This window comes from Magallana gigas, chromosome 5, assembly GCF_963853765.1.
Source record: "Magallana gigas chromosome 5, xbMagGiga1.1, whole genome shotgun sequence".
In the NCBI taxonomy this organism is placed as follows: Eukaryota; Metazoa; Mollusca; class Bivalvia; order Ostreida; family Ostreidae; genus Magallana; species Magallana gigas.
The window spans coordinates 35,889,433-36,019,298 of record NC_088857.1 but is presented as its reverse complement, the minus strand read 5'-3'; the positions used below and the strand labels follow the sequence as shown (position 1 = coordinate 36,019,298).

Sequence of the window (129,866 nt, the reverse complement as noted above, 5' to 3'; positions counted from 1 at the left end):
AGCTTGATATTTGTTGAATCTCAACTGTTTAAACTGTGACCATTGGAAACTTCTCCGACCCCACAGGGGGTTCAAAGTTTTATGTAAGTTATATTTATATGAATAAATTAAAGATTTTCTTCTTAAATAAAATGCGTTAGGACTTTTTTTATTTACATAAGAATATCTGGGGGAAGGTTTATTTTGAAAATCTTTGTAGTAGTTACCCCATATAATAATGTTGGTTATGTTCAGATACCCGATGGCCGTGTTCATAATGACACGAGAGAGCGTAGCCCCCGAGTGTCGTTATGACCACGCCCATCGGGTATCTGCACATAATCAACAATATTATATGGGGTAAGTTACTTGTACAATAGTTTACGATTGTTCATTATATCTTATTATTATAGTTATCGGGGGTGCACTTGCCTCTAAACAATGCGGTGCCAATGTGCTGGTCTTTATATATGTACAATGTACTTCGTGAATTTCCAAAATGTTTTTATATCCCCGACAAAGATGAATTATTCTTCATTTTTTTTAAAATCATAGTTATAATGAATAGATCAACTTCTCATTGTTATATTTTTATTTCATATTCATTCATTTTCCGACTTATAGTATCGATATTTGCTTCAAAGAATTAAATTTATTAACACAATTTCATATGTATGAACACTAAATTGTGCAATGCTTCTGTTTAAACAATTGAAATTAAACTTAAATTGATGAAGGTAATTGGTTTTTCAAAATCTTATTTGATACTCTGTATCAATGTATGTTTTTTAGAAGTGGCTGAAAAATCATGTACATATATATTTTGAACAAAATCAATCAATAAGCAAAAAATATATTGTTTGAGAAATGCATGTCTCGAAACCGTGAATGGTTAATGTGAAATTCGATTGGCTACCACTATTCACTCTGTCCACAAAAGACGTTTTATATTCAAACGCTTTTCTATCACGTGATTTACTTTCTATAAAACCTTTGAACAGGATACCCCTATTTCATTTAACACGCGTTTCTCTACTTGTCCGCAGACATGGAGAGGAATATTAAAATAGAGTCTTTCTGACAAGGCCATTGACGATATTGTTTTGTCTCGAGCTAAAAATGAGATTTATTCGACGAACTAAGTTAGTCGAGTCATTTATCCGTGTGGAGTTTTGGCAATTGTGATCTGGAGGAACCTCTTACTGTGGAGTAATATGGACGCGTAATAAAAAAACCCCAACTGTGTTGATGTTGTTTTTACTCGAGATAGAGGGTGGAGTTTTTTAAAAAAGTGTGGGGTATGTACACATGTACATATAACCCACACTTTCGTAACGTGTCTGCCTAAACACGCTAATTTTATTACGGGTCCCCTTAGATGCCTTGCTGTGGTGTTTGATTGTTATGATAATTGTTTAAGATATATACTTATTTTCCTTGTCGCTTCCCTAGCGTTTATTGATTCAAAACTCAATTAAATATAAATATTTGAATGTATGGGCCCTAGCTGCACTCTATGCGTCGCTTCAACACACCCCGTCGCTTCTATCGGTCACTTCAAAGCAACCCCACGAAGCACCCTCGCTGAATCTAACAAGCAACGCTCACGAAGACAAGTTGCTTCTATACGCCTGTATTATTGTTCTGCAAATCGCTGAGCAATATTGACTTACGAACAATAAGCTTACCTGGAAGTATTCACTTCAGCGTCTACACTGCGACTGACTGCAAACTCACGTCATCTCATCTTTATACCCTTTGATCACGTGTGCCTCTCGGTACTCATCACCCATTTTCATTTACCATTTATGTTACACTTTTAACAATATATAACTCCATAAAGCCGATTTTTAAAGCTATTGTTAATAAGATGAGCGATATGGCCCATGGGCCTTTTTGTCATAGTTATACTAAAACGGTGTACAGTCGAACCTCCTGTTACGGCCACTTTCACTTAGTGGTCACTCGCAATGAGCTGCCAGTTTCAAACCTGTCTGTTTCGTGTCTGTTTCGTGTTTTAATACATTTTAACATATTTAAATGGCCACCTGTCTACAGCCAGCGGCCAGTGTTTGTAGGTCACATGCAATCTACATGCGTGTGTTCAACGGCCATTTCGTCTATTTTCTCACATGACTTCTGACCAATAAGATACATATGTATTAAGCTTTACAATCATGACGTGTCCTTATAAAATATATCGAAGATTATGACGCGTTGATAAATTCAAAATGATAATTTGTGTTCAGTAAACGCACAAACAATATCAGACATTTTTCCCAGAAATGTATGCAAGACAATAAGTCATGTGACTCATTTATAACCTTTGGCTAATTGTGGTGTTGAATATTTCTAAAATTAATAAAGTAGACTTTTTGGTCATTGATAAAAAAAACTTGGAATAAGAGGTCATCTGTCTTTTTGTCTTATGTTTCTAGTTTGTAATTCCCTCAAAGGTGGTCTCTTAAAACAGGTGGAATATTAATATGTATCCCTTTTTATCACGGTAAAGATTGACGTCAATTTACACGGCTCGATGTGTAATGCGTATCAGTATCATGTTAAAAGAAATATATCATAAAGAAAGCGAGTCTGGTTAATTTTTCCTGTTTGTGTAAACTGACAGTATTGATGGTGTGTTATTACAGATAAGTGAAGAGCGTTTGTTAGAAAAATAAATATAACATTTATTTTATAAACGTCCTTGTTCCCGGTTTTCAGAAGCGTTGAATAAATACAGCTAGATCATTACCTCACTAAAAACGCTCTATGGAAAAACTTTGCTATGTCTTTAATATAAACATTTGTTTCTGTGAATTAATTGCTAATTTTGATCCGGGAGACACAATTTTAAGAATATAGAATCTACACTACATTTAAGAATGCTTTCAAAGTAACACAATAATTTGTTATACTTTCATGTTAAATACTGAAATCTGATTGGTTAAGACGCAGTTCATAATCCGTTCTATTACCCTTAGCGTTAGCAACGCACTTAGCAACGGGTAACATTACAAATTGCTACATGCGAGAAAATTATGCGCGTACGATTCGCTATAGAATTCACGTTATTCCAATATAAAAGCAGTAAAATTTTCTTAAAAATTAAGACATTCAGTATAACAAAATAAATAGTGCCTGTTTGGGAGGATAACAGTTGAAATTGACACCCCTCGAAAACCATTGTCAACCTCCGCTTCGCGTCGGTTGACAATGGTTTTCTCGGGGTATCAATTTCAACTGTTACCCTCCCAAACAGGCACTATTTATATACTAACACATTGTAGCATTATTACGGCGGCGTGGGAGGGCCAGATGAAAAAAAAATTATTCTTATTCGTTCGGACGAATTAGCTATTTGTTCGGACGAATAAGTTATTTGTTCGGACGAATTAGGATTTGTTCGGACGAATTAGCTATTTGTTCGGACAAATAAGTTATTTGTTCGGACGAATTAGCTATTTGTTCGGACAAATAAGTTATTTGTTCGGACAAATAAGTTATGTGTTCGGACAAATAAGTTATTTATTCGGACAAATAAGTTATTTGTTCGGACAAATAAGTTGTTTGTTCGGACGAATTATGATTTGTTCGGACGAATAAGTTATTTGTTCGGAAGAATTAGCTATTTGTTCGGACGAATTAGGATTTGTTCGGACGAATAAGTTATTTGTTTGGACGAATTACGATTTGTTCGGACGAGTAAGTTATTTGTTCGGACGAATTAGGATTTGTTCGGACGAATTACATATTTGTTCGGACGAATAAAATATTTGTTCGGACGAATTCGCTATTTGTTCGGAAGAATAAAATGTTTGTTCGGACGAATTAAGATTTGTTCGGACGAATATTAGGATTTGTTCGGATGAATGAGTTATTTGTTCGGACGAATAAGTTATTTGTTCGGACGATCTACGTATTTGTTCGGACGAAAAAGTTATTTGTTCGGATGAAAAAGTTATTTGTTCGGACGAATAAGTTATTTGTTCGGACGAATAAGTTATTTGTTCGGATGAATTATGATTTGTTCGGACGAATTAGCGTTTTGTTCGGACGAATTACCTATTTGTTCGGACGAATTCGCTATTTGTTCGGGCAAATTAGGATTTGTTCGGACGAATAAGTTTTTTGTTCGGACGAATAAGTTATTTGTTCGGACGAATTAGGATTTGTTCGGACTAATTACGTATTTGTTCGGACGAATAAGCTATTCGTTCGGACGAATAAGTTATTTGTTTATATGAGGAGTAATTTAGACTATCTGCTCTGGTAATGATGTAGATGAAAGGGGGGGGGTGTCAAGCCACCTCTTTCCTTCAAATGATAAAATGCTAATAATATAGACATAGGTGTTATATTATCTTACATGTATGCAATATCTGACATATTTTGCTGTCAAGCTCAATTTTCAAACTCTATCTAAAGGATTTGAGTTATATTATCATGGTGCCATGGGTTTCCGATAGTCTAAAATTAATGTTAACCCGAATGATTGTATCTTTAGTCAACTTTGAATCTATTTCATTTTTAAAATCAGACAGCATCAAAAATCGTCGATACAAAATCATAGTTAGTCGTCATCATATGCAGTTCCTATCTATAAATAATCGGGATGCCGCATTCGATCGATGAAAATAGGCGTCAGATGTTTCCGATAGTATAATTCATAAACAATATTTTTCAATAATAGTTAAGAAAAGAGGCCAGGGGCCACATCGCTCACCTGAGCAACAATTGCCTTAATTCTGATCAAATTAGCATTACAGTATCAAAATATCTTGACAACTAAGTACAGTAGATCTTGCTAAAAAAAAAATTAGAAAATCTGCCAATTTTTATCCACCTCTTTTTTTTTGGTAAATACCAAACCCCTTTTGTTGTTGTATTTGTAAGAAGATTTTTCTCTATTCCTATATACCCCCCCCCCCCATTTCGTGGCCCCACTTTTCTCTAGGGAATCATGGTTTCATCAAACTTAAATCTGCATAACCTGTGCTTTCACACTAAGTACTGAGTTTTGGACCGAAAACTTTCCAAGAATATTTTTAAAGATTTTCTCTATATATTCCTATGTAAAAATTCAAACCGCCATCACGGCCCCGCCCTACCACTAGGGACTGTAATTTTGCAAACTTAAATTTACACTACCCGAGGATGCCTCTACAGAAGTTTAAGCTTTTCTGGCCAAATAGTCTTTAAAATGAAGATTTTTAAAGATTTTCTCTATATATTCCTGTATAAAAATTATCCCCCAATTGTGGCCCCATCCTACCCCCGGGGACCATGATTTGAACAAACTTAAATCTACACTATCTGAGGATGCTTCCACTCAAATTTGAGCATTCCTGGCCTAATAGTTTTCGAGAGGAAGATTTTTAAAGATATTCTCTATATATTCCTATGTAAAACATGATCCCCCTATTGTGGCCTCACCCTACCCCCGGGGACCATGATTTGAACAAACTTGAATCTACACTATTTGAGGATGCTTCCACTCAAATTTGAACTTTCCTGGCCTTAAAGTTTTTGAGAAGAAGATTATCTCTATATATTCCTATGTAAAACTTGATACCCCAATTGTGGCCCCACCCTACCCCCAGGGACTATGATTTGAACAAACTTGAATCTACACTACCTACTGATGCTTCCATTTTAATTTGAGCTTTTCAGGCCTAATAGTTTTTGAGAAGAAGATTTTTAAAGATTTTCTCTATATATTCCTATGTAAAACATGATCCCCCTATTGTGGCCCCACCCTACTCCCGGGGACCATGATTTGAATAAACTTGAATCTACACTATCTGAGGATGCTGGACATTGTAATTTGATCTTTCCTGGCCTAATAGTTTTTGAGAAGAAGATTTTTAAAGATTTTCTCTATATATTCCTATGTAAAAATTGATCCCCCCATTGTGGCCCCACCCTACCCCCAGGGACTATGATTTGAACAAATTTGAATCTAAACTACCTGAGGGTGCTTTCATTTTAATTTTAGCTTTTCTGGCTGAATAGTTTTTTAGAAGAAATTTTTAAAGATTTTCTCTATATATTTCTATGTAAAAATTGATCCCCCTCTTGTGGCCCCTCCCTACCCCCGGGGACCATGATTTGAATAAACTTGAATCTACACTACCTGAGGATGCCTCCACACAAGCTTATGCTTTTCAGGCCGAATAGTTTTTGAGAAGAAGATTTTTGAAAAATACCAACAAATTTTCAATAATTTTCAATTATCTCCCCTTTAAAGAGGGGGCGTGGCCCTTTATTTGTATAAACTTGAATCCCCTTTACCTAGTGGTGCTTTGTGCCAAATTTGGTTGAAATCTGCCCAGTGGTTCTTGAGAAGAAGATGAAAATGTGAAAAGTTTACAACAACGATGACGACGACGACGCCGACAACGATGACAACGACAACGACAGATAACGGACAAATTGTGATCAGAAAAGCTCACTTGAGCCTTTTGCTCAGGTGAGCTAAAAAATGAGATACAACCTTTTGAAAATATTGTATAAAATTGTCAATTGTTTTGTAAGCTTTAATTTCACCTGAAATAGTCCAATTACTTTAATTTTCCCCAAAACTTGATTCAATCAGTTTTGATCAATTGTATGATTACTGATAACGTTTTTATTTGCGCTCCTAAGATTCCAAACAAAGGAAAACTTTACAAAGCCATATGATAATTTTAACATGTTAGGTCTATTTGACGGACGATAAGTATTTTTATCATTAAATTCTATTTTTATAACTTTTTTTATATAATATTGTTAGGATGTTGGGTTATTTTGCTGACTTTATATTATAAAGTATAAGTAAAAATTAGTTTGTTTTATAAGTCACTTAAGTAATTGTGCGATTATTACAATTCCACGAAGCATATCAGTTAACTTTGATCGTATACATGTATATGTATATAGGTAAGGCAAAAGATAATTTCATATGTCCAGTGTCCCAAGTAAACAGGAGAATGACTACATTTTCAATATAAACATCGACAATCGAAATCCACCTGCGGAATCGTATAATTATGACTATTGGAAACATTTCTTCTGGCATTGTGCGAAGAAAAACTTATAGTTACCAAAGAAAAAACCTGCGCTGCCTAGAGTTGGCATACATCTATACGCAGATCTAGAGCCGGGGTGGTCTGGGGGCCTTGGACCCCCAACCCGCAAACAAAATTATCTCTCAGACCCCCCCCCCCCCCCACCCCAGTATTTTTTTCTGGATCTGCGCATGATCATGTAAACTGATTAGACTTTTCACATTTATGTATCCGTGATTATGACATCTCTCTCTCTCTCTCTCTCTCTCTCTCTCTCTCTCTCTCTCTCTCTCTCTCTCGGACTCTCTCATGTACCACTATTAATAACTTATTCGTCCGAACAAATCCTAATTCGTCCGAACAAATAGCTTATTTGTCCGAACAAAAATCTAATTCGTCCGAACAAATCCTAATTCGTCCGAACAAATCCTAATTCGTCCGAACAAATAGCTAATTCTTCCGAACGAATAACTTATTCGTCCGAACAAATCATAATTCGTCCGAACAAACAACTTATTTTTCCGAACAAATAACTTATTTGTCCGAATAAATGACTTATTTGTCCGAACAAATAACTTATTTGTCCGAACAAATAACTTATTTGTCCGAACAAATAGCTAATTCGTCCGAACAAATAACTTATTTGTCCGAACAAATAGCTAATTCGGACAAATAAATCATCATTCGTCCGAACAAATAATTTAATTGTCCGAACGAATACTCATTCGTCCGAACAAATCCTAATTCGTCCGAACAAATAACTTATTCGTCCGAACAAATAGCTAATTCGTCCGAACGAATAAGAACAGTTTGATTTTGCCAGGATACAAATACATAATTTAATTTGTCAATATTATTTAGAAATTGAATCTTAAATTTCAAATCTCGAATTTCATATTTTGGATCTCGTATTTTGAATCTCGAATCTCGAATGAGCTTTTGATTTTCGTAGAATAATATTGCAATTTTTTTTTAATTTTTTTTTTTTATTTCCACTGACAGGTGAGATGATTTGTTTTTCTTGTTTTATACGAAAATGCAACTTTGTAAGGAAGGAACTACCAAGCTTATTATATGATGAAATCGAATATATCTGAAAATAGTCCAATTTGCCTATTTTTAGTTAATTTTCATCAGTACTTCGAGAAATGTAAATAGCTGTTATCTTTTTACACACACACACACACACCCACACACACACACACACACACACACACACACACATACATGCATTACCGACCATTCGAGGACTATGACACCCCACCTTCCTCCGAGGACCATACTTTCTAATTGAGCTATTGTTTCAAGATTCGGTACTTTAATAGGATATGGCTCTAGTTACACGATGGGAGGTTGCAGTATGCAGTATTTAGGTAATTAAAGCATGGTATTTTCACTATGCTTTAGAGGACGTTCCGGTTTCGTGAGAGTACGTTGTGTTAACTTGAGAGGACGGTGTGTTAACTTGAGAGGACGCTGTGTAAGCCTTGAGAGGACGTTGTGTTAACTTGAGAGGACGATGTGTTAGCTTTGAGAGGACGGTGTGTTAGCCTTGAGAGGACGTTGTGTTAACTTGGGAGGACGGTGTGTTAGCCATGAGAGGACGGTGTGTTAGCCATGAGAGGACGGTGTGTGTTTTAACCATGAGAGGACGTTGTATTTATCTCCCACAAAGCAATCAATGTTTTTACTTTTGATCAATCTTACTATGTACTGTAAATACGTGCGACATGTGTTCGCAATGATTTATTATTTTTCATGCACAATCGGGAGGTGGTATCAAAATGCGTAGGTAATATCCTGAAGTAGAAGGCACTTTTATTATTTCCTGAGAATTTTTTTTATAAAGATTGAATATACCTTAAAATGAACTAAACATATGAATGTAACCAATCATGGAAAACATAAGCTATGAAGGACAACAGTTCTGGAAATAAACTTAATAAATTTCTAAACTTTAAACAGAAAATATTCTTAAAATTACTTGTTTTAGGGGTTATTTTCCTATAAAAAAACAGTGTCGACAACAGTCGTCAATTTCAATTTTTTTTATAAAATCTTTGCAATGCATGTAGTCTATATTGTTTGATAAGAAATTCCTCTGAAATTGGTGTCTTTTGGAACTGAGCTCATTACATCAAAATTAGCATTTAGGATGCATGTCATATGCTAAATGTCATATGCAAAAAAAGCTTACATCATGAGATTTAACAATTCAGTGTATTTGATTTTAGAAAAGGAAAACCTCCAACATACTAGAAACCGATATGCTAAATGGAGTGGTGTTTTTTTGTATGTTACTAGTACTTGTTGTATTCATGACTACATGCCAATGTATAATAGTGGATAGTAAATAGATATTCCCCTAAAAAAACTCGATAGAGAAGTATTTCTCTCTGAAAACTGGCCCCAAAAAAGTAATTCCCGGAATAAATTGCACAAGAATTGTATTTTCCTTAAGTAAATCCAAACAAATGATTTTTATTTTTAAACTTTCCAAAACAAAAAGACAAAAGATATTCATATCCTATGAACAAAGAGGATGTTGCAGAAAATACTGCTAAATTAATCGAGAGTATGGGAGTATGGTGTTCCAATAGAGCCACTTTAAAACTTCGTTGTATTAGCCGTGAGATGACAATTTGCAGTAACCTTTAGACGTTTTATCACATCCTTTATATTCTGCTTAAACGATAAAATAGCTACTATTTTCACAATACTTTTAGTACATCATTTTTAGACGCATGACGTTAAAATAAGAAAGTAAAATTGGTAAGTAAAATATGGTGATAACGAACGGTGTTCAAAATCAAATGTCCAAAGGAAAAAATACAAAACAGGAGGAGAGCAAACAAAAATCTCTACAAAAATTAAAGAGAGGATCAGGTGGTGATAACGAACAGTGTTCAAATTCAGAAGTCCAAAGGAAAATTACAAAACAGGAGCAGAGCGAAAACGGGACTCTATAAGAAATTAAGAGATATGATCAGTTGCCATGGAAGAGTGAGCATCCTCTGCTGACCGGTCACACCCGCCGTGTGCTCTTTGTGGTAATCAGGAAAACGGAAAAACCCGTAGACAATTCGGTGATTAATAATGGTCTTACAATACGTATTTTAAAAAACCCTCAGTCAGCATTCGAACTAGCGGAAGTATTTTATCAAATTGTTTGTAAGTAGCTTGCCTCGTTTTAGAAATTGTTCATAAGTAGAGCATGCCCTTGCGTATTGAATCAAATGAGAGACAAAAATTCCATATGCTTTTTTCTTTCTATCTCTCGTATATAACTCTTTTGCAAATTATCATATTATTTTTTTTGCACCAATACCATATATATGTGAAATTTTAAAAAAGCTTCAATGAAATGTTTCAAAAAAGCAAGTAAGCAAACTCCATATGCAGGTGATAAAGGTATATTGCTACGTAACTAAGGTAAGTTAACGATAGAATAATTGATGCGTCATGTTTCTCATAGAGAATTATTGTTATGTTATTATTAACGTCTTTATCTGGTAAAATATTTAAATATGAAATAGATGACTCAGACTGAATCCGGCAAAGTATAAAGTGATCTGACAACCTAGTGTCTGGCTAGAGAAAGAGAATAAAGAGACAGACGGACAAAAAGGTTTCATGCAAAGCAACTTGAAATCGTAATTCTTCCCCGTTATCTTTTCTCTGACGGCCCAGATACAATATATTCATCACGTACATGTACATTGTCGACTTACACTGCGACACAACAATGTTACTGCCACTGCCAAATTATTTCTTGATTCAACCTATTGATATGTTGTTAGCTTTTATTAATGATTGATGAATATAAATTCACAAGTACAAGATAAATTACTACAACTGAAATAAATGATGAGTGACAACAAATGAATATACATGCATGTATTTCTGATTCACAAAAAATGGGTGCATCTTATTCAAGATATTTTAATGATACGTATATAAGGTCAGATAATCAAAATAATACAAGAGAACGTGATAAAACGTATTAACTAGACCGCATATTTAGATGGGGATAGGAGTGGTATGAACACCTTCCCCCGCTTTTTAAGAGAGAGAGAGAATGGAGACCTTTCGATGCAATATTTAGCTACAGTGGCCAATGTTTCATCTTTTATCTTTCATGGTTTTTTTGTCCTTAATTGAATTATAGATTATAATAGATGAATATTAAAATAATAACTTTCCTCCCTAACTACTAGTTACAATAAAAAATGTTTAATTTTCAATAATAAAAACAACAAGAGCAAAGCTCGTTGCTCGTTGGTAATGGAAGACCCTAATAAGCGTGCGCTATTTAAGAATTTGAAGGAAAAAAAGGGACTATTCGTTTAGAATCAAAATAAAATCAATGTAATCTTATCAAATACATACAGTACCGATCAGACCCAACCTTACAAAAAGTAAACCCCAACTAAACCCTGGGTTTACTTTCTGGGTTTACTCTGGGTTTACTAGAGTGGAACCAGAGTAAACCCAGAGTAAACCCCGATCAGAAGAATACCCCGAAAGCAGACGCAACATGTGTATTCGGAATATACAAGGGACAGGAATTACAGGCAGTAGGATGATAAGATAAAATACATGTCTGCTTCACACTTAAGTGCGTATAGTTGACTCCAAAAGCAATTTTCGAGTAAACCCAAAGTAAACCCCGAGTAAACCCAAAGTAAACCCCGAGTGCACCCAAATTTTCAAAAAGTAAACCCAAAGTACACCCAGAAAGTAAACCCGGGTTTAGTTGGTGTTTTCTCTGGTGTTAGGTTGGGTCTGATCGGTACTGTATATAAGTAAGTGTAAAAAAGTACATGTACAATGTACATGTATTCTAGTTCATTGTTGTATCAATTAAAAATGTTTTTACACCCAAGAATTCAGACACGTAGCAGAAGGGAAGGGGGGGGGGGGGTATGGGGGACTGCCCCCCCCCCCTTCCCACTTTTTCTCGCAGCAGACACATTTCTTAAGTTACATATATAAAATTGAATTAAAGTGGTGTGCCCCCCACCCCCACTTTTTGGGGTAGCATATAGAAATAAAAGAGAATATAAGGACATCAAGAGTGAAAATGAAGGTAAAGGAATACAAAGTACCGCCCCCCCCCCCCCAAAAAAAAAAAAAAAAAAAAAAACTACGCAACCCCCCCCCCCTCCCGCCAACGAATTGAGATTATCAAGATTTTGAGATTCGAGAATTTGCTTCTTTTTTTTTTTCTTGTCAAGGTTTTTTTGATGAGGAGAAATCTTAGTATAGATTATTCTTATGATAGCTTTGGTTTTTGCAAAGTTTCACATGATGAACTTAACTTTTTCCTAAGATATTTCTAAGCGTATAAACTTTCTTAAGAATAATCTTAGCCTGCCTGACGGTCTTTTTTACAATTGACGACTACATTTGCAATTTGTGTGCAATTCTTTTTCTGCGATCGTGGGGGCAATATAAGAGTGTGTCATCTTAGGCGTTTACTCAATATAAGGTATGAGAATATTTAGAATTATTTTACGAAGAAGCTCTCGTAAACATTAAAGAAAGACAAGGATGATGTCTTGTGGACGATTGCTCGAACACCGTCAATTGTACATACGATGATCAATAACCAGTGGTATGGAAATCACAGGGCTTCCTAAACCTAAGGTGGTATGGGACATCTGTCGATATTAATGTGGATTAAAGTACATTATGATTGAAATACTTTCACCGGTTTAGAATTTTTATATTTTACAACACCTAACCAAAAATACCTTTAAAAATATTTTGAAAGGTAAAAATTGTAAAACCCACAGTGGGATTCGAACTCATGACTTATAGAATCATAGTAAACCCTCTAACTCACTGCGCGACGCTCTTAGATGACAAAATTGGTAAAGAAACTACTTATATAACTGCACTAAATTTTATTGTTTATTTCGATAAACAATACGTCACAACATGGAAGTGTCCCATACCACCTTAATTGAAAATGCCAAAGTGTCTTTAACATAGTACTGTACTCTTCCGGCACGGTCATCGCAGACCGATAAGGTAAAAACAAAGAAATTATATTCACAGTACGAATAACGGCTTACGAATCTTATATTAGAATGTGTATTAATTACAGGTATAAATAAACAAATCTGTCGAATGTCGAATAGCCAGCACTAGTATTACATGCGCGGTTCCAGAGGGGGTGGGCGAGGTCGCCCACCCCCCCCCCCACCCCGAAAAAAAATTCTTGAACCGCACAGAGTCGAAGACTTCAGTGCGAAGTTGCGAAGGAGAAGGAGCGATAGTAGTATTGCTCCTTTGCCTTTGCAACTTCGCACTCTCGCCTTCGCATCTTCTCGCTTCGCCGTCGCATCTTCGCGCCTTCGCCTTCGTACTTTCTCTTTCGACTCTTCGCACTCTACCATTTCGTCCCAGAGGCAAAAGTGTGAGGGTCGAAGTGGCCCCATCGTAACATCATTAAAAAAAACACACCTATTTAAACAAGCCGATAAAAAAACGTACGGTGTCGTGAGAAAAAAGGAACCATTCAATTTACTAGTTAAGATTCCAATTGAATTTAAACTGTTTGACAAAACAAGCTTACTTGTCTTATAATACGGATGCGAAGTGTGAAGCTATAAAATAAAAGTCTACAAATTATAGTACGCATCCATTTAATATTTTTGAAACATATATTTCAACTTAAAAGCTTCACGTCGTCATTGATGATCAATGGAGAAACTGGTCGCTAATCTCATTATATTAATGTATTTAATAGAATGGTTTCGTTTTGGAGATGCGAAGGCGAAAATGCGAGGGTGCGAAGGCGAATAAGCGAACTATTATAAGCGTATTATCGCTCTTTCGCATCTTCGCAATTTCGCCTTCGCCTTTCAAGTTTGTGGAGCCCTCAATCGTGCGGATCCAGATTTTTTTTCTAGAAGAGTGTTGGGGGGGGGGGGGCGAATGATTATTGTATTTGCCGCGGTTGGGAGGGGGGGTCCGAGGCATATTCTTAGTAATTTTAATTTGCGAAATTAATAATATTGAAATTTCCAGAGAGAGGGAGGGGGGTCCGGATCCCTCTTATCCATAAAATTTCGTGCATGAGCAAGGAATTCGAATGTCGTATTATGAAATTCAATGTTACTGTGTTTGAACCACAGTATTGATTTAAGGTAAGAAGACAGCTGATAAGTGATAGAAATCTTGAAATCACTACCTTTTATAAGGAGAATATAATGATTAGACGTAGCCAACACTGGTAAACAAAAAAAAACCCGCATTACCCAGTAAAATATTAATGAACATCCATTGAAAGCACGTGTGCTTATTATGATAATATGCATGCGTACCAATAACAAATTCATCGGCAAGCCTCGGGTGAGTACGGTATCCATACCATCACTGATGGTCAATGGAAAAACTGGTCGTTAACCTTTTTATATTAATATATTTACTAGAATGGTTCGTTTTTGGGATTAACAAAAGACGGCTCAAGAAAATTTAATTGTAAATGTACATATACTATATAAACACGTGTGCACACTGTAGTTCGTATACTACAGTTAACCTGTGGTTGTACTTGATCTGTACACATGCAGTCAGAGGACCCTGTGTTTGTACTTGAGCTGTACACATGCAGTCCGAGGACCCTGTGTTTGTACTTGAGCTGTACACATGCAGTCCGAGGACCATGCATGTGTTTGTACTTGACCTTTACACATGCAGTTTGTGTTTGTACTTAAATTGTATACATGCAGTCAGAGGACCCTGTGTTTGTACTTGATCTGTATTCACATGCAACCAGAAAAGAACTCGATGTTGAATGTATATACCATTTAGATAAGTATTCAAAACTAATCTAATTTTATTTAAAATTGGTACGTAGATATAAACAACAATAAAAACGCGTTTTGGTACAAATTTATACATATTGCAGTAATAACACTACCAACTACCACCAACCACCAAAATATTTAAATAAATCTCATTTTATATAAATGCTGATTTCCTGGTGATCATGATAATTTGGTTAATTCCATATCAGGTTCTTTTTTCAAAGCCCAAAAAAACGGTATTCGATGTGGTTACTTTGATCTTCGCATTTTCGCCTACAGGGCGTAGATCTATGCGAGAGTGCAAAGTTGTGAAGGCGAAAGTGCGAAGTTGCAAAGGCGAGGAGTGAAGGTACGAAAATGCGATGGCGAAGCGCGAAGCTGCGAAGGCGAAAGTGCGAGCTTGCAAACGCGAGGAAGCGAACTACTTTCGCTCCTTCGCACTTTCAAGTTTGTGGAGCTCTCTATCCTGCAGATCCAGATTTTGTTGTAGGAGAGGGTGGGGGGTCCCGAATGATTACTGTATTTGCCGCAGGGGGGGGGGGGGGGGGTGTCCGAGGCATATTCTTGGTAATTTTACTTTGTGAAATTATTAATATTGAAATTTCCAGAGGGGTGTTTGGGGGTGTTGGGGGGGGGGGGGGGGTCTTCCCCATCAAAATCCGTGCATGAACAAGGAATTCGAATGTCGTATACTAAAATCAATGCTACTGTGTTTGAACCACTGTATTGATTTAAGGTAAGCAGACAGCTGATAAGTGACAGGAATCTGGAAGTGCATATGTACACATTATGGCGAGCATTACCTATTATGTAGAGTATATAATGATAAGACGTAGCCAACACTGGTAAACACAAAAAAAAATCCAATGCCCCAATAAAATATTAATGAACATCCATAGTAAGCACATGTGCTTACTATGATAATATGCATGCGTACCAATATCAAATGTATCGGCAAACCTCGGGCGAGTACGGTATCCACGCCGTCATTGATGGTCAATGGAGAAACTGGTCGCTAACCTCTTTATAACTGTATTTACTAGAATGCACACATCTGTAAACATGCAGTCAGAGGACCCTGTGTTTGTACTTGAGCTGTACACATGCAGTCCGAGGACCCTGTGTTTGTACTTGAGCTGTACACATGCAGTCCGAGGACCATGCATGTGTTTGTACTTGAGCTTTACACATGCAGTTTGTGTTTGTACTTAAATTGTATACATGCAGTCAGAGGACCCTGTGTTTGTACTTGATCTGTATTCACATGCAACCAGAAAAAAACTCGATGTTGAATGTATATACCATTTAGATAAGTATTCAAAACTAATCTAATTTTATTTAAAATTGGTACGTAGATAAAAACAACAATAAAAACGCGTTTTGGTACAAATTTATACATATTGCAGTAATAACACTACCAACTACCACCAACCACCAAAATATTTAAATAAATCTCATTTTATATAAATGCTGATTTCCTGGTGATCATGATAATTTGGTTAATTCCATATCAGGTTCTTTTTTCAAAGCCCAAAAAACGGTATTCGATGTGGTTACTTTGATCTTCGCATTTTCGCCTACAGGGCGTAGATCTATGCGAGAGTGCAAAGTTGTGAAGGCGAAAGTGCGAAGTTGCAAAGGCGAGGAGTGAAGGTACGAAAATGCGATGGCGAAGCGCGAAGATGCGAAGGCGAAAGTGCGAGCTTGCAAACGCGAGGAAGCGAACTACTTTCGCTCCTTCGCACTTTCAAGTTTGTGGAGCTCTCTATCCTGCAGATCCAGATTTTGTTGTAGGAGAGGGTGGGGGGTCCCGAATGATTACTGTATTTGCCGCAGGGGGGGGGGGGGTGTCCGAGGCATATTCTTGGTAATTTTACTTTGTGAAATTATTAATATTGAAATTTCCAGAGGGGTGTTTGGGGGTGTTGGGGGGGGGGGGGGGTCTTCCCCATCAAAATCCGTGCATGAACAAGGAATTCGAATGTCGTATACTAAAATTCAATGCTACTGTGTTTGAACCACTGTATTGATTTAAGGTAAGCAGACAGCTGATAAGTGACAGGAATCTGGAAGTGCATATGTACACATTATGGCGAGCATTACCTATTATGTAGAGTATATAATGATTAGACGTAGCCAACACTGGTAAACACAAAAAAAAATCCAATGCCCCAATAAAATATTAATGAACATCCATAGTAAGCACATGTGCTTACTATGATAATATGCATGCGTACCAATATCAAATGTATCGGCAAACCTCGGGCGAGTACGGTATCCACGCCGTCATTGATGGTCAATGGAGAAACTGGTCGCTAACCTCTTTATAAATGTATTTACTAGAATGCACACATCTGTAAACATGCAGTCAGAGGACCCTGTGTTTGTACTTGAGCTGTACACATGCAGTCCGAGGACCCTGTGTTTGTACTTGAGCTGTACACATGCAGTCCGAGGACCATGCATGTGTTTGTACTTGAGCTTTACACATGCAGTTTGTGTTTGTACTTAAATTGTATACATGCAGTCAGAGGACCCTGTGTTTGTACTTGATCTGTATTCACATGCAACCAGAAAAAAACTCGATGTTGAATGTATATACCATTTAGATAAGTATTCAAAACTAATCTAATTTTATTTAAAATTGGTACGTAGATAAAAACAACAATAAAAACGCGTTTTGGTACAAATTTATACATATTGCAGTAATAACACTACCAACTACCACCAACCACCAAAATATTTAAATAAATCTCATTTTATATAAATGCTGATTTCCTGGTGATCATGATAATTTGGTTAATTCCATATCAGGTTCTTTTTTCAAAGCCCAAAAAACGGTATTCGATGTGGTTACTTTGATCTTCGCATTTTCGCCTACAGGGCGTAGATCTATGCGAGAGTGCAAAGTTGTGAAGGCGAAAGTGCGAAGTTGCAAAGGCGAGGAGTGAAGGTACGAAAATGCGACGGCGAAGCGCGAAGATGCGAAGGCGAAAGTGCGAGCTTGCAAACGCGAGGAAGCGAACTACTTTCGCTCCTTCGCACTTTCAAGTTTGTGGAGCTCTCTATCCTGCAGATCCAGATTTTGTTGTAGGAGAGGGTGGGGGGTCCCGAATGATTACTGTATTTGCCGCAGGGGGGGGGGGTGTCCGAGGCATATTCTTGGTAATTTTACTTTGTGAAATTATTAATATTGAAATTTCCAGAGGGGTGTTTGGGGGTGTTGGGGGGGGGGGGGGGGTCTTCCCCATCAAAATCCGTGCATGAACAAGGAATTCGAATGTCGTACACTAAAATTCAATGCTACTGTGTTTGAACCACTGTATTGATTTAAGGTAAGCAGACAGCTGATAAGTGACAGGAATCTGGAAGTGCATATGTACACATTATGGCGAGCATTACCTATTATGTAGAGTATATAATGATTAGACGTAGCCAACACTGGTAAACACAAAAAAAAATCCAATGCCCCAATAAAATATTAATGAACATCCATAGTAAGCACATGTGCTTACTATGATAATATGCATGCGTACCAATATCAAATGTATCGGCAAACCTCGGGCGAGTACGGTATCCACGCCGTCATTGATGGTCAATGGAGAAACTGGTCGCTAACCTCTTTATAACTGTATTTACTAGAATGCACACATCTGTAAACATGCAGTCAGAGGACCCTGTGTTTGTACTTGAGCTGTACACATGCAGTCCGAGGACCCTGTGTTTGTACTTGAGCTGTACACATGCAGTCCGAGGACCCTGTGTTTGTACTTGAGCTGTACACATGCAGTCCGAGGACCATGCATGTGTTTGTACTTGAGCTTTACACATGCAGTTTGTGTTTGTACTTGAATTGTATACATGCAGTCAGAGGACCCTGTGTTTGTACTTGAGCTGTATACACATGCAACCAGAAAAGAACTTGATGTTGAATGTATATACCATTTAGATGAGTATTCAAAATTAATCTAATTTTATTTAAAATTGGTAAGTAGATAAAAACAACAATAAAAACGCATTTTGGTACAAATTTATACATATTGCAGTAATAACACTACCAACTACCACCAACCACCAAAATATTTAAATAAATCTCATTTTATATAAATGCTGATTTCCTGGTGATCATGATAATTTGGTTAATTCCATATCAGGTTCTTTTTTCAAAGCCCCAAAAACGGTATTCGATGTGGCTACTTTGACCTTCGCATTTTCGCCTACAGGGCGTAGATCTATGCGAGAGTGCAAAGTTGTGAAGGCGAAAGTGCGAAGTTGCAAAGACGAAGGAGTGAAGGTACGAAGATGCGACGGCGAAGCGCGAAGATGCGAAGGCGAAAGTGCGAGCTTGCAAACGCGAGGAAGCGAACTACTTTCGCTCCTTCGCACTTTCAAGTTTGTGGAGCTCTCTATCCTGCAGATCCAGATTTTGTTGTAGGAGAGGGTGGGGGGTCCCGAATGATTACTGTATTTGCCGCAGGGGGGGGGGGGTGTCCGAGGCATATTCTTGGTAATTTTACTTTGTGAAATTATTAATATTGAAATTTCCAGAGGAGTGTTGGGGGAGGGAGGGGGGTCTTCCCCATCAAAATCCGTGCATGAACAAGGAATTCGAATGTCGTATACTAAAATTCAATGCTACTGTGTTTGAACCACTGTCTTGATTTAAGGTAAGCAGACAGCTGATAAGTGACAGTAATCTGGAAGTGCATATGTACACATTATGGCGAGCATTATCTATTATGTAGAGTACATAATGATTAGACGTAGCCAACACTGGTAAACACAAAAAAAAATCCAATGCCCCAATAAAATATTAATGAACATCCATAGTAAGCACATGTGCTTACTATGATAATATGCATGCGTACCAATATCAAATGTATCGGCAAACCTCGGGCGAGTACGGTATCCACGCCGTCATTGATGGTCAATGGAGAAACTGGTCGCTAACCTCTTTATAAATGTATTTACTAGAATGGTTTCATTGTTGGGCTTAACTAAACCCTGTCACACCAGGCTGCGTCCCCACGGCGTTGTAAAATTCATGGAATCGCCGTAGGATCGCAAGGAAAATTCAGAAAAAATGTACAGTTACATTTGAAAATTTTACAAAGTTCTGGAAAAGTCACGGCGTCCTGACGGCGACCTCGGCGGTCTTACGGAGCTCCCACGGCGTATAACTGCGTTTCCACGGAGTTCTACTTGGCGGTTAACTGCGCTCTCGCTGAGTCTCCGCCGAGCGCTCATGACGTGCTAGGAGTTTTTACCGCGCGTCCACGGCGTGCTCTGTGCGCTGACTGCGCTCACAAGACGTTCTTTACTTCTTGGTAGGTTAATATTAATTAGTACAATTGTATGGGAAACAAATAAGAATTTACAACTAGTATATAAATGATTTAAAAATTGTTTTGATTTTATGATAAGGTACATTGTAATTGAAACATAGTTACTTCTAAACAATTTGTGAAGGACTAGGATTAAACTCTTAGTAGTCAGGTCTACAAAAAGGATCCGTTATTAGTTGTTAGAAAACATTGAAAAGATGTGAAAACATCAGAACCAAATGGCGTGAATTCCATCTACGTTCATCGATTGTTCTTGCAATAGTAGCAAATGCTGCTTTTTACATAGTCATCTACATCCAGTTTGATAGTTATTACATCGCTTGCTATTGTACAACAACCATTTTTCGAGTTTTCGTGGTCCTGATGACAACGCACTAGAAACGCCGTGGGAGCCCAGTATAAACGCAGAAAAAACGTCACGAGAGCGCTATGAACCAGCAACAGCTCTTTGGGGTCGCTGAGTGAACGCAGCCAAATGGAAAACAACTTGTTCAAACGCTTTAGATGCGCAGTGAGAGCGCATTGAGAGCGCGATAGAGACGCAGTGAGATCCCAAAGGACTCCGTTAGGTCTCCGTGCAAGAGCAATTAACTTATCACTGCGTCTACACTGCGGTTAGCTGCGTTCCTTGAGCGCACCGACGGAGCTCTCGTGGCGCTGTTGGAGATCTTACGGCGCTGTCACGGCGACCTCACTACGCTTTTACGGCATGTTTAGAACGCCGAGCCACGGCGCGTATTTTGTGCATGTTCAAAGTGCGCGCCGTCGCATGGCGTTCTTAAATGATCAAGGCGATCCCACCGCGACGGATGAAGATGTAGTTATGTTGTTACAGCGCTGAAGAAGACTCTACTGCGTTTACCTTGGCGTTTTACATTATCTAAGGACGCAGCGGGATCGCCGTGAGAACGCAGCTCCGGTGTGACAGGGGTTTGAAGACGGCTCAGGAAAATAAAATTGTAAATGTACATGTACTAAAAAAAATACTTGTGCACAGTGTAGTTCGTATACTACAGTTAATCTGTGGTGATCAGTACACATGCAATCTGAGGACCCAGTGTTTGTACTTGATTTGTACACATGCAGTCCGAGGACTCTGTGTTTGTACTTGATCTGTACACATGCAGTCCGAGGACTCTGTGTTTGTACTTGATCTGTACACATGCAGTCCGAGGACTCTGTGTTTGTACTTGAATTGTATACATGCAGTCAGAGGACCCTGTGGTTGTATTTGATCTGTATATGCATTCAGAGACCCTGTATTTGTACAATTACAATTTTCAGACCTACTGTGGTTTCATCAATATTCGTTGAATACCAATTTTCGTGGATTTCGTTGTTAAGTTGCTCCACAAAATTAAATGTTCATTGAAGTGCAATTTCTATTAACATTTTGTATTGATAGGTTCATTGGCCACGAATATACGTATCCTTGAAACTGTGATTTTTACTATATCCACGAAAATTGATACCCTTGAATATTAATGAAACCACAGCATATATTTACATTTTCCAGTGTCTTTGCTTGTGATAACACTACGTACCGATTTTGTACTATATAACCCATAATACAAATGACGCCAAATTGAGGCACCAGCGGGGTTTGCTTATTTATATTTATACAATGTATATTTAATCGTACGATGGCATAAAACTATATAAATATAAGTAATAAGGAATCATTCTTTTAATATTATGAGGTGATAATTTCGGTCGGGGCGTGATCAAATCAATCATAAAGCCCTTCGGGCTTTATTGGATTTGATCACGCCCAGACCAAAATTATCACCTCATAATACTCAAAGAATGATTCCAAGTTTAATAATATTCCTTATATATTTTCGAGAAAAAAAAACTCCTAACTATTCGTAAGAAAATCAAAGGTGGAATAACACATCATAACAAAATGGCTGACCTCTGAACGAAAGGATATTTCGTTTTATTAAAAGGATTTTATCGACGGCAACATGTAAGTTATCCAATAGCCGAATAGATAAAATGTCGGACTTAAGATGAAGATAAGTGATAAATGTCCGTACATCACGAGTTCGAATCCTGCTGGGGCTTTTGTTGTTAACTTACATGTACTTACTGAATTTTTTAGATATTCAATTTGTATCCCTAAACTGTAAATATTTCGCTTATTTGACATATGTACAGTTTATTTATCATTATATCTTTCATAATCAAATAATTCACTGTTTATTTGAATGACTTTTTCCATGTGGGTTATTCGACCTTATCTATGCTAAATTTTCTCATATTGGCAAGCGTAAATCGTCTTTTATCTTACATACTCGTTGAAAGTTTTCATTGCGTTCGTTAATGCTAAAATTCGTAGTTATCGCACAACCATTGTATATTTTCAAATATACATGCATGGTCTGGCAGCTCGAGATTACAAATGAAAATTCGCTATAATACAAATACAATAATGAAATTACAGGCGTCGTTTAGATGAGTTATTGAATGGGCTTTCTTCTGCTATTACATGTACAGTATCATATTCCTACATGTACAGTACATGAACCTATTTCAACTCTACATTTAACTTCGGGTGTCCACGTTTTCTTTCGGGGGGTAGGGAGTAGGGGTACAACATACGTATGTTTAATATTCACAGGTTCACTGAATATTTAACACTGAGAAAACTTTAGATCAGCTTGTCCTTTGGTTGTAAATATATGTACATTTTCAGTAAGGGGGAACCTGGTGTTGTACTTAATATGTATACATTCAGTCAAAGGACTCTGTCTTTCTACTTGATCTGTAAACATACAGTCAGAGGACCCTGTTGTTGTACTTGACCAGTCTGTACATTTGCTGTCAGAGGACCCTGTGTTTGTACTTGAGCTGTACACATGCTATCAGAGGACCCTGTGTTTGTACTTGAGCTGTACACATGCTGTCAGAGGACCCTGTGTTTGTACTTTAGCTGTACACATGCTGTCAGAGGACCCTGTGTTTGTACTTGAGTTATATAAATGCAGTCAAAGCCCTTGAAAGGACCCTGTGCTTGATCTGTAAACACATGCAATCAGAAGAGTACTCGATGTTTGCATATAAATGCCATTTAGATGAATATTCAAATTACAATTTATAATTAAGAAGGCTTAATAGTCAGCAAATTACCAATCGCATATACATGTACCTTAAAAGTTGGATATAATTATATTAGACAGAAGCCATGATGACTTTACATTGTTTATATACAGTACCGATCAGACCCAACCTAACAGAAAGTAAACCCCAACTAAACCCTGGGTTTACTAGAGTGGACCCAGAGTAAACCCAAGGAAACCCAGAGAGTAAACCCGGTCAGAGGTATACCTCTGAAAGCAGACGCTAAATGTGTATTCGAAATATACATAGGGCAGGAATAACAGATAGTAGGATAGTAAGATAAAAGACAGGTCTGCTTCACACTTTAGTGCGTAGTTGACCTCAAAAGCAATTTCCAAGTAAACCCAAAGTAACCCCAGAGTGGACCCAAATTTTCAAAAAGAAAACCCAGAGTAAACCCCAAAACTTAACCCGGTGTTAGGTTGGGTCTGATCGATACTATAGAGCTCCTTCTAAAGAAGATTAATAGAGTCCAAAAATGGCCATGACCATCGAACCCTCTTAAATGTCCTCCCACAATCCAACCCCTTAAGGCTATTTTTAATTAGTTGTTTTTCAAGACCTCTTTTTTTTAATTGGTCTGTAGATCAAAAAACATAAACATTAAAGACACATTTTGATACAAATTTATACATATTGTAGTATTTTTTTTTATTTTGGTCAGTCGTTCTTGAAAAACAACTAATTAATAAAAAAGTGGCCCAATATACAATGAAAATGAACCTTGTTATTAGATTACATGATTTTATTCTCTGTAACAAATTCATTCTTAAACAAAATTTAAATGATTTCAAATAAATATATTTCAGACATGTTCATTTTTAGAAGCTAAATTAATTATGATAATTTCTATGTACATGTAGTACTGTGGAATAATTTTTATTTGTGGGGGTCAATGTCCGTTGGTTACCAAACTGTTTCTAGTTCATGGGGAGGTAATTTCTTCAGTAGCAAGTTCTATTTTATCAATAAATACTAAATATTTGCTTGTGTATACATTCAAGGGGATGTAAATTTGTGTGCAAGCCAGTTACTCACGAAAGCCATGAACATTGGTCCCCCACAACCATGATGATTCCACAATATAATATGTACTGACTACATACAAAAATAAACATTCACATGCAATTTTAAATTCAGCTTCGATAAAATTTCCCAAAATTAAATAAGTTATATGTATGGACTGAAAACTTATCATTCCAATTTATCAAGCATGCAGTTATTATAAATTGCACGAAAGTGTTCAACTTCAAGTTGCATTTAGTATGGGCCATGGTGTTTCTTTTCCATTTGTATTCCATTCATATGTTTGGTATTATGTCCAACTCTTTTCTTGAGATTTCCTAAAAAGAAATATTACAAACATTTAAACATAGTATTTTTACATCAACTTTAAAACAATAACTAGTAACAAATACATGTAACTATTAAAAAATAAAATTCTAGTTTTAGTCAATGTACAAATAAAAGGCCTTGTAGGGGTAAAAAAAGAAGAAGAGTATTTAACATTTGTACATGCAACTGAAATCAGGTTTTCAGTGTAATTTTGAGATTGGCTAAACATTGAGTATAATTGACACATTTTCTTACATGTACTTATATGTAAATACATGTAAGATCGATGTATGTATACATACATGTAGTTGTATCCCAAACAGCAGAATTGTAGATGGTGAGATTATAAATTCAGGGATTCGGAAACTAACACAAAGTAGGAAACCTGACAGATGTTATCTTTTTAATCAATTTACTGTAGATTCCTACATGTAACTAAACACAAGGAATTGATATTCGCATAAAATGACACGAGAAGAACCCAAAGCGGATTTTAAAACCTCACTATTATTTTCTGAGAGTTTTGAACTATAAGAAATTAGGATAGAAGTTATTTTGCACTAGCTATAAAATACACAACTGCAAGATCATGGAATTACATGTAAGTACTCGCATAAAATAAGAGGGGTTTGCACTAATAAGGAATCAACGGTATATATTTGAAAATACAACTAGATACAAGGTTTATTTTGAAATATTAACCGACTAAAAAAATTTTCCGATACAAGTTTTTACCAGTAAACAAAATATCAGTTCTAGAATCAAATTAAGAACAATATAAAAGAAAGAATATAGAATGGTATTATATTGTACATGTATGTAATTGTATCATATTTGATACACAATACTAGCTTTATGTATAATTTGATACAATATTGTATGTTGTTATACTTTCATGTTAAATACTGAAATCTGATTGGTTAAGACGCAGTTAATAATATTTACTATTACCCTCAGCGTTAGCAACGCACTTGGCAACGGGTAACATTCAAAAATGTTACATGCGCGAAAATTATGCGCGTATGGTTCGCTGTAGAATTCACGTTATTCCTATATAAAAGCAGTAAAATTTTCTTAAAAATTTTAAAAAAGACATTCAGTATAACAAAATAAATAGTGCCTGTTTGGGAGGATAACAGTTGAAATTGACACCCCTCGAAAACCATTGTCAACCTCCGCTTCGCGTCGGTTGACAATGGTTTTCTCGGGGTGTCAATTTCAACTGTTACCCTCCCAAACAGGCACTATTTATATAATATCATATGATATCATATCATGTGACATAGTAATTCATTATATATTGTTATGTACTTTCATGTTAAATACTGAAATCTGATTGGTTAAGACGCAGTTCATAATATTTTCTATTACCCTCAGCGTTAGCAACGCACTTAGCAACGGGTAACATTAAAAATTGTTACATGCGCGAAAATTATGCGCGTACGGTTCGCTGTAGAATTCACGTTATTCCTATATAAAAGCAGTAAAATTTTCGTAAAAAATAAGACATTCAGTTTAACAAAATAAATAGTGCCTGTTTGGGAGGATAACAGTTGAAATTGACACCCCTCAAAAACCATTGTCAACCTCCGCTTTGCATCGGCTGCACAGACAATGGTTTTCTCGGGGTGTCAATTTCAACTGTTACCCTCCCAAACAGGCACTATTTATATAATATAATATCAAATTATAAAATACTGTATCATATCTGATACAATAGCGGGTTTCGAACTCTTGCCACTAAAAGCATTGCGTCTTGAAGCCCAACGCGTTACTGTTATGCTACAGCATCCGATGATGCATCTGACGGTATTTATATATATAAAACGTAGAAACTTACGATTGACATCAAGCAATTGAAATTATTAATCTTTCCAAAAACATCTCATTATTGACGATAATTTTATAAGTTATATAAGTTTTGATAAACTTTTGAATAAATGGATTAAACAATTTCGAAAGAAATTCAACATGAGAATCACAAAAACGCTTTTTGGAATGACGCTTGATAAAGAATGTACCGTATTTTCCCGACGACTCGTCGATGCGGACGACTCGTCGAATTGCCCATTTTTAGCCAAAATTTTAACAAAATCCTACGATACGTCGATCTCAGACCATACGTCGATCTTATCACTTCAAAATGGCCTATAAAACTGCAGTAACATTATTAGTGTATGATGCCATGATGTCACCGATATTGCTACCAATTATTATTAATGATTAACATTTAAACAATTACGCTTTATAAGTATGCATCAAATTTTCAAATACCGGCAACTTCTACAAAGTCGCTTGCATTTTAAACAATTCCCGATATCGCGTGTTATGCAAAACTAAACTTACTTTGTCAGAAATATTTTATTCCCAAGCATTAAAATAAGTATCCACTCTGACTATCGCCAGTGTATTCGCCATTACGTAACCAGCCACATGTTGATTCGGCGCGTGGTCAATGTTTGTTTAACAATTTCCGGTGTCATAGGCATGCACCTGTGTCTTGTCGGACTTCAAAGGGGGGTCTCAAGTTCAGAAAGCTTAGCAATTACTATGATTTGATGAAACTTGTTTACTTTGTATCCAGTAATGCAGTTACACGCTATTGTTTTACATAGACACTGTTAGAAATAGATCGATCATTTGTACGACTTGATAATGACGATATACGACATACATACGTTTCCTAAAAAAATTATCTAACAATAATCAAAGAATTGGACAATAATTAATCAATGAACTATAATCACTCTTATAACGGTACTCTTTATATACACAGGGAGTGAAATTGCCGTAAAGATCTCAGCCTTAGGGCAAGATTATTAACACAACCGGTGTCAGCCTATTGTATAAACAGTAGTATTGATAATTGCTGATTACGTATTTTAAGACTGAATTTGACCATTAAATATTTCTGATTTATACTTTCCACTAACAACTCTTTACAAATAAAATAATTAAATTTTAAGTTTTTTTAAATTAAAAAACATCCCCCAGACCTACTGCAATATTTTCTTCCATTCAAACTTGGTTTCAATTTTACTGCGCAATGTTATCTTCCTACTAGTGATACATAGAACCATGTGACGATGTGTTTATAAAAACGGAACGGTAAAACTTTTAATTGATTAAAGACAATGTAACATTTTTTAATAACTGTTGTTATTATTATGTATTTAAGTGTTGACAGATGAGTGAAAATGATATAATTATTAAAGATAAACAGTGAATTGAACAACGTAATTTTCAATCACACAGCCAACTCAAGATGATTAAAACCAAGATTTTAAATGCTATTTTAAAAAAATTTCTGACATCGAGCCTACGACAAGTCGAACAAGACGATAAGTCGGGTGTTCTGCTTCAGAGGAAAAAAATACCGACTAATCGTCGGAAAAATACGGTACAAGAACAAAATTCAATGAGATTTTGTCTGCTAAACATTTCCAGTTTTCTCGGTAAGGTGAAACGTTTCTCGTTTCTTAATTAAAAAGAACATAATCCTTTGTTGATTTTTTTAATTGTACAACAACTTGTTGATTAAATAATTGATGAATTTGAAATCAATTGATTAATTTGAAAAAACAAACACTAGCTTTTCCGGTGATTATTTTTGGGACAGGACAACACTCAAACATCACAGCTACTTAATGTAGCAAAGCACGTCAGTATATACAACACTTGGCATAATAATTAATAACAATAGTGTTGTGTTGTGCATGTAACTATGCCTATTAAATGGTACCCTAGTCAGGGTTTGATACATAGTGCACTCGCCTCCGGCTCGTGCACTATGTAACAAACCCTGTCAGACTACTATTTAGGCATAGTACATGCACAACACAACACTATTATATAAATATTGTATCATATCATACAATACTATACATAACGATATCATGATACAATATCATATCATAATGTACAAACATTTGATACAATATCATATTGTATCATATTACTTTTTACAATATAATAAATAATATAATATTGTATCATATAATACAATAGTGTATCATATCATACAATACTATATCATAGGAATCATGCTATATCATTTAACAGAAAACACATCCATCAAGCAGTTTGAGTGAGGTAAGAGCTTTTTTAAGCATCTTTGATAATGGAGATCAGGCTCTGAAGTTACCTCTGTGATTCATTTATATTATAGCTAAATCAACTATGCAAGCTATAACATGTATCTATAACTAAAACATGTGACCTGTTCCAAAAACTAAACTTCATCTCACATCTAAAACCTATGGCTCAGATTCAGCATCTTAACCTGTCAGGTGAATCAGCATCATAAGACACATCATCGATACAATTTTGGTGAAGTTAGGACCAGTAATAATAAATTACAAAGATATATTTTGTCAGCATCCTTGATAATAGAGATAAGGCTGCTTCCTCTGCGATACATTTATATTAATAGTTAAATCAACTATGCAAGCTATTATATATAAAACATGTGATCTGTTCCAAAAACTAAACCTCATCCTGCATCTGAAACCTATATATATGGCTCAGATTCAGCATTTAAGGCTGTCAGGTGCATCAGTATCATAAGACCCATCATCCATATGATTTAAGTTGGGTGAAGTTAGGAGCAGTAATAACTAACTTAAAGATAAAATCATCAGAGGGCACCTGATCCAAAAACTTTAACCAGCTATTAAAAATTAATCTCCTCCAGCATCCAAAACTAAGGCTCAGATTCAGCATTCAAGCCTGTCAGATGCATCAGTATTACATGTATAAGACACACCATCCATACAAGTTTGGTGAAGTTAGAACCAGTAGTAACTTAGAAATGGCTATCAAAGGGCACCTGCACCAAAGACTTACACCTGCTCTACAAATCTTAACCTCATCCAGCATCTGAAACCTTAGTAATGGCTCAGATTCAGCATTCAAGCCTGTCTGGTGCATCAATGTAGCTCAGTGGTTAAACACTTTAAAGTACATGTATCTGCAGGCTTGTGAACTGCAGATTGTGACTTTTGTTCATATTTACTGAATTAGGTAATCAAAATTTTTAAATCATAATTTTTCATCAAGTATATTACATATTTTTTTGCCCATTTGTCAATCTTAGACTAATATCAGGGGTAGAAACTTCTTAAATATACAACTTGCAAATAATTGCGTGTACCAAAAATGAACCTGTATGAATTTGCTATGTACTTTTTAGATTAAATCTTAATAAATTAATGTAACGTTACCAATTAAGCAAGCTAGCTACCTTGATCAATTTAACTAAAATGGCATATTAAACACGTTAAAATATATATATAAAATACGTACCTCATAAGTTGATGTCTAATCCAATATCAGTCGCATGTTGCCATATTATTGATAAATTGTTTCACACTATTGATGAATCTTGACACTGTATGATTCTTAAATCTGTATCAAATTTGCATCCTAATCAATGCATTTTTGTGTATATATATATTCAACTTTTTGAACACACTGAATATCATCCACACTTTTAACTGGTGAAATGGCTTTTTAGTTCTTTTATTGGAATCATTTTCTTGATCCTTCAGCATGTCATTTTTTTAGTCAGTTTCCTTAATTTAAAAAATCCACATCAAGAAGAAAAGGTTGGTTACGAGGATTCCATGATACTCTGTCAATTATACTTCTTCCATCATCAGGTCATGATGAAATTCACCTCCCATCACACAGCTATAGATATGGTCCTATCGTCATATCCCCCAGAAAACAAATAGACTGGTCTGCTTATGTTCCTAAAAAATAAATTGAAAAGTTTTTTTTTTTAATACTCGGTATCTAAATAATAAAATTACAATTATATTACTGTATATGAATGATCTCCAACAAAAAGCAATATGTATAGGCAGTACTGTGAGTATGCCCTGGATCAAGTGTTTATATATTCATGTGTCATGCATCACAAGAATAAACATATGCTACTCAATAACTGTAAAATAGTTTCTTTGCTATCTGCCCATTGTGAAAAGTCATAGAAACCATTCACTGGCAGCATTTGATTTCCCTCATTTTTAATCTCAGAACACCTCTGTTGTAAACCCAGTTGCTATGTTAAATTCAAAGTCTGATGATTGACTTTAATTTGTTTACCATCAAGAAAATCTGCATCACCGACAAATAAAGTTTTCTTTGGTACAATGTATAACAAGATATCTACAGTATTTACCAACTATATTCAGACAATAGCGAGTTAATATTGTCCCCCTTGACAGAAATTATTTCCCATGGCTTCACCTCAGGATATAGTTACTGTCTCAAGAGACAATAAACTTTTTTACCTTAATTTTCATTGCAAGTAAATGCAGTCACACTTCGTTATCTCTAACTAGATGGGACTGTTTAAAAACTTTGAGATATCCGAGTATTCAAGATATCGAGGGTAACACACTTAAAAAAATAAGTGGTTGTGATTTACAAATCACTTCGACATATCCATAATTGTATTTGAGATATCAGTGTTCGAGATATCGAAGTTCAACTGTAGGTATATTTTATCTAAACGATTTATTGCTTTCTTTGGTGCTTCATTCTGGCTGTGAAGGTATCTAGCGTTGCAGAAAAAAAAATACATGCTAAGGCAAGTTGTGTTTTTTATCAGCAATGCTAGGCTGTGTTATAACTTTCACACAGTACCTGCAACATATTTTTTTACAATCCTATCCTGTCTTATCCTATCCTGTACAGTTTATCAATCCTATTGTATCGTTCGTATATATAACCTTCTACCGTGCGTTAATCCTAATATCCTATCGTGTGTTAATCTTATCAGGTTTATATATTGTTCAATTCTAACAGTTTTTCCATTTATTCGATCGCGTTAAACCTTTGGTACCATTTTACATGCAAGTACTTTACTTTGAAGTTACAAGTCGTTCAGTGCGCCGTATACGATAAGTTATCAAACAATTAATATACAATCCAGCATTATATCATACTAATTTCTAAATTCTTTAGACTAAAATAAAATAAAATATTACATGTAAATCACATTTTAAGCAATGGAAATGAAAGATTAATGTTAGCAATCAAAGTTCTTAGGAACAAGGTAACATATTTACCTATAGGTTGAATATATTAAATCGTATGCAGTGTATAACTGATCAGTAAGCATTAACTTGTATGTAATACAATTCGATCGTTATTTTTTTCATATCATAACAATGATATTTTTCTATCAACCTTTATAAATGAAATAAAATGAATTTTAGATGGTGTCCATGCATTTTACAAAGTTATTGCAAATTTGCCTAGTATGATGGATATCAATAAAATAAAGAAAAAAGTTGAGCTCAAAAAAAAGTACTGGTGCATCAGTGGCATGCATGTACATGTATATTAGTGGAAGTGCTCCGTGGATCCACTACACCATGAAGCATTTAGTTGTGTGACTAATGGTTATACTAGCCCACTAGTAGAATACTAATTAACATTGTGTGTAAAAAAAGTCAGATATATGGTACAAATAAAAGAAATCCGGATAATTAAGAGTTATCGAACATATTGCTGAGGATCGGAGGTTGTTTACTTAAATAAACCTGCTATTTTCCATGTGATTTGATGTCGAGATGAGATATGTTTGCGGTGATTGGCTGGGGTGTTTGGTAATAAAAACAATGTTACCAATATTGATAAATTATTGATCATTTAAGCTCATATTTTTCCTTAATAAATTTTAACTTGTTATGTTTGTATATTCTATAAATGACGCAGCTAGGATTAACAACTCAATAAATGTAAATAAAATTCTGTACAGTAATTATAAGGTATATTGTGAAGAGCATTTGAAGCAATTATGAACATCATTAATTTTATCTTTTTCTATCATGAATCAATCCAATCGTATCATGCGAGTATATACTGTTCTACCGTGCGTTATAATCCTATGTATCCACATGACTCAGCACCAAAGAAACCATTTTATTGTTTAGAAATAGCATCCAACTGAGATCATCTGATTTGATATCGGACGTGATATACTGTTTAAATCACATGAACGTCTTATATAATTACGTACCTTTTTTGTAATCATTTTATATTTATTTTAATGATTCCTTTACAATATCTGCACAAAATACAGTGTTAGATGAAAAATGAGTAACACAGAAAAATAAAAATACCAAATGCTAGTTATAACTATGGAATTTTTATAATAACAAATAGAATTTAAAGACCTTTCTGGGTTATGACTATCAGTAGTATAAATTGGATAATTTAATCCTGAAACAAGGTTAGCTTTTTAAATAGCTAAGAAAGTCAGCCAGCGGAATTTTTATTTTTTAGGTCCAAAGAGAATACACAATCTATTAAAATACAAGATAAATAGTTTCCAGAACAATAATAATATGCGGGTTCACTTTTAGTTTGCACCTTTATTTTTATATGGCTGTACATGTAGGTGAGGAGATAAGCGTGTAGTGGTGAAAATGCAATGTATGACTGCGCACCTACTTAATGCTTAAAGTTGTCACATTGCAAACATAGCTCTATGAATTTCATGGTCTCGTCGCAAACCACTACCAATATATTTACTTTCCAATCTCACTAAGAGGTCGGGAAATATACGGTACACGGAGTCTGGACTGTGGCTGCAGACAATTCCCATTGGCAGTCTTCCGATGCGCAATTTGACCTAGAAACTGACCAGTTTCATAACTTCTTTGAATTTCTCTAACACGAACTGTCTATATAATTCCTTCCCAGAATACCAATTTAAGCAAGCGCAATTGAAGTTTCATCCTAACTTAATTAGTCAGCCCGCGGGCTGACTAACAATAACAATTGGGTCATTGACTAAGATAATTTAAATATCTCTCTCTGCTGCTATACCCTCCCAAACAGGCTCTATATAATGTTCATTTATCATTTTATAGGGATCAAGTCATTTGCCATTATAAAAATCTTTAGTTACAGTTGTATCATATAAACCTTTCAGCTAGGTACAATTAGTTTGCCAATTTATTTGTTACCAATGAAACAAGATTTTATATAAAAAGGTTGAAATAAGGAATGCTATATATGTATATAAATGTATATATGTCAGAGGTGTTAAGTATGGACAACATCATTAGACAATGTTGCTTTAGAATATCTTTATTTTCTTTAATTAAAAAAATGATATCTCGAGTGACCAGTTGAGTGTGTTACCAGTAAATACAGCTTTAATAGCTCATAAGTTTGTTTTAAAAAAGAAACTTTATATGTTTTGGGCTGCTCATTCATCGTTGTGGAATTTATTAGGTAATATACATTCAACATATAAATTTTGTATTTTCATTCATTTACTGAATAATTTTTTTTTTTAAACAATGATAATACCAGTTATGTAAAAAATTTATATGTGATGGAAGATATCAAAGATGACGTTGTAAATTGCTAGTAAACAGAAATCCACGGACCTGGACCTGGCCAGATCACGCTCGGATGATCACTGCAATCAAACTTCATGGGTGCGATTGCTTCAAACTTGATTGACAAGCGGCATTATTTTGAAGTTTGTACAGGTAAAAAAGGGAGCGTTTGTAAAATGTTCGGCCTTTAAGTGACCAGGTGACTGAGTCTAGTGAGCAGCTGACATAATTAATCATTGACTCTTGCCAAGAAGGAAAATCTGACAGTATTTTAAAACAAGTACTGGCGTGCGACCAGTTCTCGTCGAGTACCATTTCTCGCCAGTACATTGTGATGCCATTTTTCGTCTATAATTTTATGTGTTGATAAAATGATGTCACAATGTACTGGCGAGAAATGGTTCTCGGCGAGAACTGGTCACACGCCAGTATATGTATAAATTGCCTCACCCATGTTCAACAGCTGTTCAACATGTTCAAAGCATAAAAAATCATGTTTTATACACAGACATCTTCTATCAAATATGATTTAGGTCTAAAATATTAAGCCTTGAGGTTGAGATATGCTAACCTGTTTATGGATAAAGTTAATTCATGATTGGAAAATGTTTAAATTCATTCTGTTTACCGGTATTTCTTAATTTCACATTTACCAAAACCTGCAATTACATTACTCATAGATCATGCATGTGTAGAAGTTCGTCTTGCACAGTTCAACATGGAATATATTATATTAACTGTTATTCCCTAGTAAAAAATGCAGGAACTTGAACAGCTGATTAACATATAGTATCAAGTATGTGTAACAGCTGAATATTGTAATCTGACCGAGTCTGACCTACTTACGTTGCGAATGTAAACATGGCACCCGTCCTCCATCCCTAAATAATACACGAAAGTTCTTCATGATTTTCACTTTTAAAATAACCAGAATCCACAGTAACTTGTGATGCTATGGTCAACTGACAGTTTAAGTTTTCTCTCCCGCTGGACAGTGGCGGCGTTTCTGACGGGAAAAAAAAAAATTCGTACTAGGGATGTTTCCGATATGTAAACAAACATGGGGATTGATATAATAATCAACTCGCCATTAATTCACAATATATATCTTGACATTTACATAGATGTAAATCTTTTACTTAATAGCATTATGTTAAAACGAATGTTTTTTAAAAGATTCGCGAAAATTCGGGCTGACAAACTATCGAGCCATGCACGGACCCTGCATTTTTCCACAATCAGGGGTGTAAGAGATTTTTTTTTTGTGCAGTGGGAGTAAAAGAGTAAAATTCAATTAACATGCAGAAATTTCCAGAGGTAGAGAGGGGGGGGGGGGGGGCTGCTTCACTGTAGATCCGCGACGCACATGAATGATAGCCACAGTTTACAACTACAATAGGCTAAATTTTAAATAAATAAATGAATATAAATATATCTACATGTATTAAAAAATATTATGAAATTGATTTGTGAAATTAGTAAATTAAACGGTTCCGTTTTCTAAACATTCCCATGATGCATTTTGGTTTGTGTTTTCATTTGCCCAAAAAGAAATTAATTTTTTTACTTTGAATATTTCTAACTTTGAAAGGAGACCGACTCTGCTGGTGTAAATAGGAGAAAGTGCATAACTTTCTAAGATAATTGGTTTGTATGGAAAATTTTTTGATACTGTAAAAACCAAAAAATTGGACAAAGCAGCTTTAAGGATTCTATATGACCAATATTTCTTTGAGATGCGTTAGAATTCATGATACTAACTAAAGTTTAAAAAAGCACATGTTTTTCACTATAATTGATAAATTCTATAGTTTCTGAAAACAAATAAATAATAATGCCTTTATATTAATCATTAATGATATTAAAATAAATGAACATGTTTGTATATTATTTTCTGGTACAATATCAGTCACAGTATGATAGTGTTTTATTATTTATTTATTCAGGGGGGGGGGGGGGAGGGGCAGGAGGGTAGATGTCAGAACTTTTGTTAAATAATCCAGTTAATATTCTGTTTCTAACTCTGTTTTATCTTTGCTGTTTCGTTTTTAACACAAATTAACAGTTATCAGGGTTTGATACATTAGAATTTGTTTAAAAAATAATTACATTTTGAACTCGGCGTTTAATATGTAACCGAAATCATGGCTTGATATATGTTTATATAACTAGGATTTGTGAGCTCTCTATCACTTTATAATCCGACGAGTGAATCAATTTTTTGCTGGCTATGAAAACTCCTCAAAGAAGTATTCTAAACATCAAAATATGAAAATATTTGGCTAATGTAATGACCATGCCCTTCAAACAGCACATTTTCTCTCGTTTTGTAACTGAGATTATGGAATTTGTGTTTTGTAATTAAAAAAATAAAGAAATACTTTGTATGGTATATACTAATCTAATCGAATAAAGAATTTGAACTGGATAAAAAGATTTTAAACGATAGACTAAGCACAATGAAACTATAGATCAATATAATCATAGAGAGTATGTAGGTTTCAAAACATTTCATTTGGATTAGTTTACGTTCGCGGGGGTGTTAAGGAAGCATATGGGCAATTTAGCGTCTTATTTTGACTGTTATATTCAAAATCGTGAAATTTAATAATTATTTTGAATAAGATCAAACACTTAGTATTATCCTTTAAAATAGATGTCAGTGCAATAAAATCGGGTTGTACATAACTGCCACATTGGTGCATTATCACGTGACAACTATAGATAGCTTACGTATATTCCTTAACATAAAATGAGATAGAACAACACTACCCCGCGGTTTCAAAAATAAAATAAACATAACAAGTGAAAGCAAAACATCTTAGTTTAATCAAAACTCCTGCTAGAATTCTATGTTCTTCCTTATTAAAAAGTTATTTATCCGGTTCTCGAAAAACCTTCCCAACTTTTTTATAGTTTGCACGGAAAACGGCAAATTGCATCAAAACAACACATAACATGGGATTCTAGCAGCTATTTTCAATTTAAGCATTGATCAAACTAACGATACGTATAAAATTTCAAGTTCTATATATACGGGGTAGTGTTGTTCTAATCGGATTTTTATATCGTAAACAACGACAGAGGAAAGCCTGGCCGAGAAATAAAAGCAAATTTACATACCTTTTAGCGAATGATTGATAAAACTAACATCTCCCCAAGTATACTTATGTTCAATTCTCAATAAATCACACCACAATACTTTATTAGAGTTCTTAGATTAGTTATATTTTGAATATGTTTACAATGTTTTTCGATCAAATTCACACGACATTCAACTTTTAGTCATGACGTCATCAATTTGTAAATCTACGTAATACAAACTAATTTCTGGAAAAAAATTGTCTTCAGTATTTTTTATTTGTTTTTGATCTCCGTTTCGTTGCTTAGATATTTGAATATGTACATAATAACTAAGATTTGTGATTTCACGGAATTACATGTAACTCAGATTCCATATGCTTCCTTAACACCCCCGCGTTTGAATTACAACTAAACATGTATAAGAATATTCTAACTATTGTCAATTATCACTTTCGCTTCTTAAACCATTGATAAAACAATCTATATTATATAAAAATATTGTAAATACTTACTACGACCTCCAGAGATCTTGATTGATCATCACTTCCGCCGCCGAGATGCGCGCGCATCGAAAACAACAAGTGTGTGTTATGGCGTCCGATAAAACTGTGTGACCAGGAAACGCACATTCACATTTTACCGACCTTCTGAGGACTTTCACCAAATTTCACCACATGATATATTTCGTCATTTTGAGTTGATTGGGACAGAATCTTTCCGAGGACCCGAAAAAAGTCCTCGGGAGAAATTTACGTCCTCGGAGTAAAGGTGTTTTTATACACTCGCGTCCTCGGAGCATCGGTAAAACCAACACACACACACACACACACACACACACACACACACACACACACACACACACACACAAATGAAATTGTATTCTACAATAACTTAAATGTATGAAAAGATATTTAATCCAGTTAAGAAGATCAGAATCTCTTGACTTTGGAAGGTGATAATGCTGTAAAAGGCACTAGAATTTGTGCGCAATCTAATATCATATTCACTCTGTATTGCAAAGATGTATCATCCTTTAATTTTATAAATACAGCAAATAAGTGAAATACAATGTATCTGTTTACCAGGCTACAATATGCACCAGTTTAATGATAGCCATCATAAGTATTTACTTCCAGGATTCAAACTTATGAATGATTATGTGTGTTTCATACAATCATTCCACTGTTCTAGAGTTTTTGTTTAGCTAAATTTTCTCGCAATACTTGCAATAATAATAACAGAACTGCTTATGAACTATAAATGTTGATAATATTACATACATATATACAATAATTATATATGTAGATAAAAGTATAAAAGTTATTTTTTGTCAAAGCAAAGACCTAGCTTTGAGCAGACAAATCACGAATGTTATAATAAATAGCACCATTTTTAAGCAAAGAAACATTTTGAACAGCTTCTTGGCAGAATTTTACGCTAATCAAAATAGTCGTTCGGAGAACATTGCTTTTTCAAACTATTTCAAATTCTGCATAAGAATAAATTAAGCGAGAACAAAATGAATTGTTGAGTGTTTTCTTATTCAATGTTGTTATTATTAGAATCGATATAATTTAATAAAAATAAAGTTGATTCTTTGCTGCACATCGAAGGAGATGCACTTTAGGAGGCCTTAAAAGATATTCGATATTCTGCATGTTTGTTTTGTTTTTACATCAGAGTGTACTTAAATATTTTTGTATCAATGATAGTTTGTTTTGTTGAAGTTTCCTCAACTGACGACTCGTTATGAAAATACGTATATGTATTTCGTAATATTTCAAAAGGAATTTTAAGTGCAGTTCTTATGTGAGATGCATGATTTGATACTCTTATACATATGATTGTTTATTTACATGCACTTTAGCAACCAAAAAGTACATATCTGGCATGTTCATACAGATTCAGGTCAAACTGTGTCGTTTTAAAGTTAGTGTACTGGATCTACAACGTTTTACGTAAAATTTTAACAAGTCTAACAACTGAGTCTAATTTTTCTTTTATCTTGTACCTATTTTGTATTTCAGTACGTTTTATAAAAAAATAATTTTTTGTGTATTAATTTCTTTATAGCTTTTGCCGCTATCTAAATGTGTGACCTTTACATATTTATCAGCAATAAACATTCAAATATAAATATTTATTGAGGTACTGAAAAACTGCACATTTTTCTTCCCCAGCAAACGGGTGTAATGGCCAAGGAGATTGGTCAGTTTATGACCGGCAGTGCTACAGTTGTATTACGAATGATGTTCCTTGGCAAACTGCGAGATCATCGTGTCAGCAATTAGGGGCGGATCTTGTTACAATCAACAATGCGGGGACACAGTCTTATTTAGAAAGTATGAAATGACAACCATAGATAACTTTTAAATACATCGTTCTCATATGTTTTTTTCAGTCTCACCAAGACACACAAAACATTTTTATACGAATTTCTTGAAAAATAATTCTACATTATTTAGATTTTTACTTTTAACGCCAGATTTAGCAGTGTTCTATTAATGAACAACTCAAATTGTCGTTTTTAGAATTTATCGGGTTGATTATTGGGTAAAATTTGACATAAAATACAGCTCTGAATAAAATAAAGAAAGAGTGTTTGAACGTTGAGTAACTATTTTTGATCATTGTCATCATCGTTTATCATTGTTTATTGAAAAGAACTTTGTCCCAACACGAGACACTGGATTGGACTGAACAATATAGCCAGTGAAAACAATTTTGTTTGGGTTAAAGATTCAACGGTTGGTAATTTTTTCATATATGTCTAAGGCTTTTACTTTCATTATAATATTTATTGAGTAAAAAAACCTTTGTCGATATTTAATTTTATGTAGAAATATTAATTGGTTAATATTAATTACATTTTGAAGAAAGTTTAATTTGGTAAAATAAAAGTTCATGAACATGGTTATTTTTAAAACTTTAAATTTTGCAGCCAGTGTCTTATTCGAATTGGAACTCCGGCGAGCCAAACAATTCAGGGGAGGAAGACTGTGTTCACATTTTGGAGGATATAAATAAGTGGAATGATTTAAGCTGTGCATCGACTAACCCTTACATCTGTCAGAAACCTCAGGGTAAGTCAGAAGACATTCGAATCAAATATGTTAGATTATAAGGTTAAATTTATTCACTTTTATTCACATTTTTATGTTGATAAAGGAAATTCAGATCGAAAGAGCCATTCGAGATGCGAGAATTGAAGTACGAAACATGAGATTTGAAATATGAAATTCAAGATCTTAAATGAGAAATCAAATCAAATAACATACTTGCATCCTAGCATCACCAAGCTATTTTAAAAGAAAGGCAACTCATGCATGTACTTACATGAACCTACAAATAAATGTTATATTATCTGTAAATTCTCAAATCTCAAAATATTTTGATGAGTGTATCATTATATGAGTGTGGTGTCAATGTATATACATTATCTCTTTATATCGATCGTTGCTCATCATTTCAGATATCGACTATTGTGCAGAACTACCATGTCAGAACAATGGAACTTGTTTAGACCTGCTTAATGATTACAATTGTATGTGTTTGAACGGGTTTAATGGAGCTAACTGTACAATTAGTAAGTTACAATGCGTTGTTAATGTTTAGCTTGAGAATGAAAAAGTTGCAGTGGGATTTTGCTTTTTCAACATTTTAGGAATCCTTCTACTTTACATTTACCCCTAAACAAAGTTCTAGGTGTTTACCATAATGTACCGCAATGTATTGATTATATAAAATAAACCCATTTGTTTGCTAATTTCCCTCTAACTCTCAAGATTTTAAGAACAATGTAGTGATCTTGACTGTTGGCTGCGAACCGAGACATCTGCATTTGTTGCATGGAAATCATGAATACTTTCGGTTGGGTTAAGTTTTTCCAAGGGCTTAAGAATTGTTGTTGGTTGTTGATGGAAATGACGATACACTTATTGCATTGAAAAATTATCATAAGATACTTTTTATGAATTGCAAATTATTTAAAGCAATATCGAGGACGAAGTAAACAGTATATTTGAAGCGAGTACAACTCGTCGTAAAACAATTCTGACACCAACACTTCAACGGTTCGGCTATGCTCCCTTAATGTTAATTCTGCACTATTACATAAGGTTGATGTTAATGGCAAAAACGTTGCCATGAATATAAAGGACGTGCTGGAAAACACCAATATATGACATGATGTGATGTGTGACTGGTAACTGATTTCGATCTGTATTGTATTATTTTTATTTATTTATTTATCTGAGATATTATTAAAAACACATATCGATTACGAAATGTTAAAAATTTCACATTGCATTATTCCGACGTTTCCAAATCATTTTATTTATCAGGGTTATCACTTAGAAGTTTTGTTCAGTGTACAATGACATAGTTGATTGGGGGTACATGATTGTACTCCAATGTATATAATGATTTATTTAATGTAATTATTTGTATTATTAGCAAAAAAAAAAATTTAAAGGAGATGCTTATTTTTTTTGTAATTTCTCATAATGAAATCATATGTTGAATTACAGATATCGATGACTGCCTATCCGATCCTTGTAAACACAACGGAACATGTACAGACCTGGTCAATGATTACCAATGTGGTTGTGTGGCAGGATTCAATGGAAGGACTTGTGAAAACAGTAAGCCCTTTAAATACGTACTAATTACATGTACTATATGTAATAAATCATTTAACTATAAAAAGAAAAATAATGTAGAACAAGAATTCCTTTAAAAGAAATTATCGACGGGATATTCGTCAGCTTCATGTTAATGTAATTAGGATCAATATATGTATTGCACCCTTTTTGATTTCCGAAATAGCAGAAATGAATAAACTTTACTCTTACATGTAACAGGCGAAGTGTACTTTTGATTGAGATTCGTACGCATATACATTGTGCATGTATAGGAAAACGTGATTTGAATCATGTAACTGTACAAATGTTTTAATCTTAAGGCAAACGCATTAGAATATTGTTTTCTGTAATTTACATGTGTCAGTCACTGGCACATAGTAAACAAAATAGTGCAAGGCGCTAGTAAAATTTGCTGGATGTCTTAAACGGACACTACTGTGATCCGTTGAAACCTATCACAAAAAGATACACTTCAGTAGTTTAAGTTTGCAGTTGAAAAACCAGTAAAGAAAAACAATGTTTTGTTTCCCAGAAGTTGTATTCCGATTTCTTAGTTGAGTTTATAAATACACACGTATCTGTATTTTGACATCACAGATCAAGCCTCATTCGATTATAGCTATCTTTCATAAAGTGTTAAGATTTAAAATGAAATTTCGTCGTACAGATAACAGATAATTTTAAATTCAAGTCCTGTAAAAGATCATTATCTTTAGAAAGTTTGATTGTTTCTTTGTTTGTCCTCCTTGAATGCTCAATACCTTGTACAAGTATGTCACCATTTCAAATTCAATAAACAGCGCATCTTTGTCAAAACAAATTATGTAAAGATCCCGCCAGTTATCTCTGAAACTATTTTGTAGAGACTGAATGAAAGTTACTGTACACATTATTAGAATGCATTTTGTTCATGCTGAACGATATACTTGAGGTCCATTTATTAGTACTGACATATTGCGTTTTAATTGGACTTTGCATAATAACTTATCAACAGTTCAAAGGACTATATATGGTTTGAGCAAAAAATGATCCCCTTAAATGAACATCGTCATTTTACTGTAATTCTTTGTATTGTTTGTAAAATTGTATATTTGAAGTTTTTTCATAATTTTTTTTTATTTTGTGCCCACAATTGAAAAATATGACTTCATAAAGTTTATCTTTTCCCGCTATTTTCGCTTTTTTAGCATAAAACGGCTTATTTTGAAGCAGTTTTTCTTTAAGGAAACATTGAGCAACTGCTTGAAGAAACAAAATATTTTCAAGAAAGTTGTATCTCCCCAGTACGTATAACTGACAAAAAGTTCGTTCATGTTCAAAGAGTCGCTCTAAATTTCCCATTCGAAAAATATGAAAAAAATGTCAATTTTTTTTTTACTGATTTCAATTGAATTATAAAAATAGAATCACTTCTGACGTCATATACTGCCAGAGAATGCATATAAATCAAATGCATAGGTAAAAAACATATTTTATATCAACTCTTTTATAAAATAACACAACAAATTAATGTATCCGATTCACTTTAAAAATAGCTAATTATGGGGTCCAAATTTGACTAATATCATATATAGTTCTTTAAACTCAAATTCAATTCAAAACATTAAGTCAAATAGATTTATTTGAAGAAACTTTTTAAAACATTTTCCCAAAACATTGTTTAAATGAAGTAATGCCTTGTAACAAACGTTAATGATACAACGCCGCTTAATGGTATACATTTTTTCATTAACAGTTTACATCCCCAGTGGCAATTTATATATCGCCGTTTTGTAGCAACCGCTAATAATACAACACCGTTTAATGATGAAAATATATATAATTAAACGTGGAATTTGCAATACATAAAGCTTTAAATTATTGCATTAACAGTTGACATCGCCAACGGCTAATGATGTATTGCCACTGAATGATATAATCGTATTGTTAAGCATCACAAATGCATCTGCGATGCTTTATGATAAAAACTGGGTAATGTTCTTGCAAAGTGTTCATGGTTAGTGGACAACACCTTATCTTGGCAAGACAGAAATAAATTATCTTATTTGGTCCACCAAGTAAACTTAAAAATTTTACACATTTTAAAATTGTATGTGATGGTCATGTATCAAAGGTTCTGACAGTGTCAAATACTCGGGAATCTGTATTGACAAGTTCCTTTTATGTGAACATATTGTTTTATGCATTATACAAAATGTAAATACTAGACTTAATTAAATTGTTATACAGAAATGCATCCTGTCGAAATAAACGGTCCAGGAAGATTATATGTTCTGCCTTTATACAATGTTATTTTGACTATGTTTGTTCTTTTTGGTATTGTTTAATAAACAAACAACTTAAGAATCGATTGCAAATTACCCAGAAGAAAGAAGTGAGATTCATTTTAAGCCTGAGTCCCAAGAACATCATCTTTGGTAGCATTCTAAATTATTTAAATATTATAAGCGTTGAAGATAGAGTTGTTCAAAAAGACTGAACCATGCTTTTAATATGTATCATGACAGTGCACCAGCATATCTTAATGACAATTTTGTTCTAAATGACAATAGTAAAAGAAGTGCAACCATTAAGAATTTTATTATAGCTGAGATAGGTAACGAGTCTTCATGTCACCGGTGTTAATGTTCTGATCTCCTTTATTTTTCACTATCGAATCCTCTTTCATTATACAGATATTAATGATTGCCTACCAAATCATTGTCTTAACAATGGAACTTGTACAGACCTGGTCAACGACTACCACTGTGATTGTGTGGCAGGGTTCAATGGAACAAATTGTGAAAACAGTAAACACCATCGTTTTCGAAAGAGTCGAGTGCATTTTGTCTCCCAAAATGCTTTTTTTTAATTGATACAATGCATATACATGTATACATGTAAATTTATCATTCAGATATCGATGAGTGTGCAGTACAACCTTGTCAGAATAATGGAACTTGTATAGACCTGATCAATGATTACCAGTGTATCTGTATAGATGGGTTCGATGGTAAAAAATGTACAAATAGTAAGTTGGATATATCTCAGTTTGTGATTGATGTTGATTTTGTAGCTCACCTGAGCTGAAAGCTCAAGTGAGCTTTTCTGATCAAAATTTGTCCGTTGTCTCTCGTCGTTTGCGTTGGCGTTGGCGGCGTTGTCGTCGTTGTAAACTTTTCACATTTTCATCTTCTTCCCCAGAGGCACTGGGCAGATTTCATCCAAACTTGGCACAAAGCATCACTGGGTAAAGGGATTTCAAGTTTGTTCAAATGAAGGGCAACAACCTCTTAAAAGGGGAGATAATTTAGAATTATTGAAAATTTGTTGGTATTTTTCAAAAAATTTCTTCTAAAAAACTGTCTGGCCAAAAAAGCTGTAAGTTGTATGGAGGCATCCTCAGGTAGTGTAGATTCAAGTTTGTTCAAATCATGGTCCCCGAGGGTAGGATGGGGCCACAATGAGGGGATGCATTTTTTACATAAGAATGCATATAGAAAATATTTAAAAATCTTCTTCTCAAAAACTATTTAGCCAGAAAAGCTTAAACTTGTGTAAAAGCATCCTAAGGTAGTGTAGATTTAAGTTTGTTCAAATCAAGGTCCCCGGCAGTAGGGCGAAGCCACAGAGGGGGGGGGGATGAATCTTTACATAAGAATGTATAGAGAAAACCTTTAAAAATCTTCGTTTTAAAACTATTTGGCCAGGAAAGCTCACAAATGTAAACCTCTAGTGGAAGCATCCTCATAAAGTGTAGATTCAAGTTTATTTAAATCATGGTCCCAGGGGGTAGGGTGAGGCCACAATTAGGGGGGGGGTGAATTTCTACATAGGAATATAAAGAGACAATCTTTAACAATCTTCTTAAACCTATTCTTAAAAACTATCCTATGATAATAATGATAGTGTAGATTAAAGTTTGTTCAAATCATGGTCCCTGGGGGTAGGGCGAGGTCACAATTGGTGGGGGATGAATTTTTACATAAGTACATAAGTATGTATAAAGAAAAACTTTAAAAATCCTCTTCTTAAAAACTATTAGGCCAGGAAAGCTTAAACTTGTGTGGTAGCATCCTCAGATAATGTAGATTAAAATTTGTTTAAATCATAGTCCCTGGGGGTAGGGTAGGGCCACAATAGGGGGATGGATTTTTATATTGGAATATATAAAATCTTCTTCTCACAAACTATTAGGCGAGGAAAGCTCAATTTGGAGTGGAGGCACCCTTAGATAGTGTAGATTCAAGTTTGTTAAAATCATGGTTCTTGGGGGATGGGCGGATGCAATCTCAATGGGGATGCATTTTTACATTGGAATATATAGAGAAAATCTTAGAAATATTTTGGGAAAGTTTTTAGTCCAAAAAGCAGTAACTTGTGTGAAAGCATGGGTTGTTCAGATTAAAACTTGATCAAAGCATGATTCCCTAGAAAAAAAAGTGGGGCCATAAAGTGGGGGGAGGGGGGTTGTATAGGAATAAAGAAAAATCTTCTTACAGCTACAACAACAAAAGGGGCTTGATGTATACCATAAAAATATGTGGATAGAAATTGGCTGATTTTTAAATGTTTTGAGCAAGATCTACTGTACTTATTTGTCAAGAAATTTTGATTTTGATAATGTAACGCTAATTTGATCAAAGTATGGCAATTGTTGCTCAGGTGAGCGATGTGGTCCCTGGGCCTCTTGTTTATATAGGGATATTGTTATCTTTATTTCATAAAGAATGGGATACTTTTATATCGTTGATCGAACTATCTAATTTTAACATATTCTTATAATTTATTTGAAGTATATAGAACATTATAATCTGGTACTGTTATGTGTTGTTAAATTGATTTCTTTGTTCGTTGCTGATGGTTGTGTTTATGCAATTTATTCATTGTTCTTTTAGTTTGAAATTTCTTTAGATGCTCTACTCTTCTATAGGTTGAATACATAGCACATCAATTAAAAAAATTATCTGAGGATATTATATCCTAGTTAAACATGATTTGTTCAAAAGAAAAGAATTTTTCCTACTGGTACCTTAAAGGATGATTTATCATATATATATATATATATATATATATATATATATATATATATATATATATATATATATATATATATATATATATATATATTTACAATGGTGTCTCTTTCATTTTATTGGGTTTTCTTCTTTTTTTTTTAGTTTTATTCCGAATTGAATTATGTGAAGATATTGCAGTAAAACATACATCTTTGTTTCAAATGCATCATAATTTCAAAGATATTGAGAAATAAATCTATATGTTAACTTGATTTTATCTGATCACATTTCAATTCTATCATAATGAAATTGTATTTTAAAATACAGATATTGATGAGTGCCTACCAGATCCTTGTCACAACAATGGAACATGTATTGATCTTGTCAACGACTACCACTGTCATTGTGTGACAGGATTCAATGGGACAAATTGTGAAAACAGTAAGCACTTTTAATTCATACCAAGTTTGTTTATTAAAATATCGATATTTGTTTGTTTGATATAGTTTTTGCTTGAATGGTTAAATGCGTCATTTCTGTATAATTTCGGATATCGATGAATATCTTTAATATTCTGGTGGGGGACAAAAACATGATTATTTCTTATCATTAGATTTCAGTTTTGGTGTACAAACGTATTTATGGAGCAAACTTAACCAATCGAAAGTTAGAATTCGTAATGCGTTTTAAATTGTTTGAAAAAGATCTGGTTTCTTTTTAACTACATTTTTTCTGTTGATAAGGTATGCGTTCAAAACAATTGGATCTTCAAACATATTTTTGAACTTTTTGAATTAAACTTTATCTAATTAAAGCAGTTGATAATTTTTTCTTACAAGATGGATTTGTTATTGTTATACTGAATTGATTGAAGATTTATTTGTTTTTCAAAATCAGTTTTTCTGTAAAATAAACTGCATAGAAAGTTTCAAACATTTTAATGTTTGGGAGGATGATGGTACTTTCTAATCGAATTTTTTGCATTCATTTTTTTCTAATCCTCTATTAAAATTGAATGTCTATGTACATTTAGTTCTAAAATCCCCTTACCCAATAGAAGTTATCATTTCACACAAAAATCATAAATGTTTAAAGTTTGATAAGTATTTCTATCGTTATATTTTATTTTGAAATATTTTGAAATCTTACTTGTAATATAGATATAGATGACTGCATGCCAAATCCTTGTCAAAACAACGGAACCTGTACAGACCTGGTCAACGACTACCGCTGCGATTGTGTGGCAGGTTTCAACAGGACAAACTGTGAAAATAGTAAACATCATAAAAACATTCACTTTTCTTTTTTAAAACTATCAAAATCTTATTGTCTCCCAAAATGTTTCTTTTTTCTTTTTAAATTGAAGTTTATATGTACGTCAATCATTCAGATATCGATGAGTGTGCAGTACTACCTTGTCAGAACAATGGAACTTGTTTAGACCTGATCAATGATTACCAGGTTATTTGTATAGATGGGTTCAATTGGAAAAATTGTACAAACAGTAAGTGGGATAGATCTTAATTTTTGATAGAGGGTGACTTGTTTATAATGGGATGTTGTAATTATAAATTGTTAGCACTTTTGCTGTCTGATTTCATGATGTAACATTAAGCAATCTGATCTATATAAATTTATTTCTTAAAAAACATTTTTTTCTAATGATTTTTATATGTAGACAAATACAGTTTCATGTATCAGAGAAAAACAAATTCAAAACATACATGTATGTCAAAAACCCACGGTTTTTTATCCTTCCTGTCCAAAAGTGATATTTTAGATGTATTTACGTAGTTGAAACCCCCTCTTTCCAGTTGTCTCCTTAAAAATTACATGTAAAATGTGTAAATTCACATTTGACTTTGAAAAAAACATCTTCTGTGATAGTTACTTTTCATAATGAACATCAAAAACACATTTTCACCTTTTTATTTATATTTGTATAAATGTACATTGTATGTGAGAAATGTTTGTGAGAAATGACTCAAGAAAATTGCCACAAGTTTCATGATGTTAGGAAAAAGATTACAAACTAATGCTGTTATCAAAAGATATAAGGAAGGTACATTTATACGTGTAAGGTTATCTCTAATGATGTGGTGATTTTATCATGATACAATGTAATATCATGAGGATGGGTGTATTATTCAATAACGCTCCATAATAAAGAAAGTTGAACAACAATTGACCTCTAAAAGATTAAGTAAATAATTATGTTTTACTGAAGCCCTATGAATCTGTATTAAATTCAGGAAAGTGGGAATGACAGGTGATCTTTAATTGCCATAAATCTCTTATACCTCAATGGAATTGACAATATGTTGGATACTTTTTCTCAAAAGAGCAGAAACTTTTTTTAAATTTTAAGACAAAGTGTTGGTGTTCATTAAAGGAAACAAGGGACCGATTTCGAAAAAAGTACCCGGTCAATATTTTTGTAAAATCGAAAGTTGCCGTACTTTAAGGCTTATGACTTATGAGTGTTGCTAAAATTCATGAAATGATTAAAATGATTATGGCTGGTTAGAGCGATGTTTCTCGATGAAATTGGTATACAATATCAAGGCCCCTAATGTAAGAATCAGAAGTAAAATGCGAAACTTGCATGTATGACTGTTGTATTGACGTTACACAGTTTCATACGGAAGGTTGAATAACTCGAAAAGTAGGTGGATGGGACATAGTAATTTATGCATTGATGGGTTTCTGACATCTGATGTTGCAAGATGCACACGGTACGACATGTCAACACTTTGCAGGGAATTTGTAAGGGGAATCTATAAAATTAGACTTACAAATAATGAAAAATGGGCGACATATAAAAACGTCGTGATATATATTAAAGAAATCAGTATGTGAACATTTTTATACGTTCTAACAAGTATTTTTTCTAAAAAGAAAAATTGGGATTGGCCTTGCAAGGAGTGAATTAAAGATCTATGTATTTGTGCTGAATGGGAACTGAGGAAATTCTATTTAGTTCTAAAGACACACATCCATTGGTTATAGTAAATTGCATAAAAAATAGCCAGTGCTATCTAGTGTATGGACGTCTTTAATTGAGCACACTCCACCAATGGAAAGTTTGAATACGTCATGCTTTTTGAAATTGAATTGTTAGAAGAGGGATCTGGTTTCTTTATATCTACATTTTTTTCTGTTGGCTACGGAATTTTTTAAGTATATGATTGGCTCTTTATATATATTTTTTGACATTTTATAATTATAACTTCATCGAGTAATGGCAGTTGATAATCTTTTTTTCTTCTTATAACGCATTTGTCATTATTGTGCTGAATTAATTGAAGATTTGTTGAAAAAAAAATTCTCTGTAACATGAATTCTATTTAAAGGGGATGTGTGGCTATCTTGTACATTTGAGGATAAGAATGTAAACATTTCTTGAACTGGCTAGTTTCTGCACGAAACTGGCCAAAAATGTTGTCAAAAGATATAAAAGATATTAAAATGAAGTTTAACATGTCATTTTGTTCTAAAAGTATGCATACAAGAACAGGACAATGCCTTTTTAATCACTCAGAACAGCTGTCGATCTGCGCAGGTGCAGACTTATTTTTAAGATTTACCTATGTAAACAAAAACAGGGCACGAGCCTTGTTGACATAACAAAGAATTGTGAGCTCTGTATCTTGCTTATAACTTAATGATTGACTCTAAAATTTCATTTGATCATTAAAAATGCACTTCTAAAGCATTGTAAATAATAAAAATAGAATTTGACCAAAATCGTGACCATGCCCTTTTAAAAATCTGAAAATATATGAAAGGGGTGTTTTGGTGTCCTCTCTACAACCATTTCTTGAGAAAAGGTTTGAAGTTTGCTAAGAAATGTTTACATTCGTATCCTCAAATGTACAAGATGACTGCACACACCCTTTAAATGTTTCAATAAGTTTAATGACCAGGGGAATGGTGGTACTTTCTAATCTTATATTTGCATTCAAATTTCTAATCCTTCATTCAATTGAATTTCGATGAGTACTTAAAATGCCCATCTCAATATAAGTAATCATTTTACACAAAATCTTGAATTTTACAAGTTTGAGGAGTATTTATTTCGTCACATTTCATTTTGAAATATTTTTGAAATCTTACTTGTAATATAGATATAGATGACTGCATGTCCGATCCTTGTCAAAACAACGCAACCTGTTCAGACCTAGTCAACGACTACCACTGTGATTGTGTGGCAGGATTCAACGGGACAAACTGTGAAAACAGTAAACACAATAAAAACATACAATTTTTTTTCTCAAAGCTATCAAAATCTTATTGTCGCAAAAATTGTTTCCTTTTTAGTAAATTAATTCAATGCATATATATGTGAATTCATCACTCAGATATCGATGAGTGTGCAGAACAACCTTGTCAGAACAATGGAACTTGTATAGACCTGATCAATGATTACCAATGTATTTGTATAGATGGGTTCAATGGGAAAAATTGTAAAAACAGTAAGTAGGATATATCTTAATTTTTGATAAAAGTTTATAATGAAATTTGGTTATCTTAATTTTCTTATAACATAGTTGTTTTATTACACTAGACATTAACCAAGTATTGGTTGAATAAGGTAGACTTGATTTGAAAAAAAATTATTTTTGCCAAAGACATGCGATCTTGAACTAGATACAGATTACTGATGTATTATGTGTTATTGAAAGAAATGAAAAATGATGTAATTTTTATTTTGTTATACAAATTTATTTCTTCCATTTTTCCCCTTAATCAGGGACTCTGGGCTCGAAAAGCCAGATGCCCTGATGGTCTGGTACGAATATATTCAATATTTGTACAAGAGCACTTTGTGTTTTGCGGCTACATGTATTAATTTATTATTTACCCCATATATATGAGTGCATTCGTTGGATGTTTTACCCGCCTCCCTAATGTTTTGAATGGCCTGATATACGTTATCACCTTTAATTTTCTATTGATTTTAATCACTGTCCAATTACCCCCTCACACACACACAAAATTAAAGGTGTACAAAATTGATGGTTGAGCAAGTTTCATACTATTACAATTGGTTTCTTTGTTGGTGGGTGATGATTATGTTTTATACAATATAGTTTATTTTTATTTAGTTTAGAAGATTGCTTTTATTTTCCTCGATGGTATCCTCTTCTGTTGGTTGAATACATACTATATCAATTGACATCATCAATTAAGAAGTGTTTTGCTGAGGATATTGCTATGATTTTTCCAATAATAAACATGATGTGTTAATTATAAAAGAAACATTCTTCTTAATACTAACAGGTTCAATATTTAAAAAAAACAAAACATTTTTATTGGTACCTATCAGGATGATTTGTTCCTTTCCAGGAAGGGGGTTGTTTTGGGTTTTTTTTAATTTGCACATCTTTCGAGTTTCATAACATTTTTTTTTCCAAATGCAGTACAAAAGATACTGCTATTAATAGAACCCTTTATACCTCTGACAAGTATTTGATTAGATTTCTGTCTGATCACAATTCCATTCTTTTACAATGAAATTGTATTTTTACTTAAAGATATTGACGACTGTCTACCAGATCCTTGTGAAAACAATGGCACTTGCACAGATCTTGTCAATGACTATCAATGTAATTGCATGCTGGGATTCAATGAGACAAATTGTGAAAACAGTAAGCACTTTTAATATAAACCATTCTCGTCTCTGAAAATATGTATATCTGTTATGTGCATTATACACTCATCATTTCGGATATCTATGAATATTCCTAACATACTTGTAAGAGCAATAGAACATGTTTAATTCTAATCAATTAATATCGTTGTTATGGTACAGACGTACATGTATTTAATGGAGCAAACTAAAATGATAGAATGTTTGAATACTTCGTACTTTTTAAATTTGAGTCTTTAGAAAAAGGATTTGATTTGTTATATCTGCAATTTTTTTCTGTTGATGTGGAATTTTTTAATGCACACGATACGCTAATTTACAAATATTCTTTATAATTCGAACGTAAATTAAACTTTAACTAGTCATGGCAGTAGATATTCTTTTTTCTAAAATGAATTTGTCAGTGGTTTACTGGATTGATTGAAAATTTATTGAAAAAAGATCAGATTTCTCTACGAGGGGTGTTCAATAAATAATGTCATCCTTGTTACAAAAATAAAACAATAATTTTTTTTTAATGGTTGCCTTTAAAATACTCTCCTTTATCAGACACACATAATTTCAAATGATTTATTTATCCAAGCTTGGAATGCATTCATATAATGTTTTGGGGGGAATGGTATCCATTTCCCGATAAATGGCAGAGCCCAAAGCATTTCTTGGAGCATATCTTCTTCCTGACAAGTGTTTTTTTGTAATTTAGAAAAAAGAAAAAAAGAAGGGAGAATATGTAGGATGGGACAGAACATGAACCTTTTCTTTTTCCAAAAATTATCTCACAATCTGAGATTTATTTGCCGGTGTGTTGCCATGAAGAAGTCAAATGTTGCGAGTTCTAGACTTTGGTCGTCCTTTCGTAATGTCTCAACTTTTTTTCAGCACATTATTTTTATATACATATCCCAGGATGATCGGCCTTTTGGTATAGCAACTTACTTTAATTTTTGTAGATTTTTGAATCATGCGTGAAAAGAAAGTAAAAGGTCAATTGAACCCTGTAAGTTATGGAATCTGATTAGTAGCATTATTTATTGAACGCCCCTCGTTTTACATGTGCATAACTGGTGAAAGAGCTTCCAACAATTAAGGGAACTTCATAAAGTACCGATTAGACCCAACCTAAAAGAAAGTAAACCCAGACTAAACCCTGGGTTTATTTTCTGGGTTTACTCTGAGTTTACTCCGGGTTTACTATAGTGGACCCCAAATAAACCCAGAGTAAATCCAAAGGTAACCCAAAGTGGACACAGTGAGTAAACCCGTTCAGAAGTGTACACCTGGATGCAGACACTAACTGTGTAATCGAAATATACAAGGGACAGGAATTACAGGCAGTGGGGTGTTAAATAAAAGTCGGGACGCTTAATTCACACTTCAGTTGGTACACTTGACCTCAAAAGCAGTTTCCAAGTAAACCCAATGTAAACCTAAAGTAAACCCTGAGTAAACGCGGGGTTTAGTTGGGGTTTACTTTGGTGTTATGTTGGGTCTAATTGAGACTGTACATTTCACAAGTTTAAGAAGAATTTCTTTTTGATCATATTATATATTTAAGGATGAACTTTCACTTGAAACATAGATATTGATGACTGCCTACCCAATCCTTGTAAAAACAATGGAACTTGTACAGACCTGGTCAACGACTACCAATGTGATTGCGTTTCTGGTTACAATGGAACAGATTGTGAACACAGTAAGCACAAAACAAATGCATATTTTTTTCGTCTTTTGAAATATCAAAATCTTTTTGATTGTTCACCTTGGTTAAGAGCTTTGTATGTTTTTTATTACAGATATCGATGAGTGTGAAGTTCAACCATGTCAGAACAATGGAACTTGTATAGATCTAATTAATGAATACCAGTGTCACTGTACGGATGGATATAATGGAACGAACTGTACAACTGGTAAGTTTAAAAATATTACGTTTAGTTGGTGGTAAGTACATGTATGTAAGAGTTGGGATTGGTATTTATTTAATGATATTGTTGACAACCGGATTGTTTGTTGTATGTGTTTAATTGCTTTCATTCTTCAGATGTAGACAAAATATCTTTTCAACAAGTCATTTAAAGAGATTTTTTTTCTATATGATATCTGATATATTCTGATGAGATTGATCAACCCAATATATTTCCGTAGTGGGTCAGTAACTAACCTATTAAGTGTTTTGTTTTCCCGAGGACTATCAAGCGACATATACATTGATAAATAGCGGTGATCTACGCAAAGCCATGTACAAGATGCCTTACATCTCGTCCAATAAAACTCATTTAAACAAAATTATTAATACCACCTTTCAAATACGCTTTAAAAATCTTTGCTTCACCCATATCACTTACAATGTTTTGTTGCTATTCAATTATAAACCTCTGCAGAGATTTGAGCTAACTTAGACGCTGCCATTTTGTACTGCTCCAGACACAACAACGTGACGTCAATATTCAAAGGGCAACTACTCTAAATATTTTAAATACTTACTGAACACGATTTCTGTGTTAAATAATATGAATAATCGAGATGAGTAGGTGAGGCGGCGGCCAATAACGGCCATATTGCCTAATATTAATCCTCAACGAACCTACATACAGTACTGATCAGACCCAACCTAACAGAAAGTAAACCCCAACTAAACCCTGGGTTTACTTTCTGGGTTTACTCTGGGTTTAATAGAGTGGACCCAGAGAAAACCCAGAGTAAACCCCAAGTAAACCCAGAGTGGACCCCGATCAGAAGAATACCCTGAAAGCAGACGCTACATGACTGTGTATTCGGAATATACAATGGGCAGGAATTACAGGCAGTAGGATGATAAGATAAAATACAGGTCTGTTTCACACTTCAGTGCGTAAAGCTGACTCCAAAAGCAATTCTCGAGTAAACCCAAAGTAAAACCCGAGTAACCCCAAAGTAAACCCCGAGTGGACCCAAATTTTCAAAAAAGTAAACCCAAAGTAAACCCAGAAAGTAAACCAGGGGTGTTAGGTTGGGTCTGATCGGTACTGTAGAGATATATGAGGCAATCACGTGCCATGTTTAATCCAATGAAAATGTGACATTTCAGTCCGAGGAAAAACAAATATATATATATATATATATATATATATATATATATATATATATATATATATATATATATATATATATATATATAACAACGAGAATAATTGTTATGGGTGACTGAAAATAAAAAAAATCTTCAATGAACAAATGTCTTAAAATTAACACCTCTATAAATTCAGATATTGATGAGTGTGCAACTCAGCCATGTCAGAACAATGGATCTTGTCTAGATATTGTGAATGGTTATCGGTGTTTTTGTACCAATGGGTTTACTGGGAAGAACTGTGCAAATGATACATGTAAGTACGAATATATTCAGATATATATACATTTAGTTTTCAAATAAATATTTCTACGTTTGATAAATTGTGATAGTGTTTCACTGGATTGAAAATTTTACTTTTATGATAATTGAATAACAATAAATTGTACAGGCAACAGACAAAATAAAATCGGATTGACAGTGCAACAGGAAATGCGCTTTTGTTGACTCCTCGACCTCATTTCCGTAGAGGTTTTAGGATTGCATGATGCTATTTATTTGAATTGCATTTTAAAGCCAGTTTTGAAACAGCATTCTTTAGGATGATGTTCATACGATTTTTCGCAATGAGTTCTCTAATATTTAAGTTTTATGGGTTTTAAAGTTGTTCAAAGAAATAAATAGAAAAACAATGTTTAAAATAATCTTAAGTCCTTTTAACGAACATGATTGGGAAAGGCCGTCAAATTTAAAAACATGTGATTTAAAAAGATTCCCATATATTAAAAAAGGACGAGAACTACTATCTGATCTTGTAAAACACAAAATGTGTTCCGACGACCTACGCTTATGTGAATCGAACCACAACGTTATAATAAATTCATGTTTTCTTCTTTAGATATACTACAAGTACTAAACTTCGAAAGCAGCAGCTCCGTATTACATGAAGGAAAATCTGTCTGGTTTAAATTAGAATTAAGAAGCAAAACGATGTATGAGTTCCACTGGTTTCATACTGGATACTTGATTGCTAATCCATCAAGAAGATACAAAGTGACGTCACTTGAAACAGAAAATAACACATCAATACATACTTTGCACATTGCAAACGTTTTACAGCGAGATATGGGTAATTAAACAATATATAATTGCGCGTCTTTATTCGGTGTTTTGTAATTCTTAAGGAAAAGTAGATACGGTTAATGTTTTTTTCACCCGAAAAATTGTAGGAACATGGAAAATCTCAGTGTCAAATATTGTGACAAATGCATCAAGGAATTTGACTCTTAAAGGTAAGAAATGTTATAAAACAAATTCGGAATTATTTTCAAGTATATTTTGTTGATATTTTTATATTTTTTATCTAGAAAATATGAAAATATTTTCCATTTTTCGATATACTTTAATATGAGGAAATGTGTTAGACTTTAGGATTTTTTTCTTAATAATATAAACATGGTTTTGTAAGATTTAAAGCTTGAACCTTCATTGTAGCAAGTTGTATCGCCATGCAAATTCAATTTCATTGTTTATGTTTAGTTATTCCTAAATTGATGCTTAAAATGAACCCAGAATACGACTTCTCAATATTGAGGGGTGAGGAAATAAGTCTTCAGTGTACAGTTACAAATCCAGAGGCTTTGTTGGATGTGACCAATGGAAGTCTTGTTATGACAAAGGATGGATCTGCATTACCAGGTCAATGTTCTAATACAAAGTAACATTTATATTCAATTTAAAAAAAACTTATATGAATGGGATGATCTTGTGCAATTGATTTTGTTCCTTGCATGCATTCTCCGTCGTGCGTCGTTAGTCGTCAAATCGGTCGTAAATTTATGGACAGTTTTTTTCTTATCAGCAAATACTAATATGACAAATAACTAAATATGAGTACATGGCTGACTTTCACTGTGTTGTGTATAAGGTACAGTGGGGATTCAGATAGTCGGACCTCAGATATCCGGAGCTCCAATTTACGGTCGATTTTATTTTGGAACATATTTTTTTTATAATTTATTTAGTCTCATTTATCTGGAATTCTGCGTTCCGAATCTGGACAGTCTTTTTTACCACAAAACACTACACATTTTACTTCATTTAATTGGACGGTAAAATTTGATGATAACCCGTTTAATACAATAAAAAGATGATACCTGTAAACTGAGTTCTACACCTTTTTTCCGTGCTTGGCCCCCATGAGTAGCTTTTATAAACACTATATAAAATACTTTCGATTTGCCAACAGTGCTGGCCAGAAAGGGTTTATCACGCTATACTGCACATGGCTTGGATACCTCAACCTGTCAAGTGCTATCGCTTTTTTAAACATCGCTTTATTTCAAAGAAAGAATGTGCTTACTAAATCAATAAAACTGGAAAGTTTAACATAGCTCTGTCACCCTTGCGAATGTGTTTGGAATGGTTTTTTTATCATTGCTAAGTATGAAATAAATCCAGAGGTACTCGAATGAAAGTTCACAAGAATTCACAGAGATATGCTCAGTTTCTGTGAAATTTCGAGCGGAAGTTTAAGTGCTCTCAAAAAACGTAAGGACTGGTCGTTTTTCATATCATATCATACTTTCATTTATGTTAAAACATGAAAATCTATTAGTAAGATATATGTCTTTTTTCATCATCTAGAGTTCTTATATCTAAACGATGATATTCAGAACAGAGTTATCGATCGTGTTCAACCACTTTACACGTGGTTGAAAGTATAAACATTGGGTTGCTTAATAAAATCATAGCCATGTTTGCGGGTTTTGGCGAGCAATACCATGCTTTTAAAAAAAAAGAACGGGTGTCTATTTTGTATAAAAACTTAGTATATCGAACTATTTTCAAGGAACATTCTGCATAAAATATTATAGTCTGTTTCGCTATTGATGTTATTACTAGGTCAGGCAAGGATCAAAAATTATTCCTGAAATAGAAACCGCTACTAAGTATGTTAATTGTTGCATGAGCAGAAAAAAACCTATAATTTCTATTATCTTATTTATTTCTAGAACTCATTTGATTCCCCAATTATTGAAGATACATTTTTCAAATCATTAACGTTTGATTTTATATTTGACTACAAGTATCCATAGATTCTATGAAATAGATTATAAACAAGAGGCGCGATTTTTACTGCGAAACTGAAAGGGGCAAATAAAACCACGTAGTCTAAATTTAAATGTCAATAACCTTCGCAGGGGGTGTCTGTGGTTCTACTATATTCAAAAGTTATTTTAAAACGAATTCTTTCATGAATGCCTTGTTAGATTAAGTCAAAACCGGAAGTTCATAACGAAAACAACTGAAAGCATGTCAATTTTTCGGAAGTTCATTGGTGGATCTTGCAATTTTCCAACCAGTAAATGTTAATTTTATCAATGATATCGATGTTTAAAGAATAAAATAAATAATTTTTAAAAATAAATCATGAATTATTGTTGAAATTAGTGTGTGCAGAGATAGATAGTTAAAAATATAACGTCAATGAGCACATATCACACACCTGGACACAATGAATATAGATTCTATTTTTATTATAGATCGGTTGATATTTTTTGTCAAAATAAAATAAAAAGCAGGTTAATTTGAATTTAAAAATTTCAAAAAAACTTTTATTTGCTGCTGTATAATACAATAGGTAAAAAAATCGTAAACAGTATAAACAACGGGGCCATTTTAATCAAATATAGCATCATTAATGACAATAATAGACACATTTCAGATATCCGGACATTTCACCTACGAAGACAATTGGACTTTGGAAGAAAAGTGTCCGGGTAACTGAGGCTCCACTGCATATCATGTTCCATGTCCTCTGACCCTCTCCTATTAGCACTACTTTCTCATAAATTGTCGAACATATGAACACAAAAATATTCAGATCTCTTACATTAATCTTAAAAATTTTATTTATGCATGATGACCAATTTCATAACGTGCAAGATGCAAACTTGTGCTCTTATAACACCAGCATTCAGCGGAAAACCCACACATACCCATACCTTTATTATATAATCCATTGCCTATCTAATGTCTCACGTACACTCTCAAACAATCTTCAACAGAAATTATATAACATTATGAATACTGTTTAGATATACTTACAAATGTACATAACCAGATAGATTTCAATCTATGCTGGAAAACCACATATAAAATTCACAGGATGGTATTTACTTATTATGATGCATTTCTAAAGATCAATCACGAGGCTGAATTATAGTCGAGTGACTGTTTAAGCTCGCTGGTCTTTTTTATCTATGTCAAATTTACAGATTCATTAATATAAAAGCATTTCTGTTAACGCTTGCAATATTCTTGTAGATGTTGATATTTCAAATTTTTCAACAACATGGAAGAAGTATGCAGGAATGGAAGTTGATTCTGGAAGATATACGTGCAGGCATTCTGGTTACTATGTTCCTGTGAATGTTTCTGTGTTTGTAACTGTCATTCAACCTGGTAAGTTAAGTTTAAAAACTGTGTTCTTTATCCTTAAAAATCACATGTTGAATCATATGCTGACTTTTTATTTTTTTTTTAAATACTTTTTAAAAAAATTAACCCCACAAACTTATCATTAAGTTGAAATCTCATTAACCATATAAAGATGCATATAAAATTATATTGATTATGATTTAGAACAAAAGAGATGTGAAAGTGAATGGTCAGAAGGTGTACTCTGGAATGCTACACTTGCTGGAACAACTAAACAGGAACCTTGTCCATCAAAACAGAAAGGTAGCACTGATTTATAATTCTAAATTATTACAAATTTATTAATATAACTTTTATGTTTAAAGCCACAAATGTATTTATGGGTGGGGAAAATATATAATATATAAATATAATGTGATACATTCTAATTAAGGAACTGCAACGAGATATTGTGAACCACTTGGAATATGGGCATCGCCTAGCCTTATCAATTGCACAACGGAAGCTTTCACGAATGCATCATTACAAGTAAGTTGTCATATTCCTAAGATATGAGCATAAATATAAATATCTTTACATGAATTTATGTAATTTCAATCCTTTATCTGGTGTGACTGATTCATTTATTATGAGCAATTCCTCATATTTTGGTAAAAACCAGTTGGATAGTTTAATGGAAGATGGTATTCAAAACACCGACAAGGTGCAAGAGACAGTCAACAACACCTTACAGATGATGAAAAACCTTACATCATCAACCAATGAACTCAGTGCTGGGGATCTAAGCTCCTCTCTGGACATCTTAGAGAAAATTGTTGACATATCCAACTCCACAGGGTCAACTATCGAGAAAGAGGTTATTTAGTAGCTAAATTACCCATATTTAGCGATTATTTGAATTAAAACTTGTTTTCTCAAATGGAATAAACAATTAAGGGTAATGGACAAGGTATTAGTTTTTTTTCAGTATACTAGGATCTCCAAAGGTCCGATTTGTTTATATTCCCATCTCCCCTTTAGCAGGTTCAATAAAATTTAAAAAGCCTTATTCATAGGGTATCTAGAAGTATATCTACAGAAACAAATAATATTGACAATTTTTGAATTGTAGCGTGTATAAATAAAACTGTCAGTTTGTTGGTTTTAGGTTTTCAACTAAGTACCTGTAAATAAGATGCACTTGATGAAATAAACACTAAACTTACCATCTCTAATGTAGTCAACAATGTGTTTTGTTTTATCTTATTTTCATAAAAGCTTTTTTTTTTTTACTTTAACATACATTTTTGAGTCATTAGAAAGTTTGATTACTGAATATAATGTTATATAGTTTTTTTGATAAATAAAGCGATCATATTCCATTTGCAATACATAATGACGTGGATTTGTGTTTCGTAAATATAACTTGATATAAATAGCGAGATCCAACGTTTGTTTTTAATTACATAATGATTTTGCTTCATTACCTGTTTGTTTTATATTGTACTGAAATGATTTTGGTTTTTAAGGTGTTTTATGCTGTTATTGACAACGTTTTATCAGTTAATAATTCCAAATCGTGGACAACAGTCAGTGAAAAGGTAAATGTTTATTATTTTTAAGACATTTGGTGTACTACTCAATAGATTTCGTGGTGGCTCAATTTTCGTTGAGTTCGTGGGTAGTAATCAGTAGTGAGTGTACATTTCTTACTAATACAGGGTAAGTTTCATAATCTTTGTACATAGTTTAAACCAAGTTTGTTCATTATACACTTAACTCCTTGTTAAAAAAATATTGGAGGCAGTACGTTTAAAAATCACCTCCCCCCTCTCTCTTATTTAAAAAATGTGTCCATTTTGTTTATTTTGCATTAATTAATTACTGCAGTAGATATATACAGATTAGTATAAGAATCTAGATCTAAGTATTAGAATGTATTTGTATTCTATTTGAGTCTGTTAAAATCAAAGAATGTTTTAAAGATGATAACAAAGTTGATTATATTCAATCATGAATTCTACTTTTCGAACATTATTCTATCTCTCGAACAGTATGCTTAAACAACAAATTTTTCCTATGATAGAAAAATGTTTTTGTTTGCAGTTGTATATTTTGAATATTTAAATAACCATAAAATGCTTATTACTTTAATATATAATAATCAATTGAAGATTTTTTTTACAGTAAACGATGTTACATAATTACTGCATTCAACAATAAACATTTTGTTATGATTTTAGTGTTACGTTTTTAGTTATAAATTGTACAGGACTAATGCCATTTATTTTATTACATTGGCCCCATTTATTTTAGACCCAGAAAGACGCAAGCTCTATCCTGAAGAATATGGAACGGCTTAGTGAAGTTGTAATTCGAAGCGACAATATTACGGCAACACAGTTCAGGGGCTCGAATTTTGGTACATCTCTGAACAACACTTAATAAACAAGTTTTATTTTCCAAATTAACTATAAACTAAAGTATTCATTTTTCTTTTTAAAAGAGCTTACGATTAACCAAACAAAAATAGATGAATCTGGGCTACGTTTCCCTGATGTATCAACAAATAACCTTTCTGGAAGTTCCGAACAAACTCCGACGTACTTCGTATTGCCAAAACAAGACTCGAAAACAGAAAAAGGTATAAAATATAGTATTTAACTGGATACAACCTGCATTATAATGAATGTGGTAAAAAATCAAAATTGTTTATTCAATGAATTTTATGTCCATATATTACTTATAGATTTTAAAATACAATGTAGTTACTAGATAAAAATATTCAATATCTCATTATCTGATTCATAATCATGTATTGTCATTTTAACAATATATCAATCTTGCTTTTTCCTTTATTAGCAATCAACTATGTAGCGGTTATATATAAAACAATGTCAAATATTTTGCCATCTGACTCTGATAGGTAAGTCTTCCTATATTAAGTTGATAGCTCTACATGTATTTCTTTTAGTCAAATTTTCAAGAGTGCTTTTTTTTAAATTTAAATATCTATTTACACTATCATTAGAATATTTCGAAAATTTAGATATCTAACAGACTTATAAGTTAGGTGGAAATGTTACGTGAATGTTTTGTTGAACAAAAAATCATAGTGAGAGGTACAAGGTTATCATTTGTATCGATTTTAAATCAAGCAGTGATCAAATCAGAAGGGACCTGGATCAGACATCTACGAAGGAAGAATTTGTCAATTCTCCAATATTGTCCCTTACAACACAAAATGATCTAGGGGTTTTGATTCCACCTCTAAATCTTACGTTTGGACACGTCTATATTGTAAGATAAAAAATCAGTATTTCAATTACCTGTGTATATATATAGTGTTTTATTTGTATATGGTGATTAGTTGTATTATAACTGTTCTACTGTTGCATGATTTTTTAAAAAAAATAACTGCGTTTATAATTCATCATTATATATCTTTCACTTGCATTTATCATTTGATATTATGTGTTTGCTTTAGAACGAATCCAGTAATATGCAAGCGGTATGTGTTTCTTGGGATTTTACCAAAAAGTAAGTTAAAATAAGACTAGCAAATTTACATAAACGTTCCTTTTCACCTACCTTTTTTACTACCTTTAAAACCTCGATTAAACGAAATTATACGCAGTTTATCGCACACTAAATCCCTAAGTAATACGTCTTACTGTTTTAATTAGCAAATGGACAGAAAGAGGATGTAAAATGAACCAAAGTGACAATAAAAGAACAGTTTGCCAGTGCAACCATCTAACTAACTTTGCCATTTTGATGAGACCATATTCTCCTGTAAGATACGTCGGGTTTTTTTATATTTGTTTGTTTGTACAGTTTTAAAATAGCTTTTTAATGTAGGCACTGACTATTTTTCTCTTATTAAGGCGACAGAAGACAAACAATCGTTGAAAACGATGTCCCTGGTTGGGGTGATTCTCTCCATATTCTTTACAGCTCTTACTTGTGTTATCTACACCATGACGTGGAGGTATGTTAAATGTGAATTTGATAAGTTTATACACAAATACTTGTATCTATTTAATGTCATTAAACATGATCTAGAATCCAAAACTCATGTAGATAGTGCGTATATTTTAAATGTATCTTCAGATATATCAAAAGTGACCAAAACATTCTACTGTTAAATCTCTGTGGATCGTTGATTCTATCATACGTGATTTTTATATCCGCTGTGGAACAGACAGGAAATGAGGTATATATATATTTGTTTAAACATTTGTTCCATTTACCAGTAACATTTACAATATGAAAGATTACTGTGGTTTCATTAATATTCAAGGGTATCAATTTTCGTGAATAAAGTGAAAATCACAGTTTCAAGGACACGTAAATTCGTGGCCAATGACCCTATTAATACAAAATGTTAATAGAAATTGCACTTCAATAAACATTTAATTTCGTGGATCATCTTTTAACGAAATCCACGAAAATTGGTATTCAACGAATAATGATGAAACCACAGTAGTTTGTTTTCAAGACATAATTATATTACATCCTTTAGTAACTGTTGAATTAGTTACAGTGTAATTATTTTAATGCACAATAATATACATCCTGAAATTTTAAAGTATAAAAACACAAATATTATGTTTAATCTATATAATATATGTCCATAAATGTACAAGCGTATAATTAATGATAGAAGAAACATATTTCTTTTTATTTTGTTAATATTTTAGGGTGCCTGCATTGCAATTACAGCAATAATTCACTATCTTTTCCTGGTCACCTTCTTCTGTATGCTAGGAATGGGAGTCTATTACTTCATGAGTATTACAGTCACGTACTACGCCATGTACGTGGCAAACAACTTCAAGTCTATATCAAGGGTTCACTGGTTTCTCTTAACTATATATGGTAAGTAAATTTTAACACCTCCCTTTTTCAGCATATTTTGTGTATTTGTTACATTAAAAGTTTAAAATATGTACATTTCTAAACTTATCTATAACAATCTTGTGAGAGAGATTGTTATAGATAAGTTTAGAAATCTTAGATTTTAAACTTTTAATGTAACAGGTTATCGATTTAAAATTTACAAGCTGTAATGATAACTTAAGGGGTTTTTTCTATCAGATTAATTACGCAATTGAGTTTGTAACAAAAAAGAGGATATAACAAAACAAACGGAGATGCTTTCATTTGACAAAAATGTTAATCCTCCTAACACTAGTCTTTGATGTCTTCTTTACTTAATCTCCAGGCAAATTAAATAATTGTTGGACAATAGAAGTGTGAAATTATCGTAACAACTATATATGTGAATGTTTACTTTTCTGGCATGTCATTACTATCCCTTTGTCATAAAAAAACAATGTCTTTCAAAAAAATAATTGTAAGGAGAATGTTTTAAGATCTGGAAGAGAACGGTTGGGCTAACTGTGCTGGAACCCCGCACGTTAGCATAGAGTGTTATGTTTGGCTAACTGTGCTGGAACCCCGCACGTTAGTGGAGTGTGTGTGATATCGGGCTAGCTGTGCTGGATTTCCGCACGTTAGTGTCGATTTCGTGCAAAGAATTATATCGGACTGTTCGTGCTGGAATCTCCGCACGTTATTAAGTTGTTCTCTCGGAACTCCAAGAATCGGTTTTCACTGGAATCCCATGTACCGTATATATACCAACTTAAATACAACTTATTGAACTTTTGTTTCGTATTGGAGTTTTTTATTCAGCGTAAACTTGAGCAAGTGTAACGAATTAAGCTTTTCCCTGAATTCACCATATGGATTTTAAGAACTTTTACATTTCAATTTACAGTTTACAATACAAATCAATTACAAAATACGTTCGTGAAAGTTGGGTAGTATTTTAGTAGAAAGCCGAGTGGCATGCTACTGGGCTAATCGCAACTTCACGGAAAATTCGCGATATGAACTTTACCTCTAAAATTCGTTGGTGAAATATTTGATAACAGCGCAATTTTGTATAAAACAGATTGAAAAAGAATTATTCCTTACTTGACTTCAAAATTCAGTCAGTCACCTTACCGATGAATGAATTAGAAAGCCTTAATTGATGTATTATGACGTATGCTTCATTTTGTTTTTTGTTTTTTACAATAGACAGTCATTTTATATTCATCAAGGGCCTTAAACATCCGTATTGATTTTCTTATTTTGGTCTGTAAAAGACGTTCTTACTAATCTACGTCCAGATATTTATTTTTTAAAAAAGATACTCGTTGATGCATAGATTAATGTCATTGTACCCTTGATTTTATGAAACGAATAATCGCCTTATAAAATAGCAACCACAAACTTTTCTTAAAATGTAAAAGAAAATATTTTTGGCTTTAAGGATTTGAATAACCCTTTGCGAAGAATTTTAGCAACAGCTTTTTAATTGAAATAACATATTAGCTTTTAGTACTTAAGGTCGGACGACACGTTTCTCGAACACTGATTATTATTTCATCAAAATTTCAACGACCTAATAATATACCAATTACAATTATTATTATTATTTATTATCATTTAAAAAAAAAAAAAATATATATGTATATAATTATATGTAAGTGTTTTTTTATATCAGCAACTCAAGTGTATTTTCAATAAGATTTTCTAGGAAATTGCATATTCTAGTATCTTGCACAAATGCCTGGTAAGGTACATTATTTTTTTCAAAGAAAGCTTGTCAAAGTAGTAGTAAATCAATAACAAGTTTAAGGAAAAAATTATATAAAATCAAGGAAAGTGTCGTCTGACCTTAAGATGTGTTGATTAGGCCTATATCAAATATTTAACATTTTAAATGATATATAGGTCTTGAAAATTAACCGTTCACCGTTGCGTGAGATGTATATTTATGCTACATGGGCTTTTGTTTTGAAATTTAAATAAATGTTATGTGTTTGCTTTTATTCTCTGTTTTTTTTTTATTTTACAAAATGTTGCTATACAAATTTAATTTTCATAACAGAACATATTATAAAGCTTATATTATTTGATTTCTATATTTGTGAACAGGAGGTATTAAACCATATAAAAAAAACTTGTCGAAATCCTCCATATATTCAATTTATTACAGTTTTGTTAAAACAATATCAGAATGTAATAATATTAACGTGCAAATTTAAAAAATTGTTTTTTTTAAATAGAAGAATAGTTAAATTACTTATTCATTAATTGATGGTATTAAGACGCTATCTAAACTAGATCATCTAGCAACTGCTTTTAAAAACACCAAATGTTATGTTATTTGCTATAGCATTAACAATTGAATTGTCCTTAAACATTACTTAATGAAAACAAAGGAATTGAATAAGTTTGTTTGTCTTGTTAATTAATAATTAACACTTTGCGGTACAACATCATTTACTCTTTCCTTGTTATTTGTTGTTTTATTTTATAAATCAACATGATTGTTTCTTTTACAACATACTATGATTGGTTTAAACATCCATGTGCATATCAATTATATTATACTTTGTTTTCAAATTCAGAATGTTGTTTAATTTTGTATTGAATCTATTTTACTAGCAGTTTAAAATATATCAATTTCAATTTACGTGTGCGTGAAAAAATATATTTTATATGCTGAAGTTCTATATATATATATATTGCATACAGGTCTTCCTGTCATTATTACAACAACAACTCTTGGAGCGTTCTGGGGAAAAGATTATCACCTTAAATATTAGTAAGTATTTATATCAAGAATTGATGAAACTTTTGAATACTTTGTAGTAAGATAGTATAACGATTTAATTGATTAATATGCGTACTTGCCACTATGATTCTGTTAGATACTGACTTTTTTTTTTACTATTTAGTTGCTGGCTGTCGCCAAAAAGCGGTTCCCTCTACTTGTTTATCATTCCCGTTTGTTTAATTAGCATGGTAAGTAGCATGTTGGATACTATTAATGATATATCAAAAGTTTGATAATTACTTTGATATGTTTGTTATTCATCACTTCTGTTTATAGTGTTGTGTAAATCCAGATACATGTAGGTTTTTCTTAGACTATTATTAAAATAATTGCACAGTTCAATCACAATTTATAATTCTGTTTAAAAAAACAACTCAGCAATGACTATTTTTACAAATTGTAAGTGATTTTGCAAAATAAAAAAAGTCGGCTAGGTGATAGGAAATATGGAAAAAATATTATTACTTATAAGAAAACGATATTTATGTCTTTCTCAAGCTTAACTTACTGATAATTGTTTCACTGGTGAGAGTACTGTCTGCATCGAGCGCAATGATGAAATCCTCACTTCAGAAAAAAGCAACGTAAGTAAAACCAATAAATAGCTACATGTATACTAAACAATAGTTTATTTAAGCATTGAATCATTATCTTTTTTAAAGATGTGGTCTCATAACTGCAACGGTGTGTGCGCGTTATGATAATTTGTTTGCACACACCATTGCAGTTATGAGACCACATTTTTAAAAAAATAATGATTCAATGCTTATATTTACGTTTTTAAACATTTATTTCCTTCCCGCAAATATGATTTGTTTATAAAGAGCTCCGACTTTTTCAACGATTAATGCGAACTTAACGGAAGAGCCATTTGAACAGCCAATTATGCTGACAAAAATAGTGCACAGCGTTTTAAATTCTTATAACACAATTTTATTTGTCTTTCTGTGATTTAATGAACTTACTTTTGGTATTCTTAGAAATCGATCAATTGAATTCATTTAACCATCAAAATGTATTAACATCAATGAAATATTAATCAGCGTAAGTATAATATCAGGTCGTGATCCGGTTTGAAGTCGCGAGAAGAGTCAGTTCATGTTCTTTAAGAAATACTGAAGGAATACTGAATGTATTTCTACGCACCAGATTTGGTGATTGGGTCTTCTGTGTTATGCGTAAATATCACTCAAATCAACCAATGCAACAGAGGGAAAGAAAGTAAATGTAAATATTTGTTAATGCACTTTATTTATTGAGTTCAGATTAGTTGTATTAAATTTATTGTTTTATTTTAACAAAACCATTTAAATTTAAAAAAATGAAAGATTTTGACACGAATTGTGCTAATGAATAAAAACGTAAACAATAATTAGTATTAAGCTAAATTATCTTTGTAGAGAAACCATAAACGTAATTTTTGCTTTAAACACTTTTTGTTGTATGGACAGGTCCGGTTTACGATCCCTAGGAACACTTTTACCAGTGCTAGGTGTAACCTGGCTATTCGGTATTCTGGCTGTTAACGAAAAGGCTGATGTGTTTCAGTATATTTTTGTCATTGCAAATTCATTGCAGGTGAGACTTTCATACATTTTTATTAATGCTAATAAAATCGAATATTTATTACTCTTTATCAATTGAGATATTTTCGTATACTTTTCAGGGGTTTTTCATATTTGTTTCGCACGTGCTGTTGAATAAAAAGGTATGGGTCTAAAATCGAACAATATTAATTAAAATTTGAATTTTGGATAACTTCATTTTGCCAATTTGAGTTTTAAAATCATTTTAGTCTGAAAAATGCAAAAAATACAAATAAGTGATTATAAATTTTCCTGTTTTTTCATCACGGCCATATAACATTTCTTATAATGTTTAGGTGATGCAGGGTTTAAAGAACAGATATCCAGTCTTAACTACCCTTATTAGTATCACTGAACATAGCAAAACTGAAACCACTTCTGTATCACACAGTCAGTCATCATCTAAATCCAATGCTTTGTTGTTCACAATGAAAGTAAGGAAATACTCTAATGATGTAATTTTTACTATAGTTTTGTATTTTCTTTAAAATAAAATGTCTAGGGATATAGTTATTAGCCATATTTCAATATGTTTTTTTTTTGCTCTTAGAAAAAGGGTATATTTGAAAGACTTCGAAATAAAACCGTCAAAAAATCAGACTCAGTTGTGACAGAAAAAACAACATCCACTGCTTGTTGTTCAAGTGTTTCTCACGAAAAAGTAAGCCAGTTTCGTTTTCTTTTTAAATAAAATTACAAAGAAATTCAACGAATTTATTAAGATTATTATAATTTATATAGATTATGATTATTCAAAGATTTTTTGGCATTATCGAAACGAATCTTTTTCCCCAGAGCTTAGTGATGTCTGAGTATGAATCTACAAACAACACGTTAAAACTGATATCAGAGGAAGAGAACACGGTATAGCTCATATATTTTAATTTAAAATAACAAGTTTAAACATAGCTTTAACTGAAATATTCAGAACTTTTTAAGTCTCGTTCTAGTCCATGTACATTATAAATGTTAAATGAATTATGATGTTATTAATGCACTAACAGAAAACACTCTTAGATTATTGTGTTTATGTATTATTACAATATAGAATGAATGTTGATAAATGATAAAAGTGCTTTGCTGCAGATTTGAATTTTTTTGCGATATTGATTCTTTTGTTATTTACACCTTTTGAATGAAAATATCATTTTTTTTACAGAGAGGACGATTTTGGTTTTCATTTAGTCTGAACCCGTGGAAGAAAAAGTACACAGTGACAGAGATGTGAAAACTTAAAAAAAATCAAACACAGAATGGCATGCTTTTTGAGTGGTTAAGTGCAGGTATATGATGATTATAAACAAACTTAATTTCATTACTGCATCTTGAAGATAAACGATGGATACGAATGCTCTTTCTATATAATCTTAGTCACTTTTAGAAAGACATGTATTTATCTCCCTTAAAGTTTATTAGTTTGTTTTCTTGATCCAAATGATTGTGTAATGTTATGAATTAAAAGACAGATATCTTCTTAAATGTGTAAAAATTGTTTCATTAGATACTACAGTGCATTTGAATCTATTAATCTTTTAAATTTTTAGTTCTATTTTTATTTTCATGGGGTATTAATCTGATAAAAATAGGGCATTTGGCTAAAGATAAAAACTATATTTAGTTCAAAGTCTAGTAAAGGAACTTCCACAGAAAAGAAGTCTAAAAAGATCAACTTTATCGTTGATGCTTTATAACAATTGCTTGAAAAAATACCTTAATAAGGTTTTTTTCGTGTCACATAATTTGCTAAAGGCCACACCAATATACTTTCTTGTTTGTCAGACCCCGCAAAATAATTTTATAATTAATAATTTCCCTCATCAGGGATATTCTGCGTTGTTTTCTGTTCTATTGCCGCTCTATTTTTCGTATTTTAAATAGTTTTAATATATAAATCAAAAACAAGTAGAAAATATATAAACGTCAGCACAAATCTATTTACGAACCGCTAAAAAATTTTGCATACAAAAGAAAATATTTTATTCTATAATCACTCGCCCGCTCCAACATTTTTTCATTGAATGTCCGACACTTTTTGTATTTGTACTTTTCATCTTTTGCGAATTAAAAATTTTCTGATAGCAACAATACCTGAAATAACTTAAGTGTATTACAGATATTGCAAAGTAAAATCAAAGGTATCTACTACAAAATATAATAAATTCCTAATTTATTATATCAAAATAAAATTTATAGGTAAATATTTTTTTCCGATGGGTCAAAAATTATTTTTCTAATGAAATCCGTCTTAATGAATAAAGAAAATATTTTTTAGCGGCAGATATGTGCATAAAAACTTAATAATGACATTTTATTTCATATTCCGTATTAATTACTCTTTGAAACGTTAAAATGCAACATGCATTTTTTGAAATGTATTTTGTTCCCTCCGTCAAGCAACAGATTCTTTGGCATGAATGTGCTAAAAAATTAAATATTAAACCCCTCAAAAGGTCTATATCGGGAAGGGGGGTGTTTTTTTAAAATCGGTTTTCCGTTAGTTTCTATTATGAAATGAACTATTTAAACCCAAAATCTAAAGTTACCTCTCTTTGTTTGACCAAACCATTTATAATAATATCTTATGATAATATGCATAAATGTTTACATTATTTTTAAAAAATTAATATCAAAAATTTAATTAGACAATTATCAAAAATGACTTTTAGTTAGGCGGCTAGACGATGCTATTGTTCGGAGTTCCTTCAATCATCACAAATATTACTGGATATAAGGTACACCTTACCTTAGCTGTCAGAGGAGCACAAAGAAAATCACTAACAAATATGAGGTATCTTCCAAAGCCTAAAGAAAGATACATATTCATAACGCGCACAGACTCAAAATATCAAAATATTAAGATTTGTCAATTTTTTTAAGCCGTACAGTATGTTCTACTAGTATCAAGTTAAAACGTTTCATAGCCTTTGGAAGTGACCATTTATAATTCTAGTCTACATCGTCAGTTGTTTCCCTTCCCTACTTACTTACACATATGTTTTTGTTTCAATGATTTTATTTTTATATCACCTTTTTCATATGTAATTAATATTATTAGTGTATTTTTTATTGCTTTGTGTGTTATCTTTTTGCTAAGACTAAATGTATTGTATATATTTTGACAAATGCTTTTTATTTGTGAATATAGGGAATCATTATATGGATAAGTCGCCTTTGTTTTGTCAGAAATACTTTAAGTCTGATCCCCTTTCAATTTTTTATGTTCAATTTTCATTAGTTTTGTCATATTTAATAAATGACATATTTAACCAAAGGTTTTTATTTTTACTTAGTAAAAACCGAAAAAGGTGCACTATGAGAAAACGTATTTAGTAGTTAATTTAAGATTTTTTTTCAATATGGACAAATATAACTCAAACTTCAATAGACATCTCTTTAAGTTTGTAACAAAAAATGCAGCGTAAATGTAAAATATGGATTATTCAAGTTATAAACAACAGTCTCCTTTGTGTTCACAAGAACAATTGTCTATTGAAGAGCCGATCTAAGCCTTGTTTGATATCATAGAATTTATGTCTTGTCATGATAACTTGGTGCTTGACAAAGAATTGATTATGGCCTATATTTATTGTGGCTTATAAGATGCCACAATAGTTTTAAGTCGTATGAAAACTCGTAAAATCAATCATCAGATGTTCCGATGAAAAAAGCAAAACATTATGAGCAATGTTCATAAGTTACTTCAACTTGCGTCCTAAACATGTACATAAGGGATACACTTATCGGGTTAAGTTAATTTTGTGTACTTAAAACAAAAACAAAATACCGAAATAAACCATCAAATCATTTCATTACCAGTCACCAAATAGTGATCCGTAACAATTATATTTTATAAACGTTTTAAGTAGCTGTGCGTTTATGCGGAGTCGGTATGAACTAACTAGTTTTGTTCAACCAGAGGATTTTTCTATTCAACAGAGAGAGAGAGAGAGAGAGAGAGAGAGAGAGAGAGAGAGAGAGAGAAGACATGGTTGAACAAGACAATGTTAAAATGGAATTCAAGGAAGGATTTAAATTCTTTTTCATTCATAACGAATTAACATGGTTATCATATTGTTTCATGTATATGTAGCAATAGTAATTATGCTTAAAACAAAGTATAAATATATGCAAAGTGTGATTCATGTTAATGTTCAATATATAGTAGATATTCATCCTTTAGCATGGTTAAATATCAAAATCATATCAAATTATATAGATTTATAGTATAGCAGTTTTTGAAGCAAATATGTTTTTTCTTGATGCATTCATTTTACCGCAAAACTAACTTTTGAACCCTTTGATTGCGTGTGTTAAGTGCACAATTATACTGTAAGCTGTGCATTGGTGGGATAACTCATGTAGAGTATAACTTCTTTAATCCCCTTTCAGTTTTTACAGTTCTCTAATCAGTCAAAACGCAATGAATACACTGTCTAAAAGTTCTCTGTCAAACACTTCTGCAAAGAATAAATTTCAATAGGTATTTATTCCGAGTCTAGAATTCTATAGTATGTGATACATGTACAGATAGCATAAACAAAGAATTATACATTAAAATGTAATATGTAAAATATACGTAGTTTTTGCATATATTGGTTCCGAAAAACAAATAGTTTACAGTCGTTCTTTTGACTCGTGTGTCAATATGTTTCTTTGTACAGTAAAAGATACGAAAAATTCATTTAAAGGTTATAAGCCAAATAATGTTTATTCTCTGGGAGAAAGAACTGAGGGAGTTCCCTAGGGTCAAGCATATAGATTAGATATTTATCTTACAGAATTGATAGTGCGGGCTTATGTCCAACGTAAAACATTATCTCTTCAGTTTAAAGAACGAACAGTATCGTAAACCTGATGATACACTTCAATTAAAATTAACTCTTCATTCCGCGGAGAGAAGACTTATTTTAATGGATTGCCTGATGATAATGCTGAATTTTAAATGCTTTTTTTTAATTTTGACAATAAAACCAGTTTTTCACAGACCTGTTTCTTTTGTTTACTTCTTGTGCAGTGTCATTTTCATTGCAGTCATTTTTATTTACTCTTCTTCTGACCAACATCAATGTCTTTGTTGGAGGCTTTTTTTCTTTCATATCCTTTGTTGTGAAAAATTTTCCTGCTCGAAACAACGTGTATAGCTGAAGAGTTTAAGACTTCTTCAGAATGTTTAATGAAAAGACAACAAAATATTAGTAAATAATTTCATTAGATAATGATTTTAAAATACTAAGTTTGAAAAACTTCAAAAATATAGCGTTTTAATGATGTTTTGTGTCCTGTCAATTTCGGTACAGGGGGTGTGCAGTTTTTCAAATGCTATAATTATATATTCTTATAATTGTAAATTAAATATAACTTTTCCGGTTTTCAATTCATAGCCTTATCCTTTTGTTAGCTTTAAAAAAAATGTCTGATCTGAAAAAGCAATATACCATTGAAATGAATCAATTTAATAAAGTAGACATATGACTCATTTGACAAAAAATCAAAATAAAATAAGTGTATTTTAATGCAATGAATTTTATTCCTTGTCATCTATTGAGATTGAAATATCAATTATAAACATCCGTGTATACGAACCTAATTTTAGAAATCCCTTTGAATACAATAATGTACAACGTCTGCTTTGTTGTTTGTTTTGTTTTTATACATTTGGAAAAGCACAATACACTGAAGAATCTTATCAGTATGAGAGGAAAATGTTAAACACTTGTAGCCACGCACTCTCCACTTTGATTTTTTATGTCGTATTCTTTTAAAATGTAATTTTAGAAACGCCTTTAAACAAAAATTATGTAAGACGACGACAAGGTTTACTTTATATTTAGAAATACACGGTATACTAAAATGCCCACTTAAAAAATCAGAGAAGCACAAAGTTCATTATTGTTACACATTTGATGCACATTCGCTTTGATGGTTTCAATGATATACTGGAAGATATTGACATAATTATGTTTATTCAATTTTAATACATTTTGCGTGTTTCTTGTGTAACAAAAGGTGACATCTAATAGGTGTATTTTGCTCTTGAATATGTATAATGATAATCTAATGACTTTAAAAAATCTACATTTAAGGGTACATGTATGTAAAATGCATGTACATACTGTAATAGATGAATAAAATAGTGAAAATATACCTATATAACCGAGGATGAAAATGTAAACACAACACATACTTCTTATATATTGTACATTATATATTTCCCGATTTTTTTTATTTTAAAACTATATATAAACAAATACTGAATGTCTTATATAACTATGCAAGACTCCTCAAGTAATGTAGATTCTAAATTGTTAAAATCGTGATCCCTGGACCAATACTGAGGTCCCAAAAGGAGTTCAAATTTTAACACAGAAATATATAGGGAAAATATTTAAAAATTTTCTTCTCAAGAACTACAATGTTACATTTTTTGATATTACTATACAAGCATCCTCAAATAATGTAGATTCTAAATTGTTAAAACAGCGACCCGTAGACCAAAACTGGGGCCCCAAAAGGGATGCAAAGTTTAACAAAGAAATAGGGAATATATCTTTTTTTTAAGAACTACAATTTGTGAGACTACTATGCAAGCATCCTCAAATAATGTAGATTCTAAATCGTTAAAATCGTTACCCCTGACCAATACTGGATGCCCAAAGACGGGTTAAAAGTTTTACATACAGATATATAGGTAATATTTTTAAAAATCTTTTAGCTCACCTGAGCTGAAAGCTCAAGTGAGCGTTTCTGATCACTTTTTGTCCGGAGTCCGTCTGTCTGTCCGTAAACTTTTTACATTATCGACTTCTTCTCCAGAACCACTTGGCACAATGCATCCTTAGGTAAAGGGAAACCAAGTTTTTTTCCTAAAATGAAGGGCCACACCTTCTTTCAAGGGAAGGTAAATAAAATTATTAAATTTTTTTTAGTTATTTTTCAAAAATATTCTTTTCCAATTCTGCCAGAAAAGCTAAGACTTGTGTGAAAGCATCCTTGTGTGAAAGGTAGTGTAGCTTAAAGTTTGTTCAAATAATGATCCCGGGGGGTTGGGTGGGGAACAATTGGGGATGTCAAATTTTTACACAGGAATATATAGAGTGTTTCTTAAAAATCTTCTTCTCTGAAACTGATCAGCCAGAAAAGCTGAAACTTGTGTGGAAGCATCCTCGGGTAGTGTAGAGTTCAGTTTGTCCAAATCATGATCCCATGGTGTTGGGTGGGGCAACAATGGGGAGTCGAAATTTTACAAAGGAATACTCTATCTTAATAAATCTTTCCTCTGATTAGCCAAAAAGCTGAAACTTGTGCGGAAGCATCCTCAGGTAGTCAAGATTCACGTTTGGTCAAAACATGATCCCCAGGGGTAGGATGGGGGCGAAATGGGGTGTAGCCTTTTTATCTAGGATTATTCTGCTCTGAAACTGATCAGCAAGAAGAGCTGTAACTTGTGTGGAAGCATCTTTAGGTAGTTAAGATTCAAGTCTGTTCACGTCATGATCTTTGGGGTAGGGCGGGGCCACAATGGGGTGGTGGGGGTGGTCGAATTTTACATAGGAATATAGAGAGTAAATCTTCAAAAATCTTCTCCTCAGAAACCGATCGGCCAGGAAAGCTGAAACTTCTATGAAAGCATTCTCAGTTAGGGTGAATTTAAGTTTGATAAAATCATGTTCCCCATGGGTAGGGTGGAGCCACATTTGGGGGGGGGGGTCGAATTTTCACATTTGAATATATAAAGAATTTTTTTTTTAAATCTTCTTATTAGAAACCGATCATGCAGAAAAGCTGCATCTTGTGTGAAAGCATCCTCAGGGAGGAAAAATTCAAGTTCAAATCATGATCTGGGGGTAGGATGATGCCACAATTGGATGGGGTGGTCAAATTATTTTAAATAGCAATATATAGGGAAAAATCTTCTGTAACACAAATTGTCTAGAAAAGTTCTAACTTTAGTCAGTTCAGATAGTGCCGATCAAAATTTGTCAAAATCGTATTCTTTAGGAGCAGGGATTGGGCCATATGGGAGGGGGGGGGGGTCCAATTTTACAAAGGAAAACATTTTAATTATTCACACAAACTCAAATGTTGTTATATATGGTTTTACTGATATGCAACATTTAAACATATTGTATATTCTTTAAAATTGTTTAGACTCTGGCTCCCGGACAATTCTTGGACCTCACAAGGGGTTTAAAGTTTGATGTAGGTTTATAATCCATATGTAAACAGTTGCTTAAGTCTGATCATCTTGTCGAGAACTACAATGCTCAATTTGTGATATGACTGTAAAATCATCCTGTTACAAAGCGGCTCATTAAGAATATGCTGGTGATTTTTCTTTAAATACAGGATCTAATATTGTACGACATTGTTCAGATATTTTGTATATGACTCCATAAAGCTGATTTTAATATGCCTAATGTTGCTCAGGTGAGCGATGTGGCCAATGGGCCTCTTGTTCTTTTCGGTATTTCTTTTCTCAAAATTATAAACAATAAAAACAACTCAGTTATAATGAGCAATCGCCAAATCAAATGAGCATATGACTAATATATTATTATGCTAACTTAAAATTGTAGAATGGACCTGGACATATTGGTGCCCAGCATGAACAACACGGATCATAATCAGAAAACATTCAAAAATATTCTGTAGACGACAAAACAAATTTTAATAATATTGGTGAACAAACAGTACACAGATTTTTTTTGGATTGCCAAGAGATTTTGACCTTTATTTATAGCGATGTGAGAGACGTCTCGACGTCAAGGGAGAATTTTAATAAGACTCTGAGGCGAAATAACGCGGTAACCTTTTATGCCGTTTGTATTGTTTTGGACAAAATTTGGACATCATTTTCTCATTACATGTAAATATGGCTTAAATGACTAGCGTACACAAAATTTGATATACAATCGGATCAGGCAGTGAGAAATAACTAAATAATGAAATAAATATTGCATTAAACATCGCTGCAATAAGTTTTATGGTTTTTTTGTTCCCAAAGAGATAACAAATTTAAGAAAGATATATACACAGTAAATTAAGCGTCCTAACCGTTAAAATCTTCTGCCTTAACTAATGATGTACTACATGTATTTTGACGTCAGCAATTCATGATGTTCTGACTAATTTACGCACCCAAATTAGATAAAACCCAGAGAAGATTACATATTGCACGAATTAAAAATACGGTCTGTTAACTGTGATAAATGGATTTGAAATCCTATTTCTTAGTCCCCTACCGGTTTCACCGGAAGGAACTATAGCTTTCCTCTGCGTCAGGCAGTCCGTCCGTCTGTCTGTCCGTCTGTCTGGCCCACTTCAGTTTTCAACACTTTTTTTCTTTATGCGTTTGAGAAATACTATGAAACTTGCTTAACAGCTTTAAAATGTCAAAGTACAGATCAAGTATACACTTTTGTAGCGTCTGGTTGACATATTTTAGAGAAATTAATTTTTAATTTTTTAATTTTTTTCATTTTCGGTTTTGTTATCGGGGTCTGTGTGTATTGAATAAACGAGGCCAGTATGTAGTTAGTAATGATATCGTGCGTTACTACTACCATCCCTTCTATCATTTCTAACAAACAACTAAGTTCTGTAAAATAGTGTCAAGCATTGTGTTGTAAATTTAATCGGCAGGTTTTTATGGGCAGCGGAAAGGGCAAAAAATACAATTTTACAAAATCAACGATAAACTAAATTCAGCAATCTAAAATAATATTATCAACGACCATAAGTGCAAAACCAACAGTCTTCTTTGCAAAATAAATGTACATAAAATCAACCAAAGATATCTAAATACAAATCAAACACAAAAAGTAAAACCAACAGACATAAATGTAAAACGAACATACGTCAACATGAAACAAGCAGACGCACAAATAAACGCCAAATTTTTGGGAAGCAATATGCGTTATCGATTATTGGAATCCGGGATGGTTTGCGCCCTGTTTCGCACTGAGATGTTTCGCACCTGCCTCGGAGCGAAACATCTTCCTGTATTAAGATACTTTTCTTTTATTATTATTCCTTTGAAATTAATTATTACCTATACAAGAATTGAAATATGTTTTTAAAAAACCCATTGAAACGGTGCTTGCTTTTATGCATGCACGGCCAAGACAGCGTGCTTGATTGATTAGGATTTTTATTTATTAATTTTATGAAGCCATGTCGTTTTATATCGTTCAGAACAATAGGTGTGAATTGTGTTGTGATAACAATTATTATAGCCTGTCATTCACTTGAGAATTACCTGTATTTTATTATGAAAAATTCGGGAATGTTAATGTAATTACAAATGTATAATATTATATAGTTAGCATAGCTCTATTTTGGGGATCATTATTTAATTACATAAACTATCTGCTTGAAATTTACAGTACCCCCCCCCCTCCCCTGCATCCACTATTTAACTACGATTTTTACCAGTCTTATAAAATTAATATTCTTATAGCAAAAGTCAAACTAATTAAAACCTAATCGTTAACAAATTGATTTCTATTCCAATTTTTTTTTTTTTAAATTTTTATTTTACAGGATGACGGTAAATACAAAATTGACAAAAATGTCAAGTTGTATAGTTTGCACTTCCACCCAGTGAAATTAAAGTGATACGAAATGCAACAAATGACCGACATTACGTGAATAGAGGCGTGAAAATTTGGTTTGCTATAATTATCTATACAGATGTGCCTTAGCCTGACGGAAACGAAAAGTCTTAAAGTAAACATTTTGTATAAATTGCTATCATCAAAATATGCACTAATTAAAGCATACAATGTTTTCTATAACGAAGTTTGATTTATTTCTCTACATTCTTATGCATTGCCTGTTCAAGTAGTTTGAAGAAAATATAAGACATGCCAGTATTCATGTCGATAAGCTTGATACATGCACTTTATAAAATTTTAATTTATAATGAACATATGTCTTGTAGCATTTATGAGGACATGGTCGTTGATAATATTATTTTAGATTGCTGAATTTAGTTTATCGTTGATTTTGTAAAATTGTATTTTTTGCCCTTTCCGCTGCCCATAGTTTTTTTTGTATTATTATAATCGGGTTTGTTATCGGGTTGGTCTGTTGATTCGGGGTACAGAAGACGGTAAAAAAAGATATTGTGCATAACAGTGCATTGTTTTCACGAATTTTTACCAGCGAATACTTAATGGACTTTGCGAAATTACAGGAGATAAAATAAAGAGTATTATTTTACCTTTTTTATTTCATTTCTATATCAACAATATAGTTTTAATGTCCTCTGTTTGTGGAACGGCATCGCTGCCTTATAACATAAAACTATAACCACATTATGTCAAATTTTCATTACATTTTGTCAAAGTCCATTACGTGGTGTGAATATATCTTTACAATTGGTCAAACCGTTATTACGTGATGTCAAAAGCACGTTATGTGATGTCAACATTTGATTACATGATATCAATATATTTTACATTTTATCAACACTTTATTTCATGGTGATCGTTTTATTGTGTAAGCACTTTATAACTTAATGTCATAAGTTTATGACGTTATGTCTAAACTTAATAACATGATGTGAATAAGTATTCGCTGTATGTTAGTTCTGTATTCCATGATGTAAACGCTTTATTACTTTAAGTGGAAACATCATTTTGTTACATTTACATCTACCAAGTATTATTCCCTCTATTTCTTACAGAAACTTTTAGTTAATTCATAGCTCTATAGAAACAGCAAGCCTGAAATTTACACGCCCTGTGTATCGATTGGTCGAAATCTACAGCGGCTGAAACTTACAAGAAAGTGACAGGACTGAAATTGACAGTTTATCGATTGGTCGAGACCTACAACTACCTTAGAAAAATCATGGACTGCACGAAATTCCGTTCCGTTCCGCAAAATGCCATTACCCATGTAGATATTGATATTCAATGGAACAGAACGGAATGGGCGTAAATTTCTTTCACAGCCTATTTTCACGCCTAATCTATACTTGCGACGAAAATAAATGTAACACGAGCAACGAGGAGGTCTTCCGTCTGATTTTAGAACTTGAGATTTATGTTCGATCTTGATTTTGCTATTTAACAGTTAAAATGATTTAAAACAGGAAAGGAGGGTCAACAATTTAAGGACCAGATACTATTTTGTTCTAGGTGTAAGAGCTTTGTTCAACAAGTGCTTAAAAATTTGTCACCGTTCTTAAGTTGTCTGTGAAAAACGTTTAAGGGGCTGGTCCCTTATCTCCTTATCGGGGCCACTGAACCAAATTTTAAGGTTGCATGTTTTTGAGTACATCCAATGAGCATCTTTTCTTTAACACTGCATTTCAAAATATTTTTCCTGTTTGAGATATAGGTGATCAAAGTTTGGACTTTTGAGCCCTAAAAACCCGTAATTACGTAACATATGAGAAAATCATTATGTTTTTAGGCTACATAAATGTAAGATAAACATATTTGCTTCTATAATCTATTACAAAATATCCCTCGGTAACGAGCTATAGGAAAGACTTTAGAGCCCTCTAGGTCCCTACATTTATTTTTCTTTGTGTCAGATGTATCATTGGTTTTTATAGACAATGTGCTCAACAATTGTTTAGAAATTCGTTACAATTCTTGAGATATCTGAGAAAGAATGTTTTAGGGGCCGGTCCCTTGTCTCCTTATTTGGGCCGCTGAACCAAATTTTTAAGGTTGCATGTTGTTAAGTACATCATTTTGAGTATCTTTTCTTTGATACTGCATTTCAAAATATTTTCCTTTCTGAGATAAAGGTGATCAAAGTTTTGGATTTTGACCCTTAAAATTTCCTTATTACGTAACATGAGAAAATCAATATACTGTTAAGCTACATAACTGTTAAATAAACATATTTGCTTCTATAATCTATTACAAAATATCCCTCGGTTACGATTTATAGGAAAAAGACTTTAGAGCCCTCTAGGTCCCTAATATGAGGGGCCAACCCCTTTTTCTTGGTATCAAATGAAAGGTCATTTAATTATAAAGACATTTTGTTCAACAAGTGTTTCGAAATTCGTTATCATTCTTAAGATATTCGAGAAAGAATGTTTTAGGGGCCGGTCCCTTATCTTCTTATTCGGGCCGTTTGACGAAATTTTGAAGATTGCATAATATTTAGTATATCATTTTGGGCATCTATTCTTCTATACTGCATTTCAAAATATTTTCCTTTCTGAGATATGGGTGATCAAAATTTTGGACTTTTGGCCCCTAAAAATCCCAAATTACGTAACACATGATGAAATCATTACATTGTTACATAATTGTAAAATAAACATATTTTCTTCTATAACCTTTCTCAAAATATCCCTCAGTAAAGAGCTACAGATGAAAGACTTAAGAGTCTTTTTGTTCCCTAATTTTAGGGGTCAGCCCCTTTTTCTTGATATCAAATGAAAGGTCATTTAATTCTTAACACATTTTACATAACATGTTTTAACAAAATATTTTTCAGAAAAGAGATAAACAAAGAAAACCAGAAAAAATAACGACGTTTATTAAATCTCAATTTCCGGGTCCAGGCGAGCTTCAGCACCTTTTGAGTCGGACAAAAATGAATGCCTAAAGACACATCTACAATCTTTCGACTACAATTCCTGAAAGTTTGAACTCAATATCTTCAATCGTTTATGAGAATATCCCAGGACAAGCTGACCCTCTTAAAATCGCTAAAATGTCAATATATCAAAAACGGAAATGACGTATTAATTAATGAAAATTGGTTGAGTCGGTTTTGAGAAATTGCGTGCACAAAATTTGTTGGGAAAAAAAAGAAAAATGGCGAAGAAAAGAAACAAAACGAAAACAATAAGGTATTCCGTTGGAACGGAAGACCTTAATGATTATTATTGTTTACAATAAATCAACACTCATGCTGTCGAATATTTTTTTCTTAATAAACAAGTGAAAAGCTGCCAATTTGACAGCAAACCGGGTTATCTTTTGGGTAAACTGTATATTAGATAATCAATGTCAACCCTGAATTGATAAACACTACCTACCGTATCCAATAAAATGGAGTACCCTATAACACTACCTACCGTATCCAATAAAATGGAGTACCCTATATACAATATTTTGCCAAAAAAATGACTTAGTTCAAAAGTTGTTTTTTTTCAAAAATTATCAGAAATCAAAATCCTAGCAATAGGCACACCTCTGATATATCTACAATTGATCTGCGAAAGAACAACTACCTATCTTGAAAACTGTAGTAGGAGTTACATGTATCTGTACAATGAGGGTACCCTTCATGCAATATTTTGCCAAAAATGACTAAGTTCAGAAGCTGGTATTTTTTCACAAATTATCAGAAATCAAAATCCTAGCAACAGGCACACCTCTAATATATGTACAATTGATCTGCAAAAGAGCAACTTCCTATCTTGAAAACTGAAGGAGGAGTATCCGTACAATGAGGGTACCCTAGATGCAATATTTTGCCAAAAATTACTTAGCTCAAAAAAGCTGGTACTTTTTAAAAAATTTCAGAAATCATAATCCTATTAACATGCACACCTCTAATATAAGTACAATTGATCCGCAAAAGAACAACTTCTTAACTTGAAAACTGTAGGAGAAGTTAACCGTACAATAAGGATAAATTATATGTAATATTTTGCCAAAAATGACTTAGTTCAAAAGTTGTATTTTTTCATAAATTATCAGAAATCGAAATCCTTTATTATTTTCTAAAAATTCTCTAGGAAACGGAAGACCAATAACGCCACAAAAATAAATCTGAAACAAAGGGGGGCTAAACGGTATCATTTTGCCTAAACCTCAAAGGCTGAAGCTACGGAAGGCGTAAGTAGAAAGTATAGATCGTGTTATATAAATAGTGCCTGATTGGGAAGATAACAGTTGAAATTCACACTTTGAGACAACCATGTCAACATGTATACATTGGTTGGTTTGCAGAACATTTCATCTGGTTAGGAAAATACATTAAATGGTGACAATGAAAAATTAAATGGTGAAGTAGTGTTATTACACGGTGAAAATAGATCAATAGATCAATTGATCAATACAGGAAACCATTTATTACTGTCCCATTACAAATAGTGCATTTGGTATAGCATCTGGTATAATCGTTATTTTATGAAGTCTATGTACTGAATTAATTGTGTATTTGTTATATAGTTCACACAATTCAACACTTAATTTAAAATGCTGAACTATCCATATACTGACTACAGAAAGAATTTTTACTGCTGTGTTGAACTTTATAACCAATTCTCGCAAATTAAGTATTTTTGTTCTCATATGTTTGTTCTTTACCATTTTTATTTAAGGAATAAGTCCTTCGGGCTTTATTGGATTTGATCACGCCCCGACCGAAATTATCCCCTCATAATATTCATAGAATGATTCCTTATTAATTATATTTGTATAATTTTAAGCCATCATACGATTAAATTTTTAAATGTAAATAAGTAAACCCCGCTGGCGCCTCAATTTGGCGTCCTTTGAAGTTATGGGTTATAAAGTACAAAATCGATACGTAGTGTTATCACAGGCAAATGCCCTGGAAAGTGTAATTATATTATACACAAATCGTATTTTTGACAATTGTAAATTATTTGTAGGGTGAGAACCTCGTAAGTTGTAAGAACTTGTGTTCGAATCCTTTGTATATAATAATAATGTATACAATAAAATATGTTCACACCAAAACTGACAACACAATTCATAACAATAAGTGTCCGATAGTAATTAATTACATGTAGTTGAAATTACTCCATTATTATACATGTAATCGTTCAAAATGAACTTATCTTCGCGCATATTGGGTATTTGTATGGTGCCGATAAAACGATTAATGGTAAACTTTACAATTAGAAAGTGACAAATATATTAATCACTTTTCAACTGCTGTTAATTAAACCAAAGAATGAATTTTTGGGTATTCATGTGGAATATAAAGGTGGCGACACTGCAAAAAAGAATACATAACCTGCGTTGTTTATATTTACATCTTTCTTTTCACAAATTATTTTTTGAATGTAAAAAGTAAGTAAAATTAGCTAAATTACTTTCAAGACAATTGTCTCCTATAGGAATTTGAGTCTAACATCATCATGATAATTTACTGCAGTCTGTTCTTATTCTTAGGTCGCTGTAGGCTTCGACCAATCAATAAACGGGGCGTGTAGATCTAGTCTGTACGAAAGCCGAGAAGGATCATTCGAGATTCGAGATTCGAAATACGAGATTCGAAATACGAGATTCGAGATTCGAAATTCGAGATTCAATATCTAAATTAACCAATCAAATCATGGATCTGAAACCTGTATCCTAGCAACATCAAACTGTTCTAAATAAAGTTCATTCGTACATGCTCTTTCCTACAAATAAATGTCTTAATAGCTCTTATATAGTGGTTATAAAATGGTTAAATTAACATTGATGAATTCACCCCACACAGTATAAATAATAAAATTAGAAATAACACTGTTGGCTTTGCGAATCTAAGTGGTTTTGTTTGCCCTGTATGTATTTCCCCCCGAACAATTTTAATCCGAAGTGTATTCGCCCCAACTGTGTAAAAATCGGCTCGCGAAGAAAGATCTGTTTAATCTAAATGTTTTAGCTATGAAACGAAACTCAAAAAAATAATCGACATGTCAAAATATAGGTTATGATAAAGTTTTAAACCATAGAAGATATAATGATTTACAACCTCAAAGACAAAAATCCAGATAAGAATAGTGTATTGTAGGGTATGGCAATGCCATTGTCGATATGAGAGAGAGAGAGAGAGAGAGAGAGAGAGAGAGAGAGAGAGAGAGAGAGAGAGAGAGAGAGAGAGTTTTGTAGTGTCAAATTCAGTTTGATTTAGAATTTGAAATTGATTTGATTTGTTACAAGCATATATAGACAATAATTAAGCCTCTAAAACGAGAAAAGAGAGGAGGTAGCTAGGGTAGGGCAGACCAACTAGCAAGCTTTGATTTTAACGGTGTTAGCGCACCTGTGATTTACATCGACACTCTCTCTCTCTCTCTCTCTCTCTCTCTCTCTCTCTCTCTCTCTCTCTCTCTCTCTCTCTCTCTCTCTCTCATCACCTAGCATTTCCTTTTCCGTGAGGGGGCTTGGGGTATTTGTGATGTCTTACATTAGCTAGCGAAAATGATAAAAAAAAAACATGAAATTTTCTTTAAATTGTGTGCGGATGTTATACGCCAATAATCTGTTTTCAGTATATACATTTCAAGAGGGGGGGGGGGCGGCTATATAGTCCTAATTAATTTGTCAGTTATTCTGTCCCCACTTTGTTTTCTCTTCGTTTTCCAGGGTTTTTTTATTTGGCTCGGTAAATTAATATAAAACTTTCTGTGTAGCTCCATAACGATGCACTGTAGATAAATTATGAGTAGTTTTACTTTTGATAAACAGGTACATATCCGTACTTGATTTTTAATTTGACTCTTATAATCGGATTTAATATTCCAATGATTATAGGGTAGGAAAGAGTAGACGGGACTTTTTTGCGCATATCCTACTGTACCATTCATTCAACACAGGTATTAGCACTCATCGAGTTCGACTTGCTTTCCTTTTCTTTCATCCACTGGATTTAAAGCTGTTAATTTTTGAAAATATTTTGAATTTATGGCCTGATTATATATAAATTAGAGCTGCGCTGGTGCATATATTTACCCAAATGGACCAAAATATAACCAAATGAATCTAAAAGTTTTGACAAAATTAGTTTTAAACGTACGACTCTTTTTTTCAATTCTAATCGGGTATGTCCTTTAGAAAAATCTTGAACCACACACATTTTAGCAAATAAAACGACAATTGTTTCATTTTTTTATGGGAGGGAGGTGGTGCCAGTAAAGGACATGTATTGCTTGTGGCAGTTGTGCTATACTCTCATTTGTTATAATAGGTAATACTACATATTGATATAAAATGAAAGTTTCCAATTACACTGTACATAGCTTCTATCACGCATTTTGACCCGTGCGATAGTTTAAAACAATTTTCAAAGCATTTGATGTAATTCAACCGATCATTTTTTAAATCTAATTTTCTGGATCCCCGCCTGATACGTCCGCTTTCTTGTATATTAGAATTACATGTACGTTGACCATATGTACACATTAACTTAATCGGCTATGTTATGGGACGATAACATTTTTAATCAATGTTTTTGCAGGATATGTAACAAATAACAGCCTATTTGTGGGTTTTTGCATTGATTATTTGAGATAATTTGCCGCCATCTTTTATGCATTCCACACACCACTCACAGTTTCTTTATTTGGTGTTCTGTGTGTATGGCGACAAATTGGTAAATCTGCACCACTCACCCCTTGTAGCTTCATCCTGATTACATTTTATCTGGCTAAGTGTAATGTAGTAGTATATTAAATACACACATCTTTGTTTGCAGTGCTTATTTACATCTTTAGAGAGGTACTTACAAAAAAAGTAAACATTTGTATGACTTATATGTAATTATTGTCAATTTTGGTGCGGGGGGGGGGGGGGGGGGGTAGGAAACTACAGAGAAACTTAACTTGGCTGTGAAACATATGCTTTTATTCTTTCTTGTTGATATATCAATGAATGAATTATAACAAAATATATGTACAACAATTAATTTTGAAATATTCATGCACAATCAAATAAAGGGTTTTACTGTTCTCTGCACAAGAAATCGGCAATGTGAACAAATTGGCACCCTATCATCCCTACCTTTGATTGTAGAGAGTAGGTATCCTTCTATATTGAAAACAATTCCAAAAGTAAGACTCATAATAAGTTGTTTACTGAGGAAAAGGAAAAAAAATTGTATTTATTAATAATTCCGTATGATGTGATAATATCTCAATGATTTGTTTATAATCATAGTACTAGTGTATCACTGTGTGCATACATAAAAACGATAAGTAATGCTTATATTTATTAGTGAAACAGGACAGATTATTTATATATAGATTATTTAGATACATGTACTAATCTTCATGCGGGGATCTAGAAAGGAGGGGGTCAGGGGATCTGGACCCCCTCCTCGGGAAAATTGGAGCTTATTAAATTTACATAGTAAATTTTTTTAAAATTGGCCTAGGACCCCCTACAGAAAAAATTAGCTACGCTTATGAAGTTCTCTACCATAACCGCATTTTTACACAAAAGGGGTGAATAAACCCGGGTTTTAAACTATTATTGGTGGTGAAATACCTTAGGGTTCAAACGCATCAGGTGGAAATGCACCAGGGCAAACAAAATCACTTAGATCCGCGAAGCACACTGCATTATTACTAGTCTACTTAGATATTCTGTGTAAAAGTAAATACAAATAATTATTTAGTTAGGTAGGGAGAAGTGAACATAGCATTTATTTGTATATAAGAGCATGTACGTATGATTTTATTTAGAACAGTTTGATGTCGCTAGGATACATATTTTCAGATCCTTGATTTGATTGGTTAATTTAGATATTGAATCTCGAATTTCGAATCTCGAATCTCGTATTTCGAATCTCGTATTTCGAATCTCGAATCTCGAATGATCCTTCTCGGCTTTCGTAAGTCTGTCACTTTCTACATAACTATGCATGATGATTAGAAATAGAAGGAATCATACTCTGTAAATGTAAATATTATATGTGAAAAGCACTTTTTACAAATATTAAAATGCCCCCGCTGATTTCACTTTGTTTCAGAGAAGTCTGCAAAATCTGAAATGGAGAGAATGCTTGTAAATCTTAATTCAAACAGTGTCGCAGACAATTATACATCGCAGAATATCTCGTTTATTATTGTTTTTATTGTCCAATCATTAATGTGTTCGTTTTGACAAACAGTTAGCAAATATAGTGGACCGCCTGCATTTAAAATTTTGAAATTCCTTTTGACTTAAGCTTTTAGACGAAGGCTTTAAGTTTATGATATATCTGATAAAGGAACTCTACATCGCAGAATGCAACATCTTAAAATTCTAAGAGTGCGCCGATAGTTTGATCATTGAATTTCCTTTTAGCTGTGAAAGTTTTTCATGGTCATACTAAGAGACAAAGGATGTTCACTTACAAAGATACAGATTAAGAAAGATCAAACTTAGATCGTGTTGATAGTATGTGTGTGAGGGAGCGACACAGAGATTGTCTGAAAAGACGCGTATATAATATTCAGGGACCAAATCATTTTTGGCATATTGATACGAATTAATTTATAAAATTGACCCTAAATTGTGTTGTCCAGAATGACCGTTGGGTCGTTTAGTTAAATGAACACATTCTACATTCGGCACTACGATTATCGCTGACAGCGGAAATAAAATGTATAATCAAGTGATCGAGATTATTGAAGATAGAAATAATACAAGTAAAAGCTTTCCAAAAAGCTTGCCTGACTAAACAAAATTATTCAATGGAAGCACGCATGTATCAATTAGGCTATTTTATCAGAAATGAATCAGTTTTAATTTTCGCTGCTGATCATAAATTTATTAACGGAACGTGCAAATTTAAGACGAAATGTCAGTCGATCTTTTCCTCGATCTAGAACATGTACATATATATCACTTGATATTCATTTATTTTATTAATTCAATTTTTAGGAATGTACACATACCATATAAGTTAATGTAAGCTTGAAAGCTGGAGAGTAAATAGTCGTTGTTTTTTAATTGTATTTGTTATATTAAGATGCAAAATCAACTGAAAGGCATTTTTAAAAAAATTCCTATCATATGAAATATGAAATGGGTATACAAACACGTTTTGTTTTTGAATGTGTGTGGGCAGCTTCATCAAAATCATATTGACAGGCAATTAAAAAAGGGTGAATTCTCAAATTCATGAAAAATAAACCTAACTGTAACTTCAATTCCATTAGAATTCCATTTTTGCAGTTTCATTTATTACATGCTCCTACAAAAGTGGAGGGGGGGGGGGGGCAAATCCATGATATTTCCATTTATCCAATAAAGTTAAGAAAAGTGCCAGCTGCCAAAAAAGTGGGGAGGGGGAAGCAGCCTCCCTCACCCCAACTCCCGATGCTACGCGCCTCTGATGTAAACACATGATGTGCCCTAGGGTATTCGCATGATCCCAATTAACGGACTCGTCAACTCGCGCGGAAAAACTATGAATGAGACATTATGGCGCGAAATCATGCTATTACTGTTCACGCAACGAATGAACTCATCTAATGGCAGAGATGTATTGGAGGGGGTCAGATGAATTTTTTGACATTTGTTTTGTAACAGCTACATACATGTATATTATACTTTGGATAGGATGTTTTGGAAGAAATCTATCGAATTAAGAAACACATTTGATTAGTAATTGTTAAATGTAGTAATGTACATTTAGTAAAACACGCGAGTTATGATCCATTTTCAAGATTAATGAAATCGCCCAACTGAACGAAAATCGGGTCACACCCCGCTTTGGCGATTTTGTTCCTCCAGTAAACATTCCAGCTGTATAAATATATATTTGTTTTAATCCAAACTGATGACTCTCTTGTAATAATGATAATCCAACACCAAATAGTACTTACATTGTACCGTAATAGACAACATGTTACAACCCCCTCCCCCTTTTTCACCGTTCAAATATGGTAGAATGCTGATCTATTTTTAAATCAGGATTACACACGTGTACTGCATGGTGAACGTCCCTTTTACTGGAAAACTCTTGCTCGCTGTTGTTATTACATGCCATATAACATTTTCATCAATTGTGAATGTAAATGCTGACATCTTAAACATGCATCGGTTAATCTTTTTTGTGAAATATCATGATATTGCTTGTCCCATTGTCTGCACTGTTTCGGAGATTGCAACTTTTAAACCTTAGATATGCCTGACGTCATGACGTCAGGCAATAAATGATTCGTAATGCAGAATAAATCTTTATACTGTTATTCTATTAATGAAAACAGCGCACGTGTCTTTGATTTGTCAAATACTATACTCTGTCCCGAGTTTTTGCTTCCACCACTTTATGCTTGATATTTCGATAATCATAAATACCTTTGTGCTCAAACTACGTTCATCCACAGATATGAAAAATGTCCAGATTATCTGTTTTGAAACGCCCCCTCTACCGCTTCAGGTTTCAATACACATCCAAAAATAGAAAGACTACGGGGATTTTGCATTGCATCATCCATGAAAAGCCCGAATGATAACGTTGAAAAATTGCACGAGGTATCCCGAGTACTTCCGAATGGAGAAAAGATGTAAACATTTCCCATTATAAATCTCCATAAAAAAAATTGTTTTCGTTCCCGTGAACTTTTATGAGTAAAAAAATGATAATTGTTCAATGAAGATTTCTTGCATATATTCCATTTTATCTATTTCAACTGTATTTCTTTCACAGCTATGTGTATTTTTATTAAAAATTATCAAAAAGAGATGGAAGCAATAATTTGGGACAGGCTATAGTATGCATCGGGATAAAAACTAAATCAATAATTTATATCCTTTCTTTCAAAGTCAAACAATCGCGCTAGGAAAACTCTTATAAATTGTGAAAATAAGAAAAATAATCACCTACTCAAATTTTAAAGTATGATTTTGCAACTTTTTATTTGAATATTTACACAATCTTTTTCAATGGATTTCATTCAGAAGAAACACTCCAGAAGTAAAACATTTAATTAATTGCACATGTTTATGGCAAAACATCCCAAATAAATGCAAATAAAAATTTTTTTAGAATTCAATCTAAAATTAAAATTTCAAGACAACCATTTTAAAAATGCCTGTAAATGATCAGATACAAAATATTTCTCTCTCTCTCATCTCTCTCATATCTCTCTCTCTCTCTCTCTCTCTCTCTGTACACAACAGCAATATTTGGTAATTCTCTCTCTCTCTCTCTCTCTCTCTCTCTCTCTCTCTCTCTCTCTCTCTCTCTCTCTCTCTCTCTCTCTCTCTCTCTCTCTCTCTCTCTCTCTCTCTCTCTCTCTTAATTTTGACTGGTCACCGAGGGGGGGGGGGCAAAATTTAATTCAGTTTATAGACCGTGATATAAAAGTTATACCAATTTCACTCTCTAATGGAACAATAATAGAATGGTTACATGTATTGTTCCATTACTGTCTCTATTTCACCGTGTAATGAAAATTTGAATATCGTTTCCCAACCAGATGAAATGTTTTGCACACCAACCAGTGTATTAGACTCATCTTTTAGGGCGTGTAACCAACCATATATTATATAACTTTCACTCAGTAACAAGGAGTGGCAACCATTTAACATAGTTACTGTACTGACCGATTGATATACGAGAACACCATATAAATCTAATGGTGACCAAATGGTTTTACGCTATGACTCATTGCTTCATTTTTCTAAGCGTATATTAAATAAAAGCACCCGCTATGTCATTATTACCACCATTTATCGTGCTTTTGCAACCATGTTAAAATAGCTGTAAGCAGTTCAAGGCACTTTTAAATATGTGTTACCCACCATACGTTATATACTTTTCACCATATAACAAAGGCTGGCAATTATTTAACACACAGAAATGGCTCGTTATTTTATGATTCTCACCATGTATTATGACGTACCATACTTTAAGGCAGCTATGGCGTTCCATAACGGATTATCAACTGCTTCTTAACCAATCAGATTTCAGTATTTATCATGAAAGTATATATATATATATATATATATATATATATATATATATATATATAGCAGAGCGCACTCAATATTCTGTATAAGGGGCACACTAACATTATTGTCGAGTGTTTATTTATGGCTAGGATTGCATATATAAAGCAAAAGGTTAGTATTTTCCTTTCATTTTATGAATGGTGAGTTTGCTTTTCTTCATCGGTGATGAAATAAGTTATTTTTTGTACAATGAAGTTACGTTGAAAATTATTTTAAAAATTGAAATTAAATTTAAATGTGAAATATTTGATTGTAAGATATCACAATAGTTTGTCTTATTTTCAAAATTATGATTATACATGTATCAAATATTAGAATATGAAACGAAATTAATAGGGAATGCATTTATTTGCCGATGCGACAAATAACAATTAAGTATACAACACAGTGCTTTACTGAAAATTGTTGGTTTAAAACATGTAAATGCATAAATTTGTATATTCTGTTTCAGATATATAGGAATGTAGATTGGCATCCTGTAAAGCATCTAGAATAACATTACAAATAGTGCCTAGGCGCATAATATTTATCAGTTTATCAATGATTTAATTTAAATCTTTATCAATCATAATTCAAAAGTAAATCGATTTGTTTTCATTCAGCATATCCTATATTCCATCAAAACTCAATATTAATATAATCATGAAAAAAATAATCAGTTTAACGTTGAATATTTGTCTTTTTTTAATGAGCAAATAATTCTCTAAATACTCGTAATCACAAATTTAAAAAAAAAATGAAAATGTTGATGCTTAAAATGTTTGAGGTAGCATGGTCACGATTTTGGTCAAATATTTTTTTTTTAGTTTTATTGTTTAAAATGCTTGAGTAATGCATTTCTAATGTGAGTGTCAGTCGTTGAGTTATAAGCAAGATACAGAATTCTTTGCTATTTAAACAAGGCTTAAAACGTGTCTTGTTAAAGTCTTCCGTTTCCAATCGAAGGCTCTCTTGTTATTTCCAACGTAAGACCTTATTGATTTCGTCCGGTTTCTTTTTACCTATTCTTATTCTCACCTTTGAATTAGGGAGGGCATATTGCTTTGCTGCTGTCCGTCTCTCTGTTCGTTTGTCTGTCGGTCGGCCGGTCCACCACGTTTCCGTTCATTTCCTTCGCAGGGGTTGCACTTATACAGATTTATCAATCATAAAGTTTAATTTTGGGTACAATCGAGCAATTTTCGACAGAGTTATGCCACTTGGACTTTGAAAAAATCAATTTAATTGCAGTTTCCGTTCACTTTCTTTGCAGAGGTTACACTTAATCAAATGAAATTTAGTATGCAGATTTATTATAATATTATCTAGGTCAAGTTCGATTTTAGTTACAATCGAGCAAATTTCGATAGAGTTATGCCCCTTGCACATAGAAAAATTTAACTTATTTTCACTTTCCGTTCATTTTATTCACAGATGTCTTCAAAGGAGAGGGCATAAGTGTTTTACAAACAGCTCTTGTTTTCATTATGGTTTTCCGTTTCCATCAAAAGACCTTTTTTTCATTCGGTATCTTTTTTCCCAAATACAATGTAGTATTATTTATGTCTTCCGTTTTCAACGGAAGACCTTGTTATTTTACTGCTTCATTTTATTATTAGGGTCTTCCGTTTCCAAGAGAAGACCCTCTTGTTAAGGTCGTTCGTTTCTAACGGATACCTTTTTGTTATTAAGGTATTACGTTTCCAACGGAAGACCTTATAATTAAGGTCTTCCGTTTCCAACGGAAGACCTTATTGTTATTGCTTTGTTTCTTTTTCCCTATTCTTATTAAGGTCTTCCGTTTCCAACGGAAGACCTTCTTGTTATTGCTTTGTTTCTTTTTCCCTATTATTAAGGTCTTCCGTTTCCAACGGAAGACCTTATTGTTATTCTTCGGTTTCTTTTTCCCTATTATTAAGGTCTTCCGTTTCCAACGGAAGACCTTATTGTTATTCTTCGGTTTCTTTTTCCCTATTATTTTTATTCTTTTTTTTTCTTCCCATTTTTGTGCACGCAATTTCTCAGAAACGGCTCAACCGATCTCCATCAAATTTTAAGATGTGATAGATAGTGGTCTGAACTTGATAGCAAATTTTCTGCATTGATGACGTCACATCCGTTTTGGAGATATTGAGATTTTTCTATTTTTTATATGGGTATTTTGTCTGCGGCTGTTCTCCTAAACTATAAGAGATTTTGAGCTCAAATTTCTACGGTTGGTAAAGGAAAGATTGAAGTTTTGCATGATTGTTGTTTTGTATGTTTAGCACTATTGGCGCCAAAGCTCGCTATGGCTCGAAAATTGACATTAAAAAAGCGTCGTTATTTTTTGTGCTTTTCTCTCTTTATCTCTTTTCTGGAAAATATTTTGTTGAAACATGTAATATAAAAAAAGTTTATATTTACAAGATCTTTCGGCTGATATCAGGAAAAAGGGGCTGGCCCCTACAATTAGGGACCTAGAGGGCTCTAAAGTCTTTTACCCGTAACTCTTTACCGAGGGATATTTTGTAATAGATTATAGAAGCAAATATGTTTATCTCAATGTTATGTAGTCAAGCAATGTAATGATTTTAATATGTGTTACGTAATTAAGGGTTTTTAGGGGCCAAAAGTCCAAAATTTCGATCACCCAAATCTCACAAAGGAAAAATATTTTGTAATGCAGTATAAAAGAAAAGTTGTTCAAAATGATGTTCTCAACAAAATGCAACCGTCAAAATTTCGTTAAACGGCCCCTTAAAGGAGAAAAGGGACCGGCCCCTAAAACCTTCTTTCTCATATATCTCCAAAACGGTAACGAAATTCTAAACACTTGTTGAACAATATTTGTGTAGAATTAAATGACCTTTTATATGATATCAAGAAAAAGGGGCTGGCCCCTCAAATTAGGGGACCAAAAGGTTCTAAAATATTTAATCTGTAGCCCTTTACTGAGAGATATTTTGTGAAATGTTATAGAAGCAAATGTGTTTATCTCAATGTTATGTATTCAAGCAATGTAATGATTTTATCATGTAATACGTAATTAAGGGTTTTTAGGGGCCAAAAATCCAAAATTTTGATCACCCATATCTCAGAAAGAAAAAAATATTTTGTAATGCAGTATAAAAGAAAAGTTGTTCAAAATGATGTTCTCAACAAATTACAACCGTCAAAATTTCGTTGAACGGCCCCTATAAGAAGATATGGGATCGGCCCCTAAAACCTTCTTTCTTATATATCTCCAGAACGGTAACGAATTTCTAAACACTTGTTGAGCAAAATTTGTGTAGAATTAAATGACATTTTATTTGAAATCAAGAAAAAGGGACTGGCCCCTCAAATTAGGGGACCAAAGGGCTCTTAATTTTTTAATGTGTAGCCCTTTACTGAGAGATATTTTGTGAAATATTATAGAAGCAAATGTGTTTATCTTATAGTTCTGTATTCAAGCAATGTAATGATTTAATCATGTGTTACGTAATTAAGGGTTTTTAGGGGCCAAAAGTCAAAAAATTTGATCACCCTTATCTCAGAAAGGAAAAATATTTTGTAATGCAGTATATAAGAAAAGTTGTTCAAAATGATGTTCTCAACAAATTACAACCGTCAAAATTTCGTTAAACGGCCCCTAAAAGGAGATAAGGGACCGGCCCCTAAAACCTTCTTTCTCATCTATCTCCAAAACGGTAACGAATTACTAAACATGTGTTGAACAAAATTTGTTTAGAATTTAATGACCTTTCATTCCATATCAAGAAAAAGGGGCTGGCCCCTAATAAAAGGGGACCAAAGGGCTCTAAAGTCTTTAATCTGTAGCCCTTTACTGAGAAATATTTTGTGAAATGTTATAGAAGCAAATGTGTTTATCTTATAATTATATATTCAAGCAATGTAATGATTTTATCATGTGTTACGTAATTAAGGGTTTTTAGGGGCCAAAATTTTTCTAAACACTTGCCGACAAAATGTGATCAGAATTAAATGTCCTTTCATTTGAATCCAAGAAAAAGGGACTTGCCCCTTATATAAGGGGATCAAAGAGCTCTAAAATCTTTTATATATAGCCCTAAAATGAGAACCATTTTGAGAAAGGTTACTAAAGCTAGATTAGGTTAAAAAAGCAAGAGAACTTATACAAAAACAATACAATAAAGCATTAGTACTTCACTCCTTTTCCATAACATGTTTGCTGTCGAAAATCAAACTCGATGATGTCATATTTCATTCTAAAACTCGAACGGAAGACCTCCTCGTTGCTCGCAACGAGATCGTGTCTAGTTTTTATTCTTTTTTTTTCTTCCCATTTTTGTGCACGCGATTTCTCAGAAACGGCTCAACCGATCTCCATCAAATTTTCAGATGTGATAGATAGTGGTCTGAAGTTGATAGGAATTTTTGTGCACTAATGACGTCACATCCGTTTTGGAGATATTGAGATTTTTCTAATTTTTATATGGGTATTTTGTCTGCGGCCGTTCTCCTAAACTATAAGAGATTTTGAGCTCAAATTTCTACGGTTGGTAAACGAAAGATTGAAGTTTTGCATGATTGTTGTTTTGTATGTTTAGCACTACTGGCGCCAAAGCTCGCTATGGCTCGAAAATTGACATTAAAAAAGCGTCGTAATTTTTAGTGCTTTTCTCTCTTTATCTCTTTTCAGGAAAATATTTTGTTAAAACATGTAATGTAAAAAAAGTTTATATTTACAAGACCTTTCTGCTGATATCAGGAAAAGGGGGCTGGCCCCTCAAATTAGGGACCTAAAGGGCTCTAAAGTCTTTTACCCATAACTCTTTACCGAGGGATATTTTGTAATAAATTATATAAGCAAATATGTTTATCTTACAAATATGAAGCCAAGCAGTGTAACGATTTTCTCATATGTTACGTAATTAGGGGTTTTTAGGGGTCAGAAGTCCAAAACTTTGACCACCTATATCTCAAAACGGAAACATATTTTGAAATGCAGTAATGAAGAAAAGATGCTCAAAATGATGTACTTAACACCATGCAACCTAAAAAAATTAGGTTCAGCGGCCCCAATAAGGAGATAAGGGACCGGCCCCTAAAACATTCTTTCTCAGAAATCTCAAGAATGGTAACGAATTTCTGAACACTTGTTGAACAAAATGTCTTTATAATCAAATGACCTTTCATTTGATACCAAGAAGAAGGGGCTGGCCCCTAATAATAGGGACCTAGAGGGCTCTAAAGTCTTTTTACTATAGTTCTTTACTGAGGTATATTTTGTAATAAATTATAGAAGCAAATATGTTTATCTAACAGTTATGTAGCCTAACATTATAATGATTTTTCTCATGTGTTACGTAATTAAGGATTTTTAGGGTCAAAAGTCCAACAATTTGATAACCTATATCTCAAAAAGAAAAAATATTTCGAAATGCAGTATAAAAGAAAAGATGCTCAAAATAATGTACCTAATAACATGCAACCTTACAATTTTTGTTCAGCGGCCCCAATAAGGAGATAAGGTCCGGCCCCTAAAATATTCTTTATGAAATATCTCAAGAACGGTGACGAATTTCTAAACACCTGAAACAAAATAGTATCAGGCACTTAAAATGAAGATCCTCTTTTCCTGTTTTAAATCATGTATAGCTGTTAAATAGCAAAATCAAGATCGAACATAAATCTCAATTTCTAAAATCAGACGGAAGACCTCCTCGTTGCTCGCAACGAGATCGTGTCTAGTTATTATTAGGGTCTTCCGTCTTCAGCGGAAGACCCTTCTATTATTCTATTGTTTCTTTTTCACTTTTCTTTTTATTCTTATTCTTTTTTTTTCTTCTTACCGATTTTGTGCAGGCGATTTCTCGAAGATAGCTTGCTCGATTTCAGTCAAATTTTCAGGGATGGTGCCTTGTCAACTGAAGTTTGTACCGCCGGAACGGTTTTTAAAAATTCACTTCCGGTCGGAAGTTATCGTCATTATACGATTTTTTTAAAGTCAAATTTGTCTGCGACGTTTCTCAAAAACGACTGATGATATAGAGCTGAAATTTTTAGAGATGATAGATTTAACGTTTTTCTGGTGCACTATTGTCTAAAAAATGTCCGCCGTCACTTCCGGTCTTCTAAGGAAGGAATTTTGAAAAATTGAATTTTTCGACTTTTTTAATTTCTAATATTTTTTTTTTCAAATTTTTACACATTATAGAGACCCTCTTACTGATTTAGAATATGTAATTTGTTTTAAAATCGATTAAGGCATTCTCGAGAAATTAAGCGTCAAAGTCCTGAAGCGAGAGTCCGAGTAGCTCAGTCGATAGAGTCGTGGACATTGCCCAGGCGACCCGGGTTCAAGCCCCGAGTGCCGCAAATTTTTTTTCTCTATTTTTCGCTTAGATCTACGATTTTATCTTTGAATAGATAAGTTTAATCTAATCTATTCAAAAATCGAACGGAAGACCCACTCGTTGCTCGCAACGAGATCGAATCTAGTTATTATTATTTTTCTGCCTTTTTTTGTGCACGCGATTTCTCAGAAACGGCTCGGCCGATTTCAATCAAATTTTAGGATGTGATAGATAGTGGTCTGAACTTGATAGGAAATTTTCTGTATTGATGACGTCATATCCGTTTTTGAGATATTGAGATTTTTCTAATTTTTATATGGGTATTTTGTCTTCTGTTGTTCTCCTAAACTATAAGAGATATTAAGCTCAAATTTTTACGGTAGGTAAAGGAAAGATTGAAGTTTTGCATGATTGTTGTTTTGTATGTTTAGCACTACTGGCGCCAAAGCTCGCCATGGCTCGAAAATTTACATTAAAAAAGCGTCGTGAATTTTTGTGCTTTTCTCTCTTTATCTTTTTTCTGGAAAATATTTTGTTAAAACATGTAATGTAAAAAAAGTTTATATTTACAAGACCTTTCTGCTGATATCAAGAAAAAGGGGCTGGCCCCTCAAATTAGGGACCTAGAAGGCTCTAAAGTCTTTTACCCATAACTCTTTACCGAGGGATTTTTTGTAATAAATTATAAAAGCAAATATGTTTATCTTACAGTTATTAAGCCAACCAGTATAACGATTTTCTCATATGTTACGTAATTAGGAGTTTTTAGGGGTCAAAAGTCCAAAATTTTGATCACCTATATCTCAAAAAGGAAAAATATTTTGAAATGCAGTATAAAAGAAAAGATGCTTAAAATAATGTACTTAACAACATGCAATCTAAAAAATTTGGTTCAGCGGCCCCAAAAAGGAGATAAGGGACCGGCCCCTAAAACATTCTGTCTCAGATATCTCAAGAATGGTAACGAATTTTTAAACACTTCCTGAACAAAATGTCTTTATAATCAAATGACCTTTCATTTGATACCAAGAAAAAGGGGCTGGCCCCTAAAATTAGGGACCTAAAGGGCTCTAAAGTCTTTTACCAGTAACTCTTTACCGAGGGATATTTTGCAATAAAATATAGAAGCATATATGTTTATCTTACAGTTATGTATTCAAGCAATGTAATGATTTTATGATGTGTTACGTAATTAAGGGTTTTTAGGGGCCAAAAGTCCAAAATTTTGATCTCCCATATCTCAGAAAGGAAAAATATTTTGTAATGCAGTACAGAAGAAAAGTTGTTCAAAATGATGTTCTTAACAAAATGCAACCGTCAAAATTTCGTTAAAAGCCCCCTAAAAGGAGATAAGGGACCAGCCCCTTAAACCTTCTTTCTCATATATCTCTAGAACGGTAACAAATTTCTAAACACTTGTTGAACAAAATTTGTGTAGAATTAAATGACCTTTTATTTGATATCAAGAAAAAGGAGCTGACCCCTAAAATTAGGGGACCAAAGGGCTCTAAAGTCTTTAATCTGTAGCCCTTTCTGAGAGATATTTTGTGAAATGTTAAAGAAGCAAATATGTTTATCTTACAGTTATGTATCTAAGCAATGTAATGATTTAATCATGTGTTACCTAACCAAGGGTTTTTAGGGGCCAAAAGTCCAAAATTTCGATCACCCATATCTCAGAAACGAAAAGGATTTTGAAATGCAGCACAGAAGAAAAGATGCTCAAAATGATGTCCTAAGAAATATGCAACTTTCAAAATATCGTTAAACGGCCCCTAAAAGGAAATAAGGGATCGGCCCCTAAAATATTCTTTCTCAAATATCTCAAGAACGGTAACACATTTTTAAATACTTATTGAACAAAATGTGTGTAGAATTAAATGACCTTTTGTCTGTTATCAAGAAAAAGGGGCTGGCCCCTCAAATTAGGGGATTAAAGGGCTCGAAAGTTTTTCATCTGTAGCCCTTTACTAAGAGATATTTTGTGAAATGTTAAAGAAGCAAATATGTTTTTCTAACAGTAATGTATCCAAACAATGTAATGATTTTATTATATGTTACGTAATTAGGGGTTTTTAGGGGCCAAAAGTCCAAAATTTTGATCACCCATATCTCAGAAACGAAAAGGATTTTAAAATGCAGTATAGAAGGAAAGATGCTCAAAGTGATGTTCTTAGTAATATGCAACCTTCAAAATTTCGTTAAACGGCCCCTAAAAGGAGATTAGGGATCGGCCCCTAAAACATTCTTTCTCAAATATCTCAAAAACGGTAACAAATCCCAAACACTGATTCAAAAAAAATGTGATTAGAATTAAATGGCTTTTTATTTGATATCAAGAAAAAGGGGCTGGCCCCTCAAATTAGGGGAACAAAAGGCTCTAAAAAATTGTATTTGTAGCGCTTTACTGAGATATATTTTGTGAAATGTTACAAAAGCATAATAATACGTTTATATACCCTGTAATTATTTTTTCATGTGTTTACCTTATTAGGGTTTTTAGGGGCTACAGGTAATAAAGTTTAATTTTTTCTATCTTATTTGGAAGAAATGCAAATTATTTTTTAAAAAGCTACGTAAGAGAACTTATAAAAAATGAAACAGAAAAGCATTAGTAATCCACTCCTACTTCCAAATCATGTTTTGTTATCGAAAATCAAAGTCAATGATGTCATATCACCTTCTAAAAATCGGACGGAAGACCTCCTCGTTGCTCGCAACGAGATCGTGTCTAGTTATTATTATTTTTTTTCTTCCTATTCTTGTGCACGCGATTTCTCAGAAACGGCTCGGCCGATCTCAATAAAAGTTTCAGATATGATAGATATTGGTCTGAACCTGATTAAAAAAAAATTGAGTTGATGACGTCACATCCGTTTTTGAGATATTGAGATTTTTCTAATTTTTATATGGGTATTTTGTCTTCTGTCGTTCTCCTAAAGTATAAGAGATATTAAGCTCAAATTTCTACGGTTGGTAAAGGAAAGATTGAAGTTTTGCATGGTTGTTGCTTTGTTAGTTTAGCACTTCTGGCGCCAAAGCTCGCTAGGGCTCGAAAATTGACATTAAAAAAGCGTCGTAAATTTTTGTGCTTTTCTCTCTGTATCTTTTTTCTGGAAAATATTTTATTAAAACATGTAATGTAAAAAAGGCTTATATTTACAAGACCTTTCGGCTGATATCAGGAAAAAGGGGCTGACCCCTAAAATTAGGGACCTAGAAGGCTCTAAAGTCTTTTACCCATAGCTCTTCACCGAGGGATATTTTGTAATAGATTATAGAAGCAAATATGTTTATCTCACAGTTATGTATTCAAGCAATGTAATGATTTTATCATGTGTTACGTAATTAAGGGTTTTTAGGGGCCAAAAGTCCAAAATTTCGATCACCCATATCTCACAAAGGAAAAATATTTTGTAATGCAGTACAGAAGAAAAGTTGTTCAAAATGATGTTCCTAACAAAATGCAACCGTCAAAATTTTGTTAAACGGCCCTTAAAAGGAGAAAAGGGACCGGCCCCTAAAACCTTCTTTCTCATATATCTCCAAAACGGTAACGAATTTCTAAACACTTGTTGAACAAAATTTGTGTAGAATCAAATGACCTTTTATTTGATTTCAAGAAAAAGGGGCTGGCCCCTCAAATTAGGGGACCAAAGGGCTCTAAAATCTTTAATCTGTAGCCCTTTACTGAGAGATATTTTGTGAAATATTATAGAAGCAAATGTGTTTATCTTATAGTTCTGTATTCAAGCAATGTAATGATTTTATCATGTGTTACGTAATTAAGGGTTTTTAGGGGCCAAAAGTCAAACAATTTGATCACCCTTATCTCAGTAAGGTAAAATATTTTGTAATGCAGTATAAAAGAAAAGTTGTTCAAAATGATGTTCTCAACAAATTGCAACCGTCAAAATTTCGTCAAACGGCGCCTAAAAGGAGATAAGGGACCGGCCCCTAAAACCTTCTTTCTCATCTATCTCCAAAACGGTAACGAATTACTAAACATGTGTTGAACAAAATTTGTTTAAAATTTAATGAACTTTCATTAAATATCAAGAAAAAGGGGCTGGCCCCTAATAAAAGGGGACCAAAGGGCTCTAAAGTCTTTAATCTGTAGCCCTTTACTGAGAAATATTTTGTGAAATGTTCTGGAAGCAAATGTGTTTATCTTATAGTTATATATTCAAGCAATGTAATGCTTTTATCATGTGTTACGTAATTAAGGGTTTTTAGGGGCCAACAATTTTCTAAACACTTGCTGACAAAATGTGTTCAGAATTAAATGTCCTTTCATTTGAATTCAAGAAAAAGGGACTTGCCCCTTAAATTGGGGGATCAAAGAGCTCTAAAATCTTTTATCTATAGCCCTGTAATGAGAGCCATTTTGTAAAAGGTTATTAAAGCTAGATTAGGTTAAAAAAGCAAGAGAACTTATACAAAATCAATACAATAAAGCATTAGTACTTCACTCCTTTTCCATAACATGTTTGCTGTCGAAAATCAAAGTCGATGATGTCATATTTCATTCTAAAAATCGAACGGAAGACCTCCTCGTTGCTCGCAACGAGATCGTGTCTAGTTTTCTTACTGTTTCTTCTTATTTTAAGGTCTTCCGTTTCCAACGGAAGACCTAATTGTTTTCACACTGTTACTGTTATTAAGGTCTTCCGTACCAACGGAACACCTTGTTTTCGTTCTGTTTCTTTATCTTCGCTTTTTTTCTTTTTTTTTCCAACAAATTTTGTGCACACGATTTCTCAAACACGACTCAACTGATTTTTATTAAACTTTCAGATATGATAGATACTGATCCAAACTTCATAAGTAATTTTTTATTTTGATGACGTCATTTCCGTTTTTGATATATTGACATTTTAGCGATTTTCAGAGGGGCGGCTTGTCCTGGGATCTTCTCCTAAACGATTGAAGAAATTGAGTTCAAACTTTCAGGGATTGTAGTCGAAAGATTGTAGATGTGTCTTTAGGCATTCAATTTTGTCTGACTCAAAAGGCGCTGAAGCTCGCCTGGACTCGAAAATTAATATTAAAAAAACGTCGTTAATTTTCATGCTTTTCTTTGTTTATCTCTTTTCTGAAAAATATTTTGTTAAACCATGTCATGTAAAATGTGTTTAGAATTGATTAACCTTTCATTTCATATCAAGAAAAAATTAGGGAACCAAAGGACTCTGAAGTCTTTCATCTGTAGCCCTTTACTGAGGGATATTGTTTGAAAGATTATAGAAGAAAATATGTTTATTTTACAAGTATATATCTAAGCAATGTATTGATTTTATCATGTGTTACGTAATTAGGGGTTTTTAGGGGCCAAAAGTCCAAAATTTTGATCTCCCATATCTCAGAAAGGATAAATATTTTGAAATGCAGTATAGAAGAAAAGATGCTCAAAATGGTGTACTAAATAATATGCAATCCTCAAAATTTAGTCAAACGGCCCCTATAAGGAGATAAGGGATCGGCCCCTAAAACGTTCTTTCCCATTTATTTCAAGAATGGTAACGAATTTCTAAATACTTGTTGAACAAAATGTCTTAAGAATTTAAAAATAACCTTTCATTTGATAGCAAGAAGAAGGGGCTGGCCTCTCAAACTAGAGACCAAGAGGAGTCTAAATGTTTTTAACCAAAGCTCTCACAACTGAAACATAATATTATCTGGTCCTTGAAATGTAGACTCTGTTCTTCTATTCTAAATCATGTTTAGCTGTTAAATAGCAAAATCAAGATCGAACATACACATCTCAAATTTTATAATCAGATGGAAGACCTCCTCGTTGCTCACAATGAGACCGTGTCTAGTTAAGGTCTTCCGTTTCCAACGTTTCCAATTCCTTATAGTGATTGTTAGGTTTTGTCTTTCTTTCTTCTAATAATATTCCCTTTTTGTATCGTGAATATTTCAAAGATGTCTTGATATATTTTTCAAAATCTTTAAGTGATGATTGAAATTAAAAAGATCTAGAAGTTTGTTATTTAAGTTTTTTCCAAAGTAACTTCCGTTCGTCCGTTTCCTGTCCCGCGACGAAAAGCTTGTCACCTCGAGATCTCAAAAATGGTAAAGACTTGAATATCAAAACTTTGTGGGATGATAAAGCTATAGCTGTAGATGTGTTTAAACTATTTAGTTTTGTTCGTCGTAACTTCCGGTCGTCACCGGAAGCTCTTCAAAAAATATTATTTTTACGTATTCAACTCCTTTTCCATAGAATAAATATATAAGTATTAATCTATGCAAATGTTATTTATGTGATGTCAAATCAACAAAAAAAATTCTACTTCCGGTGAGATATTTCAATTATCCCAGGTACATGTAGCTTTTAAAAAACACATTTTGTACCCGAGATCTCAGAAACTATGTGATCAAAGCACGAAACTTTTATGAACGATAGACATTTGATTGAAGATGTGTTTAATCGCTCAGCTATGTTAAGGGCGTCCATAAAAAATAGCGATATTTATCCCATAAAATGTTATCCATTTAATAACCTTGATATTCAGTTCCAAAAAAATGTAACACAAAGTGTTATTTTATCGATATAAAAATTAGATAATTCGTTTTCGCATGGGCAAATTTAAAGTCTCTTGGGAATACCCTGTCACGTGATACTGCTAAAGATAGATGAATCAGGAATAATACGAAAAAATGCAAAGTGCAAGGGCATAGCATGAACAAATATAATTATTTCTGTTTTTAACTTGTAAAATGAACATCAAAATTTTCGAAAAGTGCTGGTAGCTTGAAATATTCACGTAAGCACAATTATTAAACTCAACGTAAACAGTGCATGAACAGAAATTTGCAGGGAATCCCATAATTAACGCTCATTTATGTGAAACGCGTAGTGATTTCATACAGCTCCCAGCACTTTTTGATATAATGGGGATATAATGGTAAGACATGTAAATTTTCAATATATTTGATCAAGTGTATGCCCTTGCACTACTGCATTTTATCTTGCCTACGTTACTTTCGGCGTTATTTGCGTGAAATTCAAACGCTGACTATGATCATGATTTTAATTTGCATTCATAAAATAATTAAAAGCTGCAAATTTCACTAAAATAATGTTAGAGTGTTCTTTATGTTCACACCAGTCATCATTACCAGGTGTTGAAATTGGAAAAATTAATTCATCTCTTGCCTTTATAAGGGGGGGGGGGGGTTAACATGGTTAAGTGTTGAGTTTGTAATTTACACATTTATGTTTCATAATGGTTTATGTTATTTTATAGTAAATAAAGAAATACTTTTAATATATGATCAGGTTTACTTGTAATTATAATTAATATATTTGTAATAAAAAAAGAAAGCAACAAAAATCAAAATTTATCAAGAATTTATTAAGATAATCAGCGTGACAAATACTGTAGAGATTGCTTTTCTGTGACAAACTGTTCAACAAGACTAGTGTTTTCTGTTTTTTAGTATCATTCAGTCATGGTGTGGAATTTATGGAAATTGACTATTCTTCTTTCACAGTACATGTTCTTTTCTTCTGTCTTTTTGTTATTAAGAGGCAGTGCAGTTGATAAGAAAACCAATGCCTGAAATGATGAGTATTTATCAATTATGATATTTTACACTATTTAGTAATATGATTTTATAAAACAACCAAATATACAAGAACTTAGTGAGTAAAAGAAATATTATTATATGATTTATATATAATCTACTTTTTATGAAGTCTCCAGTGGACCATTTACTACTTAAATTACCCTGAAAATGAATGATATGTCATTATTAGCAAACTATTGTGCTAAACATAACATGAAGGAAAATGGAAAATTACTCAATTATTGTGCATACTAATAGCAGTTTTAATTTCGTTAATATCACAACAGGCATAATTATCAAATGTTTATTCTGTAAAATGTGTGGAAATTCTGTTTGATCAACACTTTAATTTTGTCTGTTCATACATTTAATCTTCATAAAATAAGGCTAAATGAAAAAACGCATTTCGATTCACATAAACAACCAAATTGGTCGTACGTCACTTCCCGTTCTCACTCGAAGAGTTTGAGCAAAAGAATTTTTTTTAACTTAATTTTTCAATAACATATCACTCAAATTGATGAACAGTAACGTACTGTAGGTAAATGTACAAAATTATCTACTTTCAATTTCTTAAATCACTTCCGTTTGTTCGTTTCCGGTCACGAGACAAAAACCTTTTCTGAACGAGATATTATAACTAATAAAAACTTAAAACATCCAAATTTTGAGAAAAGGCAAAACAATGTATGAAGATATGTTAACAATGTTCTCTATGATCCGGCGTAACTTCCGGTCGTCACAGAAAGTACTCAAAAATTGTCTTTTTGTTTTATTTATTTCTTGGGAATTCCTTTACAGTATATATTCTATCCAATTTTTGTTTACAAGAGAAATGGATCTTTTGCAAAGATTGATACATGAGGAACGGAAGACCTTTTTGTTGCTATAGCAACAAGAGTCAAGTATTTTTTTTCTCTCCAAATTTCGTGCACGCGATTTCTCAAAAACTACTCAAGCGATCTCGACAAGTTTTTCACAGATGATTGGAGGTTATCTGGATTTTATATGTTTTTGAATTTTTTGTTGTCGTCACTTCCGGTCCTGTTTTACGGTCGATTTTGTATTTTTTTTCGACCAATTTTGTGCAGTGCTGATCTCAGAAACTATTAGAGATATGACTTTGAATAGGTAGACCATGGTTTGAAGTTGTGCACTATGTACATGTAGTTGTTTTGCACCAGTGACGAAAATGGGGTACAGATATCGAATCAAAATTTTCATATGTTTTGAAAAGTATCTTTTTATCAGTGATATTTTGTTAAGACATACATAATAAAAGTAGTAGAGAATCAAAAGTTCTATCTAGTAAAATCAAGAAAAAGGGGTTGGCCCCTTTAATTAGGGACCAAGAGACTCGTAAAGTCTATTACGAATAACTTGAAAACAATAAATATTTTGTTATGCATTATAGAATCAAAGTTGTTGATCACTACATTATCGGTGTGAAAAAGTCATTGTCAGGCCCATGTTTGACGTAATCAGGGATTTTTTTTCATTATCTTAAAATTGGGGGGGGGGGTTAATTTTTGAAATCGTATCGATATTTCATGGTATCATTTAAAATAAAAAAAAATCGGACGGAAGATCTACTCGTTACTCGTAACGAGGTCGTATATAGTCTTTAATCTGTAGCCTTTTAATGAGAGATATTTTGTGAAATGTTATAGAGGCAAATGTGTTTATGCTACAGTTATGTATTCAAGCAATGTAATGATTTTATCATGTGTTACATAATTAAGGGTTTTTAGGAGCCAAACGTCCAACGAATTTTTATACACTTGTTGAACAAAAGTTTAGAATTAAATAACCTTTTATTTGATTTCAAGAAAAAGGGACTGGCCCCTAAAATTAGGGGACCAAATGGCTCTAAAGTCTTTTATCTATAACCCTTTATTGAGAGATATTTTGTGAAATGTTATAGAAGCAAATGTGTTTATCCTACAGTTATGTATCAAAGCAATGTAATAGTTTTGTCATGTGTTTTGAAAATAGGGGTTTTTAGGGGCCAAAAGTCCAAAATTTTGATCACCCATATCTCAGAAAGGATAAATATTTTGAAATGCAGTATATAAGAAAATTTGTTCAAAATGATGTTCTAAACAATATACAACCTTCAAAAGTTCGTCAAATGGCCCCTATAAAGAGATCAGGGATCGGCCCCTAAAATGTAACGGGATGGGAGAAATAATGACAGACCAGACCGGGTTTCGAACCCGGGCCCCCTGAATCTCTAGTCAGGTGCTCTACCAACTGAGCTATCTGGCGCCGGTATTCGAACCGGTCTGACCGTCACATTCCTCCCCCCTTAAATGATCTTCGTTCCCGAAGATCACCCCAGGCTCTTCCCCTGGCAGGAGTTCACCTGTCAGTTCCAGGGGTTGGTCACGGCACCAAATGTAACGGGATGGGAGAAATAATGACAGACCAGACCGGGTTTCGAACATAGATGCGCAATAAGGTTGCGGAATTTTCAATTTTGTCCTGGGGGTCATTTAATGGCTGAAAAATGACGTTTTTTTACAAAAAAACTGGTTTCAAAAACGTCTTTTTTTTTTGGCAGCAGCCAAATGATCTTCTAGAATATGATTGGGGGTGTCATATTGAGGCATGATCAGGTTCCAGAATTTTTTTTTTATTAAGGGGATCAGTGGGCAACAAAAAATGACGTTTTTTTTGCAAAAAAAATATGGTTCCCAGAACTCCTCTTACAACTTTTGGAGTAGCTACGTCATCTCTTGGGATATAATTGGGGCTGTCCTATAGATGTGCAATAAGGTTTTAAAAATTTAAATTTCATCCAGGGAGTCAAATAGTAGCAGAAAATTAACGTTTATCACTAAAAAAAAAACATAGATCCAAGAGCTCCTCTTATGATTTAATGGATAGACAATCATATCTTGGGATATGATAGGAACTGTTCTATAGATGTGCAGTAAAGTTTTAAAAATTTAAATTTCATCCAGGGAGTCAAAAAGTAGCAGAAAAATGACGTTTATCACTTCAAAAAACATAGATCCTTGAACTCCTTTAATGATTTAATGGATAGACACATCATATCTTGGGATATGATAGGAACTGTTCCATAGATGTGCATTACGGTTTTGAAAAATTAAATTTAACCCTGAGGCCCATTACCTACCGGTACATACCTTTTGATGCCCTTTAAGGATCAAGAATATATATGGTTAAGGGGTGGGGATCTCAACCGTTTTCGAGATATTCGTGCACTTCCTGTTCAAGGGGGGTCATGACCATCTCCGGGGCCCATGACCTACATACCGTTTGATGCCCCTTGACACAAGGAACAAGAATATATATGGTTTAAGGGTGGGGATCTCAACTGTTTTGAGGATATTAAGGGACTTGCTGTTTGAGGGGGTCAGGACCACTCACAGGGCCCATGACCTAAATAACATTTGATGCCCCTTGACATCAGAAACATGGATATATATGGTTTAGGGGTCATGATTATAACAGTTTCTGAGATATATGGTAATTTCAAATTCCTGGGGGGTGGGGATGACCCCAGGGGTCAGATCTAATAAACCCCATATATTACCAGTAACAGCCAATATATGATTATGAAAACCCTATATTATTATCTGTGTCCGTTTTCAAGTTACCATTTACAATAGAGTCTACGATTCTTCCTACAAGGTTCAATGTTAGACCCCACACCCTTTTGACACCCCCCCCTCCCCCCCCCCCCCCCCCTCCCCCGAAAAGTGGTTGTCTAACCCAAAATGAGAAAAATCAAACCAGGGTGCACAACTAGATTTGCAGGCCTATCATATCCTAGAGTTTTGTACAATTTTGTTCAGCCATCTCTGAGAAACAAGTTCAGAGCGGGAAAGAAGATGAAATTCAGGAGACTAAATAATTAATAAAGATTAAATAGAGATAGGATCATCAAACATCAATAATTTAAAGATAATTGACAATTTCTGATTCTAAGGGGGTCAGGATGACCCCTTAGGGTCATGACTTACATGCCATAATGATCTGATGCGCCTGCATGACCTAAGGAGTAATAAATATAAATATCTTTGGATTAAGGTGGGGATCTCAATGGTTTTTATGATATTTGATAATTTCAGGAAGAGCACTTGGGATCATGACCTACATACCATCTTAAATGCCTTGAACAAAGAAACAATAATATAATATGTACATGATATATGATTCAATTTAAGAACCCAGATATAGATCAATCATCTGTTTTGTAATACTTCCTATGTAAATATACATGTACATGTATTAGTTTGTGTTTTGTTCTACACTATTCATGTTCATGACTGTAGTATGGCTTAGTCTTATTTTAAATTACATTAAAAAATTGTCAAATATATGACTTGGAAACCCCACTCCCAAACAAACTCAAATATAAACTGTTCTCCCCCCCCCCCCCCCTCCTCCCTTGTCGAATGATCTATTAAAATCAAAATATAATTTGGGTGTCTAAAAACTTTTATAAACTGGTAAAAAATGTTATTCTTAAAAAAAATTACATTACACCTTGCATAATTGACAAATGATCTATTGAGATAAGATCAGAGGTCATATTTCTACCTTGGGATCAATAAGTAGTATTCATTGACAAGTTAAAATCAATTAATAACAATAAATGATTCAAATTATAAATGTTTATACTCCACATTCACCCCCCCCCCCCTAATCTAACCTGCTTATAAAGATTCAGTCTTCTTAATACATTCTTACATGTGTACAGTAGCAAATTTTAAATCATTTCTTAATTGCTTTTTCTCTCGTGATTCACATTAACATTTTGGAAATTGCTTAATTCAATTTTTAAGATTTATAAACAAAATGTTATATGCATCACTGCCATGTGTATTCACCTATTTGGGGCAATTGTAAAGTCTCCTAAACAAAGCAGTGACATCATTAGGCTAGGAATGATTTAAAGACAACACCTGGGGGTCATTAATGTACTTTACACCAGTTGATGCATGATAATGACTTTAGAAGATTTTTGTATTTTCCTGTTTCGTGGGGTCAGAACAGTCCCATAAGGTCATGACCTACATTGTATTTGATGCATTATAATACATTAAGAAAGAAATACTCCTTCCTTCCTATTATAACTCATATAAAAAATATAAGTGTCTACACTTACTTACATATGTAATACACAAATTTAATAAGAAATTGTTTATACAGGGTCAATATGGGGTCAACTCAACAGTGCATGCAGTCTGACAAATGAAAAAAATAACTTTTGCAACTAAAATGACAGAAACTTTACAAATGCGATAGGATAGGTAACGATGATAAGCTTATTTAAATATTAAAAGATGATGATACAGTATGCTGTCAAAGGGAGATTACATTTAGAAAGTGAAAGTAGAACTTATATACATGTGTATGTATGCTGGCAGGAATCCCATGCTGGCATCTCATTATATTGTGCTACTGCTACTACATGTATTATGCTTACCTATATTGGTCAACATCATAATGATAATCCACTTAAAACACAATAATGAATTCCTTTAGCTGATCTTAACTACCGTAATCCTTTTTTGCATACGGAAAACACAGACATGCATGTATGGGTGTTGCTAAAACGCAGAACGGAAAACGGAACGGAATGGAAAATATCATCACGTTTATCGCTTAAAAAGGGTATAGACTGGCCAGAAACGATTTACTTTGTATCTTTTATTTATATCTAATGAATGATTATCAACATGTTGCTATCTTATTAATATTCATATGAATGTCTATCAATTATAGCATTGTATTCATTCGGCTTTAGTTGAGTACGAAACGGAAAAATCAAATGTAAACGAATTGTGAAACATTAACATGATTAAACGAGCAAATTAGCTATAACTTTTTACTTATTTCTCTTATATGGTATTGCTGGCATATTAGCGTAACGTACGCAGTTAGTGAAAGCGTTTTATGCGTGTTTTGAGTATTTTTATATTATTTTCAAATATGATGTACATGTATATACTTACATCAAAATTGAATTTTCGGTGTTCTAGACGATCTTTTATTATACAGACGATACAGTATCATTGAGATGGAAGAAAAAAACCGTAGGACTGACGACATTAAAAATCAAAATACAGTAAACATTAAAATACCCGGTAATTTGTGAAACTAGTAATTTATGAATTCAAACTAGTATTTTAAGCAATACAATTTTGTTTACGTTTGCATTACAAAGCATGCAGTTTTTTATTCCAGCAGCTATATACATATGATCTGAATAGAGAGCTCTAGACGTTGCCTGGTTTGATTTTCCGATTATATATTGGGACTATAGTCTGTCGATCCCAAAATATTCATGCAGCACATTTGGACGATTTATAATGGAAAATGTTGACATCTTTTCTCCATTTGGAAGTCACTCAGAAGACCTTGCACAATTTTTCAACACTATCATCCGGGTCTGTTAAAATGCAAAACCCCGTAGACTTCTTTATTTTTAGCCGTGTATTTATACCAGCTGATAAGCTAGAGAGGACGTTTTAAAGAAAGAATAATGAGAATGTTTAATGCTTCTAAAAGAGAATCGCTTGAACCCTAAGGTATATATAAATATACAGCAAAAAGTGAATCGAGGATATTTTGGGACAGAATATAGTGGTCAATGCATGTACTGTTAATTTTGAGGTAATAGATATTCTTGAATAAATAATCTAATATTGCTAATCTTTAAAAAAAAATTAAAAAGGTACATAAAGTATATCGTTTTAGCATACTTAACAAATCTATGAGGTAAATAACATAAGATAAGATTTTCCGTTTTCCTTCCGTTCCGTTTTCCGTTCCGCGTTTTAGCAACACCCATGTATGTATACACGTGAACCCATCTAATCGAAGAGCTGGGTAAAACTAGTACCCGCTAATGAGACATGCAAACCTGTGTTGTGTACGTAACTTCAGACAAAGATCAGTCATTTGTAACAGGCATGTATTTTTATGACCTATTCTTCAAATCCACTTGCACTATTTTATTAGGTAAATAACAGCTTTAAGGTGGTGCAGGACACCTGCATATTGTGATGTACATGTATACTTCCTATTGAGATAAACAATAAAGTATGTTGAATATTGATTAAATATTTACCCCCCCCCCCCCCCCCAAATAATGTTACCTAACATTGAAGCGCAATGGGTTAGAGCGTTTACATGTCTGTAAGAGCATTGGGGTCCAAGGTGTATTTTTGATAATTTACGAATTTTCATGGGGATGGGGGGTCTGGACCCCTCACTCCCACCCCTTCTCTAAATCTGTGCACACGCTGATGTTCATGTAGGCACACAGAAGCAAATCTAAAACTGGCAACCGCCACAGGGAGGGGGCATAATTTAATTTTTAATTTTGTTTGTAATAATTATATAGACCATTATACTTCCTATGACATAAAATGTTAAGATTATTGATTAACTGAAAATTCACTGCAAACAGTTCTACCCCAAATTGCACGTAAAGTGCTACTCATGTCACGATGTGTATTATCATATGGGCAGGGATCTCATCCTTCAGTTATGAAAATTATAATTTTTAAATGTATTACCGGAGTTTGCATGTAGCTTTTATTTTTAATTAAACTGATACAAAACAGTGTTATTTAGGGGCAAACACATGGTGCGGGTATTACTGTCTAATGACAGCATCTAGTTATTATTATTATTAAGGTTTTCCGTTTCCAACGGAGGACCTTATTGTTTTCGTACTGTTTCTTATTATTATTTCTTTCCACAAATTTTGTGCACGCGATTTCTCAGAAACTGTTCGGCCGATTTTGACCATTTTTTCACAGATGATTGCCAGAGGTCATAATTCTAGGCGTTTTTTGAAATTTTAAAAACGTCACTTCCGGTACCGAGTTACGGCGGATTTTCTATTTTTTTACGACCTATTTTGTGCAGAGCTGATTTCAGAAACTATTAGAGATATAAATACGAAAATTTTCAGGATAGGTAGTCTATAGTTTGAAGTTGTGCACTATTATATTGTTTTACGCCAGTGGCGCCATTTCTTTGAGCTCGCCTAGGCACGAAAATTGGGTCCGAATTTTCATTCAAAATTTTCATACGTTTTGATTTGTATCTTTTTATCAGTTGATATTTTGTTAAATGATATATAACAAAAGTGGTAGAAAATGGAAAGTTCTGTCCAACTAGAGACGAGCTCGTTGCAAGCAACGATTAGGTTTTCCGTCGTAGCTGCGTCATACTTGTGACGTATTACAAAAAATTGATAGCTAACCATAGTACAATATTAGATTATAAACACTGAGAAACAAATTATTATATTCGGTGCTAGAGAATTCGTCTGGATCTGCATCGGTCGTGTGCAATACGAACCGAGTGAGGGAATGTTGGCGTAAAGTGTATAAGGTATAAGGTTGTGGCGCGCTGTGGGCCGTAAGCTAAAACGAAGGGTATGTTTGCCGTATTCCCGAAGGTCCACCAGTATACAGTTCCAGAGAAATAAACAGGCAATTAATGCAGGATTCCACATAAATTGGACGAGACTCAACGATGGCAACATTATAACAATTTAACAGACAGACATGTTACAAACAAGTCGGATATGGCCAGTAGTGCATGGCCTTCGGACTCAAGACTCTGGGAGAGTCGGACGTGGCCGGGGCTGGCCGCCGTATTCCAGATTGTGCATTGACAAGTGTACATAACTATTTATAAGAATCTTAACAATGAGTATAAATTGACAGGAATGATATAAGTAAGCTGAGTGAAAGGTTCACAGATATAAAATAATTAAATAAACTCAATGAGTCTTTGATGTCCAAGAAATGAAAATCTGATAATTGCACAATATTAACAGTCCTTGATACTTGACACTCTGTCTCTTTGAAAACACATATAAAGTCTGAAAAGTGTCAATCACTAAATAAATAGTAACTTTGTAAGAAATAAACTGAGACAAAAAATTACGAAACAGATGTTGAATTTTACAAGTCAAAAGTCCAAAAAAAATATAATTGAACAGTGCATTTTGCACGATGATACTACATGTTTATAAGCAAATACAGATCGTAACACGTTGTCTCTAGTTTGATTCGCTGCATTTTATTCACAGAGTGGGACTGTGGTTATGTCCGGTATGAAGGTAAAAAGACCATTGGCAAACGTTTTACACGCATTTTTATCGAACGCAAGCGCCAATGAATCTCTTAGTATATATGCAGAGATCCTGGAAATTTTATAGGGGTTTTTGAAGAATAATCTTGTATTTCGAGGAGGGGGATCATGCGCGAACCGAAAAAATTTTCTGGGGTGGGGGTTGAAAAGTCAGACGGTTATTTGAGTGTGCCAAGGGATGTCCGATGCATATTTGGTAAGTTTATAATGTACACGTAATTGAAAGAATCTGGAACCCTTCCACTTCTAGATCCGCGCATGGAGAAGATCGATGCCGGTAATTTTACTGTAATTTTAACCATTTTTATTTAATTATTCATGTTCATAATTATCAGAAAACCAATATTACCTTTCAAAGCAGTTAAAACTTAAAACTTAAGATACGAACCATTTAGTCTTGGTGAGTTTTGCGTCCGCGTACGAAAGAAATGGCAATTTTCAAGAAATTCGGATGGACGATCTGTGTCCTAGGTCGTCCATCCGATTCTTTTTCAGACTAAAAGCTACAGACCTGCAGTTAGAGATTGTCAAACTCTTATTAGTCCCCTACCGGTTTCACCGGAGGGGACTATGGCTTTCCTCTGCGTCCGTCAGTCCGTCCGTCCGTCTGTCCGTCCGTCTGTCCGTCCGTCCGTCCGTCCGTCCGTCCGTCTGTCTGTCCGACTTCAGTTTTCCACACTTTTTTTCTTTATGCATTTGAGGAATAATATGAAACTTGCTGAACAGCTTCAAAATGTCAAACTACAGATCAAGTTTACACTTTTGTAGCGCCTGATTGACATATTTTCGAGAAAATTAATTTTTTATATTCCAATTTTTTAATGTTCGGGTTCGTTATCGGGTTCGGAGTGTATTGAATAAACGAGGCCAGTATGTAGTCAGTAATAATATCGTGCGTTACTTGTACCATTCCTTTTATCATTTCTAACAAACAAATAAATTCTGTAAAATAGTGTTAAACATTGTGTTGTAAATTTAATCGGCAGGGGTTTTTTTTTTGTATTATTACAATCGGGTTCGTTGTCGGTATGGGCTGTTTAACTGTTTGGTTTGATTCGGGGTACAGAAGACGGTAAGAAATGATATTATGCATAACAGTGCATTGTTTTCACAAATTTTTACCAGCGAATACAGAATAGACTTGAAGAAATTACAGGAGCTGAAATAAAGAGTATTACTTTACCTATTTTGTATTTAATTTCTATATCAACTATATAGTTTTAATTTCCTCTATTCTTTTATCTCCGATTAAAGGATGATATCTCGTTTACAATAGCTCTGAAATAGTTGTGTGCTTGGAAGCTTTCATAGAATAATACAAACCGGTAGGGGACGTGTATTGCTTATGCAATACTCTCAGAATGCTTGTTGATTATGTCAATTTGTTTGTCTCAAAGAATCATTTTTTTAAATCAATAAAGTTTAAATTTACCTTAAAAAAAAGAAAGAAAACGGGCACAATTTTCAATGTTAGCATTTTACAATTTTATGGTCTAATAAATTTTCAAGAAACAACTCTTCATTGCTTTATCCGAAATATTGCATGAAAAAAAATTTACATCGCATTTTTTAAATTACAAAAGGATATTCAAAATGAAATTGGATTAACCGCTAACAAACAGGCATAAAGAGAGACTGAGAACCAATTTCTTCTCTTTTTTTACATCAAAAGAAATTCAAAATAAATCAAAATATATTTTTTCTTTGTATACGTTAATGAATATGTAGACCAGCAAGGGGTTCTTTGTCGTGCAAGCACCTACTTAACAGATTGTTACACGAGTCTACAACGATGACAAATATCGAAAATGCAATACTGTGGGTGAAGGATGAATGTGTAGTTTGTTTTTTAAGTTTATTTTTGATACATGTAATTATATTTATCTGGATCGGTTATGTCTGTTGGTTTGTTTTGTTTATTAAAGAGGGGAATAAAGAAATGAGTAATTTCCAGGCACGTAGCATCGTTTTTGAAAGGGGGGGGGGGCAAACTCATCCAACAAATCTTGACAAGCAAAAAAAAAAGAAAAAGAAAAAAGAAGAATTTTGAATTTTCCAAAATTTTCAAAATTTCACTCATAATTTCATGATTTTCATACCATTTTTTTTTTTTTATATACTACCAAAATGGGTGGGGGGGGGCAACTCCATGATAATTCAATTTTTTCCATGCCACTTTTTTCCATGGAAGATATAGCGAGTACAAGTATAGAGCATTTATAAAATTTATTTAATTACCTCTTTAGAATTGTGTATGGAATAAATAATTTATAAGTTGCTGCTGAAGGTTGTTTGGTATTTTCGATTGTAGATGTTTTGCAAGTAAAAAACGTGAAACGCGGGGCAAGTCATAATTAATATCCCTAATAACCGTAACTTAAAACTAGCGGCTTTGGATTCAAATATTATCGTATACGAATATTAAGTTCACTTTTTAAAATCATCTCCACGGTGATAATTATATTATATCCATCGCAAATCAGTATTTTTTTTTTTGCTTTTATCGGGAGCAATCCCGCGTTCGTTTAAATTGCTAGCGTACAATTGTCATACCAGTAATACACATTGTGCTTTATAAGACGGCCGTGTATACGTATTGTAGAAAAGTTGAGTTTAATTACCTCCCCCCCCCAAAAAAAAAATCGGGAGAGGGCTACATTATTGCAGCTATTAATTACCATGCATTGGAACCATTTTATTAATACATCTCCCAGTACTGAAACAATTCAAAATGTCTCTGTTACAGTTACACAGTGGGGCGTTAAACGTGTACGTCCAGCTCTACAAGCACATGCACCTGTCTGTCGTCTAGGCGATGGCCTGAATACAGCTAGCGACTCGCCTATCGATCGGTTACCTGAGTCTCGCAATGCATCTAAATATAGACAGGGGCAGAGTAATGAAACAAACAACAAAAATAAGGTCAAATAGGTTCATCTTTATGAAATGAAAATGTACATATGAATAAAAACATTTTGGAATTTTATGTGGAATTATTTTTGCGCGCTACATGTATCAGTTAGTGCATTACAAGAAGCCCTTTCATAACCTCATAAACGTGCGCACCCCCACAAAAATGGACCGAACTGACAACAATTGTTTCTGCAAATACTGACTATAAATTACGAAAACATTAAATTGAATACCATGGAAGGATTCAAAATTAATTTCTTTACAACTTTGCTTCAATAATGCATTAGAAATTTTTATTCCTTTTTAAGTTATTGACAAGAAACTTTGGACGCCTCTAACTCCCTAATTATTGGGGCCAGCCCCTTTTTCGGTATACCAAATGAAAGGTCTGGGTAAGACCAAGAACTTTTAAAATACATGTTATATCAAATTTTTATCCCGTAGAAAACTAACACGGAAAATACGCGAATTTTTTTGATTTTTTTCTTACCTTTGTTTCAACATCTATACCACCCCTTTTATTTGCATTTAAATAATAAATAAAATATATCTCGCACAAATTCAATGTATTAGCTTCCAAACCAGCCCATTTTTGAGACTCTGCCAGTCATCGTTAAAGTTAAACCCCCCTGGACAAAAGAAGTCGTTAAATTTTACTAAAAGGGAAATAACTCAAAACCGGAAAGGGATTTTCCTTAACTAAAATATGCAACGACAACATCACGCGGCATGTTATCAGTCCTGAAAATTTCAAAATAATCGATGAACAAACGAGTGAGATATTAAGGATCAAAGTTGGCGTCTAGAAGAAAAAAAAAATAATAAGAAATTTGAAAATTTTTCAGAATAATAGTAAGGTTTTCCGCTCCCAGCGGAAAACCTTGATTAAATCAAGAAAAAGGGGCTGGCCCCTTGAATTAGGGGCCATGAGACTCGTAAAGTCTACTACGAATAACTTGAAAACGATAAATATTTTGTTATGCATTATAGAATCAAAGTTGTTGAACACTACATTTTCGGTTTGAAAAAAGTCATCGTCAGGCCCATGTTTGATGTAATTAGGGATTTTTATTCATTATCTTAAAATTTAAGGGGGGGGGGGTGTTAATTTTAAAATTGTATCGATATTTCATGATATCATTGAAAAAAAAAAATCGGACGGAAGACCTACTCGTTACTCGTAACGAGGTCGTATCTAGTTTTTATTATTTTTTTTCCAAATTTTTGTGCACGCGATTTCTCAAAAACAATTCGACCGATTTCAACTATTTTTTCACAGAAGATGGGATTTGCTTAAACTTAATATCTTTTTGATATTTTTCTATCGTCGCTTCGGTACCGATTTATCGGCCAATTTGTAAATTGTTACGACCTATTTTGTGCAGAGCTGATCTCAGAAACTATCAGAAATATGTCTATGTAATTTGCAGGATAGGTAGTCTATAGTGTGAAGTTGTGCACTATTATTTTGTTTTACGCGTGTTGCGCCATTTTTTGGAGCTCACCGAGGCACGAAAGTCGGGAACGAATTTTCAGTCAAAATGTTCACACGTTTTGATCTGTATCTTTTTATCAGTTAACATTTTGTTAAGACTTATATAACAAAAGTGGTAGAAAAATAAAAGTTCTTTCCAACAAAATCAAGAAAAAGCGCCTGGATCCTTTTTTTTCGGGGGGGGGGGGGAGACACTCGTAAAGTCTATTTCATATAACATAAAAACGATTAAGGTTTCGTAATGCATTATAGACGCAAAGTTGTTGATTGTAGCAATATCTATCTGGAAAAATCATTGCCACACCCATTTATTACGTAATTGGTGATTTGTATACATTATCTTAAAGTGTGTGTGTGGGGGGGGGAGGGTATTTCTAAAATTGCATCGATTATTCATGGTATGATTTAAACAGAAATTGCAAGGAAGACCTACTAGTTACTCGTAACGAGATCGTATTTAGTTATTATTTTTTTTCTCCAAATTTTGTGTACGCGATTTCTCGAAATCTATTTGACCGACTTCGACCATTTTTTCACAGATGTTTTGGGGTGTTTTAAACTTGATCAATTTCTGTTATGTTTCTCGTAATCACTTTCAGTACCGAATTATCGGCCATTTTGTAATTTTTGACGACCCATTTTGTGCAGCTATAAACTAAAAAACCAAAAGAGAGATGAATATGAAATTTTCAGGATAAGTAGACAATAGTTTGAAGATGTGCAGCATATAGTTGTTTAACGCCTGTTGCGCCAATTCTTGGAGCTCACCTGGGCACGGAAATTGGGTACGAATTTTGAATCAAAATTCTCATACGTTTGGATTTGCATCTTTTTATCAGTTGATATTTTGTTAAGACATATATAACAAAAGTGGTAAAAAATCAAAAGTTCTTTCCAACGAAATCAAAAAAGGGGCTGGTCCCTTTTTTAGGGGCCAAGACACTCGTAAACTCTATTACAAATAATATAAAAACGATAAAGATTTTGTAATGCATTATAGAGGCAAAGTTGTTGATCGTAACAATATCTCTCAGGAAAAATCAATGCCACGCCCATTTGTTACGTAGGTAGGAATTTTTTATATAAAGATGGAGACACATTTTGTTAAGCTTCGTAGAAGAGAAAATGCTTGCATTGATGATGTTAATCAATTCAATCAATCAAAACACCAATCTCTGTCCCCATTAAGGATCTACAGGACTGGCCCCTAAAATATTCAATTATTTGTTGCTCAAAAATGACAAACAATTTTAAATAGGTTTAAGAACAAAAAATGCTAGAATTTATGCGACCTTAAGATAGAATTCAAGAAAAAAGGGCTTGCCCCTTAAATTAGGGGCCAAAACACTCGTAAACTCTATTACAGATAACATAAAATTATAAAGATTTTGTAATGTATTATAGAAGCAAAGTTGTTGACCGTAACAATATCTATCAGGAAAAATCATTGCCACGCCCTTTTTATTACGTAATTAGGGATTTTTAGGGGCCAAAGTTCTTAAACTTTGACGCAATATTTCTAAAGATGGAGACTAATTTTGTTAAGCATTGTAGAAGATAAAATGCTTGCATTGATAATTCTCATCGATTCCATCAATTAAAACACCAATGTATGTCCCCATTAAGGATCTAGAGGGCTGGCCCCTAAAATATTCAATCATTTGTATCTCAAAAAAGATCAACAATTTTAAATAGGTGTAATAACAAAAAATGTTAGACTTTGTGAGACCTGTCGACTGAATTCAAGAAAAATGGGCTGGCTTCTTAAATTAGGGGCCAAGCCACTCGTAAACTCTATTACAGATAACTTAAAAACAATCAATATTTTGTAATGCATTATAAAAGCAAGGTTGTTGATCGTACCAATATCTATTAGAAACAATTATTGCCACGCCCATTTATTACGTAATTAGCGATTTTGAAGGGCCAAAGTATCCAACAAAAGACCTTATAGTTTTTGTACGATTTTTTATTATTAAGGTCTTTCGTTTCCAACGGAAGACTTTATTGTTTTCGTACTGTTTCTTATTATCATTTTTTTCCACAAATTTTGTGCACGCGATATCTAAGAAACTGTTCGGCCAATTTTCACCATTTTTTCACAGATGATTGCCAGAGGTCATAATTCTAGGTGTTTTTAAGGTCTTCCGTTTCCAACGGAAGACCTTATTGTTTTCGTACTGTTTATTATTTTTTTTTTCCAAATTTTGTGCACGCGATTTCTCGAAAACTACTCAACCGATCTGTACAATTTTTTCACAGATGATGGGAAATTATCTGAATTTTATATGTTTTTGAATTTTTTGTCGTCGTCACTTCCGGTCCGGATTTACGGTCGATTTTGTAATTTTTTACGACCAATTTTGTGCAGAGTTGATCTCAGAAACTATAAGAGATATGACTTTGAAATTTTCAGGATAGGTAGAGCATGGTTTGAAGTTGTGCACTATTTAGTTGTTTTGCACCAGTGGCGCTATTCCTTGGAGCTCGCTTAGGCACAAAAATGGGGTACAGATTTCGAATCAAAATTTCCATATGTTTTGATCAGTATCTTTTTATCGGTTGATATTTTGACAAGACATATAGAACAAAAGTAGTAGAAAATCAAAAGTTCTTTCCAATAAAATCAAGAAAAAGGGGCTGGCCCCTTGAATGGGGCCATGAGACTCGTAAAGTCTACTACGAATAACTTGAAAACGATAAATATTTTGTTATGCATTATAGAATCAAAGTTGTTGAACACTTCATTATCGGTTTGAAAAAAAGTCATCGTCAGGCCCATGTTTGACGTTATTAGAGATTTTTATTCATTATCCTCAAATTTAAAGGGGGGAGTGTTAATTCTAAAATTGTATCGATATTTCAGGATATCATTGAAAATAAAAAAAAATTCGGACGGAAGACATACTCGTTACTCGTAACGAGGTCGTATCTAGTTATTATTATTTTTTTCCTCAAATTTTGCGATGCGATTTCTCGAAAACTATTCGACCGATTTCAACCATTTTTTCACAGAAGATGAGCCTTGAGATAAACTTTATATTTTTTAGATTTTTGCCGTCGTCACTTCTGGTACCGATTTATCGACCATTTTGCACATTTTTACGACCTTTTTTGTGCATAGTTGGAACAACAATTTAAGATAGGTGTAAGAACAAATAAAAGGTTGTATTCTTAAGACCTTTTCAAAGAAATCAAGACAAAGGGGCTGGCTCCTTTTCTTAGGGGCCAAGAGACTCGTAAATTCTATTACAAATAACTTAAAAACGATAAAGATATTGTAATCAATTATAGGAGCAAAGTTGTTGATAATACCAATATCTATCGGAAAAATCATTGCCACGCCCCTTTATTACGCAATAAGGGATTTTTAGGGGCCAAAGTACATAAATTTTGACGCAATATATCTAGAAAAGGAGACATATTTTGTTAAGCATTGTAGAAGAGAAAATGTTTGCATTGATGATTCTAATCGATTCCATTATTCAAAGCACTAATGTCTGTCCCCATTAAGGATCTAGAGAACTGGCCCCTAAAATATTAAATAATTTATATCTCAAGACTAAACAACAATTTTAGATAGGTGTAAGAACAAAAAATGTTAGTATTCGTGTGAGACCTTTTGAATAAACTTAAGAAAAAGGGGCTGGCTCCTTTAAGTAGGGGCCAAGATACTCGTAAAGTTTCTTACACATACCTTAAAAACGACCAAGATTTTGTAATGTCTTATAGAAGCAAAGTTGATGATCGTAACAATATCAGTTTGTAAAACTCATTGGCACACCCATTGATGATGTAATTAGGGATTTTCGGGGACTTAAATCTTAAATCTTGAATGTGCTGTATCTTTTAAACGCAAAACACTTTGTTAAGCATTGCAAAAGATATTGACAATCGTATTCATTATTTAAAAGGAAGGGATTGAGGGAAAATTCTGAAATTTCATTAAAATTTAAACGTATCGTTTAAGAAATTGAACGGAAGACCTACTCGTAACTCGTAACGAGATCGTATCTAGTTAAGGTCTTCCGTTTCCAACGGAGGACCTTATTGTTTTCGTACTGTTTCTTATTATTAAGGTCTTCCGTTTCCAACGGAAGACCATATAGTTTTCGAACGATTTCTTATTATCATTATTATTAAGGTCTTCCGTTTCCAACGGAAGACCTTATTGTTTTTCTTAGGTTTCTTTTTCCCTATTATTATTATTAAGGTCTTCCGTTTCCAACGGAAGACCTTATAGTTTTCGTACAGTTTCTTATTAAGGTCTTCCGTTTCCAACGGAAGACCTTATTGTTTTCGTTCGGTTTCTTTTTCCCTATTATTATTATTTTTCTTTTTTTTCTTACAAATTTTAAGCACGCGATTTCTCAGAAACGACTCGACCGATTTTCATGAAACTTTGAGATATAATAGATAGTGATCGGAACCTTATAGGTTTTATATTATATTGATGACGTCACTTCTGTTTTTGAAATATTGACGTTTTAGCGATTTTTAGAGGGGTGGCTTGTTCCTCTAACTTCTTCTAAACTATAAAAGATATTGAATTCAAACTTTCAGGGATAGTAGACAAAAGATTTGCAATTTAATTTTCATTTTGATCTGGCTTGAAAGGCGCCGAAGCTCGCCTGGAACCGAAAATTAAGTTTTAAAAAAATGTCGTATTTTTTTGGTTTTCTTTGTTTATCTCTTTTCTGAAAAATATTTTGTTAAGACATGTAACGTAAAAAAGGTTTTTATTTACAGGACCTTTCATTTGATATCAAGAAAAAGGGGCTGGCCCCTCAAATTAGGGGACCAAAGGGCTCTAAAGTCTTTTATCTGTAGCCCTTTACTGAGAGATATTTTGTGAAAGGCTATAGAAGCAAATGTGTTTACTTACCATTATGTATCCAAGTAATGTAATGATTTTATCATATGTCACGTGATTTAGGGTTTTTAGGGGCCAAAAGTGAAAAATTTTGATCACCCATATCTCAGAAAGGAAAAATATTTTGAAATGCAATACAGAAGAAAAGTTGTTCAAAATGATGTTCTCAACAAAATGCAACCTTTAAAATTTCGTTAAACGGCCCCTTTAAGAAGATTAGGGATCGGCCCCTAAAACCTTCATTCTCATATATCTCTAGAACGGTAACGAATTTCTAAACACTTGTTGAACAAAATTTGTTTAGAATTAAATGATCTTTCATTTGATATCAAGAAAAAGGGACTGGCCCCTCAAATAAGGGGACCAAATGGCTGTAAAGTCTTTAATCTGTAGCCCTTAACTGAGAGATATTTTGTGAAAAGTTATAGAAGCAAATATGTTTATCTTACTATTATGTATCCAAGTAATGTAATGCTATTATCATGTGTTATGTAATTAGGGGTTTTAAGGGGCCAAAAGTCCAAACTTTTGATCACCCATATCTCAGAAAGGAAAAATATTTTGTAATGCAGCACAGATGAAAAGTTGTTTAAAGTAATGTTCTCAACAAAATGCAACCTTTAAAATTTCATTAAAAGGCCCCTTCAAGGAGACAAGGGATCGGCCCCTAAAACCTTCTTTCTCATATATCTCTAGAACGGTAACGAATTTCTAAACTTTTGTCGAACAAAATTTGTTTAGAATTGAATGGCCTTTTATTTGATATCAAGAAAAAGGGACTGGCCCCTCATATAAGGGAACTAAAGGGCTCTAAAGTCTTTAATCTGTAGCCCTTTACTGAGAGATATTTTGTGAAATGTTATAGAAGCAAATGTGTTTATTTTACAGTTATGTATTCAAGCAATGTAATGATTTTATCATGTGTTTGTATTAAGGGGTTTTTAGGGGCCAAAAGTCCAAAATTTTGATCTCCCATATCTCCGAAAGGAAAAATATTTTGAAATGCAGTACAGAACAAAAGTTGATGTTCTTAACAATATGCAACCTTCAAAATTTTGTCAAACAGCTCCTATAAGGAGATAAGGGATCGGCCCCTAAAACCATCTTTCTCATATATCTCTAAAACGGTAATGCATTTCTAAACACTTGTTGACAAATTGTGTTTAGAATTAAAAATGATCTTTCATTTGATATCAAGAAAAAGGGGCTGGCCCCTTAAATTAGGGGATCAAAGAGCTTAAAAATATTTTATCTATAGCCCTTTAATGAGAGCTATTTTTTGAAAAATTAGGTATAATACGTTTATATATCCTAACAATATAATTATTTTCTCTTGCGTTACCCAATTAGGGTTTATAGAGACCAAGGGTAAACAAGTTTATTTTTTTCAATCTTTATTGGAAGAAATACAAGTACAATGTATTTAAAAAAGCAATGTCAGAGAACTAATAAACAACGATACAATAAAACAGTAGTACTTCACTCCTTTTTTCCACAACAATGTTTTGCTGTCGACAATCAAAGTCGATGATGTCATATTTCCTTCTAAAAATCAGACGGAAGACCTCCTCGTTGCTCGCAACGAGATCGTGTCTATTGTTATTATTTTTTTTCCCCACAAATTTTGTGCACGCGATTTCTCGGAAACTATCCAACCGATTTACACCAATTTTGTACATATGATAGGAAGTGATCTGAATTTATTCTGTTTTTAATATTTTTGCCGTCATCACTTCCGGTACCGATTTATTGCTGATTTTGTAACTTTTTCGACCAATTTTGTGCACGCTTCATCTCGAAAACTATCAGAGATATAAAGATGAAATTTTTAGGATAGGTAGACCAATGTCTGAAGTTGTGCCTATTGTTTTTGTTTTTCGCCATTGGCGCCGTTCTTAAGAGCTCACTATGGCTCGAAAATTGGGTACGAATTTTGTTCCCCTTCTTTGTACACACGATTTCTCAGAGATGAATCGATAGATTTTTCTGAAATTTTTAGGAGTGATAGAAATAAATTTTATCTCGAGTATCCAATTTTTATTTTTTCAAAGTTCATTTCCTGTCGTCCGTTTCCTGTCCCGCGACAAAAAGCTTGTGACATTGAGATCTCAAAAATGATAAGGACTTGAGCATTCACACTTTGTAGGATTATAGACCTATAGATGTAGATGTCTTTCAACTATTTCGTTTTGTCCGTCATAACTTCCAGTCGTCACCGGAAGCACTTCAAAATTTAGTTTTTCTTTTGCATTAAATTTGTTTCATATGAAATTGATATATACATATGTGATGTATCCGATGTTAAATGAAAACAAAGAACTAGACTTCCGGTGAGATATTTCAAATATCTCAGAGAGCGTTTTTTTTATAAATGTTTACTCACGAAATCTCATAAAGTCAAGTGATCATTACACGAAACTTATATATATAATAGACATTCGATAGAAAATGCGTTTAATCGTTTTCATTTTGTCAACCGTCACTTCCGGTCTTCACCGAAAGGGTTCAAACAAATCAAGCTGTTTGAAAGTTTCACTGTTTTTCTTTGACAATATTAGTAAAATTGATAAACAATAAAGTATAAGTGTCTAATGTACATAAAATACTAACTTTTTATTTTCACTGAGCATTTCCGTTTGCCCGTTTCCTGTCAAGAGACACAAAAAACCCCCCAAAACAATTACTCCACAAGATTTCAAAAACGGTGAAGATTTAAACAACCAAACTTTGTGGGATGATAGCCCTAAGTATGTATCCGTGTCTACATTTTTTGTTTGAATTGTCGTCACTTCCGGTCGTCACCGAAAGTACTTAAAATATTTTTTTCCCTATTTTTTTTTAATGGACTGAATACCGATATATTATTACACGATCTTATATATGTTAAATAAGCAAAGATATTCTATTTTCGGTCAGTTATATCAAATATCTTAGGTACCTAGCCTTTTTACAAAATTGATACCAGCGAGATTTTAGTCACTGTAAGTGATTGAGACACGGACTTTTATAAATGATAGACAATCGATTGAAGATATGTTTAACAGGTTTTCTTTTGTCAACCGTCACTTCCGGTACTCGCCAGAAGGGTTCAAACAATTCATTTTTTTCACAAGTTTAACTGATTATCTTTGGTGTTTCATCTTCCATGATTTACAGTGGTGTACACTAAACAAATGTATAAAAAAAACAGCTTTAATTTTCATAAACCTCTTTTCTTCGTCCGTTTCCGGTCTCGAGACAAAAAACCTAGATTCACCAAGATCGCAGATTTGGCAGAGAATATCGATATTTCATCGTATCATATGAAAACAAAATCGGACAGAAGACCTACTCGTTACTCGTAACGAGATCTAGTTATTATTATTTTTTTTCTTACCGATTTTGTGCACGCGATATCTCGGAAACGGCTCAACCGATTTATTTCAAATTTTCAGCTCTGATTGGTTTTGATCTGAACCTTGTTGGAAATTTTTTGTTGTTGATGACTTCACTTCCTGTCTTGAGATATCGTGGATTTAACTGTTTTTATAAGGGTATTTTGTACGGAGAACCCCTCTTTTACCATTTAAGATATGATGTTGAACTTTTCAGGGCTGATAAACGAAAGACTGAAATAGTGTCTAATGGTCATTAATCATCTTTATGTCAAAGAGCGCCGAAGCTCGCCCGAGCTTGAAAATTAAGATTAAAAAGGCGTCGTGATTTTTCTTGGTTTTCTTTGAATATCTCTTTTCTCGAAAGCATTTTGTTAAAACAAGTAGAACAAAAAAACTCAATCAAATCATGAGCTTTCATTTTAAATCAAGAGAAAGGGGCTGGCCCTTTAAATTAGGGGCCAATAAGGCTCTAGAGTTTTTTTATTGATAACTTTTATCTGTGAAATATTTTGTGATACGTTAAAGAAGCAATTATGTTTATTTTAACGTTATTCACCTACACATGGCAGTCATTTACTCATATGTTACGTAATTAGGGATTTTAAGGGGCCAGAAGTCTAAAACTTTGATGCTCAATATCTCAAAATGAAGAAACATTTGGATAAGCAATATTGAACAAAAGATTGTCAAAATAATGAGCTTAACAATCTGCAACCATAATTTCTTTGTTATGCGGTCCCTAAAAGGAGTTACAGGGTCGGCCCCTAAAACAAACCTCTCCAGATATCTCGAGAACGGTACAAAATTTGTAATTACTTGTTGAACAAAAAGTGTTTGAATTGACAAGAGCTTTCATTTGAAATCATGAAAAAGGGGCTGGTCCTTCAAATAAGGGGCTGAGGCGGCTCTAAAGTCTTTTAATGATAACTTTTTAGCGTAAAATATTTTGTGATACGTTATAGAAGCAATTTTTTTAATTCTAAGGTTATTTACCTATACATTGCAATCATTTACTCCTAGGGATTTTAAGGGGCCAGAAGTCCAAAACTTTAATGCTCAATATCTCAAAATGGAGGAACATTTGGATAAACAATATTGAACAAAAGATGCTCAAAATATTGAGCTTAACAATAATCAACCATAATTTTTTTGTTATGCGGTCCTTAAAGGGAGTTACAGGGTCGGCCCCTAAAACGACCCTCTCAAGTAATCTCGAGAACGGTACAAAATTTGTAATTACTTGTTGAACAAAAAGTGTTTGAATTGACAAGAGCTTTCATCTGAAATCATGAAAAAGGGGCTGGTCCTTCAAATAAGGGAATGAGGTGTCTGTAAGGTCTTTTGATGATAACTTTTTACTGTATAATATTTTGTGATACGTTATAGAAGCAATTATGTTTAT

At 33.2% G+C, this 129,866-nt stretch overlaps 1 protein-coding gene and 1 long non-coding RNA gene across 2 annotated transcripts; one reads left to right on the top strand and one right to left on the bottom strand.

The window, feature by feature from the left end:
- Nucleotides 1-24,079: 24,079 nt before the first annotated feature.
- On the bottom strand, nt 24,080-37,624 carry LOC109618113 (uncharacterized). The gene is made up of 4 exons (XR_004598542.2): nt 37,610-37,624; nt 34,860-35,019; nt 29,953-30,401; nt 24,080-24,656 (listed from the first exon to the last, which is right to left on the bottom strand). It is a non-coding gene; the product is annotated as an uncharacterized lncRNA (long non-coding RNA).
- A 1,563-nt stretch (nt 37,625-39,187) lies between these two features.
- Nucleotides 39,188-72,393, top strand: LOC105332879 (uncharacterized). Its single transcript, XM_066085224.1, has 43 exons — nt 39,188-39,191; nt 39,278-39,439; nt 39,762-39,844; nt 40,039-40,180; nt 40,570-40,683; nt 41,627-41,740; nt 44,416-44,529; nt 44,637-44,750; nt 47,065-47,178; nt 47,898-48,011; nt 48,128-48,241; nt 50,865-50,978; nt 51,099-51,212; nt 52,275-52,388; nt 53,970-54,083; nt 54,184-54,297; nt 55,633-55,752; nt 56,335-56,565; nt 56,666-56,728; nt 56,976-57,134; nt 59,766-59,903; nt 60,084-60,182; nt 60,313-60,407; nt 60,541-60,735; nt 61,388-61,459; nt 62,175-62,280; nt 62,365-62,502; nt 62,721-62,784; nt 63,017-63,158; nt 63,346-63,398; nt 63,545-63,653; nt 63,746-63,849; nt 63,972-64,074; nt 64,562-64,739; nt 67,455-67,524; nt 67,658-67,724; nt 68,035-68,120; nt 68,988-69,114; nt 69,203-69,244; nt 69,419-69,556; nt 69,673-69,783; nt 69,918-69,986; nt 70,282-72,393. The coding sequence occupies exons 1-43, from the start codon at nt 39,188-39,190 to the stop codon at nt 70,348-70,350; spliced, it is 4,707 nt and encodes a 1,568-aa protein (XP_065941296.1). The 3' UTR covers nt 70,351-72,393.
- Nucleotides 72,394-129,866: the final 57,473 nt, after the last annotated feature.

What these genes read in the sequence shown, in the direction of transcription:
- LOC105332879 (XM_066085224.1), top strand. An exon ending in GAACTGTGCAAATGATACAT is followed by an intron (nt 55,753 to 56,334) that starts GTAAGTACGAAT and finishes TTTCTTCTTTAG; the next exon opens with ATATACTACAAGTACTAAAC. An exon ending in TATCAGAGGAAGAGAACACG is followed by an intron (nt 69,987 to 70,281) that starts GTATAGCTCATA and finishes TTTTTTTTACAG; the next exon opens with AGAGGACGATTTTGGTTTTC.